This window comes from Canis lupus, chromosome 20 (genome assembly GCF_003254725.2).
Source record: "Canis lupus dingo isolate Sandy chromosome 20, ASM325472v2, whole genome shotgun sequence".
In the NCBI taxonomy this organism is placed as follows: domain Eukaryota; kingdom Metazoa; phylum Chordata; class Mammalia; order Carnivora; family Canidae; genus Canis; species Canis lupus.
In genome coordinates, this window is record NC_064262.1 from 21,882,733 (window position 1) to 22,026,911 (window position 144,179).

The 144,179-nt window shown below is 39.3% G+C and overlaps 1 long non-coding RNA gene across 1 annotated transcript; it reads right to left on the reverse strand.

Annotated features, from left to right (window-relative positions):
- Window positions 1-48,550: 48,550 nt before the first annotated feature.
- Window positions 48,551-96,662, reverse strand: LOC118351661 (uncharacterized). The gene is made up of 4 exons (XR_007404386.1): window positions 96,343-96,662; window positions 55,965-56,113; window positions 50,529-50,598; window positions 48,551-49,313 (listed from the first exon to the last, which is right to left on the reverse strand). It is a non-coding gene; the product is annotated as an uncharacterized LOC118351661 (long non-coding RNA).
- Between the last annotated feature and the right edge of the window lie 47,517 nt (window positions 96,663-144,179).

Genomic DNA, 144,179 nt, shown 5'->3' on the forward strand with positions numbered 1-144,179 from the left:
GCCCTTGGTGAGGAATCTTATGGAGTCACAAGTCTTTGGGCAAGAGAGCTTCCCTAGCAATCTAGTATTTAAAAAGCCTCTTTTCAGGAAAAAACAAAGAGAAAGAAAGGAAAGAAAAGCCTCTTTGCCCTCCCTCCCCTCCTTTTCTTTCAGCCTCTGTGGGCAGTCTTCTGGTTACCTCCCGAGGTGCTTACATTTCAAAGACATGATAAGATTTACAACATCAAGAGACAGAGAAGGCATGAAAGGTTTCTCCTAGGGGTTTTGGGGGGTAGAGTCTCCTATTACTAGAAGTCTAGGGTAATTGCTATTTAAAATGTTCCTTTGCATCCGGGGTCAGAAGGCAGGGGACATTCTGTCGGTTTCCTCCCGGATCACCACAACATCCTCTTGTTCTGTTCATTTTCATCACTTTCCCGTGGATTCCACTTCCCAGGGTCTTAATCAGGCTTTATCACAAGCGCTCAGACCTTCATCTCAGGAGGCTTGAACCCTCCTAGCTTTGCAAAACCACACACTAAGGTCTCCAACTCCTCATCCTACACCCCATGCCCTCAGCAGCCCCACGACACCAGCAGAGTAGGGGACACTCACTCGTCCTTCTCTAGCCTTGGCTCTTCTTCCAATGTTCTCACCAGAGCCTCCGCCTCTACTTGGGCATCAGTGGCCAGCTCATGGTGGCAGACATATGTTTCCCTTGTCTTGGACCATCATAGACCAGTAGATTTCCGCACCCACCTAGCAAATCTTAAAAGCTTATATAGAAAACTTAACTGGGTTCAGTCACATATTCCATCCAGATATCTCACCATCGCATTACAACCCCAAGGCTGTATTTTGGGGCAGATCCTGGGAGCAGAGGAGGCAGGTGGAATGCACAGTCCAAGGACAGCAGACAGGGTGAGGAGCATCAGACTGGCCAGGGTCCAGCTGACAGATCTCCAGGCTCAAGTCCTCTTGATGACCCCCCCTGACAGAAGCTCATACAATATCTAGATATGCCCTAGAAAGAAACAGCAATTATTGGAAATTTCTAGGCCTCTTAGTTGTAGGGGAGAAAAGACAGACTGGATACTCATAACTATAGCTGAGGACCTACGTGAACTTTCAGGCGAACACACTGGCACATGGGAGGGGTGTTCTGGACCTTAATATTGTATTGCCTGCAGTTGGTTAGACATGTACTGTGGATGGAATTTTAATATAGTCCCTCATTTTGTGGCAAAACCCAATTCAGGCTTCCTCTGGAGTAGGGGGAGAGCCATGGTTTTCTGTAGCTTGTTGCTTCAAACTTGGGAGAATCTTTTTAAGAATGAAGCGTGCAAAAATCTCCCAATTTTGCAACTTTGTCAAAACATCTTAACAGGTTGAAAGGGGCTCGGCCCAAGAGAGGACCCAGGAAGTCGAAGTTTCGTTAGCTTCAAGGCAAATCTCATCTGTTCGGGATACAATAAAACGAGTTATTCCTGCAATCTATTGATAGAGATCTAGAAATCAAAAGGACAAGGAATTTTACAGCTAAATCAGAATGGGTCTCAGCAGGGCATTTGCACATGCCAGCATTCTCCTCTGGTGTAAACAGTCCCATCTCACAGGAAAAGGGCACTGCAAACGTGGCCGTCATGCTTCGGAACAGGACACAGCACATAGTCTCGTCTGCCAAGTTGAGGAGTAAAATATGCTATGCCAAGAGGTATCTCAGCCTTCATTTCAGGATTCTTCCTAAGGAGTCCCCGTAAAGGTGACATAATTGCACGTAGTTATTCCAGCAAGTGCTTACAACTAAATTATTCAGTGGGAGCTGAGACTCCAAATTTCAGTTTTGACTTACCCTTACTGTTTTCATTTCTTCTTCAACATCTTTAATTTATGGTTGTCTGAAAATCTAATTAGTTATTAATCCTGAGGAATTATGTGCTACAAGCATGATAAGAAACCAAAGAGGACTAAAGGAAGGTGAAAGAAGAAGATTTAACCGAAAAATCTATTCATAATGAACTTCTGTGTAGGTAGGGGTTTAGCTACGATTACTGTAACCACAATTAAAAAGTAAGACACTTCTTCAGCTAAGTGATGGTATCTGAGCACGTCCCTAAGGCTGTCTGGCAGCATAGTAGTCAGAAGCAGGTATTTTGTGGAGAAAGCATTCTATGATACAGTGATATAATATTACTCCTTCTTGGAGACTCATGGGGCAAGTTAAAGGCTCTGAGAAGTCCTGCAGTAAAAAATAACCTGCACATATTTGTTTAGGTCAGCATTTTTCAAACATACTAAAGAAACTTGTCTATTAATAAGGGCAAATATATCTGAAGCACTGATTTAAGCATTTATTTAACATTTTGAAAGCATCATAGATGATGCACTTCATTGGGTATTATAATTCTTTAGTTGCACAGACAGTTTTTCAGAGAAAATCAAATGACCCACCCCATCTTTGCAACCACACTGCTTCAAATAGGAATCTGCACCAACATGGAGCATCCATCTGCTTTAGCTCACAGAACTAAGATTTGGAAATCTTTTCAACATGACATCCAACAGAAGATTTTGATTCTGCCACAGGGAAGTAGTGACACCCTCTCTCTTCTTATTTTTCTCTTTGTTTCGTGGCATGCAACTTGCTCTTTCCTTCCTTGTATCCCACTCCTCTAAATATATATCTATGCCCTTATTATTTTTTTTTCTTTTAACGGCTCCCAATTTGAGAACTGTAAAAGTGCTCATTTATTGATTGATGTGGCTCCTAAGAATCAAACACAGGCACAACTTTGGGGGTGTCTCATTCACATTATGCCACTTCGGCTTCTTCCAAGATGGCTCTACCTTTCTGTCACAACTCTGGCAGGCCAGGGGACACGGGACAGCTGCTGGCTTTTACAGAGGGCTGATCCCCCAACAATAAGGAAACTGTAACTTCCGTATTAATTAGCTACGTCAGAGATTCAGTTACATAATCCCTAATCCCTCTGAAAAAGAACAATCTTGACCTCTGAGAGGCAGAAACCCCTGCCCCTGGGGGTAACAGGATTATCTTTGACTTCATCCTAGGATAACTCAGTTTAAAGGAGCTACTGAGAATAGAGAAGTGGATGCAACATTTATTCTGGGAATTATGGAATATTTTGCTCCTTGAGGCTCCCGCAAACTTTTCAAAAAGCCAATCAATCCATAATGCACGTTCATAATAAACTTTTCCACTTAGAGAGTCACATAAATTCTCTAACCTTCAGTTCCTTCGCCTGGTACCTGGAGATCACACTCAGACCTCATAGTCACGATAACAATGAAATGAGAAAGTACGTGGCAATCATTTAGGAGTGGCTGACACATAGCAAGTATACAATAAAGAATGGTGATTATTTCAATCTAAATGCATGAGGAGGACTCCAAAACCTACTTTGCCCTACATCGTCACAATAAGAGGGACTTTTTATATGCAAATTTCAGTTTCCATGAACTTGGTGGAGTCCTTCTTTTGTAACATTTACGTATAGTTACCCCCCAAAATCTAATTAGTCATTAGTCCTGTGAAATTATGAGCCATAGCATGATAAAGAACCAAAGAAAGCTACAGAGAGGGAGAAAGACGAATAGTTGGCTATTAAATGTTCATTCATAATGAACATCCGTGTAGGTAGGATTTCAGCCACAGTTGCCCAAAATTAGCAAGAAATTTGCATCACTGAGAACAGTCCTGCCATTCCCATTACGCAGAACCTGTTAGATTTATGTTTGAGTAAAATTGAGCTAAATTGGGCTAAAATCACATTTGGGGGCCTCGCTATAAATTAGCCTGTGAAATCATTGAGATCGAGGTGAAATTTCCAAAAGCTTAGTCTTCACTGGGAAAATGAACAGACCAACAATCCCTTAGTGTTAGCGCCACCCCACTCCAATCTGTTACTTTTGCGTCCAACGTCAAAGGCAAGCTCTCCTCATTCCAATTGTACCCTGAACACTCTCCCCCATAAAATACGGTTTAAAGGCCAGCTGCAGTGTGGAGCCTTTTCTCGGAGCCTACAGTTTCAAACAAACGACTGGGCAGGAGCCAGGATCTATATGGGCTCACGAAGACTGTAAAACATTTGGTGCCTAGTGGAAAAAGACGCCTGTGAGCTCTGCCAGACGTTTTCAGCTTTCTTGCACCTGTGCCAAGTGTTTTTCAGTTCCCCTACCCCTTTCTTTTGAAGGGGGGGGGAGCAAAGAGTGGGGAGATAAGCAAGCTTTCCGAGGGCATATGCCATAGGAATTGAAAAACTTGTTACCACCATTAGACACTCATTTCCTGCCCGGTCCCCTTTCTGAAGGCAAAATGAGGACTTCCAGCCAATCTTGGTACTGACATTCTGAGCGTTCGTGCCTACTTGACATTCATTCATCCTATCCTACACCACCGTGGATTCCGAAGACCACCTCCCCACCCACCCCCTCCCTGCAGTCTGTCTGAAACCTCTTTCTTGAACTCTCAGTTGAATCACCCCCTGCCCATCACAGACACCAAATTGCCAATTATTTCAAGGAAATAATTTGCACGTTGAGACAGTTTGTAACATGCAAAAATATGTGTGGAAGAAAGTATATGTTTCTTAAAGCAAGAACACCCAAAATGTTTTCGGATGAAAGTGTGAAAATGTCTAAACATAGATGACATGATACAGATCATGAGAAAGTCAATTTGAAATTACCCTGGAACCTTGTGATAATGTTTTCAAAAGAAGGAGAAGTCAGGGGAAGGGGGGAGGTCCTTTCCGGACCCTGCACAGTTCTGTTGGGTATGAAGAGTTCCACAATGGTATGTTTATTCCTACGTGTCAATCCACTTAATTCAACAACTCTAAGCTCCCCCCACCCCCATTTACAGATAAAGGAACGTGAGGGTTAAGAAGATTACGTATATCAGGTCATACACCTAGGCAACAGGGCTTGGACTTGATCCCAGGTCGTGTCTCTGAGCTCTCACACACTGATAGGCTGGCCATGTTCCTCTCCATGAGAAGCCCCTTCAGCTCTTAGAGTTGTTGATGGAAGAAAAAAAAATCACACTTAGAGATTCATTCCTTTGGCTTAAACTTGGGTCTCTCAAGATATAAATGTTCTCTCGAGACAAAATATACAGCTTCATAAGCCACTTTTCTTATCAGGAGTAACAAAATTAAATCCTTTTCTCTGGGCATGTTTCACTAGATAGAGAGGGCAGATGCATCCCTGGGCTGCTGCGGAGGGGAACAGAGCAAGAGGAAGATGCTGCAGGAGGGGAGATGGTGCCAGATAATTCTCTTAAAAACGTAAACTAAAACTTGTCATGTCCTTGCTTAATACCTTCTATGTTCACCCATTGTTCCCTGATAAATTCCAAGCTTCTCGCCATCACTTACACCATGATCCTTGAGCAGAGCTTCTACCCTCAGTAAAACCAGCCAGTTCCCCCAACACAAGGAGCTTTTTTTTCTACCACAGGGCATTTGCTTTTGTTGTTCGTTCAACTGGCTAACTCTGATTCACACTTCAGATTACAGATTTTGGTCTCTTTCCCCTGAAACCTCAATTTAAATTAGGAGACCTCTGTTTCTGTTTCCTAGCACTTTTCTTTTCCTCCATGGTACTTAATTAAATTTGTAACTCCATGGGGCAGGAACAATATGTCTTAGAGACCCTGGTAAATAGTTCTTGGTACATAGTCAGAATAGATTTAATATTGTGTGAAAGAATGAATGGATACAGGACAGCACAATCTACTCTGGTATTCCCTGATTGTTCAGCGAGGAAAAGTACATCTTGATGTTCTGCTAAGATCTTAAATGTTTGCTTGACACTAATGCAATTAAAGGAGATTCTTGCCTAAGTGGGTCTATAAAAGAGACTCTGGTCCATAAAAAGGTCTCAGGTCTTAGATATCTATTTTCTTTTCTTTTTTAAAAAAGGCTTCGGGACGCCTGGGTGGCTCAGTGGTTGAGTGTATGTCTTTGGCTCAGGGCGTGATCCTGGGGTTCCAGGGTCAAGCCCCATGTCGGGCTCCCTGTGAGGAGCCTGCTTCTCCCTCTGCCTGTCTCTGCCTTTCTCTCTGTCTCTCATAAACAAATAAATAAATAAATAAATAAATAAATAAATAAATAAATAAAATCTTTTTAAAAATAAAAAAATGAAAAAGATTTATTTCTTTATTTGAGAGAGAGAGAGAATGCGTGAGAGGGGAAGAAGGAGAAGAAGAGAGAATTGCAAGCAGGCTCGGTGCTAAGTACAGAGCTGGACCTGGGGCTCGATCTCATGACCCCAAGATCATGACTTGAGCCAAAACCAAGAGTCAGATGCTTAACTGACTGAGCCACCCAGGTGCCCCTTAGTTATTTGTTTTCTAAGGCCAAGGTGTTCTATACCTGTATATAATACCTACATACATATGTATTAGTATTTACGTTTGTGTTATATATACTGCCCATATATAGTAGGTATATTATTTAATATATATAAGTAACTATCAACATGATTATTATTTTGTTATTATTGTTATTATTAGAGTGATCCCCACTGGCCTGAGATCTCGCTATGTCCTAGACACCAGCTTAGGCGGTGTATATATATTATTTAGTTCATGTTGCATTTAAAAAACCATACGAAGCTATTACTACCTTCATTTTATATATGAAGAATTAGGACTCACCATGATGAAGATATCTGACTGAGATTTCTTAGAACCAGGATTAAAAGCTAAATTTTTTCAAGGTCATTTATCTTCAAGGACAACTGACTTTCAGTTCATTATTCCAAAGCAAAACAAAAACCCAAAATTAAATGACAAAAAATCCTTTTTATCCATCTTTTCTTTTCACACAAACACACACACACACACACACCAGGCTTAAGTAAAACAATAAAAATCTATTCTCTGATGAGAGAATAAGAAAAACACCAGGAAAATGAAGGCCATAGGCCTGGTGAAACCATCTACGGGCATCTCATTGCTACATAGACCGCTCCGCTCAAGAAGTACATCCTCCTTAGGAATTGAGCCTTTCCCTAAAGACTTGCTGGGCATAGCCAGCCTGTCATCACGGCGCAGGACTTTGCACAGAAGGCCGCTGGCCCCGCTCACAGATAGAACAGAGGATGCCAACAGCCAGTGGCCAGCTGCACTCAGCGAAGTCTCGAAGACAGTTATTCTCATATGCAAGTAGAGCCCTGCTTGGAAGCAGAGCCCAGGCCTGGGAGATCTAGATCCAAGTGCTACTACTCTCCAGCAAATATCTTCTTTGCCTCAGGCCTCAGTAAGAGGAGATAGTGGATGTGGTCATGGGAGCAAGCAATGTGGTGGCTGAGTGGTCGGTGGGGCCAGGGTGGCAATTGAGGGAAGCTGAATGGACAAGAGGCTGGCCTGCTGTACCCTTGCAGCCACTGCAGCTCCTCCTCTGTCTCAGGCACTGTGGTCCTTCACCGACACTCATCTAACATTCATTCAACACACACCAGAAACTACTCATTCAGCACATTTTAAGTGCCTAAAAACTCCACCTCTTAAAAAGAGAAGCAGAGGTTTCAGAAGGCAGAGGGACAAAGAGGGAAAACAAGAAACAGAACTCCATCCTGACTACCCTTCCAGCTTTGACGTTCTCAACTGCGGACTCTCTCAACCTCCAGCACCTGGATTTGCCCATCTTTACAAGGGAGGGGGGGGGGGATCATTACCAGGCTGCGGTCCTCATGAGATTGTCGTGATGTGTGATTCCAGAAGAGAAAAAGGAGGAACCCGCTCTATAGGCGGTAAAGTTCTTGCTGTTGCTCCACGGGCAACTAAAAAAATCATTTTTTTCTAGTGAGGCATCTAATCATTCCTCATGACCCATTAGGGGAAAATTCTAAAGGCCGACCCAATGGTATTTGCAGAGCTTGGAACTCCCAGCGAAGGCATCCTTCACAGTGCCATGCCCCAGTTGCGAAACATTAGTCCCTTCTCAATTTAACGTATTTTCTTGGGTTGCAGAGACTCTTCCACTCACAGGCAGAGGTGCATTAGTGGGAGATTTATGCTAATATCTCAGCAGTGGAAATCATGAGGCTCACTATATTCTCATTCGGTCCGAGACAAGTAGCCTGGGTATGTCCTTTAACAGGATTTCCAGGAAGGATACTGCAGCTTAAGAAATGCTGATTTGCTGGCATTTATGTATTCCAGGAAGAAGGCTGTCTTAAGTGTATCAGAGCCTAGAGCAGAAAATTATTTTAATGCCCCCTCCTCCCTCCACACATCCCTAGCATAAGAGAAGAGCAGAAAATATCCATTGGCTACTGAAATGCTGGCACTGGAGAAGGGCCTGGAACCGTTTTGAAGAGCCCTCATAAGACAATAGGACAACCCTTCTGGAGAATGGGGGTGCTATACATCCCCAGCAACTGCTCCTAAGATGGCCCTGCCAGCATGTGTAACGGCCAACTGGTTCATCTTGCTAACTATAACGCTCAGCATATGGGGAGGGAGTGTTTATAGATATATACATACACCATACATTTTTCACAGCAAGTACATATAGAGACCATCCAACTGTATATTTTGCAGACATACAAACACGCACATATATTGTCCATATGTTCAAACAATTTTTAAGCTATATCATGAACAAATAAGGATCTCTTTTACAATAAAAGTTGCTAAAGGTGCTATAGTGGAGACCTTAGCGCCAGTATCTTAAAAATGAACAGGAGTGGGCTTGAATCCCAGCCTTTCCTTTCCAGCTACGTGAACATGACCTCTTCCATAAAGTGGGGATCATACGGGGATCTTCCACATAGGGTACCTGTGAGGACTACATGGGATTATGTACATGAAGTATACAGCACACTCTTTAGCGCAAGGTAAATTCTCAACAAACATCAGCATTATTAACACCCCATGCCAAACCAGGCTGTGACCAGCAAAGTCTTTCCAAACTGAGAGAAATCAAAACAAATGGCAAGATACTATAGAGGGCTCATCTACAGCCTTCAACTTATTTGTCCCTCCTCTACTTCTCACTGTACCCCGGGTGCACACCTGTCGTCATACTTACCCTACTGTACTCTCTCCCTTCATTAGACCATGACCTTCTAGAAGTCAGGAGCAGTGTATTTTTCATCTTTGTTTTCCCAGCTTCCGGACCCGAGATTGGTTCATGGGAGGTACTCAATAAATACTGATTGAACAAACTATTATTATTATCAGATGACACACCCTCTGCAGACAGATCTGCAAATGGGAAGTGTCAAAATCGGTCAGCCAGGGAGATGTAGGAATGTGAATTGTCAGTTAAAGCTGATCTAAACAAAGGGGTCTGGATAAGGCAAAAGAGTACAAAAGGAGACATATACTTTCTTTAGACATTTTCTTTGGCTGAGAATATATTGATGTCCATTTCTTTCTAATCTTTTAGGATTATGCCAAAGGACAAGTGGATATGTGATAAAGTCCTGCATCGTTTTTCTTGCATATACCACCTCGTTAACACATAATCTGCATGTTCAGTTTTAGCTCTTAAAGATCTTACAGACCCTTAAAACACACACACACACACATACAAAAACCTGAGGGAGGAATTCCTCTAGATATTCTATTTTGTGTTGTAGTGAATTTGGTGAATTCAGATTCTTACCTGAAGTGTGAATCTCTAATGCACTGAGCTATTATGGGTATGCTGAATTTGAGTCTTGGAGCAGTGACAGAAATATCTCTAAATGAAATGTGCTCTTGAGTGGCAAACTAAAAATTAAACCTAATTACTATGTGCAAAGGTGTTTTGGTGGCCCAATGTAAAGAGCAACTATGAATGGTCAGGACACCCCATTTTAAAAGCCAGCTTTCTCCCAGGAGGACCCAGGACCCAACTTCTTACCACCATCAAAAGGGATTTTAATTCCAAAGATTTCCTTGTTATTATGCAATAGTCCTGAGAAGCTTACCATATGAAGTCATTCTAAGCCATTAACACCTCATCAGGAATTCATTATCCAGTCATTTGGCAGAATTTCTGGAGGAGACTGCAGAGCAAGGGGTAAGAGAAAGAACAAATCCAAATCCTTGGATAACAGCTATGAAGTCACAGCCCACGTTCTTATTTTTTAGCGCGATAGATTTGTGGAACTGGGTCAGCTTACAAATATCCACTTCCCTAAGGTGGACACTATGAATTGTCTACCTAGATGGAGTCCTTCTGCCTCTCTCCTGAAGACCTCTAATTTCAATCAAGTACTTCCTGTCTCTCAGGTGTTTCATGAGGTTCAGGTGAAGCTTTAGGGGTAGAGCCTGAAGAGAATAAACCAATCAAGGTGAGACATTTACCCCAGTACCTCCGATTGGTCCATGGGTGGTCAGGTGACCTAAACCAAGCCAATCTGACCGGCAAGAAGAGGTATTAACCTCACTTTCATTTGGCATGAATAAGGAAATGAGGTGTCTTGGTTGCATTGACAGCTACCTGACGGGCATGAATAAATCAATACCATACCTATATTCATATCACTGGCAGAGAGGAGATAAAAAGAACCAAGATCTCTAATATTGTTAAACCACTGTGTCAATTAAAAAGCAAACCAATTCATCTCTAGACTTTCTGTTAAATGAGAGATAATTTTTTAAATAATTTTTTTATACTTAAGTCAATTATGTGCCAGCTTTTATGATATAAAAGAAAAACTACTGCATTAAGTTAAGTGTCCATATTGATTTTAAGATGTAGTTCAATTTGAAAACATTAAAATGTATATGGGAAGGCGGGGGGTGGTACTTATTAGAATTTGGGAAATAAGCTATAATACAAAATAAGTTAGAATTGGCTTGGTTCATGATTTTGAAATTAGAATGTCCACTTAGGATTTATGATCTATAATTAGAAGCGGTTCCAGTTCAGTGGCTATTCTTTAATAGACAGCCACCTAAAAAATCTTAGGCCTCGTTGGTATTAATTGAGTAGATAATTGAAAGGATGGAAGATTAACCTTTTCTCGATTTTTCATTTGTAAGTGTATGAATACAATAAAACTAGATCCTATGAGAAAAATAGGTATACTGTTGAAAAGAGTTGGAAAAAAATTCTTTTTTTAGGTTTCATGAAGTACCTCTAACTCCCATAATTGTTTTTCCTATAATGGATGTCTATTTACCTAAATCCAGAGTTATTAAACAGCTGTCACCACTTCCAGGATTCTTGATCTCCATACCACATCTCCCTTAGTTCCTTTCTTTCCCATGCCTTCATGTGCATTCTATTTTGGCTCAACTCTGAGCTTATATTTCAATTGCTTCATAAAGCAATGAACACTCTTTTTCCCCTCTATTCAATCACGTAAGCTCTTTTAAAGATATCAGAAAATGACTAAATTTACCAACGAGCCTCACCTCAGAAAGTGAAATAATGGTTTCCTGGAGTAAACAGTTTCTCGTCTAACCATTATCCAGTGTAAGAGTGCTTCATTTAAGCCCGAGAACAAATAATAAATCCATATAATCATCCAAAAATATGACATTCGGCCAAAAAATAGAGGCTCACTCATCACTTAGGAAAAATATGAGAAATTACACCCTACAGGATACGTCATAAAAAGAATGCTCAACTAATCCAAGGGAGAATGTCATCTAGGGGCTCTCATTCTGAGTAACTCTCCTGGGGAGCTTATTTTTGTTTTGTATTTTTATCTTTTTTTTTAAATCAGCCATTCTGTTTCCCCAGATACATAAATGTTGGCCCTGTTAACATGTTGTGATATAGCTAGATCATGTCCCCATCACTTTAAATGCATAAAATTGTTTCTCATGCTGAAAAGTAAATGAATAGCACCTGTAGGAGTTTTTATGAGTATTTAAGGGGAAGCAATCCTATTTTTTAAATCACCTTCAGAGAACAAATTTAAACAGAAACACAGTTTTTATCTAGCAAATATGATTAACAAGATAGAAGAAACAAGTGCTACAGAATTTCAAGAAGTATTAAGTTTTGTCATTTGGCCACTCGATCACTATAATCCATCAACAACTCAAAGAAAAGGGTTTAAAAAAGATTTTGCAAGAATCATCCAGTTTGAGTATCTATGAATTCTATTTATTAAAAGCACATGTAACGGTAGTGGTTAAGGGGAGGAGTGTCAAGGATACTAGGATGCCCACACAGGTGACGTATAAGTTGCAAGACATACTTGCTTTTTTAGTTAAAGTGGATTTTGTTTTTTACTACTGTGAAAAACCTAGGCAAATTTTACCCCATTTCTTGAAATATTCAATATATTAAAAATGGATTTTGAAAAGGCAGGACAAATAGTAGACATTTGATACTTTTTTATTTTTTTAAGGAATTAAGCCAAATCGATCAATGTAGCACCATGTCGGCCATGTGACAAAGAGAAGAGAGACTATTTTAAAGGGAATTCATGCTGAAAAATAAATGGTTGAAGAAACAGTAGCTTGTATTACAATCTATTAAACTCCCAATGCATTAATACAATAGGGTAATAATATCTCCATCAGTCTAAATTTAGGACGCTTATATTTATCCAAGAAGAAAAATGCAATAGACTGTTAGTGGTTAAGTATGCGAGCAATAATTTATATATCTTCCTAATCCCTACGTAGTGCTGGATCATCTTATGTAGATGGTTTCAACATTTTCAGTAGGAGAGAACCAATATAAGATTAATTCACGAGGCCGCTATGAGGCACACTTAACTAACAGGAGAAAACTCTTGGAAAATAAAAGTTCCAATAAAGAAGCAAATAACTTGATATGAAACTAATATTTGCCCGAAACTGATGTCTTTTCAAGTTAAAGAGATAAATAACCCCTATGGAAAATGTATTTCCTTAATATCATTTCCTTCTCTAATTAAATACTAAAAAAAAAAAAAAAAAAAAAAAACCCTCAGATTTTGGAAATGTGCCCAACTGAAAATTCTGAACTTTCCAGATTCCCTTTGGGCTGTGATCGCTATCAGAAATACTTCTGTAGGATGAGCTTTGGGGGAAAATCTCGTTATCTCTGTAGAGGACGGGTCCTGCACGCATTGCCCTTCCCACTGCCCTTAGCTCCTCCCACTTCGTAGTTAATTAGGCTCCTCTTACTTGAGCTTCTAAAGAGCCAAAGCCACCCCTAACCTGACATTTCACAAGCAAATTGTTATTATTAAATAGAATCTCCTCAGATCACCTGAATATAAACAAGCACCTGTAAGCAAATTAGTGTAATGAACTTTTTACCCTTTTGAATAACGTGGGAAAGCTGGCTGTAGCAGTTTCTTAACTGCAACTGCCAAGGACTTAAAAAATGAAGCTTTGTTTTTCTCTTTCTCGTGGATGCAGGTGGGGACCATAAACTTTCTAGCGTGACCTAGGGAACTCCCCATGGCTAACATGAGACTGTCACCTAAAAAGAAAAAGACCACTCGTGAAACAAAGTAACAACTTGGGAAGGAAATTCTGTTTGGGTTCCAATAACTAATGAGCCTATAAGGAATTTAAAAATATTGTACCTGGCCTGTGGTTACCCACTGAATAAAGGCAAAAGATGTAAAATATGAAACTTAATTGAACAAAGCTTAATAGAAAGTTCTCTGTAATGGGAAGCGTATTTCTAAAGGATCAGATCAGCTGTCCAGATGAAATCATTGCCATCTAGGTAGTATCTCCCTGTGAGCTTACTTCCCAGAGAAAAATGATCACATCACTGCTGACTTTTCAAATCACTTATCTGCACAAACCAAATCACTTCCAATTTAACCTAAAACCATGGAAACTTGCAATCTGAAGCTTCTTCAACTTAATGCTCTCCTAGGTTCTCTAACATAGCAGGTGTTTTCCTGAAACCCTTGCCAGGGGGCCGGAGGGCAATTCATTCATTTGAATATCCAGTGATTCTTTTTCAGATTTTCTGGGATGATGCCTCTGTTTCTTGAAAAGAGTACAGAAGCTTTAGAGGACAATAGGACAAATACCTAAATATGCCACATGAAAGTTACAGTAGAAGAATATAAATAACCCTCTTTTTTTTAATGATCATTCATATCAGAGTTAAAAAAAAAACTATGAATAAGATTCCCTCTAAATACTATGCCTTTTAAGTTACACCAATGTCTAGTTATTTGGTGTTTTTTCAAGATTATTTCAGCCAAAACTAATACTCAGGTTTTCCATTTTCTGCAGTGCACATTCTGAAAATGTATTTTTATTTATAGCATGATACATAAAACCTGTAAATGCTTCGAACAGTATGGGTTTGCTATGTCTGAAGACTTTTTTAAAACTTATATTCACAATATCTTCCAGGAGAAATATATGGCAATGACGTTAAGCTTTAGCTAACCTAGACATAACTCTTAGGTACTCCCAGATTTACTAGTGATCAATTCTCCACACTTGTCTCTGACACTGTGATATACAAATTTCACTTTTAAAATTATGATGTTCATGGAGTCTCCTGAGAGAATAGACTTCTTAATTTGTGATGAGAAGAATATAGAGAAAAAGTAATATTGGAAAAAAATTTTTAATGTGTGTTTTCTGGACAGCAAGAAAGTAGGCAGTTATTTCTGGAACTCTTGCATTGCATTAAAATATCAGAGCCAAATTCTGCCCTCCAATGATTTTTCTTAAAGTTACTTGAGTCCATATGTTTCTAGAAGCTGAATTTGCTTCCTTGCATCTCAAGGTCTATCTTGCAGTTATTACGCAGGCAGAATGGCTATGAAATTGAATTTTTGTTTGTGTAAGAACAGAGTATTTGAATATTTCCCGAAGCAAAATGTGGTCAAAGATGTGGAGAATTAGGGTTAGTGGAAAATAAATTGCAGATCATCGAAACATCTCTGCATTTTGCAAATTTTTCCTTCAAGTTTTCTCTGTCCACTTGGGAAAACTCCAAGAAGACTTCTGAGAACACAGAAAGTAATGCCTAGAGAATTTTTATGTGTAGCTATCTCTGAAAAAAAATTGACAATGGCCTTTACAATTTCCTTTAAAAAATAGTCTCTGTTTAGCTGGTGAATAAAATACAAATGTCTATGTAAAGCACCGTAAATGTAAAATAAGGGAAAGAAAAATCTACACTGCAAGTGATTCTGCTTAAAATTGTTATTTTTGAAAGTCTGGTTGCCAATTTAATACCATATGGCCATTAATTGTGCAGTATAACGTAAAATATTATGTGCTTTTCTGTATAATTAATGAATCTTAAGTTGAAGAATTTAAAAGAGACAAAAAACTATTCCGCCAGATTCCAGACATTCAGGAACCTCTATATAAAATCACAAATCTTCTTTTAAGGTTTCTGAACATTTGTCATTTTTCCTGTAAAGCTATATTCATCTTCATACCAAAAGTACCTGTTTCACTTTTCAGATAATAAGGGAAAAAAACTCTCCTACATCTGCACAAAATATGTCTATCCTCATTAGATCCATTTTCTCAATTAAATTCAAGTTTCTCTGTCCAAAAGGCATAAATCTGGGTATTGATTTAACTATAAAATCATGAAACTCCCGGTAGTCTTCTAAAACCATTTTACTTGGATGAGCATATAAGCTTTTAAAATATCAAGTTATTCCAGTATTTAATACACATAACTGCTTCCAGAGGGCTAGAGGCAATAAGGCACAGCTGCCCATTCCATTTGAAGAACTGCAACTAGACTACTAGCCAGTGTCTTGCTACTTTCTGGGGATTTTTTTAAGCGTTTGCTTCTATTTTATTCAGCATGAGTTTGATACCTTCTGAACATGAACCATATCACCAGCAGCCAAAATCAATAACCTATCTAATCAAGGCCCTATAAACTAACAACAGACCCTCGGTGCTCTGTTCCTATAAAATGTAGTTCATTCTAAGTCTTTCCTTCCAAACCAGTCTAACTTTAAATTTATTATCCTCTTCTGACAAGGTTAGAGCATTGTCTACTCAGAGTTCTAGAAAGACCCTTTTGGGGAGCAAATCAATTACCTCTTGAAAGAAAAAAAAAGAAAAGACCTCTCTAAACTCTCCTTGAAATCTTTTTATTTAGCTTCAATTTTCTTTTGAGAGCAAGGAATCTTCGCCATGAAGCCTTCATGCAGCAACCAGCTACTCCTTTTCAAATAAAAATCATGTGTAAATATTTCATAGACATGTCTCTCGTGTGAATTGCACAATATGAAAAGGAGATGTTAAAGAAATATTTCCCTAAATCATACCAAATAAGAAATACAAACATTTTCCTAAATCCATGAAGTTTTGAAGTATAAGCCACAAATTCTCCTTGTATAAAAACTCATATGTTTTTTGATATCCTGTAAGCTGTGGCTAAATAGCCTTCACTCAATGACTTCACAGTATATTTGATACTCATGTTTATTTTAAGCTTCTTCAACTGATGTTTTCCATCTTAAAAACTGAGAAGTATTTTTGCCTTGAAAGATTATTCATAGGTAGCAATATAAGCAAAACCAAAAGTTTATCCAAAATTTTTTCTCCCCCCAGATCTGTGACATTAAACACATGTGTGCAAAACCACTTTTCATGATAGCAATTTTCCTTTTATATTTTAGTTGTTTAGTGAGTCTTTCTCTCCAGCTAGATTATGAGTCCTTTCTGGACAGGGACCTTGACACCATCACCTTGTTTGCTATAAGATTTCTCTGGAGTAGAGCGATTCAGCACAGCCAGTGATAAATACACAGCTATTGAACTAGATGGAAGCCAGCAAACACAGAAAACAGCTGGACAGTTTGAACCAAGTGTCAAGGACATTGGTGTGAGTTCCACATGTAACCTATTGCTTCTTGTAAAATATAATCAACAACCTCCTTTAAAATAGTAACAGAAATTAAAACTCAGAAATTAAACATAATAAACAAGAAATGTGCTAATAAACCGGTGGACAGGCAGAAATGATACTATTGAGAACACTCCTAAGTAAACCTAATGTCATAAAGAGGGGCCATAAATAAGTATTGATATGGAAACATTAGTGCTGATGTTGGCTACCACTGCAAAATCTAACAGTGTTCTTATCTGCACTCATTGATCTCACCAGTTGTGTTCTTTTAGGATCTATGGATAGCCACATATTTCTTTTTTTTTTTTTTTTTTTTTTTAGGATAGCCACATATTTCAAAGAGCTAATCTCTTTTGCTGCTTTGTTTACTGGCTTTGTGTCCATTCCCAGCTTTAGCGCCAAGGCAGGCTTTCATTGAAAATTCCCTGTGATCCAATTTATAAGCATATGACTCTTCTGATGGTGCAAGCTCTGTGTGCTGTTTTTCTTTAAAAGGTGCCACTTCTGACCCATGCTCCATAGGTTATACTTGTTTTGCCAATAGGGGTTATGGATGGTCCTTATCGGCCACCCCTCTTTCCTTTAATTCCCTTGGGATCAACCACACACTCATTGAAGATAGAAGCTGGAGGAAGGAGATCTGTGACCGAGAAATATTGAAGTTCAGTAGTCTATATGAGAATTGAACCTATGCCCTTGAACTCTTCACGCCTGCTAACTAATGCTCTAATCATGATACTCAATGATGGAATAGAAAAGCATGAGGAGACCACATTTTGCCCTTGGATTGGATTCAGAATATATGAGTCTTTTGCTAAGTGCATTCTGAGCACAGGAACAATGCTTTATTTTTTATACCTTAAAACTACTTCTGGGAGAGTGGTTCCCTGTGAGGGTGGCTCTCTGTGATTCAAAACCATCGTCTTTTTCACATTCGGATGTAATCCAAAATCAATAGCTTCAGCTACTCTCTTTACAAGCTGTTCAAATGATCCTTCAAATGCAGTGATGAGATGACATTGGCACCACCTGCAGTGACCACAGGCTTCTTCCAGCATGAAGTCTATCACTGTAGCCATCTCCAGTGCAGCCATTACCATGAAAGATTTAACAGCTAGAGTGTCATAATGCAGTCGGTGCTGATGTTCATCTGGTTCTATGATGCCCATTTGCTCCCCTAACGCCCTTTATGCTGGCAAAAAAGCTGATGCATTTCATTGACCAAATATCCAAGAGATAGAGAAATCCCAGTAGGAGAAAATCCAGAGTTTCCTAAAAGGAAGCTGAAAGGAGTACACTGACCAGGTTTTTCTCAGTTCAGTCTCTGAGTCACCAAGTTCTCATGGGCATCTTGCTAGATTTATATTGTCCAAAATATATTGCTCACCATGTCCAAAGGCCATGAAAATATAGACTCAACTGCAACTTGAAAAATACAGCATTAAAGCATGGTCTTTATTTTCACTTAGAACATTCCACAAAAAGATTCTCTATTAGAAGATGCTTGAATTCTGCTCATGTTATTTAAATACAAAAAGTACTGACCATGTATTCTGTATCTATTATTACAAGGCAAATAACAAGCCATTTATGTTTCCCTTGATCTGCTTATTTAATATTTGTTAGCTAACTACAGTTTAATATGCATGTATTAATAGCATGCAACTGTGCTATTCTTTTTTTTAAGATTTTATTTATTCATGAGAGACACAGAGAGAGAGAGGCAGAGACATAGGTGGAGAGAGAATCAGGCTCCATGCAGGGAGCCTGATGTGGGACTCAATCCTTGGACTCCATGAGTCCAGGATCACACCCTGGGCCAAAGGCAGGCGCTCAACCGCTGAGCCACCCAGGTGTCCTGTAACTGTGCTATTCAAAATGATAGCCACTAGCCATATGTGACTACTGAGCACTAGAGGGTGGCTATTCCAAATAAAGATGGGCTATAGGTGGAAAATGCACACTGGATTTCAAAAACTAAAAACACAAATTTTTAAAAAGAAGAATTTTATGCTGATTATATGTTGAAATGATATATTAGATATATATACTTTAAATAAAATATATTATTAAAAATTTTAATAATATATTAACTACTCTTTAACCACTAAAAAACTTTAGGTTACATAAACAGTTCACATTTGAAGCTTGCCTTATGTGTATGTTGAACAGAACTGATATAGAAGAGAAAGATAGTTTCAGAAGTCAACTATGGCAAATAATATCAACAAAATGAAAATCATCTAGCCCTACCCATTTCTAATATTCTCTTTCCCCAGAAGTGAAGGAAGAAGAAATCTAAGACACTTATTGTACAAACTATGGACATCAATGATTTATTTTGTTCTAGGCAAGTATTCGATGTTGAAGATTCTAAAAGAAAATTGTCACTTCTTAAATTGCCCCACATGATTTTGACAAGTTTAGAATAGAAGGGACCTTCCTTATCATGATAAATGGCATCTATGAGAAACCTATGATGTGGGCAGCCCTGGTGGCTGAGCGATTTAGCGCTGCCTTCAGCCCAGGGCGTGAGCCTGGAGACCCAGGATCGAGTCCCATGTTGGGCTCCCTGAATGGAGCCTGCTTGTGTCTCTGCCTCTCTCTCTCTCTCTCTGTCTCTCATGAATAAATAAATTAAATCTTAAAAAAAAAGAAAGAAACCTATAATGAAGATTGTATTTGATGGTGAACGAGTGAAGGAAGTGCTCCAAGATTAGAAACATGGTGCAAACGCCTTTCTCGTCACTTCTTTTTAATGTTGTTCTGCAAGTGCTTGCCAGTGTAATCAGTCAAGAAAAAGAAATAAAAGGCATCCAGATCAGGTAGATGCAAAATTGTTTGTATTTGTAGATGCCATGTCCTGTATGTAGAGAACCTTTAAGGAACACACACATACACACTAAAAGTAACAAGTAATACACAGCATCACAGAATGCGAAGATCAATATACAAAAATCAACTCTATTTCTATATATAATGAACAATCCAAAATAAATGTATACTTTCATAATAGCATCAGACATAAATAAATAAAATACTTAGGAATATATTTTATAAAAAAAAGGTCTAGAGTCTATCTGGAAAATTATAAAACATTGCTGAAGATCTAAATAAATGGAAAGATATTGCATTTTGTGGACTGGAATACTCAATATTTTTAAGATAGCAATTATCCCCTAATTCATCTATAGATTCAATGCAATCTCTCTCTCTCTCTCTCTTTCCCTTTTTTTAAGGGTTTTATTTATTTGTTCATGAAAGACACAGAGAGAGGCAGAGACATAGGTAGAGAGGGAAGCAGGCTCCCTGAAAAGAACCTGATGTGGGACTCGATCCCAGGACCGGGATTATACCCTGAGCTGAAGGCAGACACTCAACCACTGAGCCACCCAGGCATCCCTCAATGCAATCTCTTTCAAAGTTCCATCAGACTCTTTTTGATTTTGCTTTTCAAAAATCAAAAACTGATTCTAAAACATATTGGAAATGGAAAAAAGATCTAAAATAGCCAAAGCAATTTTGAAAAAGAACAAAGTTGGAGAACTTTCACTTTCCAATCTCAAAATTTACTATAAAGCCACAAGTATTAAGGCAGTGTGAAATTTATATTATCTGTATAAATATAGACATAGAGATCAGTGGAGCAGAGTTGAGTTCAGAAATAAATCCCTATATTTATGGTTAATTGATATTCAAAAGCCATACTAAAGAAATTCATTGAAGGAATGATAGCTCTTTAAACAAATGGTACTGGTACAATAAACTATCCACATAAAAAAAAGGAAAGAAAATAGAGCCTTACCTCACAACATATACAAAAATTAACTGAAAATACATCATAGACTTAAAAGGAAGAGCTAAAAATAATAAAACTTTTAGAAGAAAACAGAAAAATCTTCAGGACCTTCAAAGATGTATCACATATGACGTCAAAAGATTGATTCATTTAAAAAGTTGATAAACTGGACTTCATCAAAATGCAATATGTTTATGCTTCAAGAGACATCATTAAGAACAAAAAAAGATAAGCAGCAGACTGGGATAAAATATTTGCAAAACACATATTTGACAAAGTACTTATATTCAGAACATGCAAAGAACTCATACACTTCAACAATGAAAAAATAAATCCAATAAAAAATGAGCAAAATATTTAAATGAATATTTCACCAAGGAAGATATACAAGGTGTTCTAATAAGAACATGAAATAATGCTGAACATCATGAGTCATTAGAAAAATACAAATAGAAACCAAAAGTAGATGTGCTTTTACACTCACTGGAAAGGCTATAACAAAAAAGACAGCCAATAATAAACACTGCAAAGATATGCAGAAATTGGAACCCTCAGACATAGCTAGTAGCAATGTAAAATGATACAGTCACCTTGGAAAACTGTATAGAAGTTCCTCAAAATGCTAACATAATCCTATAATCTAGCAATTCCACTACTAGAGAAATCAAGAAAAATGAAAACATATGTCTGCACAAAGACTTGGACATGAATGTTCTTATAGACATTATTCATAATAGCCAAAATTGGAAACAATATAAGTGTCCATGGGCAGGTGAGTGAATATGCAAAATGTGGTATATCTTTACAGTAAAATACTCTTTAGCAATAAAAAGGCATGAACTATAAACCCGTGTCACAACATTGATGAGTCTCAAAAACATGCTCAAAGAAGTCTGACACAAATACCACCTACTATTATATTATATAATGCCATTGATAAGAAATGCCCAGGAAAGTCATGAAAACAGAAAGTAGATTAGCAGTTGCTAGGAGGGGGAATAGGGACAGGGGAGGGCTTAACAGTGAATACATATGAAGGATCATATTGCTGTGATAAAGATATTCTAAAACTGCTATAGAGTGGTCGTTGCCCAATTTGGTAAATTTACTACAAAATTTTGGAATTGTACACTTGAATTGAGTGAATTATCTGACATGTTGAATATGCCAAATAAAGGTGTTTTCTTTTCTAAAAAAACAAACAAATAAACAAAGGAAACAAAAACTTACAATCTGGCATTTAAGACCCTTCAAAATCTGGTGTCATCACACTCAGAGCAAAACAAAAATGAAAACAAAAACGAAAGCAAAAAAGGAAACAACAAACTATGAGCACATAAGAGGGTGAACTCTGAAGTCAAACAGATCAGGCTTCAAATCTGATTCCATCATTTACCAGCTGTGTGTCTTGAGCGAGTGATTTTACCTCTCTGAGATTTACAAACCTTGTCTGTGAATAGGGTTAGTAACAGAGTCTCTTTGTAAGATCATCCTGAGAAGTGGAAGCTGGGCATGCAAAGCACTGAGCCAAGCTAAGCGGAGTAAATGTTAACTGATTGCTAGCTAGAATTATTAGCTACACTTGCAAATACTTCCAGTCTTTTCCAAAATGCTGTGGCTACTTTGGGCGGGCTGTTGCTCCTAGACATTCTTGACTTGGCATATTGTACTACCATGCTCTTCACCTAAAGACCTCTACCTGTCCTACCTACCAAAACTACTCATTCTTCAAGATCCACTAATCCTTTCAGAGCATACCATTCCACTAAGAATGCTTCTCTTCTAAACTCCTCTATAAATTACTGTATACATGTCAGTCATGTGATTTATAAGCACAAAATCACATTATTGCCATCTACCTTTCCTTGAGTGTATAATTTGACTGATGTGTTTTCATAGTCTCCACTGCCTAAGGCCATGAAAGGTATCAAATCCCAGAACTCTTGACTAGGGAGCTCAAATGGAACTTCTAAGTCCTTCTGTAGCACCATTCCAGGTAGCCAGAGTGGTTTGACAGATATTTACTATCCTTGCATCCCGATTAAATCTTTACAGAAATATATTTACATCGAGAAATAGCGATTTTTAGAATGAATAAATAAAAATATTTAGGAAAAGCTAGAAGTCCTATAAAATGCATATTAAAAATTTACCCAAGCAACTGTTAAATTTTCTTTGGCTGGGAGACAAAGAAACCCAGGCCCATTTCTCCTTATCCTACTTTCTAAAGGGTTAAGCACTCAAGACCAGTAGAAATGAACTCAGTAGGAATAGGCAAGAAAATAGAATTCAGTGTGTTAAATCTCTAATTTGTAAAGAAATTCTGAGCCTTCTATTCTTGCACTCTCTCAATATACTGCAAACACACAGCAGTGCTTTTGTGAATGAAGCAATGCATTACTGTAGTCACAATTAATCTTCTGTATTAACGACTTAGCAACACTCCGTTTCTTAAAATAGGAACATACATTGTGAGAAATGTTTCCTTATTTTACCTCCTATAGTTCTTTCAAATGAAAAATATCAGACATTTTCCAGGAGTTTCGACATCAAAATTTCAACCAAAAGATCTGTCTTTATCAAAGGAAATAACTGCTCTCTCTTGCTAAGATTTTTATTCCTCAGACGATTTCTAAATTGCCCCCTTCCTTTATAAAAATACCTTAGAACAGATAACGACCCACATCATTCCTTTTTTTGTCACTTTTGATGGGATCTTCACTTTTCTGCTTCATTCATTAGTCTTGTCTCTCCCAAAGTATTAGTTGCTAAAAAATTGGATAAAACCTCACGGTCGTTCTGGCTGGAGTTTGGGAGAAGCATCTTCCTGGCCTCAAAAAGACACTGTAAGTGAATGTGACCTTAGATGAATGCCTTGAAATACAATGAGATCAAAACACCTACTCCATGTATCTTAGAGGTGTTAGGGGAGAACAACGAGACTACAAGTATGAAAATACTTAGTGATTTGGTATAAAACTCAAGATTGTCATCATTATGCTCATTACATTTCTTCCTTGGCTCTGCATGGCCAGACCTGCCAGAGACAAATCCTCATCACCTATTTGGCCCCTTAAAGCTTAAAGGTATGTTGGTTAGTAAATTTCATCTTTTTTTTTTTAATTCATTAAGTAGAGGAATGGCCTTGATCAATTAAACTTGGATCTTTCTCTTTGAAAGGAGGTAGATATTTGAGGCAGAGGTTTATTTTGAGTTTTGGCTTGAATCCTTAAAGCTCTGAGCAAGTCACTCAAACTCTGGTCAGGGTCCCCACCTGCGAAATGGGAGTGAACCTCAAAGGTTATAAAACCCTTTAGTGCTGCTTAGATGTAAATGCTCATTAAATATTTAGTAAGTCTGTTTCAAAAAGATGCATGTTCAATATTTGAGGAACTCTAACACCTATCAGCTCTATTACTTCTTCCACTGTGGACTTCTCAAAAAGCTCTCCTCTGCCCTCCATCCTTAGCAAGAACTGAATCTTCAAAACAGAGTGGTTTGGTAGGAAGGGGGTGGGGTATGGGGAGAGAGAGACTGAATTTACAAACATATCGAAGTTGAAAGCAGATTTTTCAAATATTTTGCCTGTTATTGTAGCAAAATATGGGAGGAATGGTTAAAAGAAAGCTTCATTACTGCCCAAGCCAATTTGACTTGTGCAGAGCTAATTAAACATGTCTCGAGTATATAAAATATATCATCCCCAGATAACAGCATACTGTTAAGTTCTTCATCTTATTAAGAGCTTGCATTAATGCTTCTTCAACATAAATTTTATACCCAGACAGGTACGATTTGAGACACCTCACAATAGGAATGACCTAAATTAGGGCGACAGAGGCGAAAGATGAATCACCAGTGCCTGTCTCAATGAGAAGAGGAATGAGGATTCCATCTTCCATTATTGTCCAATTCTGATGTGTTCACATTATTTTCTGAAAAAGCTTACTTCTTCCCCCTTGGGCCCCCCACCCTGGGAGCTCTGCAGAGAGGGAAGGGGTTTCACAATCCAGAGGGATAAACTGCAAACCCCAAGTCATAAACTCAGTGCTGAAGGGTCCACTGAAACTTCACCCTTCACAAATGAGGAAAACAAAACCCAGACAGGTGGCACGTCTATGGGTATGGCACTGCTGGCTAACATAGCATTCTGAGAGAAAAGAAAGACAATTGAATAGGAGTAAGATAGCCACCAGGACTTACTTGAACACTACAAAGAAAAACAAATACAAATTTTAAGAATTAATCAAGGAATTGCATCAGTTGATTTGATTGGTCCATGTCTTCCATATTTTCTCCTACCTACTTGGCTGTCCTGAAACATTATTCCGGCTCATGACCCTCACCCTTTGGATATAGTGCCTCCAGCACATCATTCCCTAGCCTCTATTTAAATACCCATTTTTTTTTGTATTTTTTTAATTGGAGTTCGATTTGCCAACATATAGTATAACACCCAGTCCTCATCCCATCAAGTGCCCCCCCTCAGTGCCCATCACCCAGTCACCCCATCCCCCTAAATACCCATTTTGATGCAAAATATCCCCCTTTGCCGTGCTCCCTCTCCTCTATGCAGGATCAAAGGTGAAGCCAAAGCCAACAAGAGAGCCATGACTCACCATAAGATTCTACAAAATAGCTGGCAACCAAGAACATTATCACATTAACTTGCTTAAAACAAGCTCTGCTTATTATATAACTCCCTGGAACTTGCATGATTTCCCCACTGCTAAATAAATCAAGGCCAAGTTTTTTCAAGGAGACAAATATTCAAGGCCATTCACTGGTACCAAGGCTCATTTTCTCTTATTTTCTTATGTTCTATTCCACAAGTTCTCAACTTGACTAAACACTGGAATCACTTAAGATTAAAACACTGTGAGTCGGGCAGCCTGGGTGGCTCGGCGGTTAAGTACTGCCTTCAGCTCAGGGCATGGTCTTGGGGACCCGGGATCGAGTCCCACATCGGGCTCCCTGCATGGAGCCTGCTTCTCCCTCTGCCTGTGTCTCTACCTCTCTGTCTCTCTGTTTCTCATGAGTAAATAAATAAAATATTAAAAAAAAAAAAAACCACTGTGAGCCCTCAGACCCCACCTAGACTGATTTAAGCATAGTCTCTTGTTGATGAGATAGGAACATGAGAGGAAGCAAAATATAGCGAGTAAGAGCATAGCCTCTGAAACCAGCCACACTATTTATTTGTTGCATGATCACAGGCAAATTACTTAACCTTCCTATGCCTCAGATCACTCTCCATAAAATGAGGAAAATCATAGACCACTTTTGTAGGGATATTATTAAGTATCAAAAAAACGAGTACATGCAGCACACATAGAATGATGCCTAGCACATAGAAAGCCTTAAGTAGTGTTATTATTACTACACTAGAAGACGTAGGACAGGGATATGGCTATAAGGATTAATATATTTTTCCTCGTTTAAATTTAATTTGATGCTGCTTCAAATAGCCCCTGAAACTGCCTTTAAAAAGTCAGTTTCAGAAAAAAAAAAGGTCAAGTTTCAAGGAGTGCTTTTGTATCACAAAGGCGTCACCATTTAACACTGAAAACAAACATCTTGAAAAAATTCACAGGATGTGTAAAACTTCAAGATATTATGCTAAGTGAAATAAGCCAGACACAAAAGGACAAATACTGTACAATTCCATTCATATGACATAACTAGAGTGGTCAAATTTGTAGAGACAGAAAGGAAAAATGTGGTTGCCAGGGGCTTGTGGTGGGAAGGGGAGAAGTGGAGAGTTGCTGTTTATGGATGCAGTTTCAATTTGGGAAGATAAAAAAGCTCTGCAGTTGGATGGCGCTGATAGTTGCACAACAGTATGAATGTAGTTAATGCCATTGAACTGTACTCTTAAAATGGTTCAACGGTAAATTTCTCATTATAATATTTAGCCACAATAAAAAAATGTTAAGAGTAAAAAAAATAATCACAGGAATATAGAAGGTACATTGCTTTGCTTCATTGTAAGATTACCTTCAATCTATTAAAAACCCATTTGTGTTCTTTTTCTCTTTCGTGTTCCCTGGGCCATTATTTCAATGACTTTTTTTTTCTTAATTTATGACCTCACTTTTAATAGGTACAATGGGAAACTGACCCAACCACAAAAATATTTCTCAATGATATCCTTTGCAGTGAGTTGGAGCTATAGAGAATGCCCTGTGACTTCCAGGGTTTCCCCAAACAGAAAATCCTGAGCATTAATGGGTAAATTTTCACTGACATTGTACAGTTTCTGTAGAGTTGACATTTGATTGATGCTGTGACAGCTTTTTCAAACCTTATATACTGTTAGTGCAACCATATTAGAGACTGCTCTTGACTTTGTAAAGTCATTTTTAAAAAAAAACAGGGAGTAGGGTGAGGATTAAAAAATACTTCATTGACATCCCAAGGGCACTTGCATTGACAGAATAATGGCCCTCATTTTGGGATCATTTCCTTGGAAGGAAATGTGTGTGTGTGCACGCACACACACACACACACACACACACACACACATATATACCCCTTCTAGGGACAATGTGTTGCCCCTGCAACTGCTTCAGATTCATTAAAGGGCCGATAGATGACGACTTTGCACACATTGACGCACTGTGCGAGACACTTCTACTGAAATTCAATTGTGACTGCGAATGCTTCAGACCAGATACAATTTTAACATTTTCTGCTACTGGAGTGGGAAGACCAAATAGCTATTTCAAATTCACATTTCCCTTTTCCAATTGATCGTGGCACTCCCCCTGGAACGCCCCCATGTTACAACAGCTCTAACTTTCCAATTCATTTTCACTGGAAAAGTCTAAACATGAAGCAATCCCTTCTACTCTACCAGTCACTGTGGTTCCCCTAAGGGTATTTTTGTGTTGAAGTAAGTCACTGAGTGGCAGACTCATAGCTTTTTGTCTTCCGAAGCTCATTGACTAAGAAAATAATACACATAACGGCAGCCTATTCCAACAATATCCCAAGGGGAAACGAGTCTATTGCCACCCACTTTTAGTGATGGGGATAGAGAGGTTTAGGGAATAGAATAAAACACCTGCTGGGGGGGGGGGGGAGCTACAGAAGAGAACATACCAATATTTTATGTTTTGATGGAAAAAGTAAAAAAAATATATATTGTAAAAACTGTGCCTCTTTAGAAAATTGAGGATAAGGTACCCACTGTCACTTCTGATTAGAAGAAAGAGGAAAAGATTCATCAGTAATAGATATTTCACTGAATTTGTATGTTGCTTTGCTAAAGGAAAATACAAAAATGAAAGGGACATCAAAATGACTCTTTGTTACTCAGAGGAAACACCTGTCCATACTTCCAGGGACTGTCAATGCTCAAAACCATATAGTGGAAATGGTGACTTTACATTCTCCCTCCAAGTGTTTGATACTACTTTTTTCCTTAGTGGTATTGCAAACCAAGTGTTCAGTTTCAATACAGGATATTTTTGAAGGATAAATTTATCTTTGTGTGAGTTGTCATAAGTGTATCTTATTTTATAAATATTTTCACTTTCACCTGTATAAAAGCAGCATAATTAGAAAAAAGGTCCAATAAGCTTGGAATTACATTTCTGTTTCTGATTTTATAAACATAGCTCTGCTTTACTTTCAGTGCTATAAACTGCAGCTGTAAAACATCCTTAACACTGTTTGTTATTAATCTGATTTCATTTAAAATTGCTTCCTTCCTTCTGTCCATGTTCCTTTCTCTTTTTTTTTTTAAGATTTATTATTATTTTATTTTTCTTTTCTTTTCTTTTCTTTTCTTTTCTTTCTTTTCTTTTCTTTTCTTTTCTTTTCTTTTCTTTCAGGGAGAGAGAGAACAGAGGGAGAGACAGAGGAAGAAGGAGAGAAGCAGACTCCTGGCTGAGTGCAGAGCCCAACCCGATGCGGGGCTCAATTTCATGACCTAAAGTCATGACCTGAGCGAAAGCAAGAGTCAAGTTTAATCAACGAGCCACCCGGTGCCCCTGTATATATTTCTTTAAAAAAAAACAAAAAACAAAAAAAAAACTCATTTATATCTATTTTAGAACTAAAGCACTGAAAAATATTTCACTCATATCCTCAAACACAAAACTTCTAGGGCTTTGGGTTTAAAGTGTCAGTAACATCAGAAAGTAAATAAAACAGTAAGTATATGAAGAAAAGACGAAGAAGAAGAAGAAGAAAGAAGAAGAAGAAGAAGAAGAAGAAGAAGAAGAAGAAGAAGAAGAAGAAGAAGAAGAAAAAGCAACAGCTGCATCAGCCACTTACTTGATTAGCCAAAAATATAAGCAATGTCTTAAGTATCTCTTATTTTAATATAATATTTTGAAGTAAAGCCTAAAAATAACAGTACCCAGAATTTATTTGGCATTTTATCATTTCTCAAGTCTTTCAATATTTCTTTATTTTCCTTTATTATTATTATTATTACCTTAAAGATTTTATTTATTTATTTAGAGCAAGCAAGTGGGGAGAGGGGGAGAAGGAGAAAGAGAATCTCAAGCAGACTCCACACTGAGCATAGAGCACAGAGACTGACACAGGGCTTGATCCCACGCCCCTGAGATCATGACCTGAACTGAAATCAAGAGTTGGACTCTCAACCCACTGAGCCACCCAAGAGTGCCAATTTCTTATTTTCCAAAGATACCATCAAGAGAGGCAGAGATTAAGGCTATTAGTTCCATTTTATGGATGAAGACAATGAAGTTCTTAGAGACCAAGGCAAAGGAAGAAAGTAAACACATCCGTTCCGCATTTCAGCTCGAGGGACAGACATCTATAAATGGTCTCAATGGGAAGCCTGAACGGACCATAATTCAGAATAATAGGCATGTCACCCTGGCAGCAGTAATCACCTGTAGCATCTAGCTCCTTTCTGTACTTCCAGAACATGGAGCAGCAGCAAGCAGAGAAACTAGCACCTCAAACAGCCCCACCACTTCTCTGAGGTCTGAACTCCAGCTCCTTGGGGGCCCTCCTCCAAGCTTCTGGAATTAAGAAATTCAATTCCCTTTGTTGCTCCAGCCTCAGGCATGGGACCTGCTTCCTGTAGATAGCTCTGTGCTACCTCAGTTTCCCCATTTTGATTTTTGAGTCTTCTCATACCGACTTACCCAGTGCCCTTTATGAGATTCTCTCTGTTGAAATACTGAGTGTGAATATGTTTTCCCAACTGGACCCTGGTTGATACAGACATATTATCCAAAAAAGAAGAAGTGCTCATTTGTACATTCGGTCAATCCAATAGCACAAGAGTTTACTTTCTTAAGTGTCACCTGATTTAAGAAGTTAAATATTCATTCACGTTAATCTGTTTTCTTGGAGATTTACCATGGGTGACCTTCAGGCAGACAGTGGCTGGCCACCTTCTATTTTTCCATGTTCCCCAAGTTCCACTGCTAACTTCTCCTGTCCTAGACATTTTAGAGAGAGAGGCCTACCCATCCCTGAAATGAAAACATCGCTACTCTACAGGTAGTTTACTTTCATGCATATTCTTTATTATCACCTCCAACCTTGCACATGTGATTGTATCCAGAGGTACAAGTCCAACAATTCCATTTTTCTGGAATAGTGAAAAGCATCCTGCTAATCCATTATAACTTTAAACATAAGGCATTTGAGGCCAAATTCAGAAACAAGGCCAAATATGGTTCAACTCCTCTAAGCTTCAGCTTGGTTTATATTTTGCAGTGTTCTAACATCCTTTTTCTAAAGATTTCAAGAGGCATGTGATATTTAGACAAAAACTGGTTCTAACAAAATAATATTCTGATGAGTTAAGTGTAAATGAATCAGAAACATAAGAACTATATTTCCCTTGAAACACACAGGGATTTAAAAGTTAATGGAAAAAGTGCTGGCAACTCACATCTAGAATTTTTATTGAAGCCAGGATGTTTGAATAAACATTAGACATTCAACTAACTCAAACTGAAACGGGGTTCACCAATCCTTAATTATAACAGTGCTCAAAATGATGAGGAAACATGTCACATTCAAGTTTCAGACAGAAAGCTTTACTTGGCAGACATATTTCTGGTTCAAGAAACCTCTACAGTCATATTATAGCAACCAATTGAGATATTAAAACAGACAGTGAAGTTTTAAACTCAGTCTGGCAAGCACCGTAAGAAAATAACTACCAATTGGAAATTTTTAAAAAGAGAAAGAGTCAGGAGTATAATGACTAAGTTTTAGAAGGAAGTTAGAACAGGACATATAATTTAGAAAGACCATGTCTTCTTAAATGGACTAATAATGAGCTAATCACATAAGAATCTCAAGAGTGGTAGGTGTTCAGGCTCCTCCTCATTCTTGGGGTCACACTGTTGAGTTGCAAATTGAAAAGGCTTATAAGTAGGAAATGTACAGACTAGTGCTGGAATTTTAATGTCTCCGATGCCTAATGCCTGAATTAAACTAGTAGTGGGCCAACTGGAACTTCTGTGGCCAGGTGGTCAGCTTGGGACAGCATAATGTGAATTCCCAGTGGCTTGATAATCACCTCTGGGGTTGTCAGGAGTGCTGCTTGAAGTAAGTCAAAGCAAAATTATTGTACCATGCTTGCTAAATGCATCAGCCAACCTTAGCTTCCATCGGGATCACCCGAAAGCCTTGTTATACTATACGTTACTGGATGCCACCCAGAATTTCTGATTCAGGAGCTCTAGCTTGAAGCCCTTGAATCTGCATTTCTAACAATATCTCAGGTGAAGCTGATGCTGCTGGTTTGGGCCATCCTCAGAGACCACTAGATCACACATAATGGCTAAGGGCCGTCCTAAGTCACTACTAACCATAGAAGCCAGTTGGCAAGTGCAAAATCCTAGGAAAGGGCTCCAGAGTTTTCATTCCAATTCACCCCCTAATAGACCGGAGCTGTGAAAGGAATTTGCCAAAATAGAAATAGATGAGCAATTTCACTACAAAATCAGCATGAACGCTTTTTTCAATTAAATAGGGCACACCTGCAAAAGGGATTTTAAAAAAAAATAAACTGAGAGTAATCCCATTTGACCTTCTGTTGAGGGATAATTTTCAGAAATTTAGATTGGTCTGGTAGTCTGGGTTCCGAAATTGATCAATCTCTAAAATAACTGTGATTGCACCTGTGCCTGTGAGAGACAAATCAATGTGCAGTTTAGCCAGCCTGCATTGGTCCGCACCTTGCAACAACAGATTTTTTTCATCATCCCTCTTGCTCCTGGTGATTTCACAGAATCTCAAATGGATTGATCTCAGAAATCTAACTGAACACACACTTTCTGCAGGAATCATTTCTACAAGGTCTTGGGCAAGAGTTTCCAACCTTTCATTGAAGATCTTCAAGAATAGAAAACCAATTACCTCTCATGGCAAAATCCTCTTCCTTTTTTAGGGAACGAACATGGTAGATGCCCAACACCAGATTTGTGTATCAATATGAAATGTGTAACATTTACTCCCAGCAGGAGCACTGCGGTGACTCTGTCGGTTAAGCATCAAACTCTGTTTAAGCTCAGGTCATGATCTCAGGTTTTCTGAAATCAAGTCCCATGAAGGGCTCTGCACTCAGTGGGGAGTCTACTTGAGAATTCTCTCTCCTCCCTCTGCCCTCCCCTCCTTGCGCACTCTCTCGCACGTGCAAATAAATAAACCTTAAAAAATAGTTTACTCCTAGCAAAGGCCTTTTTCTTATCTCTAACATAAGATGGATATCCAGGTCCTTCTGTTGGTTCTACTGTTAAAACATTTACTACTTTTGTATATGTCTAGGATGTTGTCCCTATCTCCATTTGGATTTTTTAAATTTAAACTGCAGTAAAATTGACTTTTATGGTGTACACATCTGTGAATTTTAACACAAGTACAGAATTCTGTGACCACCACAAGAGGACACATACTGGACAGTACCAAAAATACAAAAAACTCTCGCATGCCATCCCTTAGTTATCACAGCCTTTCCCCACCCCTAAACCCTGCAACCACTGATCTATTCTTCCTCATCAGAGTTTTTCTGGTCAAGAATATTATATATGGAATCAAACAGTATGTAACCCTTTGAGATTGACTTCTTTCACTCAGTATATGCTTTGAGATTCATGCAAGTTGTCTCATGTGTCAATAGTTTGTACTTCTCATGGCTGAGGAATTTTTTACTGTATGGATTCACTAGTTTGATTATCCACTTACCTATTGAAGAATATTTGGACTATTTCTAGTTTGGGTGATTATGAACAGATCTATAAAACTCACACATGGTTTTTGTGTGCATGAATAGAAGTCTTCTTTTCTCCAAACTAAATACATACCAGGGGATAGATAGGTTATAGAGTAACTGTATATTTCATTTTCATATTAATACCACTAAGCTGTTTCCCAGAGTGGCTCCATCATTTTGCATTCCCATCAGCGGTGTTTGAGTCTTTCAGTTGCTCCACGTTCTCGCCAGCACTTGGTAGAGTTAGTATGTTTAACTTTAGTCTTTCTAATAGGTGTCTAGAGGTACCTCATCCTGGGTTTAATTTGCATTTCCTTAATAGCCAGGGATCTTAAACATTTTTGTGTGTGCTTATTTGCCTTCTGCATATGCTCTTTGGTAAGTTGTCTAAGATTTTGCTCATTTTAAAATTTCTCATTATTGAGTTTTGAGAATTCTACATATCAATCGATATATTTCTGTGTTTTTTTTAAATTTAGACTACTGGTACAGTAGATTACATTGGTGAGTTTTAAAGACTGAAATCTCACTTGGTCATGGCATGTTAATTTTTAAATACTGCTGAGTTTGATTAGCTAATATCCTGTGAAGACTTTTTATCTATGTTCATAAAAGATACTTGTCTATAGGCTTTTTTTGGTAATGTTTTTGTTTGGTTTTAGTATTGAGATAATTCTGGTGTTACAAAAAAGTGTTGGGAGGAGTTCCTTCCTCTTTTCTCAAGGAGATTGAGCATAATTGTCATTATTTCTTCTTTAAATGTTTGGTAGAATTAGACAATGAAATCATTTGGACCTACAGATTTCCTTCTCAGAGGTTTTAAACTCTGAGTTCAATATTCTTGATAATATTAGATGATTCAGGTTACCTACTTCATATTGGGTAATATTGGTAACTTGTAGTTTTTTGGTTTGGTTTTTTTGTTTTTTTGTTTTGTTTTGTTTTGTTTTGTTTTGTTTTGAGAGAGAGAGAGTACATGCAAGAGTACAGGTGGGGAGGGGCAAAGGAAAAAGGAGAGAATTTTAAGCAAGCTTCACGCCCAGCACAAAGCTCAGTGTGGGGCACCATCTCACAACCCTGAGATCATGACCAGAACCGAAATCAAGAGGTGGATACCCAACTGACTGAGCCACCCAGGTGCCCTGGTAATTTGTAGATTTTTTAAAAAATAATTTGTTAAGTTGTTGAATTTATGTGTCCTGAATTGTATGTACTATTCCTTTACTATTTTTTTAATGTCTGTGATGACTATTTTTATCCCTGATATTCAGAATTTGTGTCTTTTATCTTTTTTCTTTGTCAGTCTTATTAAATAAGTATCAGTTTTATTGATCTTTAAAAAACAACTTTAATTGAATTTCTCTATTGTTTTTATTTTAAATTTCATTGATTTCCTCATTATTATTTCCTTATTCCTGCTTGTTTTAGGTTATTTTTTTCTAATTTCTAATGGCAGAAGCTCAGATATTTATTTAAGATCTTTCTTCTTTTGGGGAGGGCACCTGGGTGGCTCAGTTGGTTAAGCATCTGCCTTTGGCTCAGGTCATGATCTCAGGGTCCTCGGCATGGAGCCCTGTATGGGGCTTCCTGCTCAGTGGGGAGTCTGCTTCTCCCTTCTGCTCCTCCTCCCTGCTCTGCTCATGCTCTCTCTCTCTCTCTAGTAAATAAATAAAATATTTTTTAAAAAAATCTTCTTTTTAACATAAGCACTCAATGCTACAAATTTTCACTTAAATACTGCTTTAGCTACAACCCTCAAATTCTGTTATTTTTTTTTACTTTTTCAGTTCAAAATATATTCCAAGTTTCCCTTGAGATTGCCTCTTTGACCCATGGATTATTAAGAAGTATGTTGCTTAATTTCCAAGTGTTTAGAGCTTTTTCTCTTATCTTCCTCTTATTAGTTTCTGGCATAACACATTATAGTCATAGGATGGCACATATTCTATTAAGACAAAATCATTTTGCATGATTTAAATTATTTTAAATGTGTTAAGGTTTGTTTTATGACCTAGGATATGATCTCTCTTGGGTAAGTTCAACATAATTTAAAAAAAAATTTATTATATTGTTTTTGATGGAGGGTTGTGTAAATGCCAGTTGGATTTCACTTGGTTAATGGTGTTCAGTTTTTCCACATCCTTGCTAATTTTATGTCTACTAGTTTTTTCAATTACTAAAAGAAGAATGTTGGGATCTCCAACCATAATTGTGGATTTTTTAATTACTTCTCCCATTTCTGTTAGTTTTTACTTCATGTACTTATTTTGTAGCTCTACAGTTAGGTGGACCCAGCATGTCAAAGTATTTGGTGGGGGATATTGCACAGGGTTTACAGTACCTGACCGGATTTCGATGGCAAGAGTAGCATTGCATAAGAAGGAAGAAGAAGGGAGAAAAGCAAAAGGTAATAGGAGAAAACTGGAGAACAGATTAAAATACCTGTACCTTACATACCTGTAAAAGTTAGTTGGTGGGCCATGGAGAATAACTGGAGACTTTTAAGCAGAAAATAACATAGTCGGATTGTTCTTCCATAAGTATAACTTAAAGAACATTGTGGATAATGTACATGATCCCTTGGTGTGAAATGTGAACTTAAATATAGAAATAGTTAAATTCTAACCAATAGACTTGAAAATCCAAAGACAGCAGAATTAGAAGAGATGCAATTTCTTCCTTTTGGTCAGAAAAGCATTCAGAAAGAAAGAGACCTGTATACACACAGCAGTCCTGATGCCTACTGAAGTTTTCTCAGTTAGGAGTAGAAAGAGGAGAGAGAATTATTTTATATATAGCAGTTTGGTGTATTCATTACAGATTTAGCATTAAAAGTTTAATATAAAGGCCAATATGCTGCCTGTCCCTGTGACTGGACTTATTAATAAATAATGCCCATTGTTTAATGAGAAAGATGATGGTCAAGGTAAAAATATAAAACATTTTAATGGGATGCCTTTACAAAAGGTCATTGCCCTTTCTAAATATTTTTGATGACTTCTTCCCAGGAAAGCTGTTTTTAAATGCACACACTTAAGCATACAATTAGTCCAGCAGCCTAAGAATATCTAAGTGTACTTTGATAGAAATCCAAAACCGTTTCCAAAAATGCTTAGCAAGAGGTATAATGATGGTCCAATACTTATGTGCTTTTAAAGATCTACAAATAAGAATAACAAATAAGTACTTCTCATTAAAAAGGGGGGCATATCAGGCAGTAACCTGACTGGACAACAGAAAACAGGTGCCACACCAAAGGAGCACTGAAAAGAACTTGAAAAATAATTATTTACAAAGATGTAGGCAAGGCTCTGGGAAATCGACAAGGAATGGTGAAGCATGTCAAGGCTAGCAACCATCCAGCACTCACTCTTTGACCTGAATGGTTAAGGAGAAGAGTTGCTTTCCAAAGGGTATCCAAGGGTAGCTGTAGTTGAAGAAGCAAATCCCCTTTGCACTCTACTCTCCAGCCCAGTATTAACTCATTCTCTTACCACTTAACCACTGTCATTGGCCCAGCCCAACAGAATGTGATTTGATCCATAAAGGTAAGCTTCCCAGGGTACAGAACAAGGTAAAAAAGGGTAGAGACTGGATTGGGAGCTGCAGTAGTCAGACAACTGAAAGTATTAATAGGTACATGAAATAAAAATGTTCTACTGTGCATATTATAATTGAAATAATTCCACCTCCATTCCCAGTCTCTCTCTCTCTCTCACACACACACACACACATACACTCACTTTCTGGTTCTACTCATTAAGCACTTATTTCTAGGTCTCACATGTGCAATTTCTTTCACAAAAATTCAAGCCCTTGATTCTCCTACTGTCATTGAAAGATTAATGTTGCATATTGGAATTCCAAGCCAGATTTCATCACATGGAGAAATTATGTTACCTTCTCTTTAGTATAAGAACTGTACTTGCCCTTTGTCCATCATCCTAACTGATTGGGCTTGGCGTTGGGACAGCAAATGGACAAGCGACAGGTCTAAAACTTTGAAGTTCTATAAGTGCATCCGATCATGCAACTCTGAAAGTAGCTAAATGTCTCAATGATTTAAAGTGCTTGAGGCTTTAAGTGGTTCATTCAGAAGGCACACCGAGATAATTCTGAGTCCTTATCTTTTTTTATCATCACTTGATCACAATCCCTCTAATGAGATGAAGAGCTTCTCCTTGGTGAAATAGGGACTCAAGCATGCTTAAAGCAATTGAATTATGTGTCTTTTGTACAGGTGTTTCACAGATTTGCTACTTTTTATATCCCTCAGGCTGGGGCTGGAGCAGAAACCCATTAGTCTTGTGCCCTACTGACATGCTGAGACCTCATACAGGGCTTGGCATAGATGATGCCCAATGGATTTTTTAAAATAAATTTACAAATGAACCAGACAGGCAACATTGCACTTGGAAGAACACTGCACTACAATCCAGAACTTGTTCTATGTCATGGCTCTAGCTTCTTGGCTGTGTTGTGTCTTCAGGCAGATCATTTAACTTTTTGGAGGCTCAGCCTCCGCAGTCATAAAACAAGGATAAAAACCCATCCTAAGTGGAGTTGTCAAAGCATCATGGAAAAATGACATGTTTGAAACTGCTTAGAAACTGCAAGGCATTCTAACATACACACTATTTTTACTACAAAAATTGGTGACCAAACCCAAAACAACTATGGGGAATTCATACTCATGCAGATTTTAAGGTATTAACATAAAAGTTTTTTCTCTTCTAGAAAGAACACTGAGAGAAAACAACACAAAACAAAAACTTTTGGAGATGATCTATAACAAACATGTTTTTACATTTGAACTTCACTCCAAAACTTAATTCTTGTATCTATTAAAATTAATTGTGTACATGTCTTTGACTCAGCAACTCCAGTTCTGGAACTCCATACTGTGTAGAAATAAATATGTATAGGACAGGAATGTTTATAATGACAAAAACAACTGGAAGCAACTTGAATGTCTATTGGCAAACTCTCTCTCTCTCTCTAGATATATAGATGATAAAGATATAGATATGGATAAAGATATAGATATAAATTATTGTGTATCTGTACTATAAAACTATACTGTCCAGTCAGCAGTCACTAGCCACATGGGCTACAGAGCACTTGAAATATGGTGAATCCAAGTCCAGGTATGCTGTGAGTACAAAGTGTACACTGCACATCAATGACTTAACATGAAAAATAAGCATGTAAAATGTCTCATTTATAACTTTTTATATTGATTAAATGCTAAAATGATCTCTCAGATGTGTTGAGTTAATTAACATAATTACTAAATTTTTTTCTATTTCTTTTTATGTTTTTTAAATGTGGCTGATAGAAAATTTATTAGATTTGTGACTTGCGTTGTATTTTTTTAAAGATTTTATTTTACTTTTTTATTCATGAGAGACACAGAGAAAGAGAGAGAGGCAGAGACGCAGGCAGAGGGAGAAGCAGGCTCCGTGCAGGGAGCCCGACATGGGACTCGATCCCAGGACTCCAGAATCAAGCCCTGGGCCAAAGGCAGGCACTTAACCGCTGAGCCACCCAGGGATCCCCCTTGCATTGTATTTTTGTTAGCATGCTATAGACTAGGAATTGACAAACTCTGTAAAGTTTCTGTTGCAACAGCTAAGCTGAGTTGAGAATATACAAACAAATGAACATGACTATGTCCCTGTAAGACTTTCTTTATGGACACTAAAATTTAAATTTTCATAAAACTTTCATGTATCAGGAAATACTTTTCTATTTTACTTTCCCCCCAACTATTTAAAAATATAAAAATAACTCTCAGCTCAAGAAGCATGTAAAAACAAGTAGCAGCACATATTAGCCCATAAGCCATACCTTACTTTAGACTAATAAGCAGTATTGCAAAGAATGGAGTAGGTCTATATGTATTAGACGTGCTTTCTCTAAACTAAAACAGCCTATTGCAGAACATGTAGACTAAGATTTCATGTTTATAAAAAAATTTATCATGCTTCTATGTTTATCTAATGTTCTGTGACCAGATCGCTATGGAAGGATACACACCAAACTGTTCAAACTATTACCACCGCACATAAGATTGGAGGCAAAGAAGCAGACATCTGCCTAGGATAAGTGTTCCTAATGACTATAATCACGTATGACTGTTAATTAAATTTCTGATAAAATAAAATGTACCTCACCTCACATGTAGTACATGAATTTCAGAAAACCACAAAATTTCCATCATATATATAAAGGGCTTCATCACTGAAATGTTCATATATATGCTTATTTCCTCTGAACATGTTTTCTGTGTATCATAACTACAAAAAGTGGAGAGAATAATTTAGACCAGAACAAAAAACAATGGTATAAAATATTAAGTGCAAGATATTATCACCCTACTTTGCATTGCCTTTCCATTTGTACATCTAGCTTGTCTCAAATTCTACCCTTTAAATGAGTAGTGTGTCCTATGACTAGTTATAAATACTGAAACATCATCTGGGTTCTTGCAAAAGAATGTTCTCATAAGCTCTTATTTGTTCAGGACATAATTAATAGTGTTGATGTAGCAGACACCTTCATTTTCAGTTTGTACTAGTTATCCATTGCTGCATAGTAAATTACTCCCCAAATTCTTAGAGGCCTAAAGCAAAAATATACTCTCTCACAGTTTCTGTGCATTAAGAATTCAGGAGCAGTTTAGCTGTTTGTTCTGACTCACAGTCTCTCCAAAGGCTGCAGACAATCTATGAGCCAGAGCTGCAATCATCTGAAGGCTTGACTGGGGCCAGAGGATTTATTTCCATGATGGTTCACACAGATGACGATTGGCAGGTTTCATGTCCTTGATACATGAACCCCTCCATAGATCTGTGTAATGATCTTGTGGCATGGCAGCTAGAAGACGGGAGCTTCATTGCCTCTTATGGCCCAGCCTTTGAAGTCACGCATCCACAATATTCTATTAGTTTACAGTTCAGCTCTCATCAATGTGGGAAGGCTGTGGATACCAGGAAGCTTGCTGGTATCGTATCCACTGGTATCATGGGACACCATCTTGGAAGCAGCCAGTATTCAAAAATATTTAGAGATAGCCAGAGGCATGGCCTAAATCTAGCTACTAGCCATGTTTTACAAATGGAAATGTGATTATATTATTCTAATTTTGTTTGTAGCTGTATTGCAGGGAAAAAAATCTTTATGTTATATTGAAAGCATACTTAACTATAACTTGTCAAATACATGACAACCAACAAATCAGTGCTGTTAAAACACTTAGAGAATTCAGGGTATTTTATACAAGCAAATTATCTAACTGCATAATTCACATGCAGAAGTGAGAAAATACAAGTAGTAAGGCATTAAATGGAAAAAAATTATATTGTAAAAATTACCTGCTTTAGCTTATTATTTTCCTGACACAGTGGCATAGCATAAAAAGTACAAGAATTCATCTGGTAAAGAATTAGGTTCCTAATCAGTGTATAGAATGCATTTCTGGAAAAGAAATACATATGCATAGAAAAAAGACTGGAAGACTATACACTGACAGTAACAGTGGTTATGTCTGGGTGTTTGCATGGGACGTTATTGTTTTCCTTCTTGCTTATGTGTTTTTATCCATGATGTTCACAGAGAAAATGAATTAATTACTTTTATAATAAGCAAAGACTCGTGTAAAAATGCTCATAGCCTTTTTTTCTGGCATACATTAAGTCATTTCTCTTCCCTAAATTGCCTTTTGAATAATTTTATTTGATATCCATAAATCACTCTTACAAACCAAGAAAGGATAAGTTACCTATTCTAATATTTATCCCTGAGGCCACTAGAAGCTAATTGTGAACCTGTGAAATAAGAAGCAAGTTTCATGTGCATTACCTTACTGTTATGCTCAATAAGGTCAAAGGTAAAGGTTTTGTCTCTTTCTGGTCCATAAAATATGGATTGCCATTTTCGAAGTACATCAACACTGGTAATAGCTATTCCCATTAGTCAGTCATATAATCTTATGAAATATTGACATGATAAAACAATGCAACTGAGAAAAAACCAATAGAGCACACGTTTTATTGACAAATAAATGCACAGGCTTAAATTGTCTCTCACCACCTTTATACCTGATTGACATGTTATCAGAAAAATAAAGATTTAAACTGGCCAAGATCAATGATTTCAAAATGATTCTTTAGTGCTTCATCAGATAAAAATACAAATTCAATCCAATCGTAATTCACATTTGGGTTCATGCCACTTTGACAGTTACATTTTATGGCAAAATGTACTTTAATTTCATATTCAAACCTTTTCCCAGCTTTTCTTAGAGAATTCACTTTTTAATTTATGATACTTCCTTGCTCAATTCAAGCTTCATTCACTTTTGGATACTTTGGAAAGATAAATAACTGACAAATTCTGCCATTCATGAGTAATGTACTGCCGGTAACTTAAGAAAATAAAATAGGTGGCCAAAGAGATATATTTGTGTTACAAATAAATATGTATCATATGTATAAGTAATAACAATAAATTAGAAATATGTCATCAAAATGCTTTCCTATTTTACTGAGCTTAAATTTTATACTGTAATATATTGTTAGGTCATATACATTTTAAGAATGAAGTACCTCAGTTGTAGCTTATGCTGACTACAACTATGTTTGAATGTAAAGTGTGCAAGCTAAGCCACATATCTACATCTTATTAGAGACTGCTACTTTCCATCTACATCTTTTGAGAATTTTTTTTCTTTTGCTAAAATATGTCATCACAACACTAATCAACACAAAACTTGAAAGTGAGGATATTTCCATGTAGTGCTTAAAACTTTTCTCCAATTTATAAGCCATAGCACAAGAAGTACTCTTCATAAGAAGAATAACCATAACATTTATTGAGTACTGTCTACATGCTAGGAACACTTCCATGTAGACTCTTCCACATGTGTTATTATTTCATTTAATCTTGTAACCTCCTGTCAAGGTGGAAAATATTACTTCCACTTCACAGATGAGGCAATTCACATCAGTCTGAACCCAAAGCCTGAATTCTTAACTGCTATACCACAAAAAGTTAATTGATGTGTGTATATCTGTGCCCTATATACTTGCTTTTCTCATTCACAGGTGAGATCATTAACATCACTCACCTGGTGACAAGGACTCATACCAAAATCAGAGACTAGAAGCTTCAAGTAGCCATTACAGGATCTGCCTTGCTTTAAAGAAATTTCAAACATTGCACATCATCTTTTTTCTCTAGATCTGATCATAAGCAGAACGTTTCAAGCATGGTCAAAAATTGCAAATTCTACTACCTTGAGCTAACCAAACCCTGTTCTGTTCTTCCTTTTAGTGATTGGGATGAAATAAACAACAGAAGGGAATAGTGAACATGAAGGTGACCTCCTTGTATCCATGCTGCCCCAAATGAAGGACTAAGCCAATCATGGTCATTCCATCCCCCACCCCTGCCATTGCCACTCAGTAAGAGTTTTCAACTGGTAATGAGATGTACAGAGACATCTCATTGGGGGCAGAGGGCTGCTTCTAGGCAAAGATCTTTCCCCTAAGAGAGAACCAGAGGGAGAAATAAACTCTTTCTTTCTTCTAGATACTACTGCGACTGGATAGAAAAGACTTCCAAAACATTTTGTCACCAGAGCCTTAAGAATGGCTCCATGAAGAAATGAAGAGGTTGAGCACTTTGATGACAAAGAGCTCACTAAACCATTGAGAATACCAGACTTAGAGCTTATCTAACCTCTAGATTTCCTGTTAAGTGAGATAATATATCTTCCATATTTTTAAAATGAGTTTGAGTCAAATTTCTGTTACTTACACCCATAAGCACCATACTTTATACCAGTGGGAACAAACAATGGTCATACACTTGGGCACTGAAGATCCTTCTTAAGTGACTAGTGTCCCAATCACTACATCTACATCCCAAAATGTAGTGACATAAAACAACAAGTTATTGTGCTCACCAATTCTGTGGGTCAGGAATCTGTTGGACAGGGCACAGAGGGAAGAGCATTTCTGTGCTCCATTGTGTCTGAGGCCTCTGAGAGAGGCTTTAGATTCCTTGGAGTCCTCTGAGTCCTTGAACACTACAGCTTGAGTCATCTAAAGGCTCATTCAGTCAAACATCTTATGGTTTTGCTGGCTATTGGCTGTGAAGTTAGTTGAAGCTGCTGTCCGGAACATCTACACCTGCCATCACCATTGGCCTTAGCTTCCTCAAACCATAGTGACGGAGTTCCATGGGTGAGCATCTCAAAAGAGAGTGAGGACCAGGGAGAAGCCATATCACCTTTGGTAAGCTTACTTCCAGAGTTACCCAGTATCACTTCCACTGCATTCTACTGCTTACAGCATTTCCCAAGTTCCACCCAGTTTCAAGAAGGAGGAAAAAGGAAATGCCATCATCACATTGGAAGAATAATACGTGGGATGGGATTGGAAAGGCAATCTGCCACGGTTTGCCTTTTGGCCATGATAATTCACATTCCTAGCATGTGCAAAATATACACGTTCCTCTCCTGCAACCCTCAAATCTTATTACAAAATCAGGTCACAGTCAAGGATCTTATCACATGAATCAGGTTCAGCTACAGATGAGGCTACTTAAATGCACTTCCTTAAATATAGCCCCTTACATTCCTCTCCATCTTAAGACCTGTGAATCAGAGGCAAGTAATCTACCTTTGAGGCATCCAATAGTTGGACGGATACAAAATAATTGCTAAAGTTGGTCTCTATTCATAAAAGTGGGGCAGGGAGACATGTTTAAGACCCTTAAAAGCCCTGTTGTTTGTCTGAAGCACCACCTTAAACCTTTCTTCGTTCTTAATAGTTTTACAGCCACACTCTTGCATTTATCTTTATAAAAATGTTTTCTTGACATTATCCTGGATTTGATCTCCAACTGGAAAACATTTCCTAATTTGAGAATCTTAGAGAGTCTGGAATGAGAAACAGTTTTACTTTAAACTTGGCAAAGCCTGGCTCCTTTATGTTTGCTATAAATTTTACTCAAAATCTGAACAAGTTCATGAGGCACCTTTCCTATTTTCCACATTCCTATAGGTAACTGTGTTGATAAACTTTCTACCCCCCTACTCCACTAACAAAAGGCCTTGGATTTCAGCTTCCAGTATCATTTTCCTCATGTTCTTTTAAGACCTCACCAATAGCCTCTTTGAGGGCATGACTTCTGCTACCCATGTACTTCTCTCAAGACTCTCCAAGAGACCTGCCAGGTCTCCACTAAGATTATCTTCATGGTCCTTCCAGTTCCATCTACCTCTTAATCCCAAAGCCACTTCCACACGCTTGAGATTTTAGTTATGGTACCTCCTCACTTTGGTACAAAATATATTCCTGTTATTACGGTTACTTACCAAATTACCCCAAAACTTACTGGCATAGAACAATCAGTCATTGTGCTCACAGAATTATGATAGGACAGAACAGAGATGACTTGTTTCTGCTCCATGATTTTTTAGACATCGGAAGGAAAACTCAAAGTCTGGAAAATCAAGTCACCTGAAGGCTCCTAGGTCTTACCACTTGAGTAAGAGTTCCTCTTGGGCTGTTAGCTTGGACACCAACACATCACTCTCCTGTGCACCTTGACCATCCTCAAAACATGTCTCTTGGGTTCCAAAGCAAGAGTCTTGAGAAATAGTAAAGTTTGGCAGAAGTCACATCACCGTTTATGAACTGGCTCTGGAAATGACTCAATGTCATCTCTGCCATACTTTATTGGTTAAATTACAAAAGCCCACCCAGTTTAAAGGTGAGAGAAAAAGACCTCACCTATTGATGGAACAGTATGTGCATTATATTGTAAAAATAGTAGGTGTGATAGAATATACAGATATGGCTATGATGGAAAATACGATCTGCTACAGCAAGCTTGGAGATCTGTTTGATTAGAGATAATTTTACATCTACAGACTGTAGTTTATAAGCAGTCCCTAAATCACTGAATCACTGGCTGGATAAAAGACCTGAGTCTGACCACTGTCTGGTCATCCAGAACAAGATTCTATCCCTTTGTATACCTCAGTATTAGTTATTTATAAAGGAAATTATGATTACTTATAAAAGAGATTTCTTAAATAAATGATCTCTAAATTCTTTCCATGTCAAGTATTCTATAACTCATCTATTTTAAAAGATGCACAAATATTTTCCACCAGCTGATATCTGTGTCATCTTTATTACATAGCTTTGCTTAAACATCAGTATTCTCATCTATGAAATGAGTATAACAGTGTTTACCCCTTAAGGTCATTATAAGAATGAAAAGATATATGTAGAAACACTTAAAACAAAGACTGAAATGAGTTAAGTACTCAGTATTGCTTATTTTTTTAATTTTCAGTCACATTTTGAGAACCATGCTCGACCACTTGGGAAGCATGTAATCCCCCCAAAAAAGGCTACTTTTGTATTAACAAGATATGTATAACCTCAGCCTCAAATAAGTGTGAATAGAAATTATTCTTTTCTGCTATTTTTAATAAGAAATATTTATTGGTACCAGGCCTGGTTTTAAAGATTTACATGCATTTGATGCTTACATAAACCTTATAAGGTAGTTTTTAGAATTGAAAATTACTTCCTTTACCTACCCTGTGAAATGTTACTTTTTAGACTGTTATAAATTCTCTATATTTTTAATAATTTTCACTTTCCTGAACTACCAGATATACCAGGCAAAATGTTTAAGAGATACTGAGGGTTATTAATAGACATCATTAGTAATAAACCATAATGCTAATTTCATGCCCCAAATGCCTCTTATCTTGCTCCGATTGAAAAGCATTCCTTCCACTGGCCCTCTTGGCCTCATGTCACCCCCACAGCATAGCCAAGAGTTGGTTCCCCTTCTAAAAGAAGTGGATAATCTAAGGAGCAATGTGAAAGCTAATGAGGGTCTCTACAATAAAACTTTCCTAAAAAGAGAGGTATGCCGAAAAGTCTCCTAATCATATGATATCCTTGTTCCAATCCTTATCTTTTGAATAACCAAGTTATTCCTTAAATTATATGATGGTTTTAAAAATTAAACAGTTTTCTTACCCCGGGATTTTTCAGAGCTAATATTTGAGAAACCCCAAGGAGGGTCTGTGAAGCATTTCCCATACAGATTTAATGTTGACACACTTTTTTCTTTGCTGTTGGACTAGCGTTCCCTGGAATACAATTCGGGGACTGCCGAGATGAACTTATCAGTAATTTGCATAATGGTGTCAGCTAATCAGATGGAGAAATGGTAGTCTTGACTTGGAAAGAGAGAAGAATGAAGACAGGTCCAGGGTAGACCATCCCGGAGGAGTGGCGCAATGAAGCACTCGAGACTTCAGCATCAGCAGGAGGACAAGAAAGCCCACAAACCAGGAACAGGAAGAGGGAAACTCCCCCACATAAGTTCATCTCACTTCACATCATTTTCTTCAAGCCTCCAAACTTCTGCAGGCCATTTGATTCATTCAAGATCTGAACACTAAGGCACCCGATCCAGGGACTTCCTGCAGGCCGGTCCTGACTAATCTTTGTACTCCAGAGTATGAATGATCATTGATGAAATGTGGGGCAGAAACTAATTGAGGAATGGCAAATAGGTTTCACCCCAGCTTGTCAATGCTGATCAATCATAGTACCTTTCATCCCTTTTTGTTAATAATAATTTTTTCTTAAATTTGTGAAACCTTGCATCTTCTTTGTGATATGAAGGTAAATGAAACCACTGTAAATCATTTAGGTTTATAATAATAGTGACCATAAAGCTTTGTCTACACACATTGTATTATTCCTTTTGGAATAAAAATTACATTTTATTTGTGAAGTTTTGAATTAGATACCACCTCTTACTGACATAGAAGTCCATACTTTTCAAGGGAATAGCCTTTGTCACTATTTAAAGCACTTATTCACATAAGTATACCATGTGTTATCCATCTTTGACATCTCAAAATGTTCCACTTAATTTTACTTGATTAAAACTGTAATTTTTTTAGCCTTCCTCAACTTTCCACAATTGATCTTGTCATATAAGGCAGTGAGTCCAAATAACAGAGAGAAAAAGAGAAATTTTTCAAGTGTTTTTAAATTCAAAAAATTATATGAAACTTCCTTTTGATAGATCATTTTTATAGTAAAATGCACTTAATGATATGTCTACTATACTTGCTTTTAGGCAAATTTTGTAGAGAATTGGGCCCTCAAATTTGTCAGGTATAGTGTTTTAACAGTCTAATCATGAAGGATGCTTACATGCCAGATAAAAATGTTCTTCACTCACATTAGAAGACTTGGACATTTTTGTGTATGTGATATTCTCCAGCACCTACTGGATGAGCTTTTTAAAAATGCATGTGCTTCCCGAAATGTTGAAAATCTGTGATTAGTCACACCACTAACTTCTAGATTTACTCATTAGTTTATTCAGCACATATTTCTAGAATACCTGCTCCGAGCCAAAAACTTGGACAGAGAATTGAAGAAAAATACATTCATTGATTGCATTCATTCATTCATTCATTCATTCAACAAATCTTTATGAGCTAGGCTTTATGCTAGGGATATAATGATGAATAAGACAAGATACTGTCTGGGGAGACAGGCAATCAAATAATCACAACCATGAATCCAAAAGATGAGAGAAAGTTTAAGAAACCAAAGCCAAGAGTTTGTGACTTGACCAGGGCATTCAATTGGGGGTAAATCAGTTTCTAGGGCATGGGGCACCCCGTCCACCCATCGTGTTCAGAGGTAATAATAGATAATGGCTCCCACTTCCTGCCCTCTCATTGAGTGCCAGGTCGTCTTCATAGATGATGATTCCATTTCATTCTGATAGTGTTCCAAAATTATTTGGAAAGAGAACCTTCAGACGCCTTCCAAAACCTCCTGGTTTTAATCTTTTGGCTCTTCCCTTTTTCTTTCCACCCCTGCCCAGCACACATGCAGATCTCTGAGAACAAATCTATTCTTCTCCCACAAGCTTGGAGATAGGTGGTGCCTTGGAGGTTTTCAGCCCCCTGGCTCAGGTCCCTACCCAGGTAACATGTAAAGCAATAATATACTCCACAATTATCACCAGAACTCTGGTTTCCAAACCTGGCTAAATACCAGAACCACCTACTAAGGGTGCCTTAAAAACAAAAATTTCCCAGAAAAGCATGATCTAGGATAGCATTCCCAAACTCCAGTCTCCAGTCCAGGATCATCAGGATCATCTAAGAACTTGTGAGAAATGCAGAATCTTGAGCCCCATCCCAGACCTGCTGAATCACAAAGTCTGGGGGTACAAAGATACCCAGTGATCTATGTACTAACAAGCCCTCTGGGTGAGTCTAAGGCACTAACCTTTGATCTTGAACTTATGGGGTGGGTGCCTGGAATTATTTTTAAGTACTTAGGTAATTTGGAAGATTAAGAAGATTGGAAACCAAAAGGAACATCACTCATTACAGCTCAAAACAACATTTGGAATGCCACAGGGAGGTAAGGTAAATACTGGAGAAAACCAAAACACTGGGGGGAAAAAATCCCTTGGGAATTAATAAAGGTAAAGGTAAAGAAATTTGGTAGAGGATTCACAAACTAAAGAGGGCTGTTATTAATTGCAGAACATTCAAAATTACACTAAAATATTTTTTAAATATTTATTTTGCAAAATAATTCCATTTTGAGACCTAGAGACTTAATCTTCTTAAGTTATTAATTCTGACGTCATGATTTTTAAAGGAAAATAATTTAAAGAATATGTGCCTGAAAGAGGTAAAATAGCCCTTTTCCTAGAGTTCTTGACCTTGAATAAAATGTGTGGTATTTTTTCTTTCCTTTTTTTTTTTTTTAAGATTTTATTGACGTATTCATGAGAGACAGAGAGAGAGAGAGAGAGGCAGAGACATAGGGAGAGGGAGAAGCAGGCTCTATGCAGGGAGCCGGATGTGGGACTCAATCCCGGACACGTCCCGAGCCAAAGGCAGAGGCTCAACGGCTGAGCCACCCAAGCATCCTAGTATTTTTTTCCTGTTAGTTTTTCTACTTATATTTAATGTCACTTTAAATTATTATTATGGGGGCAGGTAGGTGGCACAGTTGGTTAAATGTCCAACTCTTGATTTGGGCTGTGAAATCAAGATGGCCCAGTGTGGAGCCTCCTTAGATTCTTCACTCTCCCCTACCCTATGTCCTTTAAGTTCTTTAACGATTGAAAATTAATAAGAAAGAAAAAAAGAAAATTAATAAGAAAGAGTAAGATCTAGGAAGAATATCACTCTCTTGATTGTAGGCTGCATATAGTACAGGTAAAAAATAAAATCCTTGATAGGTAAGACTTTTCACTTCTTAGTGAATGCAAAGTAAAGGACCCACAGAGGCACCATAATAGGATATACTTTTGGAATGCAAGAGGTAATTATTAAATCCCAGATCTGCAGAGATCTTGGTCAATGACATGGTCACTTTGAGTCTTTCATGAGATTCATTCCATGTGTCTTGACTGTGCCAAGTACTTTACATGCATAATTGTCCTTTAAAAAAAAAAAAAACATTGTGAGTGTGAGACCACTAGAATCCCCACTCAGATGAGAGAACAAGCTTAGATAGGTTAAGGCACATGGCTGACTCAGTTGACCCCAAGCAACCTGTCTCCAGTCCTCTCCCTGTCACTCTCCTGCCTCCCTCTTGTCTACCATGGTACTACCAGAAACAACATGGTACCAGGAGCACTCAGGCAATGTGGGACTCTTTTGTTTGTTCGCTGTGCACACAGATTGTGCCTGGACTGGCTTAAGGCTTTCAGAGCCCCTTAGAACTCTGACATATATCAAATTTTGAAAAACTGACATGTATCAAATTTTAAAACTATGCTCAACTGTAAAGTAAGCCTACAAATGTTGAACAAAGTTATTTTTCTCACAGTGACTACACAGATGCTTTGTTAAAAGATTAAATGTAAAAATTCTTTAAAATAAATGTTTATTGCTCTGGCTTCACTTGGCATACTAAAAACACATATGGCACAACCCAGGGCTGGCCTATTTCAACCTGATTCACTGAAGATGGGGGTGGGATGAGGAGGAGAGGCAGTAGTTCTTTCTAGACATGTTCCCTACTCAGGGTTAGGGGAAGTACGGCTGGGAGGAGCAGAAAAGGAGCTGCCTTCCACCTGACCTCTGCATACGCTCATCACTAGAAAGCTGCAAGAGAGGGTCTGTGTAAGAGGCTACTCCCCTGGGGGTTGAATATGCTGGTGCCAATCCAGGTTTAGCCACCTTAGTCAAAAAAGATCTTGGCACCCACCCCCCCATCCCCAGAACATTTATTTAAGCATGGAAGCATGGGTAACTGCAGTTCTCATGTGTGTGCAGGAACCCCTGTTGGCAGAAGCCCAAGCCAAGGCTCCAGAGCTGTGTATATAAAGCAGGCGGCTACTGTCATTAAGATATGCCAAGAAGAAGAAATCAGGCTTTTGCAATAAACCACATAAAACAAGCTGTGCTCGGCTCTTGGGCTTAGTTGTCTCTGGAAAATGGAAAATTCTTCATCCCAGACCAGTTCTCACTGATTTGGAGACTCTCAGCACTTTGCCTGACCAACTCGCCTTCTAGAACACGAGTTCTTAAATGCCACGGATCCCTGGGCTCCATCATGAACTCCTCACCTTGTTCTGAAGCTTCCATATGAGACTTCTTTTGTGACAAGTGTGGGGAAAATGTAGCAAGAGTTAAAAGTGAATCTCTTACCTCTTTGAACTGTTTTCTTCGTACTTCGTGTACACAGATACACTTTTGATGTGTTAACTAGAAAATCTGACTAGAAAAGAACAAAGCAGCTGTCACTGGAAGGAAGACACTGACAAAAAAACCACACAGTCCTTTATTGAAGAACTGTCAAGCCCATCCTACAGTGCTGGGGTTGTCTGTGGTATTTATCAGAGACCTAGATCTGATGCAGGAAATTAAAAATAATAATAATAATAAATCTGTCCACTGGACATTTATGAAAGGGATCTAAAATTATATTACATTTAAAATAACAAAAATGGGTATTTTAACAATTCAGATACAATGTTGTTTTTACTAGTTATATATATACATATATTTGTATATGCATGTGCATGCTTTCCTAATAGCAAAAATATCCATGTATATAAAGACAAGAAAGGGATACAATGTAGATAAAACACCTATGTAAAGATTAAAAGCATATACATTTTTTCTCACTGTGACAGGAATCTTTTAATGCATTTAAATATTTTTTCCTCAATGTAACTTTCATTTTACTATTACATATGAAATTGAATCCTTTAAATATTTCTGAAATTAGCTTAAACAAGATCCTTCCAGGCAAATGGATCTCTTTATTTCGTGTTTCTCTACTGACTCGCAAGATTTTCCTGAACATGATTCCCGGCTTTAAGGTAATATTCATGCTGTGCTATTTGTTACATATTTGTTTTAAAATTATGTGTTCTATGTGATATTTGGGCTTATTTCTAACTATTGGACTGCACAGAATTTAATAACCTTTTTCTAAGCAAATAACGCTGTATGTAAAGTGGGGGGGGGTGTTTGTTTGTTTGTTTGTTTACATAATCCCAATAGCATGAACATGAGGAGAAAAGAAATCTGTTTAAGATTGCACAGGAAAAAAAATGCTAAACATAACTGGAAATAGTCCGCAGAGTCAGGTGAATGTATTTCCTTGTATTTTTAGGTCATGGTGCTGTTAAGATAGGCTTCGAGGCTTCAAATCTTAGCTGTATCACTTAAGAGCTATCCTGCCATACACAGGTTAGTTAACTTTCCTAAGCCTCAGTTTCTTCATCTGTAAAAGAGGAAAGTATCCACCTCACAAGGGTTGTTTAGACGGGAAAAAAAGAGGGATCCATAGCTAAGTGCTGTATTGAGCAATTCATTCAATTCATTCTACACTGAACCATGTAAAACTGATTGCAGAACAGAACACAGAGCTCCTCAGAGCCTTTCATATACACTGATGAATTTTTAAATCACAAATATAACTCAATATTTGGAATTCCACAGAATCATCTGACCTGGAAGGAATCCTTTTATGATGAGTATTTCTGGAGATCAGTGTTTCTCAGAAGAGAGTCTGAAAGGGCGATGGGGAGGACTTCAAGGAGCATCTTAAGGCAATAGAAATCTTTCTACAGGACTTCTGGGGCTTATATGCATAAAGACTGTTTCAAGACCTGGAGAACTATCTGCAAACTATCGAAATCACTCCTGCTTTAGTTGCAAAGTGCCTCTTGTGGCCTGAGTTGACAAGTGCAGTTTCCGGAGTGCATTGAGAAGAAACTCTCCACAAGACAAACTATTAACTAAACAAATTGCCAGGGATTTTTTTTTTTAATTAAGAATTTGAAATTCCCTTCTAAGTGACTTATATGTATTTTTGTATTTAAACATCTATCATATGGCAGCGTGGACCAAGCAAGTGCTTAAATTTAGATAAGACAACTACTGGGTGGGAGTCTGATGGACAGTGGGGTGAGTTTTTACAGGTTTTCCATCCGAAATGAACCAAAAGGAAGATTCGCAGGCAGGGGGTGTATACCGTGAGTCCATGATCTCTCATTTATTTTCAAAATACTACATGGAACAAGGGCTTTATCAGTCTCTCTAACTTAACTTTTCAATCACTTGAAGGCAGGACAAATTGATGATTAATTTCTCTCCCTTTTGAAAATTCTGTCCTCTGAAAATTCCAACATTTTAAAAGGATCTGATAAATAATACCAAGTTCATTGGCATTTCAAACAGACAAGACACTTATCTATTTTAAACCATTATGAATGTCATATTTCCATTCAAACTTGGGAAGATCACATTTTCAGCTACCAACCAACTATGGAAAAATCTTTCAGGCAACAATAACCTCTTAATTGAAGATTTCTCTTAAAATTATTTTTATAGAATAATGTGGGTGTTATCCTCCTGAAAAACAAAATTACTTTTAATGAAGCAGTTCAAAATCAGGGCAGGGAAAGAGCAAAGAGTTTCCTTGAGGTTCTGGTGACAGTTTACATAAAAAGATGTTTTATTTTCTCTTTGCAGGGTGTACACCATCATTTTGTCTTATTATTCCTGACATTCAGTTCATCATATTAGCATCTTTGTGGGAAACAAGAAAGCAATTAAGGTTTTTGCTCTTTATTCTTCAGGAGACAGAGATTTTGCTTTCCCTCAAAACTCTTAATGATGAGGCAGCCCTGGTCAAACACCAAATGCAAAGATTTTAAAATGCAATAAAGATAGAGCTTTAATAATTTTCAATTACAGTTATTCTGCAATAATGTTAGCGAATCTCATCTAAAAAGTAAATTATTCATTGAATAGGAAATGGGAAAGCTTTGGGATTGTGTGACTCTCCCATTTAAAGTTTCACTAAGATTCTCCTTGATAAGGTTCTTTTAAAAGATTACATATTTTATACTTTGTTTCTATCCCTTTTCTTCATTCAGGATGCTGTTTCTACTTTTTAATATACTTTTCTAACAAAACACGGTAGTTATAGAGTGGCCATTCAGAGGGATCTATTCAGAATAAGTATTCATTCACTTGCTGCCAGAAATACTGATAATATGATATTTTTTATTTCGTTTTAAGAATACATTTTTCATTTTAAGCAAATGAAACTTATAACCAAATTAAAAAAAAAAAACCTGTCATTGGTTTTCATTAGAAAATTGGCAGGAAAAAATCCTGCATGTTGTCTTTGCGTTAGCAAAGCTTGCTTTTCATGTAAATAAATAGGTCATTTATTGGAAAGTGCAGAGACTACAGCAAAACTATAGAATCCCAGAAAATATTTTAAATCAAAATAAAGTATGACACAATAAAAAAAAAAAAAGGTAATGCAGACAATTTCCTTTAAAAAAGAAAAGTGTCGCCCTGCTCACAGAACTTGAAACGAAGTCATTCACTTAAGCCATTTTCTCTATTTCTTGTATAGCAATTTCCAGTATTTGTGCTCAGATAAATGTCAGCGTTTTTATCATCGGTCTCCTCACTCTCCTTTCTCTTGCCACAGATTTGGTTACTTTTGTTAATTTTTCTACCTTCAGACTGAAGATGTCACAACTTTAACTTCATGATGAGGTGTGGGCAAAACTCTTGCAGTGAAATTCATGACTGGAAGACTTTGCATTCAGAATTCTAGAACATATTCCAAACTTCCAAGGGACTTATGAGCAGCATTCTTGAGCTCGATAATACATGAATCTGAACTTTTCATTCACTGAATATCACCAGTTTATCTCACAAACCCGAGCCAGTGTGCTTGAGATGACAACGCTGTGAGAAATTTGAAGGAACTTGTCAGATGCTGGTGGTTTCAGCTAAATATTATTTTAAGTTGGTGGGTCTTTTTTGTTTGTTTCAAATCTTGTTTAAGGAAAGCATTTGTTTATCCACTTCAATGGGAAACTCCATTATGGTGAGATTAAGTGAATTATTTCTAGTGTCTCTAGACATTGTCCCAGGCTGGAATGAGAAATCCCTTATTTATAACTGCCTCCATCTATTACTTTCACTCATTCCATTTTATAAAGTGCATTAGGTTCATTATAATGGCAAATACTTTAATGACACAATGAAAGAAATGGAATCCACATTTTGCCTTAATCAGCATCCCTCAGCACTACCTCTCTAGACAAGACAGGGATGCTTGAACTTCACTAGCTTAATTTAATTTATATGCTTAATAATACATATTTAAGTATGCATTAATACATAAATATCAAAAAGGGATCTTTTTCATGAAATTATTCATGAAGAATCTTTGTAACATTAACTTTTGTTTTACAACTCTTTTTGAAAAGCTCTTTGCTGAAGATATCTGGATAGACCTAAGACAGCAATTATACGTATGGTCCTTAAGGTCCAAGAGACACGGGTTCAAATTCTGCCTTGACGTATTACCAGCAAGCTTTAACCTATCATCTCTAGACCTTTGTGTCCTTTTCTTTTTTTTTAGAAATTGGGAGACAATAATAGTAGCTACTTCACGGGTTATTGAGATGATTAAAGGAGGCAAACACGTATGAAGTACTCACACCAGCACCCAACATAGAGCAAGCACTCAATGTGCATGAGCTAATGAATAGTGAATTATTATAATGAATAATCAGAAGTAATAGGCATCTTTTGCAATCTTGTCAAAGTCTACCTGGGCCAATTGAAATAATGACCGGATATAAATTTAGTCTCCTTCAAATCCAGTGCTATATATCTTATTCCATAATTTTCTGTACGATTTGCAATGGTCTTGTTTTTTACTGTTTTCTCTCTCCCGATTCTGAGGGAAATATTGGCACAAATTTCTCTGATATGATAAAATTATCGTTAGTAACTATAAAAAAATGCTCAGCAAAAATAGGAAAATAAAGCATGACCTAAAAGATTGGCCAATACCAACCCTCAAGGAAGCTGTATCTTAAACAGAACTTGCATTGTGATTTAAAACCTTCACTGGAAAAAAAAAAAAAACCTTCACTGGAATAATTAATATCTTTGCATACAGTGATACTTTGAACTCCATATTATGCTTGAATCACTCTGGAACATGTTTTACCATAGAAATTCAGTGTTCCTTATCTCCACTTGGCCTTTGTCGGAGACGTTTCCTAATGTCCTGATTTCTCAAAAATTCTACTTTTCCCTGAACCTGCTGTTTGGTCCAGAGATATGAATGAGCACAGACTAAACAGGGCCAGCAAGAAGCACAAAAATATAAGCACTATTTGTAAAACTAAATGACCTCTACCCACTTTAGTTTAAATGAATCTCCTCAATACAGTAAATAGAAAAGTTACCAAAAATTATTTGAGTCCTGTGTTTTGATGCCCTTTGCCTAAACAACTTATGTATGATTTCTTCCCCTCTAATTTTTATCTATAGTTTATTTACAAAGAGATTTTGGTGGAGAAAAAAAAAATTGCCCAATATGTTCTACCTGAGGCCAAAAGGAACATTAGCTAAGAATACAGGAGGTAGATTTCGTATCAATTCCTCCTGAGAGCCCATTAAAGCAAGAAACACAAGGTAATGCACTCGCTGTAATGTTGAACAAAATGTAAACTAAGGTTCGGTTTTAAATATTCTTATTATGAACACACACAAGTAGACCAGCACACACCAGAGATTTAGGCTCACCTGGTTTATAGGCTACTCAAGGTTCAATCTCCCATCTCACATGCCCCTCTGGTGGGCATAAAACAGAGATGAATGAATGGGCACCTCCAAATTGATCCACTTGTCAATTCCAACCTCATCAGGGGGGCTTGTTGTCTTAGCTCAGGCTGCTGTAACAAAATGCCATACATTGAGTGGCTTATACAACACACATTTATTTCTTACAGTTCTAGAATCTAAGTCCACGATCAACGTACTAGGAGATTCAGTTTCTGGTAAGGATCCTCTTCCTGGCTTGCAAATGGCTGCCTTCCCACTACGTGCTCACAAGGCAAAGAAAGAGAAATCTCTGGACCCTGAGGACATTAATCCCATTATCGGGACTCCACCCTCACCACCACACCTAAACATAATTCCCTTCCAAAGGCCTCATCTCCAAACACCATTACATTGGGGGTTAGCACTTCAGTATATGAATTTGAGGGAATACAAACACTCAGCCCATAACACCTGTTGCAGTGTATCAGTGTGCCATATCTGACTTTCAAAATCCTAGCAGGGGATAAACTTGTACACGTCACATTTTATATATGAATGTGCTAGATCCGATCCCTTTAGGCCAGGTCTCCCTTCATTATTTGAATCAGTAGTGGAGTGAAATGTAAATATAGATGTGTTCAGATAAATTTGTAGTGAGATTTGATTATCTACATTTTCAAAAGCCACTCAACTTTGCCTCTGTCTATATGCAGATTTCATATAATTATAAATTTGGTTTGTGTGCAGTTACGTGAATATAACCTGGCTTATTATCTACTCTGGCTTTTAAGAACTATGTGCATGATCAAAATATCAACAGCCTAATAAATGGAAGAATTGATTTCAGGAAAACAAGAAAACAAAAGCTTTATGTCATAGCATTATCACAGCTAATTAATGCTTTCATGGTTCTTAAATTTCTATTTTATCATTAATTATGGTGTGGTAAAACTTCATAATTAAAATAACTATACCATATGCTGTTATATGTGTCCATTTTGTTCTAAAAAGAGACATATATGTCCTTTCATATGCTTTATTCTCAGCCATCTGTGAAAACTAATCCTGTGGCAAACACGGACCAGCAGTTCCTCGATTTGATGTTATAAAGCGTTAAAATACTTGGAATCCCACATCCAGCTATGTTCGATTGCTGTTACTTCTTGCTCATAGAAGGCACTCAATACTCCAGAATAGGTGCATGTGAGTTTTGGCATCAATGGCACCTGACTACAGTAAGGTTCTCAAGAGATTAGAAAGAAATCAAGTCCACTATCAAAGTAGGTGCCATTATATTTAAAGTCTGTCTTTTGAAAGAGTATATAACTGGACTGATTGATTGATTCATTCATTCATTCATTCATTCATTCATTTTTTAACAGGAATTTTTTAAAAGATTTTATTTATTTATTCATGAAAGACACAGAGAGAGAGAGAGAGAGAGAGAGAGAGAGGCAGAGACACAGGCAGAGGGAGAAGCAGGCTCCAAGAAGGGAGCCCGACGTGGGACTCGATCCCAGGTTTCCAGGATCACACCCTGGGCTGATGGTGGCGCTAAACTTCTGAGCCACCCGGGCTGCCCATAAGTGAGATTTTTTTTAAACCAATATAAATATCAGACTGTCACGTGGCAAATTTATTCACTTATATTTACTGTGGTTATTAAAATGTTTGGATTAATTTTGCAAATAGTAACCTATTTGCCATGTCTTCCCTTTGCTTTTCACATTCTCCTCCCCAGCCAAAAAAAAAAAAAAAAATCTTTTTAAATTTAAGCTTTTACCATGCTTTCTTAACAATGTATAGAAACATTTTATGTGTACCCAAGAGCACTTGATCTCTGGTCAGTCATGTTCTCTGGAATATTGGAATATTAGAATATTGCAACTCTGCTTGTTTTTTTACCCTCTACCATATTAGCCTTTTCTCACATATCAATATCCTTTCAGGGTGACTCACATAATTTCCAACATCTTCCAGTGCTTCTTCCATCCCTCCTGGGCTTCTGTGTCCCTCTTTCTAAAGCCCATCCATCCTTCTGTGATTATTTTAGCAAGCTTCTGTGAGAGAAGATGCTCCTGAAGAGTAGATTAGCCAGGTGCCTAACTGTAGGCTGATAGTTCTTTCTCTCTGCCTGTTGCAGATTCTTGTCTTCCCACACCTGCTACGACTCATGAGAATTCTATCTTAGTGGAATTACTACTCCTTTGGAGGAAACCTATCATTTCTTTCTAGTTGTGATTTCTTTAGATCTCTCTTCTCACTCTCTCTCTCTCTGTCTCTCTTTCTCTCCCCCCCTTCTCTTCCCCCATATATCTAACCTATTTGACTTATTCACTGAGGTTTAATTTTATAACCATGTTTTTCTTTATCTCTGTAACTCCTGGTTTTGAATTCAAAATGGTCTGTTCTTTCATTGAGTCTCTTCCTCCTCACACATGAAATCTTTAATCAATTTAAACCTACTTAAATAATACCATTTTATAACCTCAAGTTCATTTTCGCATCAATCCCTCTGTTCGTAGACTCAGCTGATTCTCCCTAATAATGGATCCTTTCCCTGTGTGATTTTTTATTTTTTATTGTGAACATATATTTAGCTGAGATTATTTTTCTGTAGAAGTTCTATGTACCAGGAGTTATGGAAACAACCCCATGGTACTCCTTTTTGGTGTGATAAGTGGTCTACACTGTGTATTAAGCTCCCACATCAATGTTAAGATTTCAGTCTCATGTCTTTAAAGATAATAAATAGAACTGCTATTTTGCTAACCATTCTGGACATGATTTCTTCTGTTTACAAGTCCCTGATACCTGAATATTTCCCTTTCTTTCCTTTTAACTCAGCTATTAATTGTTTTTAAAAATTATTTTTATCATGTAGTCTACCTCGCCCATCCATGTGTTTTCATGGGGTCAGAAAATATCCTCATTAACTCTGTTCCATGTATTAAAAAGCTAGAAGTCTCCCTCCCCTGCCTCTGCCACATACACACACACACACACACACACACACACACACACACACCATATCATTATGTAAAGGTCTAAGATCAATATAACAACACACTATTCTTGGTGAAAAATCATCATTTATCAAAGGGGTTAAACCAAGGGACATTACTTTGATCAAATAAGGAGCAGAGTCCTTCAGGAAAGCCAAGATCATTGTGAGAAAATGGCTTCAGAAGCTTAGAAGGTTACTAATTTCTTATGTTCAAGGAGAGGTCTCCTGCACACCCAGGAGCTTTTCTCTCAACTATACAGGTAGGATGCATTTCTTCAGGTACCTGCTGAGCTCACAAAGTTTCTCCTTTCCCTGAGAGCTGCTTTTCACCACCTCTTTTCCAGCTCCACAAGAATGGGTCCTCTAGCAGCCATATCTTACTAAACCAAGGTGGGCCAATCTGATTCTCTCTTCAGGGAATTAAGAACTGAGACTGAGAGAGCTGAGTTAGTCTTTTCATGTGACTCGATCTAAAATAACTAAACAAGGGTGGTTTAGATACAGTACCATGTAGCTCTCACTTTCACTATAGGGCCAGACACAGTTACAGATACCTATTCGTTGGTCCATCTCCTTCATAAACTATGAGCCCCTTGAAAACAGAAATGGTGCTTTTCATTATAGTATCTCTAATAACTTTCAAAATTGCTGTCACTTAGGGTTATTCAATGCATAGCTGTTGAGTGAGTAACTACATGAAAAAATAAGTATGGGGATCTGTCTAGAAATAGGGGAGAGGAAAGAATAAGTGATTACCTCCATTTAGGAAGGGTTTGGTAGGCCTCTCAAAGACAATATAGGATAAGAACACTGGTTTTAGAGCCAGAGATCCCTGAATTCAAGGGCTAGTTCCAACATTCATTAGCTGTGTGACCTTTTCTTCGCCTGTAATATGGGGATGTTCTTGATGAAACTATTGTGAACATTAAGTATGGGGAAGAACCCAAGAGGACACACACAATCCTGCTAATTAGAATCTGGATTTCAGGGAAAGACAAGAGGAATAAAAGCTGTAGGGCATAAAAGATCAAGCTCTTCTCCTGTACGTCATCCCATTACCATTTATAAGTGGACAAGGGGGGAATGGGAATGCAGCTTTAAGCACCTCTGGATCTGCTGTTGGCCCACTTTAGCAGGGAGAATTCAAGGATTCATTGTAACTAGATAAAAGCAGGCTCATGAAGCTGGGACCTCAGGGAAATGACTATATAAGAGAAAAGGGGAACTGGGAGAATGGCAATGAATCCAGTCTAGGTGAATGACTAAAAGCACTAATTTACTTTGATGATGCAGGAGGACTTGTGTCAATATCGAGTGTTTAGTAGTGGGACCTCTTCAAGGTTTCAATAGCAGGTGTCTCATTAAGTGACTCTCCAACAAGTCTCTGTTTGATAGAAGGGTGGCTCTGGGTGATCCAGTTCAGAGTAGCCACAGGAGTATAAGGATAAGATCTTACCCCCAGAGAGACAGAGGCTAGAAAACTCTAGATCATGTGTCATCGATGGAGGAAATAATGTTCCAAGGGGGCAAAAATTGGTTCTCATGGATTTGAAGATCTTAGATACCATAATTGTTTTGTGTGCCTGCAAAGGGCCTCAGAATATAAGCAGATATACAATATATCTGTGGTATTAAAATACGGTAACAAGGGAGGAATAACAATTAGGAAAAAACATGCCCACAAAAGACTTCTTAGGCATGTGATGATCAAAAAAAAGAGTAGAGAAACACTGGCATAGGTAAACTATTCCAGACTTGATACTGGCTGAGCCCGTCTGTAGCATTGACATTGTCTCTATAAACTTGGCTTTTCACATTGACCACTCCAAAGGTTCCTTCCCTCTCGCTCCTATGCCTGCAATTTTACTGGGCTGCCACTAGGGTGCTTTGGTCCTATTAAAGCCATGTAGTTTGAATGGTCAGGCAGTGATTAACAGAGTGAGGAATTAGCATATTTTTTTAAATTCTTTATGTATATCTATACTTTTTTCTAAATGAAAAAGAGCTCTTAATTAGAACAGTCTAACATAACCAGCGTTAGTAAACATTAAAGTTTAAAAAACAAGAGGAAAACACATTTAAATCTAAAATGGTACCTCTGACTGATTTTAGACTAGTGCTAATTACCATATAAATTAAAGTTAAGGATAAATATAATTGTTTCTAATATATCTTTAAAGGCTTTAAATGATACAGTGTCGAGTGAAACTATGACTGAATGAAACTGCTGATCCAGGCAGATGTACCAAGTTTATCCCTCCCCTATCACCTGATGTGTTACTGGAGGCCTTCCATGTAAGAGGCATAAATCCAAATGCCTCCTGGTTAAAAACCTCCACAACTCTGGATTATACCTTCTTTGCAATTTATAAGACAGAGTCACCTCTCAGAGGGCAGTACATGGAATCCTCCTTCTCCTCATCTTTCATTTCCTGTTAGTTCCTATGACAAGCTTATCTTCTTATTATAATCTCTTTGATAGATTAGCAAAAGAAATTTGAAAAGAATCAATATGTCAATTAACACACACACTCACACGTAATTCAGATGAGCAAGTCTGAAGAAATTTTGGAATGAGAACTGAGAACAAGCGGTTGGGGTAAGGGACAGCTCCCCACTGCTTACTAAATTCAACCCAAACATCTTCCACTGGCTCTCAAGATCATTTCCAACTTTCTTTCCAAGGTTATTGTCAACCAAATCCCTGCCTGAAGTCTGTACTTCAGCCAAACTGAAACTATTTCCAGTTTATGATACATAAGCTCCTTTCCTCTCCTGTCTTTTCTCTGAGGTTTCCTCTCTTTAATATGTTTGCTCCTCAGTCCACACCTCACAGCCACATTTCTACACCTAATCCCAATAGTTCAAGCCTAGTTTGGCTGCCTGTTCCATGAAGGCTCTCTTGGCCTCTGCCAACAGATGAGTTCTCTCTCTCTCTCTCTCATTCTCTCTCTCTCTCACATACATACACACACACACACACACACACACACACACACACCTTTGAATCTAATTAATCTTTAATTTGGGTCTTTCTTAGATCTGAAATCACTTGAAAGAGCTTGTATTTTATGGGGGTTTTCATATGTCGAGGCTGTGTCCCCCCATCCCACCCCATCCTATCCACAATGGAGTTTAAGTTTGCTGGTAGTAGACATGAGCCTTATTCAACATACTTCCACACAACCCTCAAGACAATGCGTTGCAGCCAACGGGTGTCCAACACTTGCAGAAGCTGCTCTGTCTCTGGCTAGGGCTACGTAAGTGAGCTGCCCATGTCATTCAGATGAGAAGTAGTATTTGCAATTCAATGTGAGCTCTTCGGAAAATAGCTCTTATTAGGCGAGGATTTTTGTGAATCATTAACAGGCAAGGGCAGTTCTAGGGATTAATTTTAATAATATTTCTGTTATAAAATTCAAAGGCGATCTTAACGAAAACATGTATATCCCAGACGAGTGCACCTGTTGATAATCACAGTGACCACAGCTGAATTTTAAGACCCTCCCTAAGTTGGAAAGATATAGAAAGATTTGCCACTCCGAGTGTGACCCAGACACAGTCAGCGTGGTTCAACCTGGGAACACGTTAGAAATGCAGTATCTCTGGGCTCTCTCCAGACTTACTGAATCAGAGCCACATCTTAACACATATACACTTGTACACAATAGAAACTTGAAAAACTGAGTTCCATGGACATTTATTAAATATTTAATGTCCATGTATTTCCATTTATTTGGACATATATTTATATTCAGCCCCATTATATCTGTATATGTATTAAGTGAGTATATCATAAAAGCTTGTTTGACATGTTTCCTAGAATGTAAAGTCAGAAAGTTAATTGCATATAATAGAAACACAAATGAAAAGGAATTAAAATATCATGTCAAATCACTGTTTCTTATATTTTGCCTTCAGATTTCCAAAAAACAGCACAAGGAAGCTAAGGAATGTGGAGCACCCGCTACATAGTCGTTTCCCAAATTTCTCATGAAAGGGAGAAAAAACACTAAATATCAACATGACAGGGTTGGAAGTGAAGAGGCAGTTTCCCAGGTGGGGCTCATGAAATCCAAATTGTTTGATTCAAGTCTTCAAGGGGAAGGGGAGCTTCATCTAACCTCCAAGGAGAGACCCCCAAGACCCCTGAGAAGAGCAGAAATATGGTCTCCCTGCAATGCTGACACCCTTAATTATGGCTTTTGAGCTTTTGATGTTCTGACACATAAATAGCTAAAAATTTGCTTTTTCATTTTGTGCACTTGCAAGTTGGAAATGTCATCAAGTTTCATCAAGATTGAAATGGGGTCCAATTTGCTAAAAATGCCTCATGCATAAGGAAGTTTTGTGCTCTCTTCCACATGGGAGTCAGCCTGCACGATACATTATGCACCTCGTGCTGGATGGGTCCTGACATGCCACTCAAATCCTGAAGTGGAGGGAGCGGGCACGTTTCAGGGTCTTTGCACTTTGAGGAGGAGGGGGCCCCCCACACCCTCAAATATTCCGTTCCCAAATAAAATGGTTCCATGTACTCACTACAAAAGGACTCATGCATAAACTATGTCTCTGGCTTCCCCTTGCTCATTATTTCTGAAGCACAGACCTTTATTCTGCTATAGTGCACCCCCAAACAAAGGAAGGCAGGCTAACGGCAAAAAGAATAATTGCTATTTTATGTCCCATTCGCCTTGAACAAAGTATAAAATCAACAACTTTTCTCTTTAACAATGGGAGAGCAAAGTGAATTAGTCACGGGAAAGACTACCTTCCTATGATTTCACCTTATCTTTATAATTGGGATCATATTTCCCTTGATTCTGTCAAGAACCTCTCCCTGCATAAGATTCTAAACCTACTAACAAACTTTTAAAAGGGCTTGAGGTACTCTCTGGGTAGACATGTTTATATCTCTTTCCCCAGGGCTGATTTTCCCCCCTACTCCTTTTCCCCAGAATCCATACACAATTACTATTTTAAATACTCATAGCGTGGTGCAGGCTCCTGAGACCCTACATCAGGGGTCTTTGCTGCCCAGCAATTCAAACCAAAGAGAACAAGATCATAAAGTCGTCAGATTATTTTCCACTGGGCCCCACACCTGAGAAATGGGAGCATGGAAAGCAATGAGCCTCAAGCTTTTCAATCTACCCACAGATGAAGACACACACCCCAGGCCTCAGCACAGAGCCTGAATGCACTATCACAAACCAAATTTCTGTGAGATCAACTGTGGTATCCCAATCTCATACCAACTCTGGATTTTGTTCCTTAATCTGTTTATTTTAAAGATTTATTATTTTTTTTTTTAGATTTTATTTATTTATTCATGAGAGACACAGAGAGAGAGGCAGAGACACAGGCAGAGGCAGAAGCAGGCTCCCTGCAGGGAGCCCGATGCGGGACTGGATCCTGGCACCCCAGGATCACAACCTGAGCCAAGGGCAGATGCTCAACCATTGAGCCACCCAAGTGTCCCTATTTTAAAGATTCAGAATGTATTTTTAAGCTCCTGGTCATACAGCCTGTCACTTTTTGAAGTTCTCCTAGGCTTCCCAGCACATCTTGACCAAGCTCTTCTTACCTCGGGGTTGCTCAATACCCTCCTCTCTGTGGGGAAAATGAAGGGTCCAGGTGATTGCAAGACTTCCAAGCTTCCTATTTTACACAGTGCTTTTACTTCTCTCAGCATCATCAAAATATTAATAGTCAACATTAATTGAATATCTACTGTATGTGAAGCACTCTCTAAGCCCTCAGGAACCATCTAACTGAACAGTTAAAACACCCCTAAAAGCAGGAATGGTTAGCCCCATTGTACAGATGTGGAAACTGAGGCCTAGAAAAGTTAAATTACTCAGCATCACAAACAAGAAAAACAGGTTTTTGCTGATTACTGCAGCTTACTGCCCATTCATTCCTATTTGTTTGTCACACAACTCATGAGGACTTTATCAGACTTCACATTCAAACAAGGAAACCAAGACTCCTGGCATAACATGACACAGTGAATAAAGAGGGGAACAGTCAATCCAACATCTCCTAACTCTTAAGACCAATGGGTTCTCTGTTATACATCAGATACTCAGATCATTTACAGTTCTACATTTCTAGAAATCTATGATACGAAAAGAGCTTAAATGAATCAATAGAACATGATGAAACTTGGAGTCCTTATTTTCATGCAAATAGTCTCAGATTGAAGGTCAAGACATAAAGATTCAATGACCTTAATTGTAAAAGAATTAGAAATTCCATTAGTAACTATCACAATTTAATAATGCTCATTTTTTCCCCAAGAATGGATAATAGTTACAGGAAATTATAGCAACCTCTTAATTTCTGAGACTATTTTTTTCAAGTGCATTTTCCTAAAGATTAGACGCCTTTTCAGCTCCCGATAACAAAGAGGTTGAAAAAGAATTTTTGTCATTGAGAAGTGCTCTACCTTCAGAACTGTCTAAAGCAGGAGTGGGCTATCTTGTGCAGTAGTAAGTTCCCTGTCCCTAGAGGAATTCAAGTAGAAACTAGACGACAACTTATCAAGGATGCAACAAAAGCGATTCACAACCTCTTAGGGTGGCAGACTTCTAAGAATAAAGGCAATGGACAATTTCTCCATAAAAATGAATAAATGTGCAAAATGTTGCGTATATTGGGGTAAGAAACTTTGCCCTGCCATGTCTATATGGCAGGAAATCGTTTGGCTTGGTATGTATCCCATCTACATGTGGATAACAATGTGTAAACGAAGAAGTTTTTTCCATGAGCTTTATCTTGTCTCCCTTCTTCAGCCTGGTTTCCTAAGACACATGCAAACTAAGAGTTGCAAGCTGGCATATCTTCCATAGCCTATGTGGTAATTTGATTAGCTTTTTTTTCAATTTGTTAAATCAAGATATCTCACATAAAAATTCAGACTTCTGACTTGTGATGGGAAAAACATGAGAGGCTTGGGTAACCGTGGGCCTGCCTTCCAGCAGGATACCCACTCGCAGAAGCCGTGTGGAGACCACAGAGCACGCCTTTGGATGGGGCAATGCTACTTGGCCATAGCCGCTCACTATTGCAGCCCTCAGCCTGCTTTCCTCATTGATGCTTCCTATTTCAATACCCACTTGAGGTTGCATTCCTTGAAATAGAAGAATGATTTTTGGTCAAAAAATTTCCACACTGACTCTCCAAAGGGCGGGTATGCTTCTTTTTAACGATAGTCCCTCTCAACAGAGACACACTATACATAAGGAAGGGGGAAAGGTGAGCTTAGGGCCAAATCAAACATAAGAGCAGAGAACCCTATGCCTTTTGCAACCAGAACCTAAGAAAAAAACAAAAATATTAGTTAATTTTTCACTCCATATGCCCATTTTCTCCTGTTGAATACAGAGAGACTCGGTTAGCCTGCATTCAGAAGACCAGGGACAAGATGCAGTCCTCTGAACCAGAAGCTGGCCTTTCAAGCACACTGACTATGAACTTGAACTTGGCACTATCCATACTAGAATAGAGAAGGATTCTCTTTCTTTGCCCAATTCACAGTGTAGAATAAAACCTCTAGCATAATGGTCAAGGAGGGAAGAAGAATCTAGGAAAGAGGAAGAGACCTGAATGGGGATGCTCCTCCTGTGGTCTTTCCACTCAACCACAAACTGGGATTCCCAGTAAAAGTCCAGAAGTGCCTAAAAAGCCACTACAGGTGGCCCTCAAATTTCATAGGATTCACATACCATTACTTACACATTAAAATTAGAGCATAGCATCCAAGTGTTCTTATGTCAACTGATAAACAGACATTTCCAGGAGTGTCACAGGGGCTTTGTTACAATTCCTCTGGGTAGTAATGTAAGGCCATTGATTTGAAAGTTGTATTGGTTCTTACCTCATTATTACTAAGAACAGAAAAGAGGACAAAAGAATGAGACACTGATCCGAGTAATAAAAATTGTAGAGCTTATAGACTTAATTCAAATAAGACAAAGACGGGATCCCTAAACAATCTAAAAATGGCATTTCTCCTCATTTGAAGTCTCACAGGACTTGAGCTGTATGTGAACTATGAAGGAAAAGACTTAATTATAGAACATACAGGAGATGCTGAAAATATAGCAAAGAGAAAAGCCAGTGGATGCAATTGAGGAACTGATCGTTTATTTCTAATATTCCAGTACTGGAACACAGCCACTTCTTCTTGTATTTTAAACCCTCATAACCATAACCTGCAAGCAGTATTCAACTTTCCCACATGGTACATTTCGTGTGTGATTACAAGAAGGCATTATTTTCGAAGTCAGGGAACTATAATTTTGGTTTTGTTATTAATTGATTTTTCAGCTTTATTCAAGCCACGTAACCTGTTCTGGTCTGTTTCCTCATCTGTCAAATTAGGAATTCTATCGCCCCAGGGATAGCAGAAGGACTAAATGTAACTGGATATAAAAATACTTGGAAAAAGTAAAATATTCTTCAGATGTAAGTTATTACTAAACATAGGAGTATGTTGCTGTACAGATCAAGCGATTGTCTCCCATAAAAACATAACACATAAACAAGGAATGAGTTGTGAGTTTTCTTAATGATGTTAAGAAATGACATGTTTATTTTATCTTACATTATAATAATCTTCTATGATTTTTCATTATGTTTTTCATTGAAATGTATTTCATTTCATAAATACACCGTAGTATTTTCTCAGGTAAAATAATCAATATGCCATCTAGAAAATAAGTGATCAAAATACTGGAATATTCGTTTATGGCTTCTATCCTGTCATTTGTTATTGTAACATTTAAATATTAGCCCTATCTTATTTATAACAACATTGGATAACACTACTCATTTATCTATTTAAGAAAGGCAATTTGGAGGAGGGGTAGCTCCTGTGATGGCAATTTGTCATTAACAGCAGTTCTAATTAAATAGCCTCATCTACACATGACTGCACCATCTTGTGCATTTTCCCCAAGACTAAATATCTTCTAAACCATAATAATCCACCAGATCAAAAATTCAGCTGCTTATGAAAGTGAGAAAATAGTGATTTACATGTTACACTTTAAAAGCTTCATCAAAGCTGTAATAATTTTGTTGGATAAACAATATGATTCTTGAGATTAATAAGAATTTCTAAATATGAACAATATGTACCCTGAGGAGAATATTATCTAACAAGGAACTGATAAATTATGTTGGGCAAATAATCTGCATACTAAAATGTGTGTAATGGAGACAGGAAATTAAATATTGAAATGTGTAAATAATACACAGTTTGGTGTGTTGGGTTTTTTTTTTCCCCTTAGCTGGGTTAAAGCCCAGCTTCAAAACTATAGATGTCCCAATGCATGTTCTGGTCCTTCACACAAGAAAAAGAATCGAGTAAGTGGCCATGTGTCTCAGATCCCGGTTTACGCCGGGCAGGAAATCGTTAGGTTCTTTGATGAGCTCCATTTGGAATAGATACTTGGGAAAGAATACGGGGAAATATCCATGGAATTTTTTTCTAGGCTTCCAAAAATTACATTTAGGCTTTTTTCTTCTTTCAAGTGGTAAGCATCTTTGAAAACTGGAATAAAATGCTGCTGGTTCAAAAGACTATGATGATATGGAACCCAATGGAAATGCTGCCGAGATTAAATTAATCAGAATGTTTATATAGGACCTTGATTCTGTAGCTGAGGCCTGGCTGAAAATTTCTTCAAAAGGCCATCTCGCCACCCATTCCCGGTAGGCCTTTCAAGAAGACTTCACCAGAGCCAAACGTGTGGGTGGCAAAATCCATCGGGCACTATTTCTGGGAAGAGAGAAGCTGAGTCTTCCCAGGTCTGCACAGGGGGGCTATGCAAGTACAGAGAGGTTGCGGGAGGCAGGGGCAGCAAAATCTTTCTAAAAGATTGGTTTGTGAAAGAGCAATAAATGTTAGCCAGACAAAGATCATATAAATGCACTCCAAACATAGGGAACAACATAAGCAAGAACTTTGTAGGGATGAGACATATTTGCCAAAACACGAGTAGGAGGTGGAAAATTTTTAGAAACAAGACTACAGGAGAAACCAAATTATCCACATTTACCAGGCTAAGAATTTTAGATTTTTAAACTTAAGGCAATAAGGAATAAGTTTGACAAAGATATGAGAAACACTGGCCACACACATAACTGACAAATGATTGGTATCCTGAATATATAAAGAACACTTACAAATCAATAAAAAAGACAACCCAAGGCTGCCTGGGTGGCCCAGTCAGTTAAGCTTCTGCCTTGGGCCAAGGTTCTAATCCCAGGGTCCTGAGTTCGAGCCCTGTGTTATCAGGCTCCCTGCTCAGCAGGGAGTTTGCTTCTCCCTCTGTCCCTCCCCCCCACTCACGTTTGCATTCTCTCTCTCAAATAAATAAATAAAAATCCTTTTAAAAGATAAAAAGACAATCCAGTTGAAAACTAGACAAAAATTATGGTCAGGCAGTTTCCAGAACACAAAGCTTAAATGACCACAAAATCATTTATGAAGACTATTAGTTGTGGTAGTAATTAGAAAAAATGGATATTAAAACACAGTGAGGCACCATTTTAAAATTATCAGATATAAAAATCTTATAATACCAAGTAAAACGAAAATATGGAGCAGCCAGGACTGTCATACACTGTTAAGAGTAAAACGGTTTAATTAGAGAGAAGTTTGGCAATCATCAATAAAACTTCCGGATACCAATAAATTTTGGTTCAACAATTCCTCTCTTTGTAATATATTTTAGAAATAACTCACATGTATATATGTGTGTGTAAGAGACTTTATGAGTGTTATTTATATTTTTTGAATATTTGAAATATGCTTCAAAAATATTTATCTCAAATATTTATACTTGAAAAAATATATATAACTTCAATGTCTATCAACAAGATACAACCCAGGGGATCCCTGGGTTCAGCGGTTTGGTGCCTGCCTTTGGCCCAGGGCGAGATCCTGGAGTCGCGGGATTGAGTCCCACGTCGGGCTCCCAGCATGGAGCCTGCTTCTCTCCCCCTGCCTATGTCTCTGCCTCTCTCTCTCTCTCGATATGTCTATCATGAATAAATAAATAAAAATCTTAAAAAAAAAACAAGATACAACCCCAAATACAGCATATTCAGAGTGAAATAGTAAATTGCATGGAAAATGAACTAGAGCCACACATATCAAGGGTGAACCTCCTACATACAATACTGAGCAAAAGAAAGAAAAAGCGAGTTGCAAAAATATATGTTTTATCACGTGAGTCACATGCCAGTTTAAAACATGCCGCATAATAATCTATATTGCTTGGAGACACATATATATGTAGAGAACTATAAAGAAAGCCATGGGAATTGGGAATGATAATTGTCACACTTACGAGAAGGGTACCATGGTGGGTAGGTGGAAAGCCCCCGGGACTTTCTGCTTATACTGAAAACATTTTCTTTCTAAAGCAGGGTAGTAGGAAGAAGAGAGTTCATTACAATGTTCTTTGTACACTTTTATATGTTCAGAGAACTTCAAAATAAAATTTTAAAAGTAAGAGAGAGAGAGAGAGAGAGAGCTCTCTGAGGTAGCAGGAGGAAAATGAAGTGAGGTGGAGACCAGCAGAAAGGAGAGGCAGGAAGCAGTGAGACCAGCCTCCACTTGCCAAGATCCATGCCTTCAAAGAAATGACACAAACTGCATTCCCCGGGAGGACTGGACGAGACGCTGACTTCACTTGGACTTTAATCTCAGGATTGACTCTGCAAGAATCTTACACACACCCCCCCCCGCCCCGCAAATATCCACACATGGGTAAATTTGGCAAATGGGACAGAAACTTGCAGCTGGAAAACACAAGACAACTCCATCCTAATTCGCAAGTAATACCGACTTCCCTGTGGGGGGAGAATAAAGCTAATTTAACCTTCCAACCCCTTGTTCCATATTTATTATGTGTTGATAATAACACGAGGGATGTTGTGAGGATTAGTAAATTCATTTCTCAAGCTTTGTAGATAAAAATGTGCTCCATAAGTATTTTAAGAACTATGAAATGGCTTGTTTATTTCAGTGTCCCATTCAACCATTCCTTAAACCTTATCTCCCACTTCTGCGTTTTGAGATGAATATGGGGTCTTTGAAATGACTGCCCATAACCTCTGGGGATTATGCATTTTAAGCACTGGTTCACAATGAATATGTGACCAGATATATGTCACATAGGAGAAAGTCAAAAATATAATCCCTAAGAGGTTAATGACATAAATTGTATTTGTAGTTTCAATTTGCTGCAATAATTCTGAAGACTTTAGAATAAGTGACTTTGGCCTTAGCACCCAATATCTGCCAATACAAAGACAACCTGATTGGAGGTCTATCAGGAATAAGCCAGAGTCTGGGCTGGAAAGCAGCAAATCAAGTCATAAAATTCAATGGAAATAGAGACTATTCTCTTTACAAAGATAATTAAAGAAGTTTCTTTGAGTAGTTTTCCTAGAAGCAGGTAATGGTTTATATCAATTCACCCATACTCCCTTCCCTAGCCTCCTTTTGGAAAAAGAGCACATACTTGAATCAGGCCGGCCCTCTTTCAAGGGGTAGTAGCACTCATGGCCCAGAAACCAAGTCACGAGTCCCATGTGCAGCTCACATCTTTCTTGATCTTAGCTTTATTATTTTCCTACTTGAACAAAGAATTCTGGTCATTTTGTGATAATTCCACATTTATTCATTCATTCCAAATTGTCTACCAAAGAGGTATGCCTTTCACACCTTCCCTTGACTAAGCTGCATTAAAACCAGTAGCTGAGTGGCACCTTACATTCAAGTTGTAGGGCAGCATTTCCCGAATGGTATTCTAAGATGTGAACCAGTAATCATTTGTCTATCACCATATCTTCTTCCAAGGAAATCACAGGTCATACTAGTATTTTCAGTTCAGAAAAAGTCACAAACTGGATTTACTTTGGTAATCTGATGTCTCTCAAACTCATCAGAGCGTGGACATCTGTCAACATCTCATCATGTACTGGAATTACTCAGAACACGGTTCAGTAAATACTGTTCTATATATACATCCAAGAGCCTCATTACTAGGATGAGGAGCCACATAGACAGTGACACCTTAATTAATCAAATGACATAGCAGGCAGCTTCTAAGATGGTCTTCAATGATCCACATCTCCTGGTACTCATGTTCTTATACAATCCCCTCCTTTTGAGTGTAGATGGGACTTGTGACTTACTTCTAACCAGAAGATGATAAGATGTCACCTCCATTATTAGTTACAGGTGTGACCTCTGCCTAGTTGGCAGACTGCCTCTCTTCCTGGCTTTGATAAAGTGAGCTGCCACATAGAGAGGCCCACATGGCAAGAAATTGAGAGTGGCTTCCCTCCAATAGTCAACAAGAAATTAAGTCCTGCCAATAATCACGTGTGCTTAGAAGTCAATGTTTCCCTAGTCCAACCTTCAAATGAGACCTTAGCCTTGGGTGACACCTAACTTCAGCCTGATGAGGGACCCTGATGCAGAGGGTCCAGCTTACCCATAGAAACGGTGAGATAATAAATGGTTGTTATATTAAGCCTCTAAGTTTTAGATAATTTGCTATGCAGCAATACACAACTAATTTAATTAATTAATTATCTTTTATGCATCAGTGCTGGGCATGGAGATCTATAATATCTTACACTAATATTACAGCTAACACTCATATAGCCCTTACCCTGTGGAGACACTGAACATTCTAAGCACTTTACTATATATTTTCTCATTTAATCCTCACAACAGCCCCTAGGACCTATCATGGTCCGCATTTTATAGGCGAGCAAACTGAGGCCAGGAGAAACTGAGTGACTGTCTAGCATTTCATTTCTGATCATTGGTAGAGCCAGACAATGAACCTACTTCTTAACCATGATGCTATAATCACACTAAAAAGTAGAAAATGTACACTGTGATGAGTTCTACAAGGAAAAGTTATATGGTCTTGAAAGAGATGAGATTTAACCCACCCAGGCAGGAAAACAGCTCACCTAAAATCTGAACGATGAGTAGTAAGAGTTTACTAAAGACATGGGACTTCCAGGGAGTAATAATCACAAAGGCCATGGCCCTGTAGGAAGAAACCACCTGAGACAGAGGTAATAATGTACAGCAGACATTGGGACTAGGGCCAAGGTACCGGGGAGAGATTAGATCAGAGGCCACAGACAACAAACAATGTTGTGGACCATGTTAAGGAGCCATGTCTTCATCTTAAGAGCAATGGATGGAATGTCACTAGAGGTATTGGATGGGGATGAGAAGGAGCAGGATGCTCACATGAACATCTCTGCATTTCAGGCGATCGCTGCAGATTTGAAAGGAGAACAGATTGAAAGATGCATGAATAGATGTCTGATGCTATTAGATTAGTTCAGGTAAGAGACAACGGCAGTGGCCTCAACCGAGGAGTTTGGTGGGGAAGAGAAGCGGGCCCAGCCAGGCAATGTTTAGGACATTAAAATCAACAGCGCTTGGATAAGGGGAAGTGAGGGAGAGTTCAAAGATGGATGACTCATAGTTTTCAGCCATGCACAACTTGAATTTTATATAACATGCACCAATCGCAGGCTGATGGTTATATGATTTCCAAAGTCAAAGTCAGCGCCTCGAGAAAGTTGGCCCCTGGAGTCAGGTTTGTGGTTTCCCCATATATCACAACATAAAACATGGAACACGTACTACAGAAGGTTAAGGGTTGCAAAACATCCCTCAAAGGCACCTAGGGGCTTTGAGGACTTCAATCAATCACACATTTAAAAATCAAACAGCTTCGCTTTTAGAAAACAGATTTTTTTAATGAATGGGCCAATATAGTTTTGCTCCAGGCATCATTTCAAACACTCTCTGCAGAAATATTTCCAAGTCTCAGACTGTGTCGCCAAACTAGAGCACCAAAGAGATCTGCCCAGTCCACCCCACCACCTGAGCTGCATGGAATTGAGCAAAGCTGACCCCTTCCTTCTACAGCAGCCCAGGGCTCCCATGTGCACCAGACCCCAAACCCCACCCCAACATCCAGTTGACAGGACATTCCTGAATGTCACTCAGAGAGGAGCCCAGAGTCCATCCTATAAACATGAAACTAAGTTTCTTTCATCCTAAAGAAGGTGATGGCACAGATCTGGCACAAAGCATGCAGTCTAGTTGTCCCCAAATAACTAAGCCATCTTCTTGGCCAGATGAAAAGTCTACAATACAAGCCAATGGTGGCCCAAGGTAGCACAATCCTCCAGAGTCTAATGGCCAGTTCAGCACCTTTCTTTTCTCCAGCTCCCATTTAGTTTTTGCTGGCCTTAATTTCCTTATCTACACAATGGGTATGATAATAGTTATCCATAAAGCTGTCATGAGGGTTGAGGGAAGAGATACACAAATGTTTCACACATTGCCTGAATAGAGTACGTTCTTTGTAAATGTTCATGATTATGACTATGCCCTTTCTCGTGATATTCAGGAAAGGAGTGAGACCATGGAAGGTAGAGAAAAGACAGCCCTTAGCCATAAGAGCTTTACACTCCAGGGGAAGAGACTCAGTACAAATGAAGGCTTGTTAATAGGAGGATCAGCAAAAATATCCTGTCATGCCTCTGACTACTCATGTCCCATGACCGTCCCAATGTTCCTGATATTCTGATCCCCAAGAGAGGACCCCTGCGGAGCTCTGGCACAAATCTGCAGAAGTAAATTCGAGGAACCCAGATCCGGTGGAAAAAACACCAGACAACACATCCAGAGACCTTTGCCTAAGAACTTAATGAAGCAAATCATTACACTTGTCTGTCTCAGCTCCCCATCCACGAATAAAAGGAGCCACAGTCTGATCCATACACACAGGCACATTTGCATTTAGGAGAGGATCAGAGGAGATGCTAAATGAGCAGGCCCCTGAAAAGCAAAAGCAATGAATCCAGCATGTATGAGGCTCCTACTCTGTGCTCAGCAATGCAATCAATGTTGGACAAAACGAATTCCAAGCTTGGGAGCAAAAAAGATTGCTTCCTCTTTGGGTGGGACAACGACTAGCCATTTTAGAGCTAAACAGTGCAAAGCAGAATACAGTAGAATGAGAAATGATGTAGTAGAGATGATCGTATTGCAGGATTTTAGAGCAATGAGAGAAGAGTGCGTGGAAAGCATTATAAAGGACAGAAAACAAACACTGGATAGAGAAAGATGATCAACAACTGGAAAGTAGAGGCTGTTGCAGGAGAAAAACAAACCCAGCGATGACCCAAAGGAATACACAGGACACACGTGGAGGAAAGTGAAGCACGTGAAAAATGAACACATAACTTTGAAGAAGCATCATCTTTGAAAACATCATCTAATCTCTTTTCGCTTCATTGCTTAATTTCAAAACAGGTATTACTTGGCACATGGGAAAATGGAGACCAGGAGAGGTTCATCTCCCAAACAAAGCCACCCAGCAGAGCAGAGACACAGGTCTAGCAGCCAGAACTTTGGTTTCTTATTTTTACGCTCATCCTAGACATTATGGTCTCAGGCTCCATGAGGAAAAAGTGAAAAACACTAGTCCTTTTACTTGTTCTGTGAACTGAAAGAAGGCATCCGGGGATCCCAGAATGCAGGGAATTGGATTTTAACTGAAGATGCAATCCAACATTATTGAGAGAATATTATTCTCCTGATAACCCTGCATGTTCATGGATGTTATCTTTGAATGCACATCTTCTGACTTTTGGAGGAATACAGTTTAGAGTGTGAGGGCTGCTCCATCCAGCATCTATTATGGGCTCATCCTCTGAGTTTCTGATTTCTGGTAACATGACCCAATATTTGCATGTCGCTTCCAACTGTGGACGTTGCCAGACTTCTCAACTGCACCGTGGTCGCATTGAAGGCAGCTTGCTTACTAGGCTGTACATATATGTCAGCGTTCTTCAATATTGGAAGCCTGACTTTCAAGACGCTTTATCCATAAATTCGAAAGGTAGTTGTTCAAGGTGACCAGTCAGGATTTTGTGGTATCAGTGAACAACAGGAAGTCCATCACTATCAGTGTATTTCTACTTCAAATTAGCAAAAGTTGACCAAAAAAGCCATCCTGGCTTTAGCTGGCAGATGTGCCCAAGTGGTACCCAATCTCTGGACAGACCTTGCAAACTGACTGCATGCCACCACCGTAAAATCACTGGCGGCTGGTTTTAATTGAAAGCTCGATGGCTGAGCACAGAGAGATCCGGGAAATACAAGTGCATTAGTGGGAAAGGCGGCTGCGACCTCCGCCTGAGGGCTTCACACACACACACCATCATTTAGGATCCTCATCTCCCAAGTGCCTTAGAAATGGGTGGAAATTATGCAGGCTGGGCCATGTTGCAGCCTCATCAAAAACAGACTTGTACATTTTTCCCCCTGAGGTCACGTGTTAGGTCACCCAACATAAGGAACAATACACGAAGCCATCCAAAGTGTCGATCCACCCCATTTGTATGTGGTCTATGATGGATGGATGAGCAGAGATTAAATGGGACCCCTTTCTCCGAGGCTAACGTAAGTTACAGTCCCACTTACATGTCAAGCTTGAGCATAATATTAACATATACATTGATCTGACGTTTTTAGAAGGGTAAAAAAAAAAAAGGATTTCTAATAATATGGCACCGCATACAAAATTTATCTAAGTAAATAATTATTTTTAAACCAAAGATTTAGGCAGCTTTAGCATTCCACATTATGCTAATGCTTGACAATTACTAAGTGTGGGTATCAGCCAGTGGGTTTTTTTTTTTTTAAGTTTAATTTAAAGCAATTTGACACGGAAAGGTTATTACTTTAGTTGCCAATAAAAGCTGTACTTTTAACATAAGTGTACAGTAGGCCCTAGGGTATGTGACTATTATCTTTCCCGCAATTATGTGGTGTTCTACATAAATGTTAAAAAAAAAACTTAGAAATATCAAAAGTACTAACTTAGATACAATATGAAAGTTGAATAAAGAGAGAACACGGAAAACCCGATTATTTTCGGCGCAACATGGGTTGAGGTTTCCTCCTAGAGGTTATATTGGGAACAGCACCAGCTGGCTTTGAATAAATTAATTCAAACTATATCTTAAAAACACACACTTAGCAACCAGAATATCGATTTTATGAACATTCTGTCTTGAGATGCAGTTGTTCAATTTCACAAGCTAAATGCCATTAACAGTAAGAGCAAGTCTCTGAACCAATTAACCTATTTTCTGGAGTTGCTGTGGCACCAAAATAAAAAGAACATTTCTCAGATGGTATTTGCCATCCTAAGCTTTCATATGTCCCCAAGAAGAGAAAATAATTTATTGCCAGTAATTGGGTAATCTAAACTTTTCTCCTTTCCCTTGATCTTTTAGGAAGATAGGACTTTAACAAAACAAAACAAAATAATAGTATTTTGTTCTTAAAAAAGACAGAAGGCAGCCCTACACCAGTTCACCTCCCTTCACCTTTTTACATTTATCTCGGAGGTGTTCATATTTAACTAATGGGGGGAAGTCAAGGAAAAGAGGCTAGAAAAGAATTTAATCAATAGCTCCTGTCAATTTTTCATTATTATGGGATACTCCCTTCCTACAATAGGAAATCACTCAAGAAAAGTAAGGCCGGCAGAGACAGGGACATTCACCCAGCCATCTGCTTAATAGGGACATTTAATCCATCAAAGGAGGGCCAAGTGGGGCCTCAGGGGAGATGTAGGGCTGAGCAAAGTAGAGTCCCACACGCTACCCATGAAAATTGACCCATGGGAGTAGGTGCACCTGACCATCACCCTATTGTCCCTCAGAACAACTCGAAGGGATAGGTTGTGCTTTTGGGGGTTTTTGTTTTGTTTGAGTAGGCTCCACAAAGCAGAGATCAAGACCCTGAGATCATGATCTGAGCTGAGATCAAGAGTCAGACACTTAACAGACAGATCCATGCAGGCAACCCAAGGTATAGTTGGTGTTCTTACAGGCGTTCCCCATATGAGTGAGCCAAGATCCCAATGTTACCAACGGTCGTACTAGAAGCCCAACCCCAGCCTGGCTGCCCCACCTTACAACAGTCGGAGGCATAGGCTTTCTGCGTTTGAATCTTAACTTCATCATTCCCCAGCTGCAAAACCTCAGTGAAATTACTGTACCTCTTTTTGACTCAGTCTCCTTATCCATAAATTGGGGATAAGCATTGTACCTACCTCAGAAAGTTGTGACAGTTACGGTGTCGCGTATTTAGCCTAAGACCTTGACGCAGAGTGTATGTGGATTCATAACTGCCATTTCGCTGCTAATTATTGCTTTTCACCACATACGTATTAGCTCTCTTTAATAAAGGCCTTCATTTCCAGTCCCTTTGCGAGACTCCCAAACAAAGGAAGCTTCCAGGAAGAGGGTCGGAGTAGAACTCAGATACAGAAAGCCTACGTTCTCAAAGAAGCCTCGATAGCAAGCAGTTTGTTTTTTCAAGCATCCTCTTTTATTGCCCCACTTCAGTGCAGAGGAGACCTATTTTTAAATTTAGCAACTTCTATTTTGACTCTTTCTCAGCGGCCCCGAGGGTCTGCTTGTCTTTTTGCTGAGGCACAAACTTGGATCTCCTTGGGAGGTTTGGAGTGAAAACAAGCGTCTGGCTAGAAAAGGTTCCTACTTGCCCCACCCAGCACCAACCTCCCAGCCTCTACTTAGCAGTAACTCTTAGCTGAAATCCGAGGGGATCCCTCTATTTCCCTAGCATCGCTACTCCACTGGAGAACAAGAATCGTATGCCACGACGATGTTTGCAGATTTGTGAATGCAAAACTACTATGGCACCTTGGAACCTTGGATCATTTGGCATCTATTTTGTGAATCTAACTTCTTGATATTCACCACGAGACTATTGTAGAGAGAGCATCACCCACAGTTTCAAAAAGTGGAAACCTAGGCTCAGCAATGGAACCACAGTGGCCCACCTGTACCAGTGGTACCCAGGTGACCATCACGTCTGCAATCTGACCTTCTTCACGGAGCCTCCCGAATTCAACAGAGTCAATATATACCTGAGTCCTACTCTCATTTCGAGTTGCTCTGTAAGCCTTTCCTTCCACCCTAGTTACGGTCTTACTTCTATTATGGATGCACCATGGCAAACATCTGTTATATTTGCCTTGCTCCCTCCGATCGAAATATTATCACAGTTTTCCTTTGAAACCATCCCTTATTAGTTCTCAGTCCATGCGGCTTACCTAGTAAGACTAACCTACTCCCAAGATTGAGTGTGGGCACCAGGTTTGATCGATCAAGGCACTTACTAATCTGACCAAAGAGACGGGTTCAAGGACTGGTATGCAACCCAAGCCTTACTCCTGTTTGATGTTCACTGGAAGCATGGCAAAGGAGGAGCTGTCTTTATCGTAGGGTTGCTCCCATTCTAGACCACAAGCCTAGAGCCTTTGGAGACCCTACAGGAAGAGACCCTACAAGCAAATTAAGCCATCACAGAGAGGAATTCAGATGGAAAAGAGGGAAGAAAGCACATTTTTTTCTCAACATTCAAGTGCCTGGATTCAGCCATGCCTGAAGCAATGTTATCTCCTAGATTTTTCAGTTACATAAGCCTATTTACATTTTAATTTACATCAAAGTGGGTTGTGTTTCTTGGCCTTCTCCGCAATACACTCATCAACATATGCCTACATCTGTGAATATGCTGCCCTCCTTCTGAGTTACGACCTGCCTTAGTGTGTGCCTGCTATAGACAGTGAGGGTCTGGAGAACTGAAGTGCCTGTGATTCTTTTTTGATCACTCCTGGCACATTTCTCCAAGTCCTTAGGCAGTTTGGATGATAAATAACAAAGAAGATGCTTTGCCCATCCCACTCCATTTCTTAAATAGGAAAGCCACCTTTCTCTTCTTTCCCATGCTTAACTGAGTGGGGGAAATAACTCAGGTGTCCTCTGTGCTAATGAGAACAACAGTAGGCTCTGTGTGGAAGATATCCACAAGACTACTGAGTCAATCAAGCTGTTTTTTTCCAAATTTGGGGTCTATTTTATGCCTATAGGTACATTCAGAGGGAAAGGTCTTAGGGGAAGATCTCTAGGATGGCAGGAATATGCATCCAAATTGCATGGCACTGGCTGCTTCTCCTATAACACACATTTGCATAAAAAATACATTTGCATCTACTAGGAAATTTTCTAAGATCATTTCCCATTTAATTAAATAAATGAATATTTATCTGCAGGTATGATTCTGAGCTGGAAATTGGTCACCCTGGACAACAACTTATGGTCCAGAGTTAGGAAGCCAAGGTCAGAGGCTGAGAAGAAGCGCTTGACCATCCTGGCCAAAGGAAGGGATTACCTTCTTACCAACGGCCACTAGGAACATTTCTAAGAAACAGAACATGGAGAGATCTAGGCAAGAAAATTCCAGTGTAGTAAACTCTCTGTCTTCCAAAAGAAAGGCTTAAGGCCAATTAAAGATGGCCTAAGGCTTAGAAATGGAATCTCTTGGGGTACCTTGGGTGGCTCAGTCTTTGAGCATCTGTCTTCGGCTCAGGTCATGATCCCCAGGTCCTAGGGTCAAGTCCCACATCAGGCTCCTCGCAGAGAGCCTGCTTCTCCCTCTGCCTATGTCTCTGCCTCTCTCTGTGTGTCTGTCATAGATAAATAAATAAAATCTTTAAAAAAAGAAAAAGAAAAAGAAATGGGATCTTGTGCGTTCAGAGAGCCCGGAAGTATGGTGCATTGATTTCTCACACAGCTATGGCCTTGAATCCAAGCTCAACCATGAACTCTGTAACCTTCGACAAATTACTTTACATTTTCTAAGTCTTAATTTCCCTCCTCATATGAATGGGACTCATGAAGGCATGTGGGATTGTCATGGGGATGAAATGAACAAGCCCCTGAACATGTAAAACACTGAGGACATTGCTTTGCACGCAGGATTTGCTCAACCAAAGTGAACTCTGACATCAGAACTAATTATAATCATCACAAGAACCAGTTATATGGAAAGACTTCTCCAACAAGAATGTTTGAGAGAACCCAAGAACAACACAGTCCAAGACTTGGGAGCTTAAGTCTATAGAATGATAAGAAGCTGTATCTAGAAAGGACAAAAAAAAAATCTCATCAGGCCTGAGAGAACCTTCAACCAAAACCTACTTTGGGCTGAAAGTCAGGGCTTCTTCTTCTAACATCCAATCCCGAAAGCACTGAATGTTGCAGAAGAAACCAGGGCAGGGTACCTACTAAGCTGGATCAGCCAAGTCAATAGGTATCAAGACCTCAACTATGTTAAGATAAGATTCTGGCAGAACAAGTTCTGTTCCCTCATTTTGTATGATTTTCTTCCATTTTAGTTTCTGAAGAACGGATCCTTTTGAAAATACTCAAATTTGTCTTGGTTTAAATAAGGGAAAAGAATTTTCACACTGGAGGCATAAGATAAAGGGATTGGTGCACCCACAGAGGACAGCCATGAGTCCACAGAATAGAACCGTCAAGTATAACCACAACATATGGAGATGTGAGAAGAGGAGAGAAAGCTGTAGTCCTAGAGATAGTTCCATGAGATTTTCTCTGTCAGTATCAAAGTTTGCTTCCCTCAATGTTTTTCTTAGTGATAACAGATTGACCTCTTGTTAAACTGACCTGCTACATCCCATAACAATTTCTTGGAAGGTTTCTGGAAATAATACAAGCGCCATGATAAATGCTTACTCGAAAGGGATGCTTTTAAGAAACCTAGAGTCAATTCTTAGACATTATTAAGCAACCTAGAGCTTAGAATGTTGTTTTACCCCTTAAATGGAAGGTCTGGAGCCATAGACCATGTCTGTGGTTTCACAAGGTGACTGGTTTATGACTTCTTTAAAAGACTATCTCTGTTCAGTGTAAGAGAACTTGTCCCATTGCTATGCCAGTAATATTAGTCCTTCCCTTATTGGGGGGAATTAGGTGGAGAAATTAATAGTAACTGTAACTTTGAAGGGGGCTGAAACAACATACTTCCTTGGGCTTGAATAGGATCCATTAACAATGATCATATTATTCTTGTTAAAATTTTAACAAAGATCACTTTACTCTTCAAAATTAGGAAGCAAAGTGCAATTTACTCATAAAATTTGGAAAGGGAAGGGTGCCCGGGTGGCTCAATGGTTAACCATCTGACTCATGATCTCAGCTCAGGTCTTAATCTCAGGGTTGTGAGTCCAAGCCCCATGTTAATAATAATAATAACAATAATAATAATAATAATAATAAATTTTAAAAATTTGGAAAGGGTAGGAATTGGGATGGGGAAGATTGCCTTCATTCACTCTATCTACAGAATGTAAGTTCTGTAACAGAGAACTCAGTCAAGTTAGAAAAACAATCCAAATCAAATTAACACCACTGACCAGCCTAAATGGAAGGAACGTAGTAACGGAAAGATGCCTTGAAATTTACAAATGCTCAAGCCTCATTGGACTGTGTCCTTTATATTTGTCTCAAGTCCTGAGTGACACTAAAATATCTGGTTATCAAACAAGTCACTGAGGAAATGGTGGAAAAGTAGGAATTCAAGAAGAAGTCCTGCATGATTTTTAAAAAGTCAGCCCTCACCAATAAGAAGGTTATTAGGCAGAGAAATTATTAGCTGTTCCTAGTTGTCAAAAATTTTTGAATTAGGGAGATCAGTGAAAACTTGGACCTTTACTCTGAATATAGGTAAGTTCAGACTAGCACATAGTTGAAAAGGGTAGCTACTCCATGATTTGATTTGAGAAGCAGGTGAAGCCTTGCTACCTCCAAATATGAACTCTTGACCTCTTTTATTAGACATGGTAACTAACCTTCTTCCCTACTCCCTCACTGACTCCCTCCCAGACATCACCCACCCAAAGACATTCTATTCTCAAGTACATGCTATAATAATGCACACATTTTGTCCAGAAGGGATTAATTTGTAACCCCTTGCTACAGATTCATTAATTTATCACTTTAGTTACTTGGTTAACTCTGCCATGGCTCAATTTCCATTTATGAATTGGAGATAATAACTGTACTTACCTCATAGAGTTGTTTGAAGATTTAATAAAATAATTCATGTAATATGCTTAGAACTCAGTAAGTGCCCAATAGATGTTAGCTCGCTTTGTAGTTGTTGCTATTGTTTGTAAGTGATAAGCTGAAAGTCTCATGGTTGGGGATACAGAACTGAAAAATACAGAAGTAACACAGAAAGTTCTGTGATGCATTCAGGAAACTGCCTAGTTAAGCAACACAGCACAGAGGACAGGGACCAGCGGAAGTGTGGACAGACCTGAAGGCAGTGGGCCTTCCCTCTGTCTTCTGTTACCCTACTTCTGAACAAATATAACTTCTCTGATCCAAATATATTCTCTGAGAAAGAAGGAAAGAAGAAAATAATCTCTTTAAATTTCATTAAATGGTTCACAGGCCACTTTTTTTTTCCATTCTAAGTAGAACCAGACTACATGATTTAAATGCTGCTAATGAAAGATTTTCTCAGCTCCGTTAATTAGTGTCAATTGCAATGGTGGTTTCTGTTTCAAATCCATTCTTGTTCACCACTTTACCCTTACATGATTCTAGAAAGGCTGCAGAAGGCAGCCTGGGGGCAGAGGTAACCCATAATAAGTAATCTCTAGGCAAAATGGTTTGGGTAAATTCCTGAGGGCCCCACTGAGGTTTGTTTATTAATCCCACTGAGGAGCCCCCCAAAAAGTGAGAAAGAGGCATGTAACAAACAAGCTGATGTAAAAGTGTCAAGGTGGAAGGTGTGGTAGGGAACAGAAATGCACTTAAAGAGCATGTGCTGGTGTATCTCCCAGCAAATGAAGGTCTGTTTGGGGGATTCCAGTTATGTCTGCATTATTATGTACACAGGTATATTTCATCTCCACTCATTCATTCATTTAACCAATAGAGCTCCTACTTGGGATATAGCTTACAGTTTCACTAGAAGGACATCAAAATTAATCATACAAAAGGATGGATGGATGGATGGATGGATGGATGGATGGATGGATGGACATATAGGTAAGTAGGTCGACACCGGGTGATAAATACAAGAAGGTTAAGTAAAGATGAGAAGACAGTTCATAATAGGACTGGTTTATTCAGGGAAGAGAGCTTATATTCTAAATGACATGCAGAACCAACATCTGAGGGGTGTGTAGCACTTAGCCAGGTTAGGTTTGGGAAAGAGAGCAAAGAAGAGTCCTAGCCTGTGCCGCATTGAAGTGCATTTCCTCCTCGATGCCCACAACTCCAAAAAGCAGCCAAGGAAACCCAGCAACTGCAGGAGGACAGCTCCTCATTGAAGGTCCTGCTGCATCTTTGGAGGTGGGGAATGGCTAGATTTGGTGACTAAAGGTGGGATGAGGTGGGGCCAGAGAACTCCAGCTCTTCTGTCAAGAGTGAGAGGTCATAGCTGGAGGCAACATAAAATGTGTGGATGAGACGGACCTTCTAGGGTTCTCAGCTTAAACAAGAAGAGAAATGACCCACCGCGCTTCCTGTAAAGACAGGGAGCTGACATGCAGACTTCAAGCTTTGGAGTCATGATATCCCTCCACAAGTATTTAAGTCACGGTCACATGTGGCTTTGGAATGAAAACCCAATGGCAAACAATAAAAGCCTTCAAGACAACCAATTCAGGCAAATACTTGGAATTCTGAGCTCTTTAGTAAAAGTGACTTCTTCCAGGAAGTCATGTGCCCTGAGTAATTCCATAGATCAACAAAAGCCTCAAGGTCCTAGACTTGCCAACAGTCCAGGAGAGAGAGATGATTATTTCAGTTCCTTGGGGTACCTGGGTAGCTCAATTAGTTTAGCAGCCAACTTTTGGTTTCAGCTCAGGTCTTGATCTCATGGTCCTGGGATCGAGCCTTATGCCAGGCTCTGTGCTCTGTTGAAGAGTCTGCTTGAGGATTTTCTCTCTCCCTATGCCCCTCTTCCTCCCCCTCCCCATGAATAAATAAAACATATTTTTTAAAAAATATTATTTCAGCTCCCTTTGGGCACTCACTTGGCCAGCTGCTCTACACATCAAAAGTTGGTAGCCAAATATACAGACCCAGTCACTGTTGAGATTTGAATTAGCTCTAACACTTGACAGTCAATGTGATCTTGAGTAAGACAGCTAACCTCTTTGTCTCAGTTTCCACATCTGAGAGATGGAGACAGCAACAGCACCTACCTCAATGGGATGTTAGGAACTAGAGATGATATACAGCAAAGTCAGTACAGTGGGTTGTCCAGAGCAGAGTTTGCCATTAGGAGGGGACTGCTGATCCTCCTCCACACCCCATGGAGGGTTGTGTTTCACAAATAAAATTCAGAGAAAATAAGAAAATTGCCCAAGAATGCATAGCTCAGTAAGCAACAGAGCTGGGATTCAAACACAGGTTTGCGCTGCTCCACATTTTCCCCCGTTGACTAAACTGTGTTTCCTGTAAGCACTGGTGAGCATGTGTGAAGAAAAGAAAAGGACCAGAAACCAAGGTGGCTCAAGAGCCTGTTTTCCTAAGACAGGCTGAGCAGTAATCAGCAATGATTTCTCTCCAAACCACCTTACCCAGCAACTTGTAGTCCAAGAGCTGTTTATCCTTCACTTTTATTTAAATATCATTAAATATCATTTTTGCAGAGATGCTCCCTACCCACTACCCTGTGCCCCGGGCCTAGGCTAGCCTCTTCTGATAAATAGTCTAAAAGATATTGGATCTTTTTTTTTTAACTATTAGACATCACAACTATATTAAAATATTTGTTATGTAATTATTTGTTTAGACTCCATTTCTTCCAAGAGAATGAAAGCTTCATAGAAGCAGGTGCATCTTTAGTAACCTGTCTAGCCTAAGAGCCAATGCTCAGCATATAATAGAAGCACAATAAATGCTTGATGGATAAATGGACTTTGGTTCCAGGAACAATGTCATTAGGGGCCATGGATACAAAGATGGGTGGATACTGGGGCACCACATACTGCCCATAACACGATCTTATTAGCAATGGAAGTAAAAAGACCATGAAATCAAAAGTTAAGTCACTTATTTTTTCTTAAGTCAAAATAAGGTCACACGATTTACTAAATACCACTTCTCTATTAGGCATAAGGGAATTTGAATGTTTGTGTGTATTTTAGTGAGGGATATTTATCTTGATACTGTTTTGTGAATACCAATCCAATAACCTAATAGACTGAGGTTGTCTGCCCAGAAAGTTAAACTACCTCAGTCCTCTGGAAAGAGTACAAGTATCAACATGTTCCGATTTCAGAGTTTGGAATTCTAATTTAATTCTCAGTACATTTTTAAATTAAATTTTAAGCATTTTTATGTGTTTTAAGCATTTTTAAATTGAATTTTAAGCAAGTGCCCATTACATGATGGGAGCAGCGCTGTTCTCATTTAAACCAGGGTGGGTCTTCTAATATCCACCTGCCTTGTCCTCTCTGGCCCTCCATACCTCCGCATTATGCAGTCTCTCAGGGTGGCTCTTAGGAACCAGCTAGGGTTCTAAGGAACTGAGTTTGAAAACACAGCTGATATTAGCACACACATTGACACCTTCAAATACCAGTTCCCTGCTCCTGTGCTGAGATTACAGGCAAACTAGCCTCTCCCAGCACTATACCTTCACAGCACAACAATGAGGTAGACCCATCTCTCTTTGAGTCAATCCATAAAGCCATCTGAGTACCACCCTAAGCATCTCAGCTATGCTTCTGATCCGAAGTTCATTCTTCTCATAACTTGAATATACCTGGAGTAAATAATCTGTGATGCACATTTTCAATTTTAGATGTAGCACCATTTCTATATTTTTCACATAAGGATTAATTTCAGGGAAAAGACACATGAATATACATTTGCACTCTGTAGAAAAGTATAAGATTTATCCAGCTCAAATGAGAGAAGCTCCTGGCCTCATAGAATAAATGCTGGTAAATTTATTAATGACTTCCTTCATTCACTCACCTTAAAAAACTTTTTTAAGCCTACAGCACAGTACTGTAGCCTCAAAGTCAGCACATTTCTTTTGTTGTGTCGGTCATGGTAAACATTTACTCTCTGTGTGCCTGTCAGGTGCCAGGCTGGACAGGAACAGCCAAGAGCCTGCCTTCATGGAACTTAGAGCCTTGTCAGGGACAAAGATGGTTTCCACTAAACAAGTCAATTAGAAAAGCATAAGTAATGTTGAGAACCATGAATAAATTAAACAGGATGCTGGGACAGACCACAATTGTACTTATCAACTAGCTAAATATGGAGGGTATAGGTACTAATATAGCCATTAAAACCTGTTGATAAGTCTAAGAAACAAGTGTTGCAAGCAAAACATGTAAACTGTATTCAAACATCCCCCTCTGGGAGCTGCACATAAGCTGTGAGCTCAGGGCGATCCTTATACTTGAACACTTGGTAGGAAACACAAGGACCACATTTCCAAAGCCATTGGTTTGGGTTTTTTTAAATACCTAAATAAATACATAATTTAAAAAAAAAAACTACTGTTTAGGATGATTGTTGCACTATCATTAAATTGGTTTTACCATGTCTGTCAATATATTTGAGTAAGTTACCATGTAGATAAAGAGTTATGGGGCATGGACACAATAGAAAGGGGGAGAAACAATTCATCTGGCAAAGAACTACAGTGGAGTTGGAAGCGTAGAGTTACATAATTTAGAGTAAGTGTACATGACTCAGAATGCTGCCACTAGTAAGCATCCTATAGACACAATTGGTCTTGACGGGAAGTGCCATTTGGATAAGCAAAATGAAGCACAGGATGCATTACAGGTGGGGAGAGTGGTATGTACAGAAATATAAAAGCTATATGTCTAATGTCTTTCCACTCATGTGCTTGTCCACCCGCCCATTATTGTTTCGGTCACTGTTCTAAACACTTTCCATAGCTCACCTCACTTAGTTCTTACAATAATCAATAAGTTACAAAGAATTCAGTATTCCCCCCATTTGCTCTAGGTTGGGTTTCTGACAAGTCGAACCTAATCAGGTTCGAACAGGAATCGAGGTGTGTGTGTCATACCAGGGCCAGCAGAGCCCAGACAGGGGAAGGAGAGTGAGGCCTCTAAGCCACAAAACTTTAGGAGGCACTCATCCTTGGGTCATGCAACTTGCTTAACCTTGATGGGGAATGCGTCCTTAAGTTCTGTGCTCTAGATGCATTACTCTGCTCACCTAGATCCTGGGGCAAGATCTTTAGAACCAACCTTCAATGGAAGGAGCGAAGCAGGCTAGTGAAGGTGAAAGAGCCAGGGGAGAATGTGGCCCCAGGAGGAGTCTAGCAGTGATCTGAGTAGAGTTCTGAAGCATAAACTGCACCACAGTTCAGTGCACAGGAGCTGGGCGTGGATGCTCCCTGTAGCAACAAGACCTTGGACTGCCCCTAAGGATGACACAGGTATAAGCTGCCAGCTGCAGCACCAAGGGGCCAGGTGCAGTGGTGGCTACTCAGGGGATCCCAGTGGGCCACTAATTGCATCTATCACATCATTTTGAAGAAGAATCTAACACAGAGGCAGCAAATCTTTAATTCCTGGGTCTCTGAGAAAGCCTTGATATGTATCATTTGCTGATTTTCCTGGTGGAAATACTCCTACCAAGGCTGATTTTGAGCTCCCAATATGATCCATGAATGTGGAGCTGGCCAGGGACACACACAATCAGCCCCGGCTGACTCCAGCACAGCACCGCACCGAGCTTAAGCAACTTCACCAGACTCAGAGAGGAAACAGAAATTGATCTCAAGCAGTCTGACTCTGTAAATCAAGGCATATCCACAGTGCCAGTGAGCACAAATCAGCAGTTTTCCTGTAAAGGGCCAGATAGGAAACATGTTCTGCTCTGCAGTCTCTGTTGCCACTGCTCAGTTCTGCCCCTGTAGTGTGAAAGTAGCCCCAGACATTACATAAAAGGAGGATCTGGCTCTGTTCCAATAAAACTTTATTGACAAAAAACAGGCGGTGGGTCAGACAGAGCCCACAGGTTTTATTTTTCTAACACCTGCTGTAAATGTTATTCAGTTATTTTATAATAAATAACATCTGCCACTTAATTGTTGAGCATGGCCAGCCCAAGAGTGAGGCAAGAGAGACACCAAGGACACAGAATTTAAAGAGACACTTCTGTGACCCTGAAAATAAGCACCTCCTTAAATTTTGTACCCCAGTCCCTTTGTTGCCTCGCCCTAAGCCTATTCCTGTTATTGAGGCACCTGAACCATACTTACAGATGTACTGAGCAAGATTCAACTGTTCAAGCATCAAGAGCATCAAGAAACCCAACACATGGAATTAAGAGCTTGCAAAACTATTGGAAGGGTTAAAGAAGTAGGCCAGACAACCAGCCTATCAAGGGAGCCTCTACATCTGTCTCTCTCAAGAATCCGAAGAATCAATCTTGAGGCAGCCCACAGCAGTTTGCTGAATTCAAAGATACAGAGACACAGGTGTGACCCAGGATCCGGGCCACTAGCACTGCCACTCAACCCTCAGGAAGTCAGGGAAAGGCACGAAAACACTGCGGCAAAGACACCCCACACCTCAGGCTCATGCCTGCCAGCAACAACAGCTGAAGCAGCAGGAAAGCACCCCTGCCTTGTTCCAACCCTCCAAACAGCACCTGCGTGCACCTGTGTGAACTTCATTTCCTTCCAGAACCCTAGCTGCAAGGGAGTCTGGGGATAGTGGATTTTAGCTGCCCAACCCATGACACCAGAAGAAGGATAAAACACAGGTCAGGTGAGAACTGACCAAACCCACCACGATGGGCATGCTACGAAACATCTAATTTGACGAAAGCTTGGGAGCAGCTGTCCAACAGGCCGGAGACTTCTCCATGACAAATCCGATTCAATCAGAAGTTTCCACTGGTAAAGGAAACACCAACCCTGCCCCTCCACCACTGCAAGCACCTGTAATAGGATTGATGATAGGGATCAGAAATTTATAGGATGATGGTGTAGGATGCATGCGAAGAATTGCAGCAGGGATAAAAAACCTGGGTCCAGGAATGCCAGGAGCAGTGGCAGCCAGGAGGAGAAGAAGGAGTGAAGTTAGGAGCGCTGTAGGACAATAGAGGGCTGGCAGTTGCAAAGGGGTGAATGCAAAGGGAAAGCTGGGAAAATGTGTCACGTGGGTCATTCCTCTTAAGGGGACCATTGCTGTGACCACCATATCTATTACTAACGGGGGCAAACTGCTGGCATCATTCCCTGAGGTCGGAGATGTGTACAATTAAGTAATACTAAGCCTGTTACAAGTACAAAGAACTCCATTGGGGTGCAACTCATAATCGTTTCCCCTGAAGAACAAAATTTGCGAGTCAATAGAAATGGAGCCATTATCTTTCAAAAAATTTTTTGTGTTTTGATATATGCTACATACAAGTGTATGTTACACGTATGTAGTTAAGCCTCGCAATAATGAAATGCCCTTGAATCCACCCAGGTAACTTAAGAAATACACTAATGAGGCTGCCGGTGTGTTTCCCCTGATATTTGTGGCTCCTCCTCTTTTATCATCCGGAAGTTTGTTATTTTCATTCCCTCGCTTTAAAAAACATCTAGTTTCATCACACATTTATGCAACCTGAAATAACTCCAGGTTTGAACACTTCAATTTATTTCTGATAGAAATTAAGGTGATTGCTCACATATGTTTGTCAAAACCTATTAATCAGAATTAGAAAATGAATAGAAGTCTTGGGTCTTCCAAACAGGATGGAGAGAAGAAAAGCAGATATCTTCCAGAAATGCTTCAACCTTATCATTTAAGTAAGTTTTCATTAAAAAAAATTTTTTTAATCATAAAATCCTTTTAGATAGCTAGCCTACTAAAACAGTGGCTAATTTTAACTATTTTTCATAACGGTGAGCCAGTCGCAGAGTTAATAAAATTAAGCTTCCTTCATTTCTCTCAAACTCCCCCCTCAAAGAAGAGCTGTAATGTCCAAAGCGCAGCAGAAATACGTGGCTGGTTTTCAGACTTGAGCCGTCACTGATTTGTCACACCGCCTCTTAACAACATATTTATATTTTGCAAAATGTATAATTTTTTTAGCCCCTGAACAAATATATTTACATAACTGTGTCTAACGAGAAATTACATTTAACTTCTCAGAAATGACAATAACCAAAACCTGAACTGCCAATTCCACTTCATTAGTGTGGTAGAAATGCATTCCAAATGTTAATAAAAATTCCAACATGCTGATAAATTAGAGCTTCTAAGGAGCATGTGACACCTTGGTTAATATATTCAACCTCAATTATATTTCTCTTCAGCACCCTGTTATCTGGAACCTTTGCTGGCAATCAGAGGTGCTGTTTTTCAGCGGCCAATTTTCTAGATAATGTAGCTTATCAACACTGTGGGTAAACTTGCCAATGGAATCAGGCTGCACTGAACCACACACACGCTAATTGCATCCCTTTTTTATGCATATTTACAGACTGTCACTTCAAAGAAATCAGTGGCCCATTGAGGCACCCAGTTAGCTGGAAGAATTGCCTCTTGCAAATGAAAATTAGCAAACAAGCTAGTGATAAATATGAAATGAACAAAGTATAAAAATACTGTTTTGTTCCGCAACTTCCTTGTCATCCCAATTTATACTCCCAAATAGAAGGAGTTTTGAACATAGGATTTGCCTTTTGTTTCCAAATGAAGACAGAAAGAATTCTTCCTTAAACCCACTAACTAGGTGAAAGCCCTATTAGCTTTCCCCTCTTCTCCCACGCCACCCCCACCCCAAATTTCTATTCACATAAACAGGTTATTAAATCCCGTATTAGGTTTGCTTTGGAGTTTGAATAGACAAATGACATGTTAACACTTCAGAAACAATTAACCCTGGGAACTTAATTAAGTTCTTTCTGACTTTAAGGAAGCACATTTCAAAATAATGCTCCTAAACTCTCTGAGTTTGCTCAAAAATAGCAATGCTTTCCCCTCTCTAAAGTATTCCTAAGTTCTACTTAACAGCAGAAAGCTTTGCCTGGCTATATATGGATAAAGGTTATGGTGTTATGAGCCTGCTGGAATTTGACTCGGAGTGAGTATTCGAGAAAAAAAAAAAAAGACAGGTACCAAAAAATAACAATAATTGAAAAAAAAAATTTTTTCCCAAAGCCCCAAACGCTGGCCATATATAAAATAGGAAACGATTTTAGAACTATGTCCTGGGAGCTCCGCACAAACAAAAATCCTGAGATATGGACCGTGCGTTAGTCTGAAATCCTTTCCCTTGCTCCTTAGAATAACATTTCGAAATCTTTCACTGCTACAACAATGTTTTTAAGGCAATGTGAGGTTTTGCAAAGCATGTCATTTTAATATAAGCAGGTCATTTTAATATAATTAAAAATAAACCACATACCAATTAAACCACAAATACTTTTAAAGTTCTTGTGCCAAACTGAGCAATGGAGAGTGGCAAAGCTCAACAAATAAATGGCACTTAAAGTCTTAGCTTACAGCAAAGGCTCAGGGAGACTTTATTTGGTTTGGAGTAGTGTACATTGCTCCTGCCGTATGTCACGGTTTCAACAGACTCCTCAATTCTTCTCACTACCAGGGCATATACAATGTCATTTGAGAGATTTTGTTTTTTTTACAGAGCACAAGCAACAATATAAATATTGATACGAACACTGGGAAAACATTGCTATTTTAAGAAACACACTACACCTACATGCCGACTGCTCGTTTCTTACATGAGAAGAGCAGGGTTCTTTAGTAAATTAGTGCTCATCTGTGTGCACTAATTTAGACAATTGTTTTATATCACTTTCCAAATTGCAATATAATTGCGTGTTTATATGTCTGTCTCCCTGCCCGGACTGGGAACTCCTTGAAGACAGGAATCAGGTTTTCTGGAAAGGTGAGAAAGACCTAGACCCCAGCATCTAGGAGTTCATGGTGTAAGAGGCGGGGGGGAGCAGAGAAAGACGCTCACTTATGCAGCTATCTCGTGCCAGGGCAAAGAACAAAGAGCTACGGGATCCAGAGAAGAGACCAGTCTATTCTGCCCAGGGTGGGGGTTGGGAAAGAAAGCAGACCAGTGATGACATTGGCCTCACATCCTAAAAGAGAAGTGATGTTTCAATCCAGCAAGGAAAGGTATTTTGGGCACATTGAACTAAGCAAGCAAAATAGAAGACAGGAGATTAAATGGGCTTTTCATGGAAGAGAGATTTTTGGTGGTGCTTAAAGCTTAGCCAGGTGGGGTGGGGGGCAAGGGGAGCAACAGGAACATCCATGCAATGCATAAACAGAGAGAAAGAGATCTAAATTCTACATAGGACTATGTCACCTTTACCTTGTGTACACTTGTGCTGTGTGGAAGACACAATGTAGGGAAGGCTGTATGAGCCCTTCTGAAACAGAAAAGTGCTCATGAAGACTGACCAGAAGATACCCTGATTAAGGAAAAATTTATGACAATTTGATGTTTAAAGTTTGCCTGTATTGCTACCAAATTCCATAAATACGTATTCACACGGCAACTCTATAGTGTTTGTCTATAACACGGTTAAGGCTGACTCCACAAGACACAAGAAAATCTTATCACCTTGCTGTGTATGGGCGCACTGAGGAATGTGCTGTCCCTCAGCCGCTCTTGCATCAGGGGAAACAGGAACAAATTTCTCTGTCAAAGGGGCCAACTGAAATTTGATTCAACCTTACTCCTCAAAATGTTTGGAGAAAAAGATAGCAATTGTAGGTTTATCTAAAAACTTTGTTTATTGAAAATGGTTTTTAATTTTAACATTCAAAAAACTTGCTTTGGGGAATGGGCAAAAAAAAAAAAAAAAAAAAGTCCACAGCGAGCCAGTTGTTCTCAGAGAAAATTTTTCAATTGATTAATAGATCATTTGCTATTTCTTAGCTGTTTCATAATACAGACATTGCTTCTAGAACACAAGTGGCAAAATAATAATAGTAATAATTAGTAATAATAATATGCCAGCAGCTAATAATTTTAGCACACTCACTCTCTGTCAGGAAGTGAGCCAGGGATTTCACTTACCGTATGCCGTCTAACTATCAGAACATTCCTGTAAACTAAGTATTTTTAAACATTTTTTTTAAATAAAATAAAACACTGAGGTAATTTCTCTTGGCCACTATTGTAAAGTGGTCAATGGCAGAGCCAGGATTCCCATCTGGGTCAGCCTCCCAACCTTATGAGTATGACCACTGCAATATGCCACCTTTCTTTGTAAACATGAGCTTGGCTGGATCCTGTTTGGAAATAAATCTTGAGAGAGAAAGTGAAGAACAAAGAAGCGAGAAAAAGAATAGAGGATAGATAGCTAACTTCTTTGCCTCCGTTTCCTCCCATGCCTTTGGGTGCTCCCCATTCCCCCACACTCTCTTATTACAGGTTTCCTGGCTTATCTCTCTGACAGATTATAAGCTCCATGAGGGCAGGACCTATATTTGTCTTGGCCACCACCGCATCCCTCCAGCTATAGAACTGGCCAGTAATGGGTGCTCAATAAGTGAATAAAATACAGCAATCTATTTCCTTTCTCTTCATGACTTGACGAGTTCACTTCTCAACCAGCTGTTCCCTTGTTCTACAAACAGCCTCAAAAAGAAACGTGTCGATGCCGAGGGCCACAAGGGTAGAATACTTTCTGGATTCTGTACCCGCACCTTTGCAGTCGCAGACCCTTCAGGTCTCATGAGTGGCGTGCAGGGTGGGCCTCCTCAGTATGGTCACTAGAGTCCCAGGCTCTGATGCTCTTTTCAATTTTTTTTTTTTTTCATCTCCGACTAGGCACTGGGCAAATTTAAAACAAAGAGTAGAGCTCCTCTACCTTCTTTTAACTTTTTCAAATGAAATTCCCTGTGAGGCAGTTTGAGGACAGTACCAAAACCAGAAATTCTACCTCTTTGAACATTCCACAGAGGTAAAAGATCATTTTAACCATTTTCTGACGCCAAAAAAATTTACATTTAACCCACCTAAGAATATTTTTCATGGGCTGTTGCCCCCTCCCATTTCAGAGTATCAATCAAGAAATCATAGGTTTTACTATGTAAACATTTGCTCTAAATTCTCCTTTCTAGAAATATGTATTTACTTCATAAATGAAACCAACTTAGCAGTTAAAAATCTGTGTCAAGTACGTGGCCCGTATATGCTAAGTGTGTTCTGGTTTATTTTGCTCATGCTTCATCAGACACCTGTTTTGTACTGAAATTTTCACTGAAAGGTTTTATTTTTTACTTTGCTGATCTATTTGTTTTCCTTTTCTCTCTTTTTTCCCAAGCCCTTTGCTTTTTGGATTTAACTTGCAATTTTTATCTCTATTCTGGGATCCCTCCCCCTTCGCTCACTGGTCAGAAGGAGAGTTTTTCTTTGTGTTAGAATTATTCATGGGACCCACGCAACGAAGGCTGGGCACAAAATAAACTCCAGCTCAGAAAGAAAAAAAAAAAAAGTGTTGTTTGAAGAGGATGGCTTTGGAAAGTTCACCGAGCTCAGAGCGGAATAAACAGAACTGGAGCTAACTTGGGAGCAGGAATATTCTCAGAGCAAGCAGCCAAGCTGGTAGCCAGAGCGAAACAGAACCTTCTGAACATCTATTTTGTTTTCATTTCAGGAAGTAAGAACACCTTGGTCTTTGCTGATTGTTTTGATCTAGGTAGTACATCTGGAGTTTTGCTAAACAGCCCCCCCCCCGCCCCAATCTGGGACAACTTGAATAAAATGGGAAAATGCAAAAAAAAAAAGATTTTTGCTTAATATTTAAAAGAAAAAACAGGAGAGAAAGGGGGAAAGGAGAGGACATACCTTGGAAAGTTTTTTAAAAATTAGGTAAAATGTAACTTGTTCTGAATATTTTTGACACAAGTCACCCTATAATTGCCATTTCTGCAAGGTGTCTCAATTATAGTAGTACAATGTAGCAGTTTAAATGCCTATACATTTGTCTGAAAAATGAAAAAAAGCCACAACATTGTCTATTAAGTGTCAAAAAAGACTTTTCTTTAACCATAGAGGGCTTGGACAGAACTCAGGAAATACTTCAGCTGGAAAAGGAAGGTTAAAAGCTACCCTTCAAGCTATTGGAAAACCTATTATCAAATGTTAAAACCTTAAAAAAGAAATCCATGAGTGTCCCTAGCTTGATTATATATCTTTATTTAGCAAAAGGTGATCATCACTAATAACCAAAGACAAAGTACCAATAAATGAAATCTAACTGCTAATTAGGAATCACGATGCTTAAATGAAGAAACTCAAGGAGAACAGGTATCTGATTACGTCTGTTCTCTCAATGCTGGAACCACATTTACTTACAGAAAACGCAGTTCGTGTTTCTCTTTATCACATCTCTAAGTCATAATGTCAACACTTGGGACGCTGCTAGCTGTCACTGTGTGTGAGATCCTAAGGAGGAAAAAAGAAAACACAGCATAACTTTCCTTCAGAAGAAAAACAGTGTGGAAAAATATACATAGTATATATGCGCATGCAGACAACCTTTCACTTGTTTCTCTCGGTTCACAGGACATAACAAGAATTAATTAGCACATTCCTAAACCATTAGCCCCAATTTCCTAATGTGTGCATCTACGCAGAACTGAAGATTTTGTAAAGAAAGGGACAGAAACCAGAAAGCTAGGGTCAGAAGCAGATGCACAGATGTACATATAAATGGATGTTCTGTGATTGTGTCTCTTTGTGATGCATAATTACAAATGATTTTAGTTCAACCCCTTCGCGATGAGCTATCTCTTTTTTTCCCCTCTGCTCTAAATACGGTAACTACAAGCCCCCCAAATTCATCTCTTACAGACTTGGAAGATTTAAAAATTTCTCCAAAATGCCACATGTCAGTCAAAAAAGAAAATGATTGGCTTTTAAAATTATAATTTAAAGCACATTGACTAGAAGGTATGTTTTCGTTCAAATTTAACCCTTTTTTGGGCTCAAGCATCTGGGGCTCTGGGGAATGTACTGTAAACGTGGGTTTTTACCTCCAGATCCTTCTGAGAAAGAGGAGCTACAAAATAAAAAGCACAGAATTACAATGAAGAGGAGCCCTACGATATTATAATGTATGTCCTTCAAAATTCACCTCAATTCGGTATTAACTGCTCCTTCACTTGAAATACACAGAAAAACCAAAAGCTTGTCACTTCCATCTGTAAATGGTTAGAAATTAAATGCATCAGGTAAGTTTTAAGTCAGACATGTATGGGAACCGAATTTTTTTGATGGCATCATTTTATATCCTCTGAAGGGAGTTGTTTTCTATGAAGTGTAAGCTTTTTGTACTACATATAATGATTCTGCACTGTGGAAATATTCCATTAAAACATGAATTATTTTGAAAGAGTAGGAAATTTGGCAAAATAAACCCCAAACCTAACAATGCCATCCAACAAAACGATTGATTGTTCGTTCAAAACAGTTTACTTTCCTTTTTCTTCATGCTGGCATTAAAAAGAACTACCTCTTGGTACTTACACAAATCACACGTGGTAAAATCTCATTAAACTGCACAAAACAATAGTGTCCATCTAAAAATTGATGAAATCCACATAAGGTCTATAGCCTGGTTAATAGTATTTTGGGAAAGTCGATTTCCCGCTTATGACACACATAATGACTACATAAAATGTTACCATTGGGGGAAGCTGGGTTAAGGGTATATGGTACCTCTCTTCCATTTTTACAACTCCTTATACATCTACAGTTATTTCAAAATAAAAAGGAGAAAAAAAGCACCTCTATCTGAGTTTTATAAGTCTGAATTCCCAGACATTGTGTTGTATTTTCTCAATGCAAGGAATTGAATAGGTTCTCACTAAAATTCAGATCTACAAATTTTAAGAGAAATTTCTGGAAGGGTCAGAAATAGATCCTTCCATCTACACAGATCAGAGGGAAGTATGATACAAGTATTATCATCCTCAAGGTCCTGATCAAAACTGTCTCTAAGTTTCTCCGATCATCTTACACCTTCTTTACCCCAATCTCTATACCTACCCACTGCCCCAGGCAAAAAGAACATCTCCCTCAGAATGCATAGCAGTAAAGTCTAGTGGTTGAGAGCCTACATTCAAATCGCTGCTCTGACACTACCTGCACCACCTCGGTCAAGTTCCTTACCCGCTGAGAGCCTCAGTTTGCTCATCAGTAAAATGGAGCTAACGGTTTCTATCATGTAGGGATGGTGTGACAGGTGAGTGAAGCAATGGGTGCAAAGCCCTCAACACAGGGCCTGGCTCACAGGGGCACATCAGCTGTGTGCTTCCTACGTAGCAGGTGAGGGAAGCAGACCCGTTAACAGCAGCCCCTCCTCTTGTTAACTGCACGACCTAAACTCTGTCCAAGCTGAAACCCCCTTGCCCGTGAAAACGGACACAATGCAGTGCCTGCCGTAGACTAAGTGTCCAGAGCCAGACGATGGTCATTAGGATTGCATTTACCGCACTCTAAATACTGCTCTAACTGCCTGTTTCGCTGCACTAGGTCCTAAAGGCAGGAGTCAGGTGTTCCTCCCTCTTTCTGTCTTCTGCCAGATGTTGCAACAAAGTAGCTGCTCCTTACGTATCCACTAAATTGTAATTTTTTTTTAAGATTTTATTTATTTAGGGGATCCCTGGGTGGCGCAGCGGTTTAGCGCCTGCCTTTGGCCCAGGGCGCGATCCTGGAGACCCGGGATCAAATCCCACGTCAGGCTCCCGGTGCATGGAGCCTGCTTCTCCCTCTGCCTGTGTCTCTGCCTCTCTCTCTCTCTCACTGTGTGCCTATCATAAATAAATAAAAATTTTTAAAAAAATTTTTAAAAAAAAGATTTTATTTATTTATTCATGAGAGACACAGAGCAAGAGGCAGAGACATAGGCAGGGGCAGAAGCTGGCCCCATGCAGGGAGCCCGATGTGGGACTCGATCCCGGGACTCCAGGGTCACACCCTGGGCCAAAGGCAGATGCTCACCCACTGAGCCACCCAAGTGCCCCAAATTGCAATTTTTAAAAAGCCAATGATAGAACTCTAAAACGTTAGGACTCACAATTTGAACCACATCACAAAGGACCACAGAAGCGAAAAGATATTACAGAGCTACTCTGGTTGCTGGAAATTTCCTTTTTTTTTTTTTTTCTTGGTGATGCTAACCTCCTTTAAGTTTTCAGCCACTGAATTTGTCAAAGTAACCCTCTAGGAGAGTTGCGAGTTCTGGGTTCCTAAGTACAGCAGGCACCGTCTAGCAACCCTGGCCTTGAAGACCTGAGTACTGGGGTGTCCACACAGGCACAGGTTTTGCCTCCAAAGGACACTATAAATAAATGGCAATGCCTTCCTTGTCTTTACTAACACATTCCCACACGCTTTTGGTGAACGATAGCCTTGAGAATGTAATAAATGCCCACAGCCACAGCCTGAGATGCCACAGTTTTCCATGACAACGTTCATTCCTACACTCTGGCTTCCACACCATACAGAGGGGTCTGGCCGTAATCCTGAAGTCGCTTAGAGGGCTGGAGTAGGGTACTCAGAGAATACGTGCCTTTCTGTCACAAGCACTTATTGACTGTGACTTGAGAAACCCTCATACAGATAAATCTAACCCCACAATAATTCAATACTTTTTTCTCCAAAACAAAACCATTAGCATTTTATTAGAAGAAATATTTCATCCTTCGGTACCCCTCCCCACCTCTCTCTCTTGAAACACACCACAGATGTAGCACTCTCTGTGGGTTGTTAGAAAGTCAAAGAATATAATTTCTTGATTAATTGCCATACACAGGACCCAAGTTATGCACAATTTTGGTAGTTAACCCCACCACCTCCCATAGGCTGTTACTGCAAAATGTTCCAAACAAGCACATTTCTGATAAATCACTTGGAGCTGTTTAAGTGGATCGGGCCTTAAGTCATTCCTTGGGATAGATCATGTCATTTTCGATGCGTACGAGCTGCAGGAGAGAAACTCCACTGTAAACCTCCGCCACGGTGTCTTCGTTTCCCTTGCAGGCATCAGGGAGTCTCAGTCAATATTTCTTATCTTATTTTTAAATATCTTGTGGTCTCCGAAATGGTTGGTGATTCAGAAATTACATCAAGAGTCTAAAGATAGACTACGGGCTTATGACTTCAATAAATGCGGCAGTTCTATAACAGGAAAAGAAAATGCCTGTTGGTTTTAAGACTACTGGGAATCAAAGAGGGATTCTTCGTTGGGCCGTTTAGAGTCAATCTCTCCAAAAGCAAAAGCAAGTTACCTCCTCTCCTCCACCATCCATCTCCTTCCGTGGGTGCATGAATATAAATCACAAGGATCCCTAGATAGTGCTATAGTGCTGACGGCTGAGCTATGGACACCTTTCTCTAGACTTTTCCCCCCACCGCAGATTGTTGAGTGACAGCTTCCATACTGGTTATTTCCCCAATGGAATAACTGATTTGCCCAAGACAATAGGGCTGCCCACAGCCGAGGTGGGAGGGAAAGCTCAGGTCTCCGGGGTATCTGGGGGATGCTCCTTTCTGCCCATTCTGCCTCAATGAGTTACACATCCCCCATCTTTCTAAGGCAATCCCTAGCATGAAACCTCTTTACAGCTGACCCCATATTCCTCACCTCTGCCCCCTCCCTTTCCAGTGCAAGCACAACTGTAAAAAGTATCTCATCTCCTCTCATTTCAAATGGGCTTAGTTCACCAATATATAAATGGCAAATAACTGACCCCTCTTCCCCTCATGGCCAATTCAGATCCTCAGACACCTCCTTCATTTTTCTGTCTATCTTCTTTGACATCAGAGATGCATTTCCCTACAGTGAGTTTATTTGGGACTTACCCAGATAACCCTCCCTTCTTTAGTTCCAAGAGTAGGAGGATACAAGAATTCTGTTAGAAATGATAGTCAAGTCAACGTGGCTTTCTAGTAAAGAAAAAACAACATCCATTATTACTCTTTTCCTGAACCTCGCAACCTTGGAACTTAGGGTCAATGTATGTTCTTTTAAAATGAAGAAAATTGTATTGATTTTTAATAATCTTTTTCATTTATATTATTTAAATGTCCTATCGCAAGCATGGACCACTTTCATAATTAAAATGTTCTTTAAAATGAATCTGATAAAATGCTCTATATATACATTTTCCTTTTAAAATAGAAAATAACACAAGGAAGTCTCCCAGAAGTCTGTGCCAAGTGTTGTTCGCTTTATAATGTACTTATTTATTTTTTTAATTTTTTTGCTTCTTAACTTTCCCTGATCATCCTAGCTAATCTTATTATTAGACTACAATCCATTCAATAATTGACTACCAAAAAAGTGTTTTACTGAATACGTAAAATGAGAATGAAGGAAGAAAAAACATGAACAAAAATGTCCTCTAAGTTTTCCTACACATATCCTATAATTTTCCAGTTGGCTTAACCACTCAACATATTTAAATAACCAACCAACATATTTATTTAACATTCGGCAGATGGACATGATAGGAACATCATGATTTTCAGATGTACTTTTATAACTGCAAGTTTTTCTTGGTGCCAGGATCACAACAGGTTCTTAAGGTAAAGCCGCCCCTACCTGCTGTTTCTTCAACGCCGGAGTTACTCTCAATCTAAACATGTCCACTCAGATTAATTTAAATCCCCAACATTACAGTGGAAATCAAATCATTCTCTTCAATCTATTTTTTACCCGCAGCATAAAAGAGACTATTTTACATGTTAATAGTAATCTGATGTGGTTGTATAAATCTGATATAAATATGATACTCTGTTTGGAAATGATGCTAATTTAGTTTAAAATGGAGATTACATTTCAACTTGTAAAAGAGCAGGATGGAATATTAGCATTCATGGCTGTTATATAATTTCCCTTTACACTACACAAGTGTTACTCAAAATCTTTTCTGAGCCTCTTTGTCCAAAGATTTCCCATTCTTCCTATAAGAAAAAGGACTTCTCTATTTAACTGTAAGTTAAACAGGTGGTACAGACCCTTGAAAAAAGATTAACAACAACATTATAAATGCATTTTTGAAGAAACATTTAAAGTTACAATGTAATAAACTGAACAGAATGTCATAAGAATGTCAAACTGGGCACAGTAAAAATAAATGTTATTCCCAAGGAAAATAAAAAGTCTGCATATTTATGTAACATTCAGCAGATGGACGTGATATTAATATAGGGTTTTCAGTTGTACTTTTATAGCTACTAGATTTTCTTGCCTAACTTGGCAACCCGAGGCACCATTTGAGTTTTGGATTTGGACAATACTGCAACAGATGTCCAGACCAATAAAATAAATTCCTTAAGGGCTATGCTTAATTTGTGTAATTGATCAATTTTGGTTGCATAGGGCCTCAGCTCACCAGCATGTAACTGCCTTCCACAAAAGCTTTGCAGTTGGGATTTCATTCCATATGTTACAAGGGTTTATGGACTCTCTCGTTGACGACGCTGCCGATGGAACGGGGGCTGTGGTGACACCTGTTGGCGATCAGCGGTGCCCAACAACCACCGACACAGTCCGTGGTGGCGGGGGACAGAGCTGCTCGGCCTCGGCCTATCGACATGGAGGTTTGGGGCCAGGTCCTTGCTGTGGGGCCTGTCCCGTGTGTCCTATAGGAATTTCAGCAGCAGCCGGGCCTCTACGCACCAGGTGCCAGCGACACCTTCTCCCCAGGCCCCAGAGTGACAACCACAAAAGTCTCTTGGCTGTGTCAAATGGGACATTGACAACGCCATCCCAGGTGAGAACTGATCCAGTACGGTGGATTCTTCTGGAAGAGCCGCACAGGGGACCAGCCTAAGACACCTCACGTAGTTTTTTCCAAACAAAACCCAAGCCACCTTTTTCTCCCTCTCCTTGAAGTCTCTCGATCTAATAACAACAGGTTTACAGGCAACTCACAGAAACTTTGGCCTGACAGAGGGTACCCGGGACACATGCGCTGGAGCCGCTCCATCAGCACACTCGGGCGGTGCTAATTAAGACATGAATTTTGAAACCTAACTCTCAATGTTCATCACTCACCTATTAAACTTGCCAGAGTTGCTATGTTAATTATCTCCCCGTATCCTTGATTTAGCATAATACGGCCTGCAGCCTGTGACAGAAATTAAAGGAAAGACCAGTGACCTCTTTTGTGATTGTGCTAATAACTACATGATCATAAATTAGTTTTCAATTTTCAGAAGACTCTACATGGCAAAAAAAAAAAAAAAAAAAGGAACAAGTACACGATACACAAACTTGATAGGAGATAGTTGATCGGCATCAACTTTGAATCTTCCCTTTTTAATGAGTTTCCAGTCCCTGTCAACAGGAAATTTAAGCCAACTGCAGCATGCCTTTACCTGGCTCCGCACATTACAGAAAATAATCAGAAGACTGGGTCAGTGTGGGCTTTACAGAGGATATTTTAGCGATGAAGCCAACTCACACGACCTTGCGGAGGGCAGAGAAAACTTGACACATGCACGCTGCACACACACCACCCACAAAAGCTTTTCCCAGTCCTACGCACAGGCTTGAAGGAGTCATACTAATATCAGAATTAAAAACACGCAAAGTTAAATGACTCGTCCGATAGTAAAGAAGTGCCATGACTTCTTGGTATGTTTTGCGCCTTTCTTACATCTGTTCCTGCCTCTGACAGCTTTCTTCCCTTGGCTGGCAAAACACAAATAAGAATGTACAGGAAGCACGGCCCCACTCTGATGTACAATAATATTTAGCTAATTAGAAGAATCCTCCAGCTCATTATGCTAGGCAGGAAGAAGTAAGAAACTACATGAAAGCGTGACACTTGCTAAGCCCTAGGATGGTGTCAAAGCTGAACTGGCATCACTTTCTTCTATTTCTTTATAGACTTGGTTGGATTGCAATTTCAGCCCTTTAAAAATCAGTTTTTTTGACTTTCAGAGGGAGCTAGCTATCCCTTGAACACTGCACCATCTTCTGGCCAAATGCTTTACTACACGATCTTAATTAAAGTGTCAAGTCCCAATTTTCTTGAGAGTGACTGCTGGATTAGTACGTGGTCTATTTTATTATTCCTATTTTAAGACAGCACAATAGATAGATAAGGAACACAAAACAGTTTCTTTCTAATTAAATGGAAAGGCATTGGAAGTCTGTTTTAAAACTGTTTTGTGCTTCACAGCCTCAAATAATTTTTTTAGCCTACAAATATTCATGGAAAGCTGTGGACATATTTGGCATTTAGAATATGCTGATGAAGGGTGGGCGCAGGCACAGAGGTTAAAAAATCTGGTTCTGGTCTGCTGAGAGCTCACAACCGAGGCATATCATTAGGAACTGTAAAATGGGTGGATTTGAATAGCCCAGACAAGAAGTGCAGTAGGACTTTGCAAGAGAGATCTGAGGACTGACCTTGCTGGAAAAGGTTTATTGCAGACAAGCGGGTCTTGAATCATGAAGAAGAATGACCATGTTGCCGCTAATGATGCTTAAAATATGCCAGGCACTGTGCTAAGCCCCTCCCAAATATTACCTTAATTAATCCTCAGAATGGCCTCATCTTACTGATGAAGACCCCCACAACGGCATAGAAGAGGTTAGGACTCCAGCTCAGGTCAGCCTGACTTCACGGCTCATGCTCTGAACCACCCAGCAGCACTGTCTTCCTGTGCGAAGGATGAGATTTCCCAGAAACAAGGCAGAGGGGCTTCTGGAGGAATGCAATAAATTTAGCAAAATGTAGAGGCCAGGGATGTGCAGTGGCAGCTCTGCATGTCCCTGTAGGGGGGACTTTGGTTGGAAATCTGTTTTTCTGGGGTAGGGAGGGATGGTTCAGGGGCTTACTTGTTTGAAGCTGTGTCTGCAGAGGAGGCATAGAGATCCAGGTTAGATAAAATAAGAGGAGCTGGTGGAGATTAGGAGAAGAGCAAACCTCCCAAGGCAACCACAGCTGCTGCCGCTGAGAAAAGGCGTTCTGTAGTGGAGGGGCGGTGAGGGAGGTGTGGGGGCAAACAGCTAAGCGGTTCAGAGGGCAGTCATAGGACACAGGGTCTGGAAAGCAGGTGGAAAAGAAGCAAACACATTCAGATAGGTAACAAGAGGATGGGGCTTCCAAAGAAATGCATAGGAAGTGGTAGATTCGTCTACTTCCATAACCCTTCACTCATCCAACAAAATGAGCTGAAGCGCGAAGGATCCCAAGAGGTGATAGGATCTAATGGACATGTTGCAAGTAGGGGAGACTCGGGGGTACCCACAGCAGGAGAAAGGCAGTCTGGAGAGATGGGGGGAGGGGAGCTTGGACGGAAGCACAGTGAAGGCTGCAGGTGGGAAGGACATGGTCACGGACAAAGGTAGAGGGAGCTGGTCTCCAGGAAGGCTTCTTACGAAGACAGGTAAGTAATGCAATCAGCGCGGAAACCAAGGAGGCGGGCAGAGTAAATGCTCGAGGTGGGCCGTCCAGGTGAAATCAGGGAGTGTTGGCGGGAGGCAGCCTGGAGACACCGATGCCATCTCAAGGGGGTGGCTGAGCCTCAGCTCAGACTCCTGCCATGCAAAAATGAGAACCCAGAATTGCCAGCTGCTCAGATATTTCAAGACAAGCTAAAAAGATGGGTTTCTATATGCAGTCTCTCGATGTGTATGTTGTTGGAGATTTTAAAGAATTTTAAAACACTATGCGGGCCAAACAAAACACATCTGTAGTCCAGATGGGGCTGCAGGTTGCCAGTTTAGGACCTCTGGCTTGGAAGAAAGATGGTAGCATGGTCCCCAGGCGGGGTCATGGCTCCGTGCTCCCGACTCACCATTGCATGCACCAGCTCGGGGGTTGCAACTCAAGGACCGGCCAGCATCTCAACCACAACCTGCACCAACTCGAATTCATTTTCTCCCCGAAAAGCCCTTTTTTCCTGCTACTCCCATTTCTCATGAATGCCAGGGTTGGTGTGCAAGTTCTCATCTTTGGTATGGCCTGGTCTCCTTTCTTTTCCTGACCTCCTATAAGCCACTTCCTAAAGTCACGGCCTTTACAGCCTCTTGACAGGTGTCCTTTTTTTTTTTTTTTCTTTTTTTTTTTCCTAACTTCCCTGTCCTCTTTTCTAATTTAAGCTCTCCTTATTTCCAGTCTAGAGCATTGAGATCATATCCCACCTCTACATGCCGCCTCCTGTTCCTCCCAATGTACATGTGTCACTGGACATATCTTTCTCAACTATGGTTCTCTTTCACCATACCCTTCAGGCTTAGTCCAGAAACGTGAAATGATGTCCTCACTGCTTATTAAAATGAGTACGATCAACTTGAGCTGTCTTGTCGTCCATGACTCTTGGCCATAAGACATATTTAACCCAATACTTCTGACCCAAATGCCTTTCCATATCTTTATATATCCTAAGCCTTGGCCAGCGTGAACTGTCCAATTTCCCAAAATCAGCTCAATTTTCAGGTATCTCGATCAGAGTTTCTCAACATCTGCACTATCGACATTTGGGGCCAAATAATTCCCTCTGGAGGGTTGGAGGGCAGGTAGGGGGTGGGGACCGTCCTGCGCATCGTGAGATTTCTAGTAGCATCCCTGGCCTTATCCCACCTAGATGCCAGTAGCTCCTCCTCCCAGCTGTGACTGCCAAATAGGATGTGATGAGAACATTGAGCCCTTGTAATATTTTTCTCAGGATAACCTTCAAATTAACTTGAACTCTTTAGATATTCACCAGGAAGGAGCAGAAAAGCCAGAAATAACCAGAGTGCCAGAGGAAGGGTGGCCGCTGATTAAAAGTTGTTGTGTCTGAGTTACACTGCCAATTACCAGAGTTAGCACATCTCTTGACTTCTTTTTATCTCTTATCAAATAAAAGAGCACTTCCCCCAGGGAGCTTTGTCCCCCACCAGACTCCCATGCCAGGGCAAATTCCCTTGCTCTGGGCTCTCACAGCACAGACTTTATAACCATTGCTCATTTAATGTTGGTTTCTCCCCTCAGTTGTACAATCTGTGAGGGGACAGACCTACATGTCATTGTCACAGCTGTATCCCCAGCCCCTAGCACAGTGCCTGGCATGGAGAGGACACTAAGTGAGGATTCTGGCAATGAATGGTAACCCTTGCAATAGTAGAGGGTATGCTCCGCATCTAGTTCTCAGCAATTCCCAATTCCCTTATTCCTTCCAGACACAGCTCGGGATCAATGATCTCCATGAAGACATCCCCAACTAATGCCAACTGACAGTGGTCTTTCTTTTCCCATAAATCTTTATAGTACTTCACAGCATCTTCTTAGCTTTCCAGATAGCAGGTCTTTATCACCAAACACATTCAAGATCTCCAAGAGAGTCCATATCCTCAAGTTTTTCTTTATTATGACCCTTCACAATGAGTACACAGTTGACAATTCTAAATATTTGCAGATGAAATAGATAAATGATGGTATTAGTCATTAAAACAGTTGAAAAAACCTCCATAACTAAATTGAACCTTAGAAACTAAATTTTGAATTTATGACCTCTGTCTGAAATGCTTACCTAATGCTCTCTTCCGGTATTTTAAAATTAAATTTCTATTGATTCAAGCTCAATTATTATTTATTTGTACAATAAACATGTCACTTTACAAATAATACATACAAAAACCTTCTAGTCAGCACACAATTTTATCATCCCGCAAGTTCGTCAGCTGGTAGAGTCAGTTCTTTGTTAGGAAAAAAATAGAAACCTGTGAGTTCAGACAGATTGATTAACCTCCCTGGTTTCCTTAATCCATAAAATGGGTACATTAATATCTGTCTGCTTGTGAGGGCAGTGATAGTTCCTGCAGGCTAAGGGTCTGACATGCTACACCCCGGATTCAAATCTGTATTCTATCTTATGACAGCTGTGTGTCCTTAGGCAATTATTTTCTCTTTCTGCCCTGGTTTCTTTAAATGTAAAGTGGGTTGGGACACCTGGGCAGCTCAGAGGTTGAGCATCTGCCTTTGGCCCAGGGCGTGATCCTGGAGTTCCAGGATCGAGTCCCACGTCAGGCTCTCTCCATGGAGCCTGCTTCTCCCTCTGCCTATGTCTCTGCCTCTCTGTGTGTGTGTCTCTCATGAATAAATAAATACAATCTTTAACCAAAAAAAAAAAAATGTAAAGTGGGTTTAAAACTAGAAACCTACCTGGTATGAGATGTATATGACAGTGTAAACAGTCCCTGATAAGCAAGTGCTCAGTGAATGCAGGTCCTCCCATCACAAAGAAACAAATGAGACAATGTAATTAGAAAAGAACTTTGGACAAGAATACCTCTTAGAGATGATCCATTTGGTGATTATTGGAAAGTTTACTGATAACAGTACCAATTACCTAATACCCTTTTAAACAAAATTCGGCCTTCTCTATCTTGCAGCCACAAAGTCAGCACTGGGATATTATAGATTGAGAGTAGAAAGGGGCCAGGACATGCATTATACTTCAAAGTGTATAACCCTGTAACTGTCCCCAAAGCTCTTTGGATTTTTAAGAGACTTTTTTGTTCAATCTGGTGATTCTGTCTGGAATATCCAAATCTGTTCTGAGTTAGCTGGAACTTTTACTGTACCAAAACTGAGGCAAGCTAGAACTATAGGTTCAAAATAAAGTCAAGCAGAAATATAGCTCTGGCCACGGAATTCAGTGTCCATCCTACCCCCATGATGGCAGGAGCCTTTGCAGTCCTCATGCTGCGTTGAGAGATTGAACTGGACTCCTTTGCACTCATCAACTCTCTTGAGGCTGAACGAAATACAACTAAATTCACAGTTTTGATTGCATTTTTTCTCAAAAAGAAAAAAAAATTGAGGAGCTATTTTGACCAATTCAGATCCAAGATCTTTATTTAATATGTATATTTTATTCATTCAACAAATACTTATCTTTAACTGAAATATCAAATAAATGTCTCAAATTTCCCTTTCACTTTGGCTTTGAGGGCCTGGATCTTGTTTGACCTTGAACAAGATTTTACTCTCAGATTTTCCATCAATAAAGCAGAGATAATGACAGTATTTGCCCACTGCATGGGGGAATTGTAAAACTTAATTAATTGAAATCTTGGATGAAATGTGCTAGCAACACCAACATTCTGCATTACTTCCTGACCTGTATATGAATGAGTGTTAATTTAAAAAGACAAATTCTCCAATTTATACCATGATTGTAGAGTGGAATTTTACATACATACACACACACACACACACACACACACGCACGCGCGCGCACACACATACACGTGCTCATCCATATACATATGTATATGCATATGTATAGCTTGGCATTTATACGAATGTGTGATTTCAGCAGCAAATCAGCCAAAGGAAAAATTAGCTACAGTTTTTTCCAAGGGAAATAATTTTCTGTTCATGTTCTGTTATTTTCAAAAGACTCTAATGCTGTTATTTCAAAACTAAATGTCCTCAAACAAGGCAAAGACAATTCTTCGTTGAATTATGCTTACAGATGCCAAATTTTCAGTGTTGTGTTAAAGTCCTACAAGAATAATCCAAAATTTTTAAGAATGTATATGGAAACATTCTTTCAAAATGAATTAAAAATATTCCACCCTTTTAGGATCAGATAACCTTAAAAACATAAATAAACATTCAATGAGAGAGGGAAGAAAGGAGGGAAGATAGAAAAGAAGAGTATATTTAAGGAACTCACTGTCAGCAGCCTCCTCCTCAATAAAAAATTAAAAATCATCCATAAAATTTATTCAGCATTCTTGCTTGACTCAAATTGGGCAGTCATTTTGTGACAAAATAATAGAAAGGAAGAGCACTGATGTAATTTAGTAGGAATATTCAGAAACTATTTTTTTTTCCTTGCGCAGGTCTCCGGCTATCATATACATAAATTCCTGTTTACCTTTTTTTGGGCCACAAACAGATAAGGTATTTCTTACGGATTGATGTATGCGACAACTTTCATAACTGGTCAATCGACTAAATGCCATAATAGTTTGTTTCTATAGATGAGGCTTTTATTCATTTTAGCACCAGTTAGCTCTGTCACCAAAATATGGCCTCGTTGGAAAAGTATGTGCACTGATAAGGATCGAACCCCACCTAATACTTACAGTGGGAAGCATGTATGAATAAGGGCTATTTATCATCTCATGTAAATGAAAATCTTTTGTTAATTCAAATAACACTGTATCTTAACACCTAATACAAGTGTTAGATGTGAAATAGAAACATTTTTATAGATACGTTATGAATTTTAATGCTTCCTAACTTTATTCCATCACTTCCTACCTAGAGACTATATTTCCATTAACATGCCTGATGAAGAGAGAAAGAGACCATATGTAAAACATCAAAGGGGGCTCGAAAAGAGGAAAGAGAGAAGAGCTCTCTCTAAATAAATGTATTCAAAAAGAAAACAAGCATAGAATATATGAAAGGTACCATAATTGGTGATGACCAGATAGACACAGATTTAAAGAAGCTACTGAATCCTTTTCATTGTTGAAATCCAGTTTTTCTCTATCTTCCTCAACAATTTAAGGCAGATATCTGTGCCTGTTCTGTTTCCTATCAGATCCTCACAGTCTAGAACAGTGCCTGACACACAATAGGTGTTCAATAAATAAAAGAACAAAGGAAGAGAGCTTGGTGAGGCAGGTTATAAAATTCGGGATTGGTGAAAAGCAAAAGAAATTCCAAAGGCCCTTCATCTGTCATCCTGAGGTTTGCCTGAGAAGGAGAAGAGGAGGGCAGCCCCAGTGGCGCAGTGGTTTGGCGCCGCCTGCAGCCCAGGGTGTGATCCTGGAGACCTGGGATCGAGTCCCACGTTGGGCTCCCTGCGTGGAGCCTGCTTCTCCCTCTGCCTGTCTCTCTCTCTCCTTCTCTCTCTCTCTGAATAAATACATAAAATCTTAAAAAAAAAAAAAAAAAGAAGGAGAAGAGGAGGGATACCTGGGTGGCTCAGTGGTTGAGCACCTGTCTTTGGCTCAAGACCCAGGGTCCTGGGATCAAGTCCTGCAAAAGGCTCCCTGCATGGAGCCTGCTTCTCCCTCTGCCTATGTCTCTGTCTCTGCCTCTCTTTCTCTGTGTGTCACTCATGAATACATAAAGTCTTTAAAAAAAAAAAAGATGGAGAAGAGGAAAGAAAAAGAGGGAACAAAATTAGTCAATAAATGGGTCTCTGGTCAGCCTGTAGAGAACCTGAGAGTAAGAACACAGAAATTGCCCAAAGGATACTTGGGTTATTACTATCCTTTTTCACAAGAGTTAAGACCTCACTTTTAGCAAGAAAGAAGTGGAGTTGAAGCAGTGAAAAAATTTGCCACTGAGTAGGGAGCTCAGTAAATATCTTTGAATAAATGAAAGGCTGTCTATGCACCCGCATTGGCCTGGCACTGGGATGGCAAACTACAATTGTCCTCAAAGAGCTCACGGTCCAAACACGGAAGGATAAAGAGGCAGATTCATGTCCTGAAAAGAAAGGAAAAATAGGTAAGAAGGGTGAAAAAATTCAGAGGGAAATAAATCTCTCCTCTTTCCAACATGTGACACATTTGAAATTTGTGCAAAATCCCATGTGCCTTAAAAAATAAAGCACAATGGATCAAAAGAGAGGAAGTCTCTGAAAAGCATGTTGATAAATTTGAGTACTGTTAGGAGAGAAAAATGAAGAGCTAAAAATCTTCTAAAAGGATGAAAGCTCAAGGGAATATAACTGGAGGGTTAAAAATTAATAAATAAGGTGCCTGGGTGGCTCAGTCGGTTAAGGGCCTGCCTTTGCCGCAGGTCACCATCCTGAGATCCTGGGATGGAGCCCCGTGTTGGGCTCCCTGCTCAGCGGGGAGCCTGCTTCTCCCTCTCACTCTGAGCCCCCCACATGCTCACACTCTCTCTCTCTCTCAAAGAAATAAATAAAATCTTTAAACAAATTTACAAGTAAAAGGGATGAACATGCATTTGTTCAAAGAAGTTCAAGAACTCTGGAGTAGTATTGGAGTAGTGTGCTTGTGACTAAGTTTAAAAACACTATAACCAAATATAGTACAGATTGAAAACATAAATAGATTGGGATACATACAGAAAAATTCCTGGATCAGATGCAACCCTGGCAGGTCAACAACTCCTGAGGTCAAAACTGGCCTATGGCCATGGTTTTTTTTTTTTTTTTTTTAACTCTTTATTGTGGAAACGTCAAACATATACAAATTTAAGTATACATATATTCATCCATCATCCAGCTTCAATAATTATCAATTCATGGTCAATGTTGCTTTATTTACACCTCTTATTTCACGTAGATTCACTTCCCCACTTTAATCCCTGGACCATTTTGAAGCAAATCTTACACAACACATCATTCATCTAGAAGGATATTTAAAAAAAAAAATAACTGTAATACCAATATAAATTTAAGCAAAAATGCAAATAATAATTTCTTAACACCATCAAATATCTAGTCAAACTTAAAAATTCCCTGATAGTTCTGCAATTGATTTTTTTTTATTAGAAACTTATTGTCATATTTGGCAACAGAGATGTTTCAACCAAATGTCTAGATCTCTGACTTTTCTCTTAATGAAAACATCTAGCCACTCTGGTACACATTTTGGAATAGCAACACTGAGCATGAACACAGCAGCCACTCCCCCTTTGATACAGGTCTTGCATGCTCCACATAAGGTCCTCACTATTGCCTATTGTTCTGCCCATTGCACACTCCACATGTCTACACTATCTGGCTCTTGGACACAACTGAGTCTGCAATCCTAAATCTAAGCTCACAAAAAATATGGGTGATTGGAACCCATTCTTTAGTTTCAGGAGTTACTGATGACATAAGTGATGACCACAGTCCTGGTTTAGCCTTACCGACTTGAGTAAGTCATAGATAGAACAGAAAGTCACAACCCCGAAGACAAATGGTCAGATTTGAAGGTCAACCCAAGGGTAGAACAAGAGAAGATGTAAAGTCAACAGACAAGGAAGCCAAGAGCAGTTATGGAGGAGTTATGAAGCACAGATTGATTTGATTAGTTCAAGAATTATTTGGAGAACCAAATTATGTGCTGGGCTCCCCTCTTTGCAATGCATTCCAAGATCCAGAGATGGGTAATGTTGCTTTTAAAGGAGTTATGCCAAGTCCAACACTACATAAAGCCTTCCCTTCCTCCCTATTCATTTGTCAGTTTTGAAATGTGAGAATGCAGTCACAGTGGGTTAAATTAAAAGTATAGTCACTGGGGTGAGGTATTAATGCTCTTAAAATTGAAACCAAAATTAAAATCTAAAATGAGATTTCTTACACTCACCTATATCTGTATGTTGACTCCCTTTCAGATATGCTGGAATGCTCAACACTCAGTGTAAGAAAATAAAATGGTGTGCGTTTGACAACCAGATGCTATTCAAAATTAAAAGAGCTTAATTTTAAGACGGGCAGGAGAGAAGACATGCAATTTGCTTGCGATGCACACAGTAAATTAAAAACTTAAAAAAAAGGCAATGAGTGTGAAATATTAAATATTTACTTCTCAGGGTATTTTTGTGCACTGATATTAATGGGTAATAATAATTACTGTGCCTTATCCAAGACACACCTAGACTGAGAAATTAAATTCCCAGCATATGGGTATGGGCACCAGTCGATGCACATGCTTAATTCCCACTATGTTAATAGAACCAGAGGAAGTGCACCAATGAAAAAAAAAGAGAGAAAGGGAGAACCCCAGAAACTTAATATAAAGGGAAATCTGGAAGGGTCTGTTTCCCTTGGAAGTAGGTGAATTAATTCCATTAAATTTTCTCAAAATAAATATGCATCCAGGACAGAGAAGCAGAGTCCACAAAATATTTCATAGAAAAAACTCACAGAGCTGACACTGGTCAGTCTCCTTTTGTGCTAAAAATGCCATGGTGGCTTGGGACTCTGTGTGGGAGTTCAGTCCAGGAAATTAGCAGCCATGTGAGACCCTACCAGCATTCACATCTTTAATGGGTAGGTGCCTTGCCTTTTTACTCTTCTTTCTTTTTGCCAATTCCAATTCCCCATTAAGTCATCCACACAACCAGAGCGACATGCACACCAGCCCCCGAGGCAAACACAACTCAGAGCCACACCTACATGTCACACATAGAAAGGGCTGAGGGTCCCCAGCCAATGACTAAGGTAGTTAAGGAATCCAGAGCTACGGTCCTACTTCTGTTATTTAACCACTTGGATAGTGTTAACCTAGACTTCAGCATTTATATCGGTAAAGAAGGAAGGTAATAATCCCTATCCTCCTGCTTCATAAAATTGAAGGACTCCAAAAAAAATGATGTGCATATGAAGGTAGGGGCAAATTGCAAAGCTCTCTACAAGAGCAAGGACCATAAGAACGTACCACTCTATGTTCTGCTTTTCAGAACTTTGACAATTTTTTTTTTGTCTTTTGACCTTCTTCTAAAATTAGATATTACACAGGGGATCCTTGGGTGGCTCAGTAGTTTAGCACCTGCCTTTGGCCCAGGGCGCGATCCTAGAGTCCCGGGATCGAGTCCCACGTCGGGCTCCCGGCATGGAGCCTGCTTCTCCCTCTGCCTGTGTCTCTGCCTCTCTCTCTCTCTCTCTCTCTCTCTCTCATAAGTAAATAAATAAATAAAAAAAATTAGATATTACACATCCACATATAAAAATTAAATAATATAAGCAGACAGAAGGGGGATATCATTCGTGTCCTCACCACCCCAAAATAATACCTATTAACACCATATATATATATATATATATATCAATCTAAGCCAGTGATTCTCCAATGGGGTGGGGTGCAATTTTCCCCTTCCACCAAGTGACATTTGGCAACTTCTGAAGACATTTTTGAGTATTCAAAATTCAAGACGAGAGAGATGAGGCATCTGGTGAGTAGAGGCCAGAGCTGCTGCTGAACACCCTACAGTGAACAAGACAGCCCTCTGCAATAAAGAATTATTCAGCCCAAAATGTTAATAGTCCCAAGAATGAGAAATCCTGACCTATATACATGCATATGTAGCCTCACATGTAACACTAATGCCGGAATCATTCTAGAATGTCTGTCACCAAATTATGCAAGGTGGAATGGCATCCCAGATTCCCAGAATTTATCCAATATTGGTATTGTTATAACAATAGAAAGGCAATATAATGAAATTTAATACCGAAACTATAAAATGAGGGGCACTTGGGTGGCTTAGCCAGTTGAGTGTCTGCCTTCGGCTCAGTTCATGATCTCAGGACCCCTGGATCAAGCTCTGTTCAGTTGGGGCTTCCTGCTCATCAGGGAGTCTGCTTCTCCCTCTGCCTCCCCCTCCCCCCACTTGTGCTCTCCTTCTCTCTCTCAAATAAGTAAAATCTTTGGAAAAAAAGCAAATTACAAAATGTTTCTTCATATACAATTAATGGAGGCAGCATTTATGATAGTATGACACTATTTATCATTTATTCTCCCAACTTCTATAACTGTAGGAAGCTGGTGAGGTAACAGGGGAGAGAGGAGGTGAGATAGGTTTTACTCAAATTTTGTTGGGTGCCTCTTTGTCATTTACTCCTACAAAATATATTTCTTGACTCTGTCATGGAGTCATGCCAATATGAGATTGGCCATCAAGAACATATAAGAGACTTAGCTTATTATGGGGACATCTTTAAGTCATTGTTAAAGGAATATTCTTGTGGGTAATAATCTTCTCTTTTGCTTTTCTTAGAAATAACTAGTTATAGAGTTAAGAAATAAATAGGTTCTACATTTTTAACTCTCCTTAATAAAAATAAATATTACTTTTTACAGAGCTAAGAAATCATACTCCACCAAAACAAATTTAGTAATTAAGTTAATAGAAATGGAAAGAGGTCAAATGGGAGAGACATTCCACAATTTTTTAATCCAAAGAATGTTGTATAAAAAGATACTAATTAAATGGGATCATTATTAAAATCAAGATCAGATCTACTGCCTTATTTTTCATTTAGTAATATAGAGTGCACATCTTTATATGGCCACATACATAACTCTGAACAACTCCTTTCACAGCACAAGAAGGTGTGATTGTGTGGGTGTTTATAGTTTACTTCATCATCTACTGTAAATATTTATATTATTTTCAGTTTTGATGAAAATAAACAATGCTTCTCTGAACATCTTCATTGTTAAATCCTTATGTACATCTTGAATTATGCTGTTAACTTGGTAGAAGTTGAATAGAAGTCAAAGTGTAGGATAGCAAGTTGTCCTTCAAAAAATTTCATTGAAAGGCAAAATCAAGTTAAAAAGTGATTTTTAATCAACCTTTACCTAGCTGTTTTACCTTCTCTAACAATTTTACTCTGCTCCTAAAAGTACTGTCCACTGCCATTCCGGATGAGCATGATTGTTTTCAGTGATGCAGTCTACTCTACAGAATAAGAGATGAGCCACAGCCTATCAAACGCTACCTAAATTGAACTAACTTCCAGGTTTTGATTCAACCAAATTTGATTACTGATCACTGAATTATCATTCAAGTAAAAGTTCACAGAGACATACCCATAGCAAATCTGATTCAGCCATGAGGGAAACCCTAATTAGCAGTTTATCATTCCTTCAAACCAACCTTCTAACCTCATCCAATTGTCAATGTGTCAATTCAATTTACATATGTAATGAATTTTTAAATGTTTTTCCCAAAGACCACCAATAGGCTTCCTCTTTCTGAAATGTTCTCAGCAAACACTCATGAAGACACACATTACTTAACATTTCAGGCCTTCTTTTGTTGTACTTAATGTCAAGAATCTGTTCTTCACTTTTCTTCTGAGATCAGCTCTGCTAAACTGGAAGACATCGGAAGTGGTTGGCCAACTCAAATCTCAAGGTCTTAGGGGGAAATTCAAAAGTAACCACACAGTGTTTTTTAAAAGTCATTACAGCAGACTATGTTTATGCCTGGGTTTGTGTGCTATCTACATAAAATATTTTTAATCAAGTGGATATGATTCCCCAAATGTGAAGAGGCTTCCACGCTTCGAAAATGTGAACCATGCGGCCATGGTGCTGCAGTTCTTTCCTCTGGCCACTAGGGTACCATTTCCTGCTCCATAAAGGAATTGGTGAGATGGGGCCTCTAGCCTATAATACCAACATCCAAGTGTGAATTTATTCTTTCCTGCCTTGCTAGCAATTTTTACTTTTCCAGCTTGGCACATAGAATCTTGCAAGTCTCTCTGGAAGGTGACTCATATTTAAATATGAATGGGGCAGCTGGCTTCTGTTATCTTAAAGGGTTACATTATGTCATTGCACATTTTCGACTGGGGTAAAAACAAACTGTGCTCTTTGCACACATCAATTCCAGTAATATATATTTGTATAAGATCACAGGGACTTATAAACTGTCTGAAATTTTTCCAGCCTTAAAAATTAAGACCAAGGCATTATGTTTCTTAATAATTCAGCAGCAACCACCAAAATAATCCCTTTGTTGCCTATCTTGCTGTTTCATATTTCCTAAAAAAAAAAAAAAAAAAATGATGATAATGATACTACTGATGATGCCAATGACAAAAGCAGTGATAATAAATGTTCACTTTTGTTGGCATTCACCATTTACCAGGCACTGTGCCAATAGCTTTGTATGTCATCTTCACCACAATCTGAAGAAAAAGAGGGATGTTTATTGCTCCCATTTTCCAGATGAGGGCTCCAAGGGCTTAATGAGGAACAAGTCTAAATGTGAGAAAATGGCAGAGATAGGGTTTGAAAGTAGGCAGGGTTTTTGTTGTTGTTGTTGTCGTTGTCGTTGTTGTTTAAGATTTTATTTATTTATTTGAGAGAGTGCGTGAGATGGGAGAGAGGCAGAGGGAGAGAGACAAGCGGACTCCAGGCTGAGCATAGAGTGTGATGGGGGCTTGACCCCAAGACCCTGAGATCATGACCTGAGCCAAAATGAAGAGTCAGTTGCTTAACTGAGCCACCCATGTGCCCCGAATATAGGCAGTTTAAACTCCAAAGCCTACACATTTAATTATTATGATATATGATGATGACCTGCATGTCTTAGGAAGTGATTTTCTGAAGCTCTAGTAAGCAAGTCTTGTTTCCTCAGAACATAGTTCCTCTGGAAGGCCTCTCCTGGCCACTAAGGGCTAGATGAGATGTCCTGAACTTTCCAGAGCACCACATGCAGAGACCTCACTTAGACCACACTACATGCTCTACGTGAACAGTGGGTTCCTAGTCACTGCCTGCCCCCACTATGGACTGAGTGCCCCCCTGAGGCACTAATTTAATCTCCAGGAACAACACCCAGGACTTGGTACGCATTTAGAGTTTGACCAAATAATGGAGATATGAGCAAATGAATCTTGTCTCTTTTCTGTAAGATCTCAGGGCTATATTCCTCCTCCATTTTCACAACACCTTCCACCATAAAATTCACCTCACTGGAAAGGTGTCCCAAATCCTGCCTCCATCTGAGGTGTGACAGACCCAGAGTCATAGCACCTGGGTCAGAGTTCTGGCCTGTCACCCCCTTGATATAGATCTGGGACTTCACCCTCTCGCCTCATTCCCTCAGCAGTGATATGGGTTCTATAGAGCACCTAATCCATACTACAGGCTGTGATGTGGATTAAATATCATAATGCGATTGAGCCAAGCCTTAGTAAAATGTAAGTATTCATAAAAATAGCAATTGTACGAGTAGATGTAGGTATAGGAGCAATAGTATTAGAATATTAGAAGTAGTAGCATTCCCTGAAATGCTGAGCATGAGGAATCAGAGAGACAGTAGGACACGTCCTCACTTTTTTTTTTAAACATTTATCAGCAATTTGATGCTTTCCCTGTAAAAAGTAGAATTTCCTCATGAAAAACAGTACCATGTCTTCTTTAGCTATTAAAGAATATTTTAAAAATTACAAAAGAGGGGCACCTGGGTACCTTAGTCAGTTAAGTGTCCGACTTTTGATTTTGACTCAGGTCATGATCTCAGGGTCATGGGATTGAGCCCCATGTGTACAGCCCTGCGTCAGCTCCCTGCTGGGTGTGGATCCTGCTTAAGATTCTCTCTCCCTCTCTCAATCTCTCTCTCTCTCCCTCCACCTTTCCCCACCTTATGTGCTCTCTCAATCACTCTTTAAAAAAGTAATAAATGAAAATTTAAAAATACAAATTTTTTAAATTACAAAAGAGTAATTCTCCTATGCCAAGGACTATGCTAAACATGTATGTGCATTATATAATTTAATCTTTCGAGTGAAGTCCTAGGAACTTCAGGCACAGATGAGGAAATAGAGAGTCAGAGAGGTTCAATCACCTGCCCAGAACCACACAGCAGATGAGTTACAGCACCAGGATACGAACTTTAATCTGTTTATTTACTTAATGGCCTCTCCCACCCACTAGACTGAAAGTACTATGAGGTAAGAGACAACGTCTGTTCTCTTCAATATTGTATGCACACCCCATCACATAGTGAGTCATCAGTAAGAGAAAACTTTGGAATGTGTGGACAAATGAATAAAAAGAATAAATCCAGCCTAAACTCTTAACCAATTGAGCCTCTTAATTATCTGAGATGAATGATATTTTTGAATAACACATCACTGGCAAAATTAGAAGCTGGCTGAGAAATGTTATAATAATAATAGTAACAATGAAACCAGCTATTTACTGAGTGCCTACTATGTTGTTCCTGTCCCCAAAGCTTTATAAAGATATCTTTAATCCTTTCATTGATCCATAAGGGAGATATTATTATCAGAATTTACAAATACATTATGTCACCCGGTTATACAAAATTTGAATGCAATTCTCATGGCTCCAAACCCAACATTTCCACTTCAGTGTGCTACCTCTGAAGTAGGAACAAAGGCAAGTGTGTGCTCTGCTTACTCTCAGAGAAATGCGAGGTTCATGCTAACCAATCCTCAGGGGTTACCAGAAGCTTCACCACTGTTGACTGTGGTCAAGAAGAATCATCCACAAGGCCAGATTACATTTGGTGCCCTATGAGCAGAGCTTTGTCTTGTCCCCCCCTGAAGGAAGCTCAGAATCCTGTATCTTCTGCTGACTATTTCCTTCAGGGAACAGGTGCACAGGTTTGCACTCTGACCTTTGGGAACAGTGACTTTACTGCAACACCCAACATTTAGGGTTTGTTTTTTTTTTTTAAGATTTTATTTATTTATTCATGAGAGACACAAAGAGAGAGGGAGGCAGAGACACAGGCAGAGGGAGAAGTAGGTTCCATGCAGGGAGCCCGACGTGGGACTCGATCCCGGGACTCCAGGATCATGTTCTGGGTTGGAGGCAGGGGCTAAACTGCTGAGCCACCCGGGATGCCCCCAACATTTAGTTTTAAGTTAGTACACCCCACACCTCTGGTAAAACGCAACACCAAGCTCTGGATTTGCTTATCCTTATCAGTAAATTCCTGAAAAACCTCCCCATTTCTCTGCCAGTGACCGATCCTGAAGTGCCCTCCCACTTCTGCTACAAGCTCCAAATAATGCCGTCTGATGAAAAAATATGAGAAGCAATCAACCTTTCATTTATTTACTCAACAAACACGTGTTGAGTGCCTACAGTGTGTCACACATGGTCATTTTTGTAAAGGGCAAAAAGAGGCACCAAATAAAATAAATGGCAGCAACTGCTGTTGCTGTTGACTTACCTCCTCCTTCTGCACCTGGAGGCAGACTAATCATCCCCCAAAGATGTCTGCATCCTACCCTGTGAACATGTTGCTTAACCCTGCAAAAGGGACTATGCAAACGTGAAGGACTCTGAGATGGGGGATGAGCCTGGATTATCTGGGTGGGCCCAACCTCAGCACAGGAGTCCCCAAGCAGAGCCCTCTCCTGTTCCGGTAAGAGGCACAGGGAGATGTGGCCGCACTCAGAGGATGGGTCCCAAGGATGTAACATGGCTGGCTTTGACGACGGGGGAAAGGGCCTTGAGCCATGGACTGCGGACAGCTCCTAGAAGCTGGAAGAGACCAGGAAGCAACCAACCTCCTAGAGCCTCCAGAAAGGACACAGCTCTGCCACCACCTTGATTTTGGCCCAGGGAGAACTAGAATGGTAAGATAATCAATTTACACTGTTCATTTGTGGTCATGGGTTGCAACAGCAATAAGAAACTGATGCACACAGCAACTGAAAGAGAAAGTTCTCTGAGACTTCCAAATAGTAGGAAAACTGATTTCTTTTTAAGTATTTCAAAGGTAAATATCAAATTTTATGCCTAAAACTTGGAAAGTACAAGAATGCAATGAATAATAAAATAAATATTAGTATTGGATGCAGTTGGTACCAGCTGCAAAAATACCTATCGCACATATCACATTGCAAATCTTCCAGAATCAATATGCAACATTAGTGGATTAAAACGAGCTCCCTCACGAGTTAGGGTAGATGGCCATTCCTTCTAATCAGTCAGCAGAACTCCACACTGTTCACCAAGCAGAGCCACATCAATCACTTGATGTTCATTGTTTAACTTCAAATATTTTCATTGGTCACAGTCACCTGTAAATATGCTCTTTCATAAAAATGTGTTTTCCACTCTGATCACTTCATCCACTGGGAGGGGAAAGGAAGAAAAAGATTGGAGCTGTGCCAAAGAAGAAAAAAAATTAATTTTCTTGCAGCAGAGGATCTTGTTAAAATGAAACATCTTTCCCATGAAATGGATGCTAACACAACACAACGGAATACTAATAAAGTCCTTTCATAATATTTTTCCTAAAGATTACTTGCATTTTAAGAATTGCCTTTTATATCGCCCCCAAGTGATGCTTAAAAAGATAAATCGCTTCTGAACAAGAGTTACTTTTTCCTTGCATTTCTGGTTAACTTACAGAGCTTTTGTGAAGTTATCTTTAGTCAAGGAAACTTACCAAAAGAAAAGATCATTTATAGTTAAAAGGAGTAATTTGTATGATTTAAAGAAGAGCTAATAAAGCCCCGATTTTCCCAAGATAGCACGAGTGCATGGTAGGACCATATTTGTGCTTAACAACTGGGAAAAAAGTACTCGTGTTTAATATTTCACAAACAATATATTCATTTTATGCGCATTTAATACAAGCAATTTGAAACCCAAGCTTTTAAATATTCACTAGTCACCTCATAATGAAAATTGAATGCATCATGCTTTTGGGGCCCTGGGGGTGGAGGTGAGGGTGTATAAATTTTTAAGAAAATGTGTATCTCCTCTCCCCTCCCTCAAGAAAGAGGAGGGTGGATAAAGACAATGTTGATGGTGCCAGGATATTGGACTGTTGGTGAGCAGGTGTGTGCTACCGAATGGGCCCCTGGTGAATTGGAGGCTTTTAAAAGAGATTGATTCTCTTAACTAATTATTTCAAACATGCTTTTAAAGGTATTAATTACTTGCGGAAAAGATTCTCCATTTACTTCTAAATTGTTTCTTTGGGTGATTCTTTGCCTGCAAAAAATGTCTGGGGTAAAAGTGAACATTCCATCACCATAATTTTAAATAACATATTTCAATAATATATTTACATGTTACCTTTAAAATTATGTAAACTATATTGAAATGTCATTAGAATTATTAACACATATTTAGAATTATAGAAAACATTTTAAGTTCTTTGTTTTTATATGTAAAAGTAATTTATTCATATGTGAAACCCTTGCATGTATTTATATATTACATACATATACAAATATATGTAAAACCATTTGTATACATATATAAATGTATGGAAAACCATTTATATCCATATATAAATGTACGTAGATGTTAGATTGAACATTCCTTAAAAGATCTTCGGTTTTGTTTTATTTCTGCACGTGTGTGCATGTCACATAATTCTATGAAGACTTCTATTGAGTTTATCTTGCAGAACTGTGTAAAATATACTCAGATACTAAGCAGCACCTTCCCTACCTTCCATCCCCGTCCTCAGTGCTACAGAGTGGTTCATTCAATGACTTTTCAGTTTGATCTCCTGGAGGCATTTGAATCTGCATCAGAAAAGGCATCTTTGGTTGGCCCGAAACATTTTAAATGCATCAAATCTAGTATCACAGGGGGAAAGGCATCCCTGTAATCAAGTCATCGGAATATTACACACAACGCCACACTGCCTTGTGACTTAATTGCTGAGTTTTAGCGGCCTGGGGCATTCAGGTTCACATGAAAAAAAAAATGTTTGCAACCCCTCAGGCGCAGAATATTCTCACTGAGCAGAAGGAACAATTTCCAGTGACAAGAGGCCATTTGGCCAATTTGCTGTCCAGAACTCAGACTCATGAGTCACAGACAACAGAATAAAGAAACTTAACACTCTTGGCATTAATGAGCAGGGTAAGGATTGGTCATTTTCAATGCTCCTTAGTGATGCCTTAAAGTAACAAAATGACACTTTAAAAAAAAAAAAAACCCACAGTCACCTTGATGTTTGAGCAACTACTTTATTTTAACCCAGCATCTGCCAATTTATAAATTTACAATTTATAGGAATATCTTCCCTATGCCAAGACTTCTATATCTTTTTCCCCATCAACATTTGAAACAAAAAAGAATACCTAAAAACAAGTAACCATATCAGTTTTGTTCACTGCTGTCAGATGTTTAATAATACTACTGCTATCTGCCGTCACCCATCCAGAGTTTTAAAAGCTTTATCACTAATGTGAAATATATAGATAAGAGAAACACAGAAGGTAAAAAATCGACGTCAAAAATGCATCTCTGGTTTCCCCCAAAATACATTGTGAGACACTGAATGAATACCTAATTGTTAAAACCAACACAAAGGGCTAGAACCCTTCTCTCCATGTTCCCAACAGGATAATATAGTGTAACAGTTTATAAACACAAGCCAGGAACTAAAATTAAAAACTACCCCAGGTCAGAAATGAGACCACTTTATAATTAGAGAAAAAACTACCAGTCCCCAGTGGAGATTAAGAAGGGGATGGTTTCTGAAAATGTACATAAGAGGGACAGAAATAAACAACTTCCACAGTCTGGTGGCACAATTCTGTTCCCTTGTGATGGAAACACAAAAAGGAGTCTCTAACAAGCTCCAAAAATATGTGTATGTGTATTTTAAGTAAAATTTAGCTTTCCAGACAACTACGTTTTTCTGCTGGAAATAATGAACTAACATAAAAATGATATAAGGATGTGTGTAAAAAGGACATTTAAGAGAAACAGGTTGAAGAGCTTCATAAATTTACCAAAGATTAAATTAAAGCTGGATGTGTAAGATGTAGTGATAAAACAATTGGGGGCTGTTCCTTCTTTTAAGCAAGGATGGTTTGGGCTTTATCGGAAACCAGGCTTGCATAACTAATCAGTGGCATGACCAGCCCAGGCTCTGAAATGGGAGTCCCAGGCAGCCCCTTGCAATGCATATATGCTCAAAACTCATTACGTTCGATATGCCTTGTTCTTGACCTAAATGCAATAGAAATTCTTCCTTGGGGTGCATGATATACATGAAAAAGTACAACTTCTTTTTAAAACACCATTAGAATATTTTATTGTGTGTGGACATACACTCTTGTTACTCCTAAATGCTATTCTATTGAGTACAGTTTATATTCACTGGCAAAGCGAAATCTCCGGGGAAGCCAGAGAGGGAATGCAATTTCTAGTAATAACAGCTCACAACAGTGAATACTATCCACTTATCCCCACAATTTCCAGCTATTTTGGACTCCTTTCTGAATTAACCTTTCATATCAAAAGGAGCAATTCTGCACACTAGAGACTCCGGCACAATTTCATGCATAATTTATTCACTCAGTTCAACATTAAACGCACAGTCCTTGACTTTGTCAAGGTGGATTCTGTTGGCAGACTTCACAAGCAGCAAAACAGGAGAAATGAGATCTACAGCTCAACCTCTTCACCTATTCTGTCTGGCAAGAGATGGTGGGTGGGGGCGGAGGGAAGAGAAAAATAAGGCGAGATTGTAGCACGGTGCCTGTCATCTGTAGGATCCCCGGCAAGCACATGGTATTTTCACATCAGTAGTCTCTGAAAGGTAGGGGATTTTGTTGTTTTGGTTTTTAAGTCCAAAACAATTGAAAGAAGCCGGAATTCTGCTTCACCAACAAAAGTCTGGGGCAATTTGTTGCCTTCCTGACAATTCCACCGTTCACAGGAAAACAATATTTTTATCTTGGGTTGCTTAGTAGGCGCGGTTGGAAGAAATTACTCGAGGCTGTTATTCAAACAGACCCACACATTAGCTTGAGGTCATATTAGAAGGGCTCATTTTAGAAATTTCAATAACACAGACTTTCCAATGAGATCCCAAATCCCAGATTTACACTCCCAAATTGGCCTTCAAGAACATAGACATCCATTTTCTCTCCTAAACTACCCATTTGAACCCTCAAATGAGGGATGTGTGCAACCAGTTGTAAAAACAGAACCCGGATCCACCAGGAAACTGTTCCTCCGCCTTTTCAGAGTCAGCTGAAGCTCAGAGTAGACAGGAAATCCATTTTCTCTCCTTTAAAGGCCTCCCTTATTCAGAGCCATTCAAACAGATACCTGAGCCCAACTACTGTCCAGGTGGAAACCCACAGATGGTTCTCTTTCTCAATCTCACGGATTACAAAACAGTTCTGTTCATCCTGTTACAGAGGGAGTTTTCCTGTTAATGATTGCTGTATGAATACATAATATATGCCAGCAACTTCATTAAGACTTTGCGATCTTCATGGAGTTTATTCTGTCAAACATCACCCTGAGATAATTATTAACATCACACACCGCAGATGAAGAAACCGAGACTTGAGGCCTTCAGAGGCCTTTGCAGGCCTTGCTCACGTGAAACTACAGCAAGAATTAAATTCTTAAAAAAAAAAAAAAAAAAAAAAGAATTAAACTCTAACCCCAAAACAGATTCGAAGCGATTTCCCTAAATACACTAGATGAAGTGAATTGGTCCTTCACTTTAGCACTTGGTCATTAAAATATTACCTTCCAGAAGCCACAGCCCACTTTCCAAACCTGTGAATAATATGAGGCCCAGGAGTATCCAATGAGACGCCTTTTGGAAATACGACAAAACGCTGGAAATTTTCACACAGGACACCTTGGCAAAAGTCTTTAAATCTAAACTTTCTTAGGCGGCTGCCCCCACAGTCTAGTTAGAAGAAGCCCGAAGCACATAAATTGGAGCCTTACCAAAACTGAGCCTCACTTTTATAATTTGCCTTTAAATTTACTGCAAGACCATGAAAATTAAATGCCTCTGGTACCATCAAAGTAGCTCACTGAGATTTCAGCCGTCCTCCTCCGTTAACATTCAGCAGCAGCCTTTTTATTGTCTCGAGACTCTGGATTTGGACCAAATCGTTGAAATCAGTGAAAACTCAGAGGTGAAGCAGGTTTCCCATTTATGAGCTTTTCAACCCCAAGATTCCCATCCTAATGATGACATAACAAAAGGACCTACCAAAGTGGGGTTTAGAAGCATCATTTTGTCTGGTTCATTTACCCTCCCCCCACCCCCACCCCAAGCTGCTGTGCAACTTGCAGTGATTGGCAGGCAGTGGAAACACACAAGGCACGTTGGATGCGTTGGCCAAAAATGTCATGGCAGTGGCTGGAGTCCTCGACATTCCCACCCCTCACCTCCCTTGCTCCCTTCCCAAGGGCCCTGAGCACCACAGCAGCGGCCTGTACCTTCAGGTCCCCAGAGCAAGATCTCATGCTTCCGGAGAGACCACCAAGTCACAAAGCTTCTAGAACTCTATATGTCAGAAGCCCAACACTATGTCAGGGCTCTATTTCTGATGGACACTTGGAGCAGTGTCAGCTCCTTTGCTTCTTAGCCCAGTGGCCTTGGGCACACATCTCTTCTACCACTCAGTTTCCATGTTAGGAAACAAGATGAATAATACCTACTTTAGGGAACTATTGTGGGAATTTAACCTGGAACTTTTTTTTTTTTTTTTTTTTTTTGAGAGAGAGAGAGAGAGAGAGAGGAGGGCCAGATGGAGAGAGAGTCTTCTTTTTTTTAATTTTTATTTATTTATGATAGTCACACAGAGAGAGAGAGAGGCAGAGACATAGGCAGACTCCATGCACCAGGAGCCCGATGTGGGATTCGATCCCGGGACTCCAGGATCGCGCCCTGGGCCAAAGGCAGGCGCTAAACCGCTGCGCCACCCAGGGATCCCGAGAGAGAGAGTCTTAAGCAGACTCCACACCCAGCACAGAGCCTGCGCAGGGCTCGAACCCACAAGCCTGAGATCAGGACCTGAGCGGAAATCAGGACTTGGACGCTTAACTGACTGAGCGACCCAGGCATCCGCCCCCCGCCCCCAAACCAGCAATATTTTTAAGTTGCTTAGCCCACTGCTTGGCACAGAGGAGCTCGGTATTCACAGGCAAAAAGCATTTGCTTTTCACATAGACATCAGTGTTAATTTTAATCTTTACAACATAGAGGTTATTTGCAGTATTTGTCATACAGATGTGGAATCCAAACCCAGAAATTCAGTGATAGGGGTAAATATTGCTCAGCGGATAAGCAAAGAGTTGGCGTTTGAATGTATATCTCTCTTTGACTTCAAATGCCCAAAAGTTTGCACTGCCACACTGTGCTGCCACAATAACACGTTGCTAAAAGAAGCTCCGCAAGGATTCGCAGAGTACTGAGGAGGGATTTGTGAAGGGCCATAAACTTAACTTGCAGCTAAATAAATTTAATTTGCTATTTACTCTCACATCATTCTCCAAGCACTCCATAAAAGAGCTGTCCAAATTGGTGCCCCATCAAGACCCCCCCTTTCCCTGAGGGTACATCCAGCCACCAGCTGCTGCTTAGACCCATGACCTTTGCAGAAACCTCGCCCTTGGCAGATGGGAGCCACATCCTCTGAGACAGAGACCTTCAGGACTTGTGTTAGTCAACATCCTCTGGGGAAATAGATCAAATAGAATGGGCATGTTTAGAAGAAATGTGTCACAAGGAATTGGCTCACACAATTACGGAGACTAGCAGGTCTAAATCTGCAGTGTGGCCCTAGGATCGCTGATGGTGCAGTTTCAGCCTGAAGCCTGGCGGGCAGAGACCCAGGAGAGGCAATGGTGCAGATGAAGTCTAGAGGCAACCTGCTGGAGAATTCCCTCTTGCTCGGGGGGCTGGATTTTTTGGTTGCATCCAGCCTTTCAACTGATTGTGCAAGGCCCACCCACCATATGAAGCATGATCTACTTTACTCAAAATTCATGAATTTGGATGTTAATCTCACCCAAAAACATTCTCCAGGTGGATACATAAAATCAACCATCACGGGCAGTCACCCCCAGCCTTCCCTATCCAGATGTTCAGTGCCTGATGAATACAGGATTCAAAGGACTCAGGTAGAATGACTTCAGAGACCAGAATGAAGCTCCACTTCACATGAGATCATCCCCTTACTTGGACTTTCTCCTTCCCTATTCTGCTTCTCTCTCTCTCTCTATTTCGCTCCTCATAGCAAATAGGTTATTCTCTGACCTTTTTTCTCATCTGTAAGAACCCCAACATGGAAGGTCAAGTTCATATAACCAAATGTCTTCATAGGGCATTCAAGGCATTCAAATCCCTCCACACTTTGAACTCAACAACTTTGTTAAATTTACCTGACAACCCGTCCCTCCACACTGGGAAGGTATCTTCGTCCATTTGGCTTGCTATAACAAAATAACATAGATGGTGTGGGGTGAGCCACATTTATTGCTCACAGTTTAGGGGAGGAGAAGACCAAGATCAAGGCACCAGCAAAACAATGTCGGGTGAGAGCCCAGTTTCTGGGTCATTGATAGCCATCTTTTCACTGGTGAATGGGGCAAGAGAACTACCTGGGGGCTCTTCTGTAAGGCCACTAGCCCCATTCATGAGGGCTCTACCCTCATGAACTAATCACCTCCCAAAGGCCCCACTTCCTGAAACCATCACACTGGGGACTAGGTCTCTACATATGGCGGCACCATCATCTACCCTACTTGCCAAGCCCCAACACCCGGTGACAGCTTCAGCTTTGGTCTCCTTCAGCCCTCCATGTTGTCACCAACTCCAATGGGTCTTCTGTTTCCACATTTCTCCACGCTATCCTGTCGCCTCTTCACCATTTATACTGGGAGCCCCCTCATTCATCTTCACTCCCTGGACCTCGTAACTCCCTGCCTATTGTCTCTCACCTCTGAACATGGTCTGCCCACCAAACATGTCATCTGCCCTCACTGATGAGACAGTCCTGAATTCTTCTCACGCTAGTAAGCCTTTTCTTGATTGATCCCAACAGACTTCTATGGCCTCTTGGCCATCCCAGATCTCTTAGCCCAGCTGACACTGACCTCCCCACAGTTCCTCACACATCCTATCACCTTACGAACCCCCCAGAATCACTCCTGGTCCTTAGTGACTTTACAGTAGTGGCTCCATCCCCGTGGAAGGTACCATGCTCCTTGGCTTACACACAACCTCAACTAACTCCTACTCCCAACATTGAACCCCCAGCTCAACTGCCACATTCTCTCTCTGTTTGGATTCTTTCAAAAAGCAGAGCCAGAAGCCAGCACTTGATGCAGGTGGTTCATTTGGGAAGGGATCACAGGGAGCAGGAAGGCCTAGTGGGAAGACTGAGAAGGAGAAGCAACAGTGAAAAAAACAGCAGTTGTCAAGGTTGTTGCTGTAGGCAATGTTGGGATATCTGAACCCCACACAGACTGTTTCTTACAATTTGTTCCTTTAAAGGTGGAGAAATTGGGAATTTATCTGTTAGCTTTCCTTCCCCCATCAGTGGGAGGTGGCCCTTGAGGGCATTAACTATCTGGGCAGCTCTGCGATATCCTTCCAGGTCCCGATGCCTCAGAGAAAGCTGTTGAGCAGAAGAGCTGAGAGGAGCCACTCACAATGTCAGGGGGTCAGAACTAGGCCCTGCTCCGCAACCACATCAGAGGTGGGCAAAGAGGAGGTGACAAATGGCCCCCAGAAGCACCTGCTACTCATGCTTTCTTCGTAGTTTTCCCCTACCCGCCCCCCCCCCCACTGTTCTTCCAGAGCCCTCAGGGCTTAGTCTTCTGATAGCACTTAAGTAGAGGGTATTATGATTGTCTCTTTATTGTTCTCTGTCTCTCTCTCTTTCTCAACCCTGAGCTCTGAGAGGGCATGTCCTGCTAGCAGAGAAGTTGGTCTATACTTCAATTCCTCAAATGCCTGTTAACCGAATCAATAAAGTTTTTCTGAGCCATTCCATGTTACTAAATGTCTGATTTCACATAGTTTGAACACAGATAAAAAGATAAAGGTACCAGCTCGTTAACATGGAGTTTAAGATCTGCAGCCCTTCCTGTCAAACTTACAACCACGTACTTTAGACTCAGTTCAAAATACTATAGTAAAGTTCTTTTCTTCTTGTCCCTTGTAATTTTGAAAGTAATAAAGTGACAGAGACAGAGGGAGCACAATCCTCCAGGCTGAAGGAATGTAAAATGTATACATATTATTTTTAAATCAATATTCAATATATCTTTATTATATTTTAAAAAATTTTTTGCTACTGTAAACTCAATCAATAAAAAGTGAGCTTTAAAATAATTTAAGTGGCTATATATTTTTTTCTATTTCAACCTTATTCAAATTAATTTGAAGAATTTTTTTCCGTCCCTTCTTTTCCTGTTTGCTTAATGTCCCCTGACATAAATTCAATACGAAGATGGGTGGTTGTTCAGAGGGGTGGCTGGAAATGTTAATTGGCTGATCACAATAACAGTCTCCTCCTAGTTCCAGGCAGCAGCACACCTCTCTAAAAGAATCACGTTCCCAAATTTCTAAAAATTTAAAATAGATTTTCAATGCCTTTGATTGGGCATGCCAGTTTGCATTATTTTTCCATTTTATAAAACATAAGGCTGGGAAAAAATATACACTGCACACAAAAATGTGCAATACACAACTCATAAAATGATCTTCAAAGTTAGAGCAAATTACTGGGTAGCTGTTAGCTTTTGGTTAAGAGAGGCATGAATTTCCCCCTTCAAAGATGTTCACCATTTGTTAAAGGTGCCAGTCACTACACTTACAGCTAATGTCTATCTTTAGATTTATATTTCAGTGGTTACCTACACTTTTCTTTACCCAGCAGTATCTTACCCCCTTCTGTATGTGTATTATGTATTATGCATAAAATATATATGTAAAACATATAAAACCTGTATTATATATAAAATACATATGTAAATATATGGCATATATAAAATACACATAATAAATATACATGCATGTGTGCATAAAATATACAAAATAATAAATACATTATAAATAAAATATACATAAAATGTATTATTTTAACAGTTCAAAGTGTATGATTCAGTGACAAGTACATTCACAATGTGTGACAATCATCACCACTACTTGCAGAGCTGTGTCACCATCCCAAACAGAAACTCTCTACCCATGACACAGCAACTATCCATTCTCCTCTCTCCCTCGTAAGTTCTAGTCTACTCTCTGACTCCCAAGTAAGTTCTAGTCTACTCTCTGACTCTATGAATTTGCCTATTCTAGGCTATATATATATATATCTATATATAGAGAGAGACTCATAAAATACTTGTCCTTTTGTGTTTGGCTTCTTCCACTTAGCATAATGTTTTTATGATTTATCCATGTTGTGAAACAGAGGGTCATAGGGGAAGAGAGGAAAAAAATAAAACAAGATGAAATCAGAGAGGGAGACAAACTATAAGAGACTCTTAATCATAGGAAATAAACTGAGGTTCACTGGAGGGGATGGGAGGAGGATGGGGTAAATGGGTGATGGGCATTAAGGAGGGCACATGATGGAATGAGTACTGGGTATTATATAAGACCAATGAATCACTAAACTCTACTTCTGAAACCAATAATTAGTTATATGTTAAAAAATAATAAATAAAATTCTAACTATGCCACTTAAAAAGAAAAGATGAATCCATGTTGCAGCATGTGTCAGAATTCCATTCCCTTTTGTGGCTGAATAATATTCCATTGTATGTAAATGCTATATTTTGTTTATCCATTTGCCTGTCAATGGGCAGGGTTTGCTTCCCCCTTTTCGTTTTGGGGACAAATACAGACTATGAACACTGGTGTGTGGGTATCTGAGTTCTTGCTTTCAGTTCCATTTTGAGCTAATTCTTTTATATGATTTAAGGTAAGTCCAGCTTCATTCTTCTGTATGTACATACCATCTTCCCAGCACCATATGTTGAAAAGACTGTCCTTTTCCCATTGAACGGCCTTGTATCTTTGTTGAAAATCAATTGGCCATATAGATAAGGGGTCCTCTTGCAAATTTGAATTTAGTCCCAGTGGGTCAGTTGTAAAAATTAAGCACTAAAAGGCAACACCAATTCAATAAATCTCATACACTCCACAAAGAGAAATAGTCTTTGACACTGCATAAAACATGGGATTTTTTTTTTTTTTTAATATTTTTTTAAGTTTTATTTATTTATGATAGTCACAGAGAGAGAAAGAGAGGCAGAGACACAGGCAGAGGGAGAAGCAGGCTCCATGCACCGGGAGCCCGACGTGGGATTCGATCCCGGGTCTCCAGGATCGCGCCCTGGGCCAAAGGCAGGCGCCAAACCGCTGCGCCACCCAGGGATCCCAAAACATGGGATTTTTAACATGGTATTTGCCCAATGTTATTCAGATCCCTTATTTTGAAAAATTCAAATTAAAAATACTATTTCTTCTTCTCCTTCTCCTTCTCCTTCTCCTTCAGAACATGTGTGTGAACCAGGGGGCGGGGGAAGGTAGGGGTAGAGGGAAAGGGAAAGAGAGAATCTCAAGCAGGCTCCATGCCCAGCCCAGAGCCTGATTCAGAGCTGGATTTCACAACACTGAAATCATGACCTGTGCTTAAATCAAGAGTCAGACACTTAACCAACTGAGCCACCCAGGCACCCCTAAAAATACCATTATTATTTAGCTCCATATGTAAAAATATCATGCCACGCATGAGCTAGAGGAAGAGCATTGGTTCACATTTTCACTTTAAGGTAAAGGTCAGTTTCATTGGATCCACCCACTGCAAGTGCTCCCTGACTCAAGAATGATTCCATCAGGCGGAACTTTTAACCATCCTGGATAATTTCACTAGTGAAAGAAACGTGTTCAAGAATTCTGAGGCTATGAGTTACAAAGGGCAGTACCTTTCAAAATAATAGATCCTAATTTCTGCATTTAGCTGACTCTACAGCCCAACTGAATTCAAACCATTATCAATTATTAGCTAAGGGATTCTGCAGACAGAATTAGGAGAAGATTAGGTTAAGATTCCCTAGACCTAGAAAAAGTAATGGAAACATCTCAGCTACTTCAAACATCATCTTGAGTGTGGTATTTCTCTTTGAAAACTTTACCAGGCAAAACAGAACAAAACAAAACAGAAAACCATAAAAATAGAAGCTGTTACAAAAACAAACAAACAAAAAAATCGAGGCAATTCACAACCAGACCTTCCATAAATGAAGAGATTAGAAAACCTGTGGTTCAAACGGATCACGGAAAGATGCTCACCATCACTCATCATCAGAGAAATGCAAATCAAAACCACGATCAGATATCACCTCCCACCTGTTAGAATGGCTATTATCCAAAAGTTGATAACAAATGTTGGCCAGAATGTGGAGAAAAAGGCTTGTGTATAGTTGATGGGAATATAAATTGATGTAGCCACTATGGAAAACAGTAAAATTAAAAATTAAATACAGAACTATCGTATGATTGAGCAATCCCACTTCTGAGTTTATATCTGAAGGAAATGAAAGTGCTATTTCGAAGAGATATCTGCATCCCCATGTTCATTGCAGCATTATTCACAATAGTCAGGTCATGGAAACAACTTAAGTGTCCCCTAGCAGATGAGTGGATAAAGAAAATGTAATGTATGTATGCATGATGAAATATTGGCCATAAACAGAAGGGAATCCTGCCTTTTGCAACAGCATGGATGGACCTCGAGAGCATTATGCTAAGAAGTCAGAGAAAGACAAATACCATATGATCTCACTTAATGTGGAATCAGAAAAAGCCAAACTTGTAGAAAAAAAAAGAGCAGAATGGTAGTTGTCAGGGGCTGGGGGTGAGGGAAAATAGGAAGATGTTGGTCAAGGGGTATAAACTTCCAGTTATAATATGATTAAGTTCTGGCCATGTAACTTACAACATGACTACTGTAGCTAAAAATGCTATATTATATACTTAAAAGTTCTAGTGGAGTAGATTTAAATGTTCTCATCATACACACAAAAATAGTAATTATGTCAGGTGATGGACATACTAGCTAACCTCATTGTGGTCATCACATCATTTGCAATATATACGTGCAATATATATGTGCAGCAAATCTTCATACTGTACAGGTTAAACTTACATAAGATACTGCATCAATTCTTTCTCAATAGTGCTGGGGGGATGTGGAGAGACAGGGGTAGGGGAAGAAAGCAATTCTTAACAGTGCTTTGTGATTTCCTTGGGGAACAGATACCAGGAGGCCAGGTGTAGGTGATAGGGGTAGAAATCATGAAGAAAAAGGTTTAATCACTACTTCATACAATTCTTTGCATTACCCTTTTAAGACAAACATCAAAACATTATAAAATTTGTGGTTTTAATGTAATGACTGAGAACATTTTTGTTAAAATGTTTTAAATGTTTTTTGAGCACCTGGGTGGCTCGGTCAGTTAAGCATCTGCCTTCAGCTTGGGTCATGATCCCTGAGAGTCCTGGGATTGAGCCCTGTTTTAGGCTCCCTGCTCAGTGGGAGGTCTGCTTCTCCCTCTGCCCTTCCCCCTGCTTGTGGTCTCTTTCATCCTCTCTCTTGTTCTCTTACTCTCTCTCAAATAAGTAAAATCTTTGAAAACAAAAAGTTAATGTTTTTATTAATAAAATGTTTAAAATATAATAAATGAGGGGCACCTTGGTAGCTCAGTCAGTTAACCATCTGCCTTTGGCTCAGGTCATGATCTCAGGGTCCTGGGATCAAGCCCCCAGTCCAGGTCCCTGCTCTGCTCCCTTTCCCTCTGCCCCTCCCTTCTGCTCATGCTTGCTCTCTCTTCTCTCAAATAAATAAAAATTTAAAAACTAAAGTGTAATAAATGCAATAAACCATCTAAAATGTGCATTGCAAAATGAAACAGGTAACAAGAGTTTGTGTGATTATCTTTAGCTGAGGTTTCTAAAACATATCCAAACAGTTGGTAATATTAAATAATACCGTCATGGGTTTTGATGTTAGATAAACACATGTATACAAGCTGATGGAGCCTACTTAAAATATTTCATCCTTAGTTTCCTTATTTGTAAAATGAGGTTATTAATAACCACTTCAAGGTATTGCTGTAAGAAACAAATGAGATAATAATATAGAATCACTTTGTACAATGAGTAACAGATGGTCAGGACTCAACAAAAAGTTCTATTCTGAATATATTAGTTATATTTTCTTAGGGAAATGAAGTACATTTATATCTTCTCTGGTGTCTTTGTAAAAACTGAAGATAATCACCCACCAGACCTAGTTGCTTGATATCATCTCTGAGAGTAGCCTGTGGTATCTTTCTATCTTAAAGAAAATTGATAAAGAATAAAGCTAAAGTTATAGGCTGATTCCAGTCTCTCACTTACTTAAGTTCTAGAAAGGAAAATCTGATTAAGATAGTAAATAAACAATTCGTTAAAAATTTTAAAAAGCTTATAAAACATTTGACTTGGTCTATAAAATTAAGCACTTATAAGTGGTAACTATTTTACCATTAATTTTTTCTTGTCACATCTGTTCAAATTTATTGGCAAAAATATCAAGTAAAACTATATTGTCATCCCATTTCCCTCTTATTGGCACTCATACAAGATAAATATTCCGTAGAGTGTGAACCAAAATTAAGCTCATTCAAAAAGATCATTACAATTGGATTCTTTCCTCACAATTGGGAGCTGGAATAAGTATAAATTCGAGAAAATAATTCTATAAGTGAAAACTATCTGGTAACGAGCACATTTTAAAAATGATTTCTAATGTAATCCACAAGCAAACAGTAAAGAGCCAGGATTTCAACCAAATATTCTTATTGGGAGAAATTAAAATCGTACTCCAAAGGCCCTAACTCAACACATAACCATTTTTATCAATAAATTAAGGTATAATTAGTAAAAATATAATGCTGCCTCCTGGAAGAGTGGGAAATTTAAAGTCACTATTCTAGCCCTTAGCTGAGAATAGAGAATTCTGAAGGTACAATAGGCAAAATAAAGATTTCCCATTGGTCTTATCCATTGTTTAAAGGCTAAGAATAGTGACATTTTTTAAAAACCCTCAAAATTTGATATGACACCTAGCTAAAAAAGGTTGTGTTGGCTCTTATTGTATGTTTGGCTGGAAAAATGGATGAATTAAATGTATTATCATCTGGTAAAAGTCAATAAATTGGGCAAAGAAATTACTATTTTCAAATTACAGTCTATGACTTGATGCCTATACTCTCATGTTGTGATGCAGAAGAAGATGTAGGATTCATTTTAAAACACATGAACCAGGGCACCTGGGTGGCTCAGGTGGTTATGAGTCGGCCTTTGTCTCAGGTTATGATCTCATGGTCCTGGGATCCAGCCCCCTGTTGGGCTCCCTGCTCAGCAGGGAGTCTGCTTCTCCCTCTCCCTCTGCCTCCTGCCGCTCCCCCGCCCCTCCGCTAATGCTCTCGCTCTCTCTCATTTTCTCTGTCAAACAAATACATTAAATCTTTTAAAAAATTAAAATTAGGGGTGCCTCAGTGGCTCAGTGGTTGAGCATCTGTCTTTGGTTTAGGGTGTGATCCTGGGATCCTGGGATAGAGTCCCACATTGGGCTCCCTGCATGGAGCCTGCTTCTGCCCCTGCCTATGTCTCTGCCTCTCTCTGTGTGTGTCTCATGAATAAATAAATAAAATCTTTTAAAAAGTTAAAATTAAAAATAAATGAATAAGACACATGGACCTGCAATAGGGTTTCATAGTTTAGATCCTGGCATCAGGAATCAGATGGTCCAAACACCACATCTACTCTGTCACCCAGAGCAAGTGACTTACCTTCTCCAAGTCTAAATTGCTCATCTGGAAAATGGGCCTAAAACTCGCACCTGCCCCAATTCAGTGGGACGGAACACAGGAGCGCTCAGAGCAGTTGCCGGCAATATATCCCACACGTTTCAGGGATTATCTCTACCGTAATCATCAAGGGAGAAACTCTGTCGTGTGGATATTTGGACTGAAATTTCTTTCCTTGGAAAACCAGTAGACACATCTTATTCTGGCTATGCCCAAAGATGGGAATGATGCTACGTGGGGAGGCTTCACCCCCAAGTATTATGACATGATTTGGTCGCAGTTTTTTGCTTTCTTTGGCGCACAGAGTAAAGACCACACTTACCGAAGGAAAGACTTCCTCCAGAACATTCCACCAAATGTTTCATTTCGCCTCTCCATTTCTCGATTTTAGTGTTTGAGAACTAATGAACGACCACACGATTTCTGGGCATGGATGTGACGTGGCTCTGTGGCACACACAGGAATTTGCCATCCACCCACATACCTTTTGCCAGAACTAGTCTCCAGCCACAAATTCTGCCAATTTTTCCATCCTTCTGGCTGCAACCATGCGAACAACAGTCTTGGGAACAGACCTCCTGCTCAAAGAGCTCAGAGTAAACCCTGCAAATTCGAGGAAGCGCAAGGCACACGGGATCCACAAAGAGAAACGTCAGGTGAGAGATGTGTAAAACGAAAAGAAAACCCCCCAAACAACAAAACAAACAAAACATCCACCTTAACTTCCATGAGGGAAAGCATTAAACCAGTTTTCACTGAAAAAGGCAAGGCCATTTACATTTTCCTTAATACAGCCTAAGTGCCTGTTACAAAGGCATTGAAATACTGTTCATTTCAGTATTCCCCTCAAGTGAAAATGGTTTTGAGATGTCTTCTGTATTCTTTGCTGGGGCCTGAAAAGAAATCACTGCATTACCTTGCATTTGCTCTTAGAGTCATTAGCCTTAGACAGCACCATCATTTAAGAAATTTATCATCACTGCTGTCCTTCGTACAATGTATTAGTGCAATACATTATAAGAACACCTCACTCTGATGATGTATGGCTCTGAAGATGGCAACATTGGGGACAAATGGGTCTAAGAATAGATCTGGTGTAAGAGAATAAATGTATAGATCCACCTTGGTAGTGTTCCTCTGAAATAAACCGGTATTTGTTAATTTCAACCAGCCCCTGAACACTTAAAAACAATCTTTACAACTTTCCTGATTTAAAAAAATTATTCGTGACTTAAATTGATTTTTCACGACAAAGAAGGAAGGTTTCTAAAATTAGTGGGTTGGTACATTGAGGGATAACCTCGCACGAGCTTGATGATAAATTTCAATCGTGGCTTTCGAGAAAACTCTAATTTAGTCCACCTCTCACTCACTTAAATTTTTCACTAGATTCTCCAAAAGAGAGAGAAGATATTAACGTCTAGTGTCTTCAAGGGTATTAGAACCAAAATTGAGTCACAATTAATTAGTCTCTACCAAATTCTAGCTTTCTCCATGGCTGATGATACATTTTTTGCAAAGCGCAATTCCCCCATTTCCATTTTTCAAAGTCCAGAATACTGTCCTCTCCATTACTTTGCTTAAATAGGAAGCAAATATTTTAACTAACTACTGAAATACATCATTATGAACATTCAACTTCCAAGAAGATACGGCAAATGAAAATGCTTCAATGGCCCAATTCATGCATGCTAGAGGAATCTGCAGGGCCGCAGAAATCTTTCTTAAGATGGGCACTTCCCATTTTGAGCACTGGCCCTATTTTCCCATTTTAAGGACCATGCCTCTGAGAGTGAGTGCTAAGTGATGTCACTGTCCCACTTGCTACCCTATCCCCTCAGCCCATGATGTTTCCTTAACTGGAGTTTATCAATATTCCTCATGCTAAGAGAGGAAGAAAAGATTGAGAAGACAAAATGCCAGGCATGCACCATCTCACAATTATATACAATTAGTGTATATCCTATAACTGTTGACACACCAATCACACTTGGAATCTGAGTGTGGTGAATTCAGAAGATGCCACCAGCTCGAGATTCATGCCCACCAACATGAATCTTGAAAGAGATTTGGGGGGATGCCTGGGTGGCTCAGTGGTTGAGCATCTGCGTTCAGCTCAGGGCGTGATCCAGGGGTCCTGGGATCGAGTCCCACATTGGGCTCCCCACGGGAAGCCTGCTTCTCCTTCTGCCTATGTCTCTGCCTCTGTGTGTCTCTCATGAATAAATAAATAAAATCTTTAAAAAAAGAAAAAAGAGACTTTGGGCTCTCAAGTCTCTCAGCCTGTTTTAAGATCATCATATTATCTGACCTTAACAAGCAAACTACTTTCTTCCCACAGGATGTTGTGGAGGGAGAAAAAAACCCTAGTCTAGACCACTTGTCTGTGGTGATCAGGGATGCTACTACGCTCTGTCATCTTTTCATCTCTGCCAGGGGCATTTCCCTATGTTCTTTGTTACAGACTTACTAAACTACCAGGAAATCTTGATTTTGGTGGGAAAGAAAGACAGAGGTGGAAAGAAATACAGACAAGTCAGAGAGACTGAGAAACAGAGAGGGGCAGAAAGGAGGAAGGAATGAAAAAGAAATGGATGAAAGAAATAAATTGCTGAGCTTCAAATTGTTTTATATTTAATGAGCTAACAACTATCTTAAATCAGAAATCCTATCCTCAGAAGTTGAGAGAGAATATATTCAATGCCTGCAGAGCAGCACTGAATATCATCTTCCAGTGACATTATTTCCTTTCATGAAATACAGAACCTTGGCAAAATAAAATATTTAATTAAGGAACATATCATTGTGTCATTGAATAATTTTCCAAAATTATTTCCTCCTTTTTCACTGTTACAAGTTATGAAACACTCGCCGCTCACCACTTCCATTATCCCGGTTTGTTCTCCTTCCTGTTTTCTGTTTTTAATTCTAAGTTCTTTCTGAGGATAGGATTTCAGATTTAAGGAGTTGTAAGCAAATTAAATAAAAAAACAACAGGACGCCCAGTATTGACATACAACCCCTGTATTCATTCCAAGATCTTTTCCTCCAGACTCTCTTAAGTAATCATGCCTCAAAACATTACCCCACCCAGCAATCCTCATATGTTACAGAGTTTACCAGATTCCATTTTAAAATAATATGTCCTCCACACCTAAGTGGGGATTAGCCTGTGGTGGTCTCTGAGGGAATCTCACAGCGTCATCCAGCGCCTTCACCCCTTTCACTAGGAATGGGACAAGTTCATGACAACAACAGTGGTCTTTCTCTCACCTCCTCCCACCAACTCCTCCATAGACCTAAGGAGTCAAATGTTCTCGATTTACCCGCTTCTCCCACTCCTTTTCCCAATCTCTCTCTTTGCCATCAATGTTAAGATTCCAGATTTGCAAGAGGTAGGGGAAACAGATCATCTGATGGAGACTCTCATATCTGGAAAATGAACCAGCCTTCTATTGGGATCAACCCAAATGGCAGAGTATACTTTGAGGTTTGGAGTAAAAGTTGCAGCCAAGAGCATCCCAAGGGACCTTGTGGAGAATGACAGAAATCAGGGCAAAGCAAAATTCATCTGGGAGGCAGCAGAGCATAATAGTTAAGTGGTCCTCTGGCATCAGAGGCATCTTTACTTTCTCCAACTTCCATTTCATTTGATGGCCTATGGGGACGTGTTGATAAATAGCACCTAATTTTACTATTATTCTTGGGATGCTTGTCTAATTTCATCTTCTAGCTTTTATTTCAATTAGAAAGGATAGGTCTGCCACATTTTTAATTTGGGGCAAATAGAAGAGGTGACTTTGAAAATCAAAGAGGCTAAGACATGAAAAATCACAGTGAGGGATCCCTGGGTGGCGCAGCGGTTTGGCGCCTGCCTTTGGCCCAGGGCGCGATCCTGGAGACCCGGGATCGAATCCCACATCGGGCTCCCGGTGCATGGAGCCTGCTTCTCCCTCTGCCTGTCTCTGTGCCTCTCTCTCTCTCTCTGTGACTATCATAAATAAATAAAATTTAAAAAAAAAAAAAAGAAAAGAAAAATCACAGCGAACTACTGTTTTATGCCATGGTATATCAGTGAAAGCCAGGAAAGCACGCGATGCTTCCTTTGATCTGATACTCCTTTAATCTTTAACCTACTATATGTCTAGACTTGTGCCACGGAGTGCAGGAATACAGAAGAGATATGGGACATTGTTCTTTGAGTCAAAGGGCTGCCAATCTAGCTGACAAAACAAGATGGATGTAGAATAGTGGGATTTGGACCTGTTAGTGATCAAGGCATATCTAGAACAGGGGATGGACTGTTGTGGGGGACAGTGGTTGGGAAGAGGCCAGGAAGGAGGAGTTTGAACCAAGCCTGGATGGGCAATTTAGGTTGAGACAAGCAGCAGAGCAAAGTTGTGGGCATTCTGGGAGGAGGCCTCAATGCAAGTGGAGAGACAGAGACAGAAATATGCACGGCGAGAGATGGAGATGGAGAACCCACCTTGCAGCAAAAGGAGACAAGCAAATGTAGCTCTGTTTGTGACAGTGGACAACTGCGAGCCACTGACAGCTACTGAGCCAAGAAGAAGCATGAGGGGAGGGTGCAGCACAGTTGAGATTCAAATTTTTAGGTACTATGAACACTGCCTCCCAGATGTGAATTGTCAACGGTGCCTGTGATGATGCCAATAAGAGAGCTGTGACTACGAGGAATAAAGAACAAGATAGAAAAAAAAATCGCTGGAAGGTTCCTAGCCTTGGAGACTGGAAATTATTTTGGTGGTTTCTACTGTGATGAATAATGTTTAAGGAGGCAACTTCAGGAGAGAGATTATGAAATTAGTGAAGGATTTGCCATTCTGATGTCACGGCAAGATGTTTTTGAATCTAGGGCAATATCATGTTAAGAGGGAGTTTGGATTCAATTCCTCTAACCATCTTTTTAATTTGGGGCAATCACATGAAGCTAGCCACTCCACCTAGTTTAAAAAAAAAATTATTTATTTGAGAGAGGGGTGGGGAACGTATATGTGAGCGCACAACTGGGGGTGGGGACAGAGAGAAAGGGAAAGAGACTCTCCAACAGACTCCTTGCTGAGGGGGGAGCCTGACACAGAGTTCCATCCCAGAACCCTGAGATCATGACCTGAGCCGAAATCAAGAGTCAAAGATGCTTAACCAACTGAGCCTCCCAGGTGTCCCTACCCAGCTTTTCCGTCACAAGAAATGTATCCATGCAATTGTTCCCCCACCTCCAGAATAAAAACAAGCAAAAATTATTTACAATGAAAAAAGCTATTGCCTTTGAAAATGGTGGCAGTTACCATTTTGTTGTGCACCAAATTGAGTCAGAATCACCGAATTCTTTAATGATATTCTGGAGAAACCCCTGGGGAAGACAAAGTGAACTGGAGAGATGCTAAGTCCAAAGGGACCTCATCTGGCCCATTAGAATTGCCTTTGTAATTTCTGATGCAAGCTAGCGTAGTACATTAATTTTGCAATGAGAAATGAAATTAATCCCATGAATGTTCCCAACTGAAAGACCAAAAGAACACCAACAAACAACAAATAACAGGGAAACCCACCAGGAGGACTATTAGAAATCACCTGTTGTCTCCCTTCCGTACTGGTTGTCACACAATTCCATAATGAAATCAAATGATATACAGTTGGAGGCCATAATATCATGTGAATTCTCTGAGTCTCCGTAGAGAATCAGTGAGTAGAAAATCTCCAAATATTCCAGCCTCAACTCAAGGACAACAGATTACTGGAGAAAGAAAATATTTAGGTTGGCAAAAACAAAAGGCCCTTCTTGTTAGTATGTTGCCTTCCGCAAGACTACCTCTCAGCAGGTGACATGAGTCTTTGTCACCTACGGTGGTGGTTACACACAGGTTTAGATCTCAAAGTCTTTCTTCTCCTTGATAGGGACTACTTCTTTAAAAGTGTTGACGAAGATTTCACAGGTTTCTTTGAAAATAATTATTAAAAAGAAATGGCTCCCAGGCTTTATCCACGCATAGCAATAAGCCTCTGCTGCGAGCAAGTTTTTTAAGTCAAGATTTTTGCTTCCAAAAAACAGATTTGTAGAAATGCATTTTAAAACCTTATTAATTGGAACAGGCTATAGGCCAATTACTCCAGTGGCTTGAAAACAATCCCCAAATAATAAAATATATAATAATGCTGACTTTTTCCCCTGTTAATATCACCACAATCAGAAGTCCTGTGAGGCGTTGCACTAAAAAATGATTTGGATCCTTAATGACAATTAATTGCAGAAAATCAAAAGGAGGTTTTGAAAAGTAAAAAATTATAATCAGGTAGAGCAGACACCCGTTTGGCATCATTTAAACAAGCTATGCTCTTCTTGCTTCCTCTTTTAGCATTTTGCCATTTCTTTATTTTTTGCCACAGATGTTGTATTTTACAAGTTGGTAAACCTCATTTTTATAGACTAAGTTTGTAGAAAACGGGGTAAAAAACAGGGACTATATAAAAGGCCAAAGGGTAACAAGCCTGAAAAGTGAGATGTCAGCTTGTTTCTTAAAAAGTAACCATATCGAACAACAGAAAAAAAAAAAAACTTACATACATTTTTAACTGAAAATGAAAACTCATTATAGTCAATATAATGGCAGGCAAGGTGTTTTTAGCCTCTTATATGTGTCAAGTCTCCTTGGGTCCTCTCTTCCTTTCCAGGCCTTTCCACACAAACACTTCCCAACACACACACACACAGAGGCAATTTTTTCCATGCATAGATAACGTCATAAAAAGAGAAAGCTCTCTGGAGTCATTTCCCCTGAAACATAAACTTCCCAACTTTAGCTCCCTCCTCAAAGTGAGGGCATCATTATCTCCAGAACATCCATCCTGACCTGCAAATATTCCAAGTAGGGCAAAACGTTCCACTCACTCTTAGCAACTCTTTCAAAACTTGGCTCCATCATTATCTCATTCTGTGGAAGACACACACTGGCTTCAACCTTTAGAATCTGAATTCCACGGGTAATACTGTATGTTTCTATAACAACACATTTCACAAAGTTGGGGAGGGCTTCCTTTGCGTCATGCCTCATGAATTGTA